The following is a 135,062-nucleotide window of genomic DNA, read 5'->3' as shown; positions in this document are numbered from 1 at the left end:
GGGTGTCCTGGGAGGCTGTACTGGCCTGGGGGCTCTCAAGCCGGTCACCCACCCAGGAGGACCGCAGCTCCCAGGATAGGGTTGCTGGGCAGAGCTGGGTCTCCCTCTTCATTTTCCCTCGAGGCAGCTGGTGTGTGCGGGGAGCATCCTCAGAGCCCCTGATTTAATCTGGGCCCGAAGCTGGGCCGAGCAGGGGCCTCATGCTCCCCTCAGTGATGGCCCCTGAGGGCAGAAGCAAGCCCGGCCTCCCCACAGCTGCAGCCCAGGAGCCAGAACCTGGGGTGAGTGTTCGCTGCCCACTGCCGTCACCAAGCAGAGCACGGCTGCGCAGTGATACCCTCTCGGAAGGAGGTCCCAGGCTCAGATGAAGGCTCGGGCAGGCGGCACCCGGCCCCTTCTCACCCCACCTCCGTGGTGCCCACACCCCACCTGGCTAGCAGGAGTGCAGGCTGTCTCTTGCACAATGCATCTGCCGGCTCATGGCATGTGTCCACCCCCACCTTGCTATGCCCCCTCCTCCGCAGTACCTGCAAGCCCCCCTGGACTACCTGCCCACCAGGTGTGAGGTTCATCAAAGTCCATGTGGCCGGAAGGCCCAGACTGTGGCTGCGCTCTGGGAGAGAGAGTCTTCTCAGGGACTTCTCTGCTGGGCTGCCCCGTCCCATGGCCATGCCTCGGCCCTATGTGCGGGTGAGTGTGTCCAGCCTGGGGGGGGGGGTCTGCCAACCTGCTGCTTGGGTTGGACCACGCTTGCCGCCCTGGTCTCAGGGCACTGATGGCCTTGGAAGCTGAGGACCAACGGTCCGACGCTGCAGCTGGGGCTTGGTGGGGCCACCCAGGACCCGCCTTCTCCCCTGCCTTGAGGGTGATCTCAGGGCCCAGGGGCTCCTGCTTCTCGAACACTTCCTAAGACTGGGGCTATTGCAGTACTGCTTGTTCACCTTGGTTTGCCTTTCAAGTGCCCCCTGATGGGGGTTCCCAAAAGAGAAGCATGGGCCCTAGAGAAGCCAGACAGGCCTGAGAGGCATTGAGCTTCTTCCTGCAGTTGTGTAGCCTGGATCGGGGACGTTTGGGGTGCAGTCTGCCTTTGTTCTGATATTAATTTCGCTCTTGGGCTGGGATGCTAGATATTCACTGGGGCTAATGCCCTAGCTCCCGCCGAACCTACTGTCCGTCCTCTTCGGTGAGGCCTGAAGCCGCCTGTCAGTGACGGAACCACCCCTTCCCTCTACCTTCCAGCACGCAGAGGAAGGCTGACTGCAGTTCCCACCAAGGAAAGGCAGATTTCCCGGCTGTGCACATTCCTGGAGACACGGCCACGTCAGTCACCACCTGTGCCTATGCCTGGGGCCGCCTCTGCCGTGGGCGGATGAGGCCCGCTGAACGCCCAGGGATCTGCAGCTTGGGGGCCAGGAGCTCCCACGTCCAGGGACGGACTCTCAGCTTTGAGCAGAGGTGTTCGGACGAGACCTGACTGTTTAGACAAGGTCTCTGGCGTGGGTCACTGCCTGTCCAGGAGCCTCCGTGCAGCCCCAGGAGGACAGGTCTGTGCTCGTCAGCCGCACCTGCTCTGGTCCCCTCTGCAGCCCCAGTTCTCAAGTTCCCCAAGACAGCTGCACACTGTCCTGGGCGAGTTGCTCTGCCCTGTTCTTTCACGGGCCAGCCCGTGGAGGAGGGGCCAGGGGCCCAGCCACACGGCTGGTCTCTCCAGAGTGGCCAGGTCGCTTAGCCCCGTGGCACGACAGCAGCGAGACCACGGAGGGGACATCGGCTCAGCCCCCGCCTGTGCTCCCTCCCCGGATCTGGGGCCCCCCCGGAAACTCGGTGAGCCATCTTTCCTTTGTACATCACATTTATTGACTTTCCCCAACTCCCAGGATGAACTGGCTGCAGGCCGGGTTGGGCTCTCAGCCTCCCAGGGTTGGCAGCCAGGTGGGCTACCCCCTCCCCCCCACCGCAGAGCTGCCCAGGCGAGCAGGCTCAGCCCTAACAGCAGTCCTGGCTCAGGCCTAACAGCAGCGCCAGGCAGGCATAGAGTGCACACGTGCGGCCCTGGGCCTGGGGCTCCCAGCACACCTGGGGAACGTCCACCTGTACCCCCAGGCCGCATTCCTCCAGCAGGACCCAGGCAGGTGCCTCTGGGTCCCAGCTGCTCCCCAGGAGCTCTTGCGGCAGGGACACATCCCTGCGCTCCTGCCAGGGGGTGCTCTGCTCCAAAACGCTCCCCACCTGCTAGGACGGGGAGGGAGGGTGTCAGTGAGCTACTCTTCCCCCGCCTCCCCCCAGCATCCAGCACCTGCCCACATCACTCCATCCTAGGAGCACCTGGGGCCCCACACCACAGGCCCAGCCCCTTCCCCTGCAAGCTGCAACCCGCGCTCTCTTACCAGCTTGAACTGCCCGGACAGGCCTCCTGTCTCCAGCATCTCCACGAGCAGCTCACGCTGGCTCTCACTCAGCACTGGGGGAAGACTTCAGCTAAGAGGGGGTTCCAGAAGGCCCCGCTGGGACAAGCCCATATCCCTGCCCCTCCCTGCCCCAGCCCAGGAGCTTCTCACCAGCTAGTGCTTCCACCAGGTAGAGGATGGGGCCGGCCAGGTGCACTTCCAGCTCTCCGGAGGTATGCACCAGGCACTCGAGGACGGCATCCACTGGACCATCCAGGGGGGCCACTGACCCACAGCACAGGCCCCGTTCCAGCTGGGGACACGTGGAGGGGCCGGTGAGTCCGAGGGGCCATGCGCAGGCCCCTCCCGTCTGGCCCAGTCTCCTGGGCTGCTCACCGCATCCTCCAGGGTCCGCAGGGCTGGCTCTTCCCGAAGCACCTGCACCAGGCCTGCCAACAGCCGCTCACACAGTTCCTTGGACAAGCCCTGCAGGACCTGGGCCTGGGCCCCCACCTCTGCCTGCAGGCCCCGGAAGTCTCCCGTGACTGCCGACCAGTCCTCCACAAACCCGTCTGTGGGGAGAGGGCTGGGACTGACCCTGGAGAGCCCTGGTTGGGAAGGGCGGACTCCCAGGGGGCAGAAAGGGGCGCCCGCCCAGGTGCCCAGGGTTGTCAAGAAGGTACTGACCCGACTCTAATTTGAAGCGGCCGGAGAGCGGTGACTGGCTGCCTGCGCCGCTTGTAAGCTGGTGGCCTGGGCAGGGCAGGGTGAGTCAGGGCAGGGAGCAGGCCCCTGGGCCTCACAGTGCACCGCCACCACCCCAACACTGGCAGCCCAGAGCAGGGGTGAGGCTGGGCCAGGCTAGTGTTGGTGTTGCCTCGTAGCGCCCCCCAACCCAGCCTGTGCGTGTGCGTGTGCGTGTACGTGTGCGTTGACTCTTGCCCCTGGTGCCTGGGAGCCCCCTGGCTGAGCTGGGCTGTGCAGAAGGCCCCAGTCTGGGTGGCAGGTGCACAGGCCTCACCTTCCTTGGGCAGTCTGAAGGTCCTCTGCTTCTTGTGCGTCTTGTCCGGGAAGAGGAGGATATCTGGCAGCCAGGTGGGAGCACAGATGAGGGGGGCAGGTCGGCCAGTGACCCCGGCCTCTGCCTCACCCCTGGCCTACCCTGCACCGTTGGCTCCGTGTGCCCCACCCCCTCACATGCCAGAGCACGGGCTCCTCAGCCGCCCAGGAAGCTGTGCAGCCGAATGCCTGCCTCTGCCATGGGGCTTGGGCCCTAGGAGACACCCTAATTCCAGCTCACCCCAGTCTGAGTCAATAAGCAGCTGCGCCACCTGGAAGGCAAGGATGCTGCCTGACGGGATGGTGACTGTCTTCTTCCGGCTCCGGCGGCCCTGGCCTTGGCCCTGAGGGATGGACGTGGGCTCAGGACTGGGCTCTGGGTTGTGGGGTTGGGTAGGCTGGGTGCTGGGGGGGTGGGGCTGCCTGGGGGCACCCCCGCCTGCCTTCCTGCCCCCTGCCTGATCCGTGGCCCATGCTGTGCACCTGGAAAGATATGGCTCCAAGCAGTGCAAACTGGCCAGAGCCCTCCTGCTTACGGGTCTGGGTGACCTTCACCTCCTTCTGCGTCTGCAGCACCTCCGTCACCACGAACACGTCGTTCCCACAATTCCGCAGCTGCTGTAGGACCTTGTGCTCGGGCTGCCGCAGGTGCCTGTAGCAGGGGGTCGGCCCGGAAGCTGTGGGGGTGTGTCCTGCCCTCCCCAGCGCCGGGCCACGCTGCTGGGGGGCTGACGCGGCCCAGGCACAGGATTCCCATGATCCCCTCCCTGGTGGCTCCCAATAGTGTTTGTTGGGGGGGGGGGGGAGACAAGATCCAGGGATGCTAAGTGGACACCTGCAGACCCCTGGAGACACCCACCCCCTTGGCCGGGTGCTGATCTAGCTGCTTCTCCCTCCATTCCCTGCCCTCCCTGGATTCAAATTTCGAATCTCTACCCTGAACTAATGATCCTCCTCAGCCCGTCCCTCTGTCTGCTCTGCTCCACCCCAGCCCTCAGGATGCAGTCCCCCATTACCTCTGCAGCCTCCTTCCCCTCTGCCCGGCTCAGCATGCCCCCGGGGGCTGCCCGCCACCCCCCGCCCCCGGCCTCTGTGCTGACCCGTGGCCTGGCACAGACACCCTGTGACTCCTGACGCTCTGGGGTTGTGACCCAGCGGCTGCTTGGGGTTGGCAGAGCCCCACCCCCCGGGGGGCTCACCTCTCTTGCTTCATGGCGTCCCAGATGTTGGGGTCCACTCGCAGTGTACGCACCTTCATCGAGAGGCTGAAGGTATCAAACACCGCCGCCCCGCCTGCACACCTCCCCTGTGCTGGGGCTTCCAGCTCCCCGCTGGCTTGCAGCTCCCCGTCCATGGAGTCGTAGATGTGGATGGGCGCGCTTTGTTTCACAGCTAGAGCCAGACCAGAGCTGAGGCCCCATCCTCCCGCCCGCCACCCATCCCACCTGGGCAGAGGGACCTTTAAAAAGGCCCTGTCCTTTGAAACCAGAAAGCCCAGAAGCCCGGAGTAGACAGCAGGCTGGCCAGTTGCGTCGCCTCCCAGCAGGCGGGGTACCTGGTTCTGGGGCATCAGGCTCCAGAATGTCCCTGATGGAAAGGTTGATGCTCTTGTAGCGGGGTTTCCAAAACCACGATCTCGAGCACCTCCTTCCCAACAAGTAGTAGGGCTGGAAGCTGGTGGAGCTCCGCAGGCTATCCACGGGGATGAGCTCGCCGCTGTGGTCCAGCTCCCGGACCACACTCTTGATCACGCCCTCAAAGGCAGATGCCATTGCTCCTGAGGAGGACAGATGGGTGAGCCATGTTGCCCTCAGGGCTAAAAGAGGCGGGGGGGATGGGGGCAACAGTTGCTACTTGGATGCCTCCAACGACAGGGAGCTCTTTTCTCCACAGGCCAGTCCTGGGACGCTCTGACAGAAAACTCCTGCTCCTGATCATTACTCAGCACAGAAAGAAACCAAGTGTCTACCCTGTCATGCATTGCAGCATCTCTCCATGGGGCTGGTGAGCACCTCTAGGCTGGGACGGCATACACACCATCTGTACCATGGCCAGCGTGCCCACAGGAAGCCCAGGAAAGCGCTGGGACTCTCAGAGCTGGGCGGGGGGGGGGGGGGGCAGCCCTCAGCCACCCACAGAAACTTTTGTCACTTTGTCAGCCCAACAAGGCTTAGAGCCACTCCTGAAAAGCAGCCCCCGGGGGAGGGCAGGGCAAGGCAGGGGCCTCAGGGGGGACCCCAGCCCAATGCTCTAGCTGCTGCAGCAGCTGTCTCCCTGGCTGAGGTGTTCAGAGAGCAGGAGAAGAAGCAGGAACCACCAAGCTTCTGGGGACTTGGCAAGGGGCCCCCAGCAAGGTCCAGCCACAGCGTCCCCAGCTTCCAGGTACATCCTCTAGGGCTTTTCCTGTGCCCAGAGTTCCGTGAGCCACCAGTCCAAGGCTGAGGCTTCAGGGACCAGAGGCCAAAGCAGGCCTGACCCAAGACATAGGAGGCCTGGGCCCCGGGCACAGGAGGCGGACTTTCCCGGCCATTCTGGTCAGTAGGAAACCTCCGAGCCTCCGTGCTGGTCTGAATTCAGAGTGGGCCAAGGGGTGCCTGGAAGGGCCCCGCCGGAGTCAAGCCCAAACCCAGATGGGCTTCCCAGAGGCCTCAGGCTTCCCTAAGCTGGTCTGGGATTGCGGGGAATCCTGGGGGGGTGCTGGGACCAGGTGATCCCCCAAAAGGGCCGGCATCGCCCCCACTGAGCATGAGCTCCAACCCCCCTCAGGCAGCAGGGAATGGCATCGGGTGCGAGGTGCAGTGCTCACCGTGACTGTCACCCCAGGTTCCTGGCCCACGATGGGAAGCAGGTCCGCCCTGCAGACCTGAGTTGTACTGCTGTGCTGGGGAGCTCTGAGCAAGTGGACAGGGCGGGTGCCCAAACCCAAAAGTGAAACTTTGTTCTAGTGACGCCCGGCCGGCCGGCACTCCCAGAAACGCCCCAGCCAGTGCACCCCGCGGGGCCCCTCTGCCTGCCCAGACTGGGGCCCACCAGCGGCCCCCGCGCCCACAGCCTCCGCCTCCAGCTGGTGGCACTTCCCGTGGTTTCCTGCTTACAACTCAAGCCCATCAGACATTCCTCCAAAGAAGGTCAGCAAGCACCTCAAGCTGTTCACGTCGTTAACCAGCTGAGAGCCGCAAGCCCGACCCCGTTGAGGAGCCCCTCCGGGCCCCACAGCCCTCTGCTGTCCCAGATCCCACCATGCAGGGGGGAGGGTGGGGGAGGGGACGAGAGACTGGAGCCCCCGCACTGCTGGGGGCAGGGCCCCCCCAGCGTCCAAAGAGAACCACCCTCAGCCTCACCCCTCCGCTCCTAGCTGGGCTCAAAAGAAATGAAAACACGGGTTCACACCAAAACCTGCCCGTGAAGGCTCACACAGCATTATTTGAAAAAACCAAAATGTAGAAACAACCCGAATGTCCATCAGCTGAGTAAAGGGCACGTGACATCCGTCCTCTGAAGACCTAGGAGAGAAGGGCCGTAGGCCTCGGCAGGCAGGAAGGACTGACGGGCTGCGACACGCATGGGCACGAACGGGCCTCCGAAGCAGCAGATCCACAGACGGAGAGTAGACAAGCGGCGGCCGGGGCGGTGGGCGGTTGGGGGGGGGGGTCACAGCTAATACGTACGTGGTTTCTTCTGAGGGGACGAAATCCTCTATAACCAGTTGTGTTTCCTGACTCTGGATATGCTAAAGCCCGTGGGGTTTTCCACCTTAAGTGGAAATGGCGTGGGTGGACGGCGTGGGTGGACGGCGTGGCATGTGAATTACGTCGATAAAGCCGTCATTGAGAAAATCTGGAGTCGGGCTTCAACACGCAGGCCCCTCAGCGCCCCTGTCGTCTGGGTTGTGGAGAGTCGCACCCAGCGGGCTCCTTCTCGCCACCACTTCCTGCCTCGCGCTGATCCCGTGACGCCCGGAGCCCTCACCAGAGCCCCGCCGGCGGGCCTCACACTCCCTGAGGCTCTGCCACACTCCGCTCAGTCCACACACAAACCCGTAAGCCATCCCTGGGGGGGGGAGGTCTCTGAGGCCGCTGAGGCGGCTTCTCTCCCCAGGCCAGGAGCCTAGGGTGCGGGCCGGAGGGCTCTCTGGGGCGGCGGGCGCACAGTCTGCTTGGCGTGGGGCCCCATCTGCTGGTGTGAGAAGGGGCCCTTGCCGGCGGGGAGGCTCCAAGAGCCTGAGGCGCTCGGGCTGGGGGGGGTGTGTTCGCGTGTCTGTGTGACCGTACGTGTGTGCGCGCGGACGCGTTAGTGCCGTCGCGTGTCTGTGTGACCGTACGTGTGTGCGCGCGGACGCGTTAGTGCCGTCGTGTGTCTGTGTGACCGTACGTGTGTGCGCGCGCTTGTGCGTGCGGACACGTTAGTGCGCGTCGTGTGCCATCACGTGTGGGGGACCTGCAAGGCCTAAGCTGTGCCCACGGCTGTCGACGCCGGAAGGCTGTCCTCCCCGGGTCCTCTCTCCTGCAGTGCAGCCTCTTTCCCTGTTCCTGCGCACAGCCACCCCTGGGGGACTGGGTCTGAGGCAGAGGTGCCAGGCAGGAGCCATCCGTGGGCGGGAGGGGCAGCGCGCCGGCCACGGCAACCACGGATGGTGGCACACGGTGCCCACCTGCCTTGAGGCTGTTACCTGGGGCTGCCACGCCTCGGGCTGGGTGGGGTGGGGCCAGGGCATGGCTGCTGCAATTCCCTGGTCCCATTTTCAGTTCTTCAGCAAAAACCCAAACAGGAGGGACTCGGCAAGTCATTTGCCTATCACCTGGACTCCTGACAGAGGACAGAGGTCAGCCTGACAGGGCAGGAGTGACCTGCTGGGGAGAAAAGGTGGAAAGAAGGTGGGAGGGGCTGGCCCTGCACCCTATCCCCTCCCTGACTCCCATTCAAGAGGTGAAGGGCGGTCACCAGGACATATTGAGGGCCAGGAACTCTGGGGCGACATTATGTCCTCCTCGAGCCTGCCCTAGGTTACACTGAGGTAGGTAAGGCCACCCTGGCCAAGGCCTGGGGGTCCACAGCTAGAGAGGACACATGTCTCTGAAGGCAAGCTGTGACCCCAGACAGAGCCAGGGAAGGCACCTGGAGGGGTCAGCAAGGCCGGCTGCCCCAAGGTGGAGGAAGCTCTGGGCAACCAGGGACTCTGCCTCCACCCACCGGGTGTGAGGGGCTGGTGCAGGGCGTGGCAGTGGCAATCCAGCGCAGACCCTGCCCTGGGGGTGCCCAGCCCCTGGCAAAGGGCATTCAGATCCCAGAGATAACCCAGAGAGCTCTGGAGGGAGCGGCCCCATCGCGGAGGAGACGGGCGAGCGGCCTGAGGCAGCTGAATTCCAGGCTCAGGGTGGCGTGCCAGGGCAGGTGCCAGGGGCGGCAGGTTCCGTGGGGTCCGTGATGGGGGCCCATGCAGTGCCCTCCAACCCGCCCGCGCGCGAGTGGGAGCCGCCCTGGCCCGCTCCACCCAGCGCCGACCCTTCCAGGGACATTCCCCAGCTTCCCGCGGTGCCGGGAAGTCGGTGCCCACGCCCTCCGCAGGCTCCCTCAGGTGCTGGGCTCCCCTTCCTCCCAGCGTTGCCCCTCCCCGCCTGGTGCCTATGTCTCTGTCCCGCCCTCGGGGCCATTGGGAGCCCTTGCTCCGGAAAGAAAAACAGATGCGTCAGGATTAGAGACACCTGTCCCAGCAGCTGCTGCAGGGCCAGAGGGTGCTAAGCGCAGGCAGAAGCCCCAGAAGTCCCATCTTTTTTTTTTTTTTTTTTAAGATTTTATTTATTTATTCATGAGAGACAGAGAGAAAGAGAGAGGCAGAGGGAGAAGCAGGCTCCCAAGGAGCAGGGAGCCCGATGCGGGACTCGATTCCAGGACCCTGGGATCATGACCTGAGCCGAAGGCAGATGCCCAACCATCTGAGCCACCCAGGCGCCCCAGAAGTTCCATCTTTTGGGGACTGAGTCCCCCACGGGGCATCCCTCCCGCCAGCGCCACGGCCACCCATCAATAGCCCAGACGCTGGGGCGCATCTGCCCAGCACTGCTAAGTCAACGGTGGGCAGATCTCTGGGCGGGGGGTGGAGGGGACGGGTCAGCCCCAGAGCAGGGCAGTGTCAGTTCAGGGGTGCCCCAGGAGTCAGGAGGGGCGTGGGCGGCAGGAAGGCAGCGGGGCTGCTGCTTCCTTTCAGAGTCCCCTGCCCTGGGACCTGCTGTGATGTCTCTGGTCCCCTGAGCTCTCTGCCTGCTGGGGCGGGGGCCACAGAAGCCCGTCACCCCAACGGGGCCTCTGCCCGAGGAAGCGCACCCCTTGCTCTTGCTTCTGGTTTTCCGAGCCTCACTCTGCCCCAGCTGGGAGAAGCGCTCACTGCTGGGGTCCAGGCCTCGCTGGGGCAGGAGGGGAGTAGTTATCGGCTGGACACTAGTACCGAGGTTCGCTCAGTACTGGGCCTGCGGAGCATGGTCTTCGTGAGATTCATCCATTCTGGTTCCTGAGAGCCTTGTGGAAATGCCGCGATTCTGGGAACAGGAGACCAAAACACTTTTCTCCCAGAAGGATCTGGCCCAGAGGGTCTGAGAGTCATGCTTTCTGGTGAGGGTTAGGTGTGGGGTGGATGCTGGGGTGAAACAGGGGTCCATAGGGCCCCTGAGGGCATTTGTCTTCCACAGTAACGTCCTGCTCCCTTCCCTCTGGGATGAAAGGTGAGGGGGCATCCGTGGGGTAGTGGTCCCAGCCTGCCAGCCGCCTGTTCCCACCTGAGGACTCCCACCTGCATGCATATCTAGAGGGAAGCAGTTGACAGGAGGGTCCCCAAGGGCTGGGTGTGCAGGCTGGGTGGGGGGAGATAACGCAGGACAGACTGGACATTCTGTGCATATTCCCTGACAAAAGTGCGCTTGGTATGGCTACACTGCATTCCCTTTGGGGAGGTGCTGCGCCCCGGGGTAGCTTTATGCTGTGGGGCAGGGCGGAAGCGGCTGTGGTGGGACGAGCTCAGGAGGGAGGCAGCCTGCCTGGGCTGTGGGGCAGAGAAAACACGCAAAGGGAAAGGGGAAGCTGGGTGTGGGAGAAGGTGGGGGCCTCCAGGGCTCGGGGAGGAGACAGCCCTGCGAGGAGAGAGAAGTTCTTCACAACGGACGTGGGCACCCGGGCAGCCCTCTGGGAAGGAGCACCTCGGGGTGGGGGAGAAAGGCTGCCGGCAGTGTGGGTGGTCAGCAAGAAGACAGCACGGAGGGGAGACGGCCACCCAGCAGCCGGCCTAGGATGTGCAGGACGGGGGAGGCCCAGACACGGACCTGTCTCTCAGATGGAAGTGACCCCGGAGACGGTTGTTGTGGGACCTCAGTGTGCTGATGTCTTGACACCAGAGCAGGGCCTGGCATGCTGTAAAGAGCTATCAACAGGCTAAGTATTTTTGTCTGGTGTTCATACAGAATGTGTCATTTGAGGGGAATTCCTAAAAATGCAATCACTCAGAAAGTACCCAGGGTCTTGGCACACATTGCAAGTTGCCCTTCAGAAAGGCTATGCCGATGTCCAGAATAAGCGCTGTGAGTTTCTGCCCCCCTGAGCCAACACTGAAGGCAGATTGGGTTCATTTTTGCCAGTCTGATGGGCGTCAATGAGTTCCGAATGTAACTGTTAAGATAGGTTTTAGTAGGTTAACTGTGACAGCACTTACATCCTATTTACAGTTTCTCAACCCTAGGAGACAAATCTCCACACCGTGTATCCTCTGGGCAAGTGGCTGGGCTCTCCTCTCCACCACCCCTGGACCGGACAGCTTGTCCAGACATCCCTGGCCCAGACGCAGAAGAGAGCAGGCTCGGTGCTAGACTCACGAATCTCGGTTTGTGCTGTGTAAGAAATTACCCCAAACCTTAGTGGTGTAAACAACATCTCATTCACTCATAGATATGTGAGTTGCTCTGAATTATGCCATTAGGCTGGACACAGCTGAAATGGATCATCTCTGCTCCACTGGGTATTGCCTGGGTTCACAGCTTTGGAGTTAGCTGGCAACTAATGCTCTCACGTGTCTGGCTGATGGCTGACCATCAAGAGGGTCAGTGGTATAACTGGACACGTGCTGTCCATCCTCCATCCAGCCAGCCCTGACTCGTTCACAAGGTGATGGTTGTAGGGTTCTCAAGAGAAGTAACACAAAGTAAGCCCAGAGGAGTGCTTTTCAAGATCCCTCGCGGGAAATTCCATCTCACTCTTTCTCTGAGAACGCCCCTCCCCTGCCCTCAGAGTTTGGCCAAGACCTAAGGATCTTACATCAGTCCTGATTCGTAAGTCACCCTGAGCGGGTCCACAGGGGCTCCCACCTAGGGTGCCTCTGGCTGCTCGTGGGCGAGGAAGAGGGAAGGGGAGAGACGGACACGCTAGTTAGGGTTCAGCCAGGACAGGGGCAGTGGGAGAGGAGGACGGGCGGACAGAGCACGGACAGGCCTGGGTGGTACTTGCAAAGGGACCAGAAAGGGCACAGGAAGTAAAGATGGTTCCAGATCGGTTGTGCCTCCCCTCAAAGACGTCTGGGCTGGGAGGGATGCCCAGCCGGGCTTCTGCCCCGTGCCAGCCAGCCAGTGCAGGCTGCTCTTCTCAGCCTGGCAGGCCACCACTGCAGAAGAGGCCTTCAGAGTGCCCACTGCTGTCTGTGAAGTGAGGCAGCACTCAGCCCTGGAGGAGTTGAGGCGCTGACCTGGAGGCGGGTCGGGGGCTGTCCCTCCAGCAGACAGTGCCTGTGAACCCCTTGCATCGTTGTTGGCGTATGTCTTACTTCTACACGTGGCACAAGCCACAATGATTTTTTATGGAAAGCCTCATGAATTTGTGTGTCCTCCTGGTGCAGGGGCCATGCCAGTCTCTGCCTCAGTGAGCGCGGATGGTATGTTATCATTGTTACTATTCACACTTTCATTAGGTTTGGCTGTAACTGTTTCTTTGAGAGGATGTAAGAAAGGAGGGTTAACATTTACTAGCAAATTTTCCACTTCCTGCCCTCTGCATGTGTGTGTCTCTGCCACATCATCTCCCTTCCGCCGGAGGAATTTCCTGTAACACTGGCCATGCCGCAGGTCTGTGGCAAGCACGTTCTGTCCGTTTCATTTTATTGTGGTAAAAAAACCACAACATATTAGTTGTCCTATGACTGTTTTCAGGTGTCCAATTCAGCGGCATTAAGCACATTCCCAACACTGCACGCTCATCATCCTTTCCGTCCACGACGTCGTCAGGGCTCCGAACAGGAGGCCTGACTAAGCACTGAAGTCCCCACTCCCCCTTCCCACAGCCCCTGGGCACCTCGGGTCGGCTGGCCGGCTGTGTAAGTTGGCCCGCTCCGGGGCGCTCACGTACACGGACTCACGCAAGGCCTGTCCTCTGGGGCTGGCGCACTTGGCATCACGTGTCCGAGGCTGGTCCTCGGGGCCGCAGCGCCTCCCTGCGCGAGGCTCACTCAGCGCGCCGCTGGGGCGCCCACGCGGGTGGCCGGCCGCCTGCGAGCGGGCCGCGCGTCCCTGCTCTCACTCCTCGGACGCCCGCCCGGGGGCACGGGGTCGCTGGGCCACGTGCTGCTATTTCTCATTTTCTGAGGCACCTCCAGACTGCTTTCCCCGGCAGCTGCACCATGTGACACCCCCAGCAGAGTACAGGGCTGTGTGCATCCGTCTGTGCCCCCGTTTCCACTGCGCGACCGAAATCTTTCATGCTTTCGGAGGTGCCCGACCCAGGGACTCCTCGTTCTCGGCCTTCTCCCGCCCTAGAGCCCACGGAGCAGCGTTAACAGCGCCACCAGGTCGCCCCCGCAGAGCCTCCAGTCTAACCCTCCGCGGCTCCCGGTCTCGTCCTACAGAGAACAACAGCCCGCGGCGCGGGTCTCGGCGGCGGCCGCCCCCGGCCCGGGCCAGCCCGGCCTGGTCGTCGCCCCGCCCCAGTGCGCTTGCGCCACTTGCCGGCGCTCCCTACTGACGCAGTCCCGTCCCTCGCTCTGCGCTCGCGGGGCCCCGCCTTTCCGCAGCCGTTGCCAGGACGACGGCGCGTCCCCCGCGGCCCAGCCAACGCCCGGGCCTGGCTGCAGTGCGCAGTCTCGGCACTGCCGCGGGCCCCGCCCCGCCCCGCCCCCGGCCCGACTCCGCCCCGACTCCACCCGCCCCGCTCCGCCCCGCCCCGCTCCGCCCCGCCCCGCCCCGCCCGAGGGAGCAAACAGTCGCGCGGGGATGACGTCGCGGGGGCCTGGCCGGGCGTCGCGGACTCCGGAGATGGAGGAAAAGGAGCAATTACGGCGACAGATACGTCTCCTGCAGGGTGGGTCGGGGCGGGCCCCGGGCGCGCGTCCCTCTCTTTACCCTCCCCTCACGGCGGGCCCCTGCCCGCCTCCCCGAAGGGGGTCGCTCTGCGCCTGCGGTCGCGACGGCCAGGTCGGGTCGGGGGGGGCGGGGGTTGGGGCGGGGGGGCGGGGGGGCCCCTGGAGGGGCGTCCGGGCCGGCCGGGGTCAGCGCCTTGCCCGAGTTTCGCCAGACGGGTAGGGCAGGTGCCTCGGGCGCTGCGGCGGGTGGCGGCGGGGCCGTCGCTCAGTAACCGACGGGGGGCGTCCCCCGTGGGCGGGCACCTCCTCGGCGCCCTCTCGCCCCCGGTGCCAGGCAGTGGGGCGGAGGGCTTGTGCTCGGCGCGGCGCGAGGTCTCGTTTGGCTGCCTCCCGCCCTTCGCCCACATTCCCCTTGGGACTCCAGGCCCCGACTCCCCAGGCCTAGTTTCCCAACTTTCCCATTTTTAGACCCGACTTGAGGTTTCCGTACTTAAAAATTTTCCCGTCTAAAGTTGCTCCCTTAAAGAGAAGACTTAAGGCGTTGGAAAGCGTGTGTGGGGGAGAGTGCAGGCCGGCGGTCAGCCTGCGAGGAGGCTTCCTGGGCTCCCCGTGCACTGCGGTGTCAGGACGCGGCTCTCTGGGCCTGGGGACGGGACCTGTGGTGGGGGAGTGTGTAACTGAGGGGCTGGCTGCTGGTTTGTGGGTTGGGTTCTGACCCCTGGGTTGTCCCCGCTGAGGCCTGTACCCCTCCCGCAGCAGGACGACTCTGCAGGGGCTTCCTTGGAAAGCCTGTGCTGGTGGTGGGGGCGCCAGCCAGGCCTCTTCCCCCCCTGCGGGAGGACAGTGTGGCACTCTTGTCAACCGTGGATGCTCACGGGTGTCCGTCGTCTTACGCTCATTGCCCTGTGTGCCAGGCTGGGAGGTCATCAGGGTGTGCGCCTGCCCCCGCTCCAGCTGTGGGCGAGCCAGAGGGCCTCTGCGGCTGACTGGCTCCCTTGCTGAGGCATTACAGCATGGGACCTTGCTGGTCTCTTCCTGTCGAGTGACACATCCCCTCAAAGGATTGTGGAAGCGGTATAATAATATTCCTGGTAAATTAGGGACATCCTGCCACGGGTGCATTTTTAGGATAAACAACCGGAAATAGGACTGAAGTATAACTGGTGGGAAAAGGCTCATGGAAGAGACGGGCTGAGGGAACATCCGTGGTTCTCCGGCTCTAGGGGCTGCCTGTCCTGCACTGCGGGCTGGCAGGGGCTCAGGAGTGAGATAGGGTCTGTGGGGCGTCTCGTCAGCTGATGCGCTTCCAGGGGACTGTTGTTGATTTTACGCTCACCCTCTGGCTAACTGAGCCTGTGATTCTGCCTTCTCAGGTCTGATCGATGACTACAAAAACCTCCATGGCAATGGCTCTGCCCCCGGCACCTCAGCTGCTTCCCGGTGGCAACCACCTGCTTACAACAGCAGCAGGGCCTTCGGTGCCTGCTACCCTCGCCCAAGCCGGAGGGGCTTCTCCCCGAACCACGGGCCTGCATGGCGCAAGAAATACTCCCTTGTGAATCGGCCCCCGGGACCCTCAGACCCACCCGGTGACTGTGCTGTGCAGCCGCCCCTCAGGACTGGGGGCAGCCAGGGTCCTGACCCCCAGCAGTATGTCCTGGAGAGGCAGGTACAGCTTAGTTCAGATCAGAACGTGGTCATCAAAATCAAACCACCATCAAAACCGGGTTCGGCTAGTGCTGCAGGGGTCCCTCGGGGCTCCTTGGAAGAATTTGAGGACCCCCCCTGGAGCGACCACAGGCCTCAGGAGGGTGAGGGCGAGCCCCCAGGTGGACAGCGGCAACCCCCAAAGCCAGGAAGAGTCAAGGGGAGCTGCGGTGCAGAGGACCCCCTTCTGGTCTGCCAGAAGGAGCCTGGCAAGCCTCGGGTAGTGAAGTCCGTGAGCAGCATGAGTGACAGCCCCTCAGAGCCCCGGCGGACTGTCAGTGAGAGTGCAGTTGCTGTCAAGGCACGCTTCCCAGCCTCCACCCTGCCCCAGCGCAGTGGCATGGCTGTGGGCCGGAAGGTGGGCTCACACTCTGTGGCCAGCTGTGTCGCACATCTCCTTGGAGATGGGAGAGTGAATGCTGCCCACACAGACCAGCCAGCTTCCGCTGCTGTGGTGGCCGGCCCAGCTAGACCAGCTTCTGGACCCAGGCAGGCCCGAGAGTCCTCACTGCTTGTGTCCTGTCGAACCAACAAGTTCCGGAAAAACAACTACAAGTGGGTGGCCGCTTCAGCGAAGAGCCCCCGGGCCACTCGGAGGGCCCTCAGTCCCAGAGCAGCCTCAGAGAATGTGGGCAAGGCCCCCTTCGGCACAGCAGAACAAGTGGAGAAGCCACAGCTCAGAGCGGATCCGGATGCCAAGCCCAGGAGGTCGGCTCCGTCCTCCACGGCTGGGGCCTCCCCCAGCAAGTACAAGTGGAAAGCATCCAGCCCCTCGGCCTCCTCGGCCTCCTCCTCCCCTTGGCAGTCAGAAGCTGGTAGCAAGGACCATGCCTCCCAGCTCTCTCCAGTCCCATCTCGGTCCCCCTCGGGGGACAGACTAGCAGTGGGACCCAGCAGTGGGACCCCATTCTCGGCTTACAAAGTGAAGAGCCGCACCAAGATCATCCGGAGGCGGGGAAGTGCTAGGTAGGTGCCCCTGCCACCACCCCAGGGTTCTGTCTGGGCAGGCACAGGGGCAGGCCGAGGCCTCTAAGCTCCCTGCTTGGTATGCAGAGCCCGTGGGAGGGCCCACCTGCAGGAGTGTGGGAGGAGAAGCAGCATCACCTGCTGCTGGGTCAGGCCTGCGTGTGTGTGGTGGCATTCGTGTGCCCAGTACCAGTGAGGCTGGGCTTACTGCTCTCCTTTATAGCTGAGTAATGGGGGCTTGGCCAGTGAGGACAGGTGGAGGCAGGTGCCGACAAGCCACCCCTCTCTCCTGTTGGTGAGAGACCAGAGGCTGCCGGGGCAGCTTTGGTTCGGGGTCTGCGGGGTTTGTGGATGATTGCTTTATTCCCGGGCCAGACATTGGGTGAGCAAACCGAGGGGGCAGTAGGGAGGAAGTCTGCCCCCTTGGCGGCCAAGTGACCAGGTGAGTCACTATCTCACTGAGTAGATGTCACTTCCCTGGCCCTCCACCCTCAAGGACTGTGAGGAGGCTAAAAAATGGCATTGAGGCTCAGCACTTGGTCTGGGGTCAGGGACTTAGTCACAGCAGCTGTTAACTGCAAGGGCAGAGAGTAGTTCTCACGCTGAGTCTCGCTCTGGAGGTCCTTCCTGCTGCCTGACCTTGGTTTTTGGCCAGGTTATCTGGGCTCCCCCGCCTTTTCTGTACAGTGGTCCTCTGTGTCAGCTACTGTGGAAAGGGGAGCCGTGAGAAGTAGTCTCTCCTGCCGAGATGGCTGGGGAGGTGGGGGGCAGCCCCTCCTCCGCTGTGGCTCCTTAGAGCCCCCCCCCCCCACCGCCAGCCCCCCTGGAGAGTTCATTTGGCCTGGGGAGCCGGAGGAGACCTGGTGCAGATGCACCGGGTGGGGGTCAAGGGGTGGGGCCGCCCTCCCTCTGACCCGCCTCCAGGCTCTGCAGGGGAGGGGGAGGGTGGCAGCTCTCAGACAGCCGCCACTGATGAGGTGCAAAGGCTGGGACCCGCTGGAGCTGACTGCCTCCTGGGGTGGATTCCATGGTGCCAGGATCTGGGTGGGCAAGGGTGGAAGGGGACAGCCGCCCCACGGGGGGAGCCCATCAGGAGCTGCCTGCTTTTTGTCTCTGCAGCCTTCCTGGGGACAAGAAGAGCAGCCCCCCACCTGCTGCCACTGCTAAGAGCCAGTTCAGCCTGCGGCGGAGGCAGGCCGTCCGGGGAAAGAGCAGCCCTATTCTGAAGAAGATGCCCAACAAGGGCCTGATGCAGGTCACCAGGCACCGACTGTGCTGCCTGCCTCCAGGCCGGGCCCACCTCCCCACCAAGGAAGGTATGACCAGGAGGAGGGGTTCTGGAAAGCTTGCTGAGCCAGGTCTGTGAGCCTTACCTCTCCCTCAGTCTGCACTGGCTCCGCTCGCCTGTTAGGAACCACCTACAGCATCCACCTTGCTCTGTCAGTGCTCCAGCCCAAAAACACTCCGGCTGGTGGGCAGTGGGCGGCTTGGGCTGGAGAGCAGAGGAGAAGGGCGGGGCCACTGTACCCCGCACCCGGGTGGGGGAGATGCTGCTGGGCAGGTGTGTGGTGGCCTTTTTAGTGCGTCTCTCCTGTAGACCTAGTCACATCCGTCTTGGTGGAAGGAGCCAGAAAGTGGACGAGAGGGTGGGAGCCACGCAGGCCTGCAGGGAGTGGAGGGGTGGTTTAGGCCGCCCGGGGCTCCCCTCCCCTAGGCGTCTGCCGCCTGTCCTGGGCCGACAGGCCGGCAAGGCTGTGGGCCTGTCCCCCTCTCCCTGTGGGCTGCTGCCTCTTCCTCCGGAACCCTGAGCTGGCCTGGGAGGGGTCCGCGTGGCGCACTTCCTGGGTCGTGGGTGTTTAGTGAAGGGTGAAGGGTAGTGGGGGTGTTGTGCGCCGTGGTCCCCTTGAGGAGGACGCCCCTCCCCGTCCCAGTGCGGTGATGGCAGCACACTGAGGGAGCTGGCACACGCCGGTGGTCAGGGGTGGGGGGGTCTCTGGCCGTGGGGGGTAGGGAAGGGGGAGGGCGTCACCTGTGACGCTGTGTCCTGGTGGGTCCGGGCTCCTCCGGGCGGACCAGGTCCCACGATAGCCCTGTTTTCTCCCCTTTGAGCATCTGGTGGATGCGTGGCAATGGCTCTCCAGGTTGATGCACGTGGAGTCTGGAGGTGATGGGGTTTGGGCCCTGGGCAGTCGGACTTGGGACTTGTGCCCTAATGGCTATTTTGTGCCGGGTGTTTGGGGAGCCCACAGAGGGGCGGGCAGGGCTTTGTCCAGGAGGAGGTGGTGCGTGGCAGAGCCGAGCGCCTGCGTGGGAGCTGGTGGTGGGAGAGCGGGGCATAGGGGCCATGAGAAGGTGTGAGGAAGTGAGGCTGGAGGGTGCTGGCCGCCCACCTGACCTCTGGTGAGTGTGGACCTGGACACAGGTGGACAGAGCAAAGGGAGCCCCACAGTGTCCCCCGGTGGCCACGGCCAGGGGGCTGGATTGAGGCTTGGGCTACGGCTGCAGGACTGACTGGGAGCGGACCGAAGGCTGTGGGTGGACCGATGGCCGACCGTCCCAGGCCTGACGGGGGAGGACACGGGAGGACGGGTTGCGAACGCCCCTTGCTCTGGGGGGGCTGGCAGGGGGTGGCCGAGTCCCCAGGGAGGTTGGGGCAGCCTGGAGAGAGGTCAGGAAGTGGTGCCCGGGGGCCTCCGGGCCTTTGCAGGGATTCATGGCTCGGTTCAGCTCATGTGTCACAGTGTTGTCTTGGCCGGTAGAGAGGTCCGGGTGAGTGGAGGAGAAGGTGCTGACGGAGATCTGTCCCCACAGAAGGGCCATCACACGGGGACGGCCACTTGTGGGCAGTGACGGCGCTCAGGCCTGGCTGCGGCAGGGGTGTGTGTCCACGGGCCCCTTTGCATCCTGCTCCAGGTGCTGGGGATCCAGAAGGCACGAGGCTCTCCTGAGACCTGCAGCCTAGCCCACGGCAGTCTGAGGCTGCTTGCCCTGGGACCAGAGTGCTCTGGAGGGCCGGATTCCTGGGCCGCCGCTGGGCGCCAGGCCTCCTCGCTGGGCCTGGAAGCAAGTGCTTGTAGAGCAAGTGCTGAGCTAGGCATTGCGCGGGACAGGGTGACAGCAGATGGGGCCCTGCCAGGGGCTCCTTATCCTAATGCTGGGGTGGCACTGAGGGGTTGGTGGGGTGTCCCAGGTGGGCACACTTTGACCTCTTCGGTCCATGCTGTTGGTGTTCCGCCCTCCAGAATTTGAGCAGAGCTGGCCTTGACTGGGGCCTGGCCAGGCCTGTCCTGCCCCTGCTCTCGGGGAACCTGTTTTGGGGGCAGACAGGCCTGAGCCAGACCATGGCCGTCCCCTTTAGCAGACACCCCTAAGGAAAGGGCGCCACTGGGTTGAGGAGCTTCTCCTGTCTTATGTGCTGAGGGCCTGCAGCTGAGGACCCCTCTCCAGATGGGGCCAGAGGTGGACAACACCCAGGACCCTCCAGACACGGCTGAGCTTTCGCAGCTGCTCTTAGCAGAAGGGCCCTGGCGTGGCCGGGGCTGGAGCGGGGGCTGCCCAAGGCCTGGCTTCCTACGGGGGCTGCTGGCTGGCTGAGGGGCCACTGCAGAGAGCAGGGCCCTGGCCACATGGGGGCTGGCCTCCTCCCATAGTGACGCGGGCCAGGTGTTCTAGGACACTCGCCGCCAGCGGACAGCAGCCTGGAGGGCTGAGGGGCCAGCGGGGACGCTGGGTCTGCAGATTGAAGGGGGCGTGAAGGTGCTGTGCATCTGGCCTGGAGCGGTGCCGGCAGGCTCTGGCCCACTTGCTTGTGCACTGTGCTCCTTGGGCCCGGGATGGCTGGTTCTCTCGTTAGGCCTAGGGCAGTACTGGGTACAGGCCGGGGTGTGGAGGCTGCCTCCTGCTGGTAGGGTGGGCGCAGTGCGGGCGCCAGTGCTGAGGGGCCTGACACGGTCCCCACCTTCATACTTCTCTCTACTAGGAGGTGAGCGGGTCAGTTTGTGGTTATAAACGGATGTGATAACTTGGCACAGACTGCCCTGGGAGGACTGTGAAAGGTGGGGGAGAGTCTTGTTGGGGGAAGGGCTTACAGAAGGCTACCCCTCACTCATCCACTACCCATCCCCTCCATCCCTCCGTCTGTCCATCCACCATTCATCCTACATCTGTCCACCTGTTCATCCGCATATCCATTCCCTTGTCTGTCCTCCGTCCATCCCCCATCCATCCTCCATTCATTGGTTCTCTGTCCACCATTTGTCCCCCACCCACCCCCGCCCCCATCCATCCAACAAGCAGGCGTGGAGTAGCTCTGGCCCAGGGAAGTGTGCTGGTCCCCGTGGGTACTGTGATGCTGGAGCCACATTGCAGTCGTCAAGACAGCTACCTGGGTACTTGTAAATAAGCTGAGGAGATACTCTCGGGTGGTAAACGTGCTCAGAGGAAAAGGAAGTGGGGTCACAGAGAGCTGTGGGGACGGCGGGCAGCTGTCGTCTCTGAGGACGTGACCTCCAAACCGAGACCTGCATGAGGACAAGGAGGCGTGAACACTGTGCCTCTCTGCAGTTGAAGGGCACAGGTGGGATGAGCTCTGCCGTGTTGCAGGAGCAGAGAGAGGTCCCGTGTGGCAGGCATGGGGGGTACTGAGGCCAGAGGGAAGGCAGGACCCACATGATGGGAGGGTCCAGTAGGCCACAGTAAGGGGAAGGGGGTGGTTCTGGATGCAGGAGAGGAGGGACCTGGGAGCTGCATGAATGTGCCCAGGGACGTGCCGTGGCAGTGTCAGGGGCCCAGGAGTGTCCAGCAGGCCTGGAGGGGGCAGTGATCCAGGAAGAGCCTTCGGAAAGGTCTTGAATGCCGGGCCAAGGAGTGGGGTCCTCATTCTTAGAAGTGGGCAAGGAGCTCGTGGAAGATGCTTGTGTGCAGGCCTGAAACACTGGGCAGGCGGCTCCTGAGACTGGCAGAGGCGGCTTTGGTGGGGGCAGGAGTGAGGACAAGCATTTCCCTGGGCTGAGGACTACTAAGGAGTCCGAGGGTGGCTACCCCATGCACCTCCTTCCTCAAGGTCCACAGGCTTCCTTCTCCTTCCGTCTCCCTCCTTCTCCCTCCTTCCCTGCTCCACCTTCCTGTCCCCAGGCCCCAGGCTAGAGCTTCCCAGGCAGGCCCCAGCCAGCTGTCGGCTGCCTCCCACACAAGTTTTCATTTGATGCTCTGGACATTTGGGGTGCAGACCCGGGGCTCCGGGGCTCCGGGCCGGCTGGCAGTGCCTCCCTGCAGGTGGACAGGCTGCTTCGAAGCTTCTCTTCCCCGTTTCCCTCGACAGATCATTGGTCCAGGTCCAGACTTTCGTGGAAGCTGTGTCGGGCGGGGACCTGACCCGCTGTGGGCTCCTGCCCAGTGGAGGGAGGGGGGGCGAGGGGCAGGTCCCTTCCCCAGCCCCGCCGCGCCGCTAGTGGCCAGCAGAGGGCGCACTCGCCCCTCTTATCCCTCAGTCCGCCTCTTTCTGGTAATTGATTGCCTAATTTCCTCTTTATGTGAAAGAAAGCAGATATCAAGTAATTTGCAGCAATAACCTGCTAATGCTAGGCCGGTATCGAAACTCCCCCGTTCATTTCAAGTGGCAGATAAAACACTAATACATAATTATCCTTGCAAATTGGATTGTTTTAAATAACCAAAAGGCTGTGGCCAGGAGAGAGCGGGCCCCATCTCCCTGGAGTTCCTGTTCCCGTGTAATTGCCGCGCTCAATCAATTTCCCTGGCATTAGAAATTCCATCACAATCAACATTAAGCTTTATTCATTGTGATGGCTAAGAGCCGGGCCATTTCTCCTCTTTTTCTTAACTGGCAAAATTAATCAGGGAAAAGATTTTAAACATTTACCCGCGCGAAAGAGGTCAGCTCTGCCACTATATTGCTCAGCAGATAAGGGGGCTAATAAAAAGAAAATTGAATTACTAATGATCACCAGGAACAGAGTATATAAAACCTGGCAATCGCCGGTTCAGGAAAAGGGAGAATCAATTTTCTTGGGACAAGGTGCGCTCATTTTTTATTTTGGCGCATATTATCAGCAATTTAATTTGAGAGCGCATAAACAGGAGGAAACAGTTAGGGAATAATGAGCCCGGAGGTGTAAAGTGCCGCAGGATATATGCTGTACACAATTTATTTGGCACAACAGATAATCGCTTTAATTGAATTCAGAACTGCATTGTTCAGCAGCAGCGTGCGGTGGTGCCTTGCGCCTGGGGACTGCGTGTTATGAAGATCTGGCCTGACTCCTCCTCCTGCTTCCCCTCCTCTGCCTCGCCTCCCCAGCTCCCCTGCCCTCAGACCCTCCTGCCCCGTTCACCTAGAGTCCTGCTTTGGCTGGGGGGTTGGGGTGGGGCAGGCAGCCCCTTGGGGACACCGTGTGACCCCCACCCCCACCCCTGTGCTCCCCGCCTCTGCCTCGGGCCTTCCTCCCTTCGTTTTTCTCCCGGTGGTGAGTCTGTTGGCAGCTGGGGGGAATCAAGAGATGATACCCGAGAAAGGGCCCCGGGGAGCTTCGTTTGCTGAGGACTGGTGGGGTCTACCACATTTTGGCTGCACAGAGACCCTGCTTGATCTGTCTCAGGGCAGACAGACACTGGAGAAAGCAGAGAGAAAAAGCCTTTTATAGACCTCAAAAATCGTTTCCGATTTACCAGCCATGTAATTGTGGTGATTAGTGATCCCAGCTTGTGGTGTTTACGGTGCACACGGCTCCCGTTGGCTCCACTGCAGGGCCTGGCTGTCCCGGGCCCTCTCGGCTTGTCTCCGTCCACACTGGGCCCAGTGCCAGGACTCGGGCCACCCTGAGGTGGCAGGCTTCTTGTATGCAGCAGAGTGAGTACTTCCCGGTACATGGGCACCTGTACCCTAGGCTAGGGGGCTTCATAGCAGCCACAGGTCATGGGATTCCTACCTACCACTTGGAAATGGTGGCCTTGGTGTGCTGAGAAGCCATGGTTGGGTGGGCAGGTGTTACCTCCCAGAAGTCACTTGGGTAGACGGGCCCTTTTGGCTCACCTGCCTGGGACGGTGATAGCCTGCCCTCCTCCCCCTCCCCTGCCTCATCTTGAGCCTGGGGCCTGGCCCAGGGTGCCCGAGATGGCACAGATGAGCAGCTAGTGTGGTGGGTGAAGGTGTGGGTCTGGGAGGTGGCTCAGGGCTGCAGGGGCAGGACCGTGGGAAGAGCCCAGTTTCACAGTGGCCTAGGGAAGACCTGAGGGTTGCTAAGGCTTTCACTCGAGCCAGGCCTTGCACTGCCACTTCGCCTCTGGGTGAGAGCTTGGCACCCATCGCTCAGGCCGCCATATCGGCCATGTGGTCTGGAGAAGCTGCCATCCCCTCTGTGCAGATGAGAAGTGGAGTATCCACTCACCCTAGGTCACTGGCAGAAAAGGCAGCTGTGGTCTTGGTCCCTTGTCTGGGTCTCACCAGGTCTTCACCATGCAGCCCCCAGTGACAGTCCCCTGGTGGTGAAGCACCTCTGGCTGGGATCGCCCAGTGTTGGGGGGGCCACCCTGCCACTCTAGCCAGAAGTGGGACACCTCAGGGGGACCCGGGTGCCTGCGTCGGTTAAGCGTCTGACTCTTGATTTTGGCTCAGGTCACGATCTCAGGGTCGTGGGATCCAGCCCCGCACTGGGCTCCACACTCAGCGTGGAGTCGGCTTCTCCCTCTCCCTCTGCTCCTCCCCTCAGTGCCCGTGTACACGCTCTTTCTCGTCTTTAAAATAAATAAATAAAATCTTCTTAAAAAATATTTATTTATTAGAGAGACAGAGAGCATGAGCAGGGGTGAGGGGCAGTGGGAGAGGGAGAAGCAGGCTTCCCGCCGAGCAGGGAGCCCGATGCGGGGCTCGATCCCAGGACCCTGGGATCATGACCTGAGCCGAAGGCAGACGCCTGACGACCGAGCCCCCCAGGCGCCCCTCAATAAAATCTTTACCACAAAGAAGTGGGAGACCCATTCCCTGTGTGCCAGGTTTCTCCAAGGAAGTACTCAGGGAGTTTCTCCTCACGTGAGCTCCCCTTGGACCCCCCCCGCCCCTCCCCCAGTACCCGGGCCCCTCACCAGGCCCCTTGGGTGGCTGTTGTACCTCCCTCCTAGCCCCAGGGCAGGGCCACACAGTGCTTGTTCAACAGTGGATCTCTCTGTCTCCCCAGTACCAGGGTGCAGAGTCTGTGGGCTGTCTTGCTCCTTGCCTACCCCCCTCCTGGCTCCTTAGGCAAGTGTTCCTGGCCCGCTGTTCTGGGGCTTGAAGGGCCCACGTTGGGTTGTCCCCTTGTTCCTGGAGAGGTCAGAGCAGGCTGTCTCAGACTCCTGGGCATCAAAGCCTGTCTGGATGTGCTCAGTTTGTGCAGGAACATTTGTGGGGTTCTTGCTGAGCACGCACCAGCGCGGGGGCTCAGGCTGCACCCACTGCTGTCTCTCTCCTCTAGCTGCCCCTCGAGCAGCTGCCAGGGGGCCTTTAATGCACTTGTCACTTGGCTCCCTTCTCTGAGGGGTCCAGGTGCATGGAACAGCCCAGCTCTCCCCGCCTGCTGGGCCCCGCCCCCCCCCAACCAGGCCCGTCCCTCTGGCCAGGGTACCCAGTGATGGGCAGGGGGTGAGCCAGGCCTCAGCACTGCAGCGTCCTTGAGAGGGAGCCCGAGAGCCCACTGCTTGCTGCTCGGTAGGCCCGTGTGAGGCCTGTGCTGGCCTCAGGCTGTGGGCAGGTCAGTGGGCAGAGGGGGCAGAGTGGGGCCTAAGGCCGTGCCCTGGGCCTCCGCAGGAAGGACGCATGTTCTCACCTCTGGTGCTCATGGGGCGCTTTGTGATGGCCGGGAGCGGAGGGGTTGCCGGCTTTGAGTGGCTGCACCTCCAGCCTGCACTGTAGCCAGGCTGCTGGGTGGCCCCTCTGCACTGGTGGCCTCCCTGGGAGGCTGACCGTCGTGGAGTGCAGGCTGTTGGGTAACGCTGAGACTCTAGTGCGTGGTGCCCGGGGAGCCCAGCAGCCTGGGGGTGGGGCTGTCACTGTCTGCCCAGGGCCACCCCCGGGGCGCGACACGATGCTGGCCTCGGGACCTTCTTGTGGTGCTGGCTATCTGGTCTCCACTGGGTTAGCCCAAGGCCACCGATGGTAGCCTCGTTGGGGAGTGGGACACTTGCAGGGGACACCAGAGATGCCCCTCTCAGGCCCCATGTTGTGGGCAGGGGTGTGGGACAGTTCTGGCTGCAGCCCCAGGAGGGCCCTGACTCCCACCGCAAAGCTGAGGGGACGATGGAGGCGGGCTTCCTGTGCCATCACGGCAGGGGAGGATGCCAGGGAGGGCCAGGGCTGGGTGACTTCCATGAGGCGCATCCCTCCAGTGCCCCGGGTGCTGGGAAGCCAGCGTGCGTGCTGGGATCTTGCTGAGGGGCCCTCACTCGCTTCCAGTTTCCACATCTGTGACGGGGCTGAGGGCCATTTCCGGGGCCATGGTGCTGACCGCAGGAGCCGGGTGGTCAGGGGCTTGGGGCGGGGCTTGGTGGAAGCCAGCCAGGTTGGCTGCCGGAGGTTCCCGCCGCGGAGGGCTCAGCCTTCCGTGGTCGCTCGCTGGTGTGCACTTGGGTTGTTCAGTTTCACCAGGACCCACGCGTCAAGAGCAGTTAAATCCGGAGTGCTGCTTTCATAAGGGGAAGAGAAAGTGTAAAAGGCAGCCACAGCGATCCTTGGGCCTTGCATAAATTATCAGGCACATTGGAGGCCTCGATTTTTGTTTGTCGGGGCTGTGGTAATGAATTACTCCACGAGAACTGGCGAGGGAGGGCACGTGTGTGCATGGCGTTCACGTGGCCCCTGGCCAGGTTTGGAGTCTCTAGGGAAGTCGTGACCACCACCGAGCTGGGGACTCCCCAGTGGTACCCTGAAGTGAGGCCTGCCTGGCTGGAGAAGGGGGGTGATGGCCTCAGGATGACTTGTGTCCCTGGGGAACGGGAGCATCCCTCCGTGGGCCTGGGTCTCCCCAGACTGGGGACACTTGGGCTGCTCCTTGTGTCTGATGATCGGGATGCGCTGAGGATGGTACACCCCAAGTCCAGTTTGAGGACCCCTCTCGGCCTGGTGGGCTTGCGGGTGCCTGCCCGTCAGTGGGCACTGGGGTGCAGGATGAAGCCTCAGCCCTCCCTCTCGGCCCCGGTGCTCCTCTTCCGCCGCCCTTCGGGTGGTCTGTCCGACCAGCTTTCCTGGGTCTAACCCCTCCTGCACTGCATGTCCACTCGCATGCTGGGCCGAGGTCCTAGCGGGAAGGATGTGCTGGTTCCCTTCGGCGTCTCCTGCCTGGTGCTGGGCTCACATGGCAAGGGCAGGGGGTGGGGCAGGGCAGGGAAGGCTTGTGCGAGAACTAACAGCTCAGCCGGTGCCTCCTGCCCCTGCCCATGGGGCCCATTGTCTTCCTGCTACTCGCTCCTCTCTCTGTGCCATTTCTGCCCCCAGTAAGCGAGTGTCACTGCATGTCAGTGAGCCCTAAGCACTGCTAGGCATGTGGCCCGGCAGGGCCCAACGGCCTGGGGGTGAAAAGGAGTGACAGCAGCCCAGATGTGACTCTTTGTGGCAGAGAGGAGACAGAGAGGGACCGGCCCGCCGGCAGGGAGCCAGAAAGGGAGCACCTGCCTGGCCAGGGGGTGGAGAGGAACCTGGGGGCGCCAGAAGGGGCACTCTGAGCAGAGAGCGCAGTGCATGCCCAGGGCGGGCGGCAGAGCATGGCTGCGGCTTTCCTTCGCCTGGACTGGCCTAGAATGAAGGGACGTGAGGATGCCCACAGGTGGCGGGAGGGGCGGCAGCTGGCTGCCACTGCTGCCTCTCCCAGCCCCCGGGACGGCTGGCCGCGAGGCCCTTAGTCCCTTTGGCTTTGTCAGCTGAGTGTTAGGAACGTCTTCCTGCTCCACTTCTGCCATCTGCTACCAGGCTCCTTCTGCCTGGATGGCCGTGCCCAGCGCAGACCAGAGCCATCCTGGGCGCTGGGCTCACAGGGAGGCTGCCGCGGGAGGGGAAAGAGCCAAGTTCGGTTTGCTGAGTGACCGCTGTCCGAACTGAGCCCAGGGTGACCCAACTCCCAGAGGCAGAAAGTGAGGCTGGGGAGACACTGGGCCTTCCCCTCTGAGGGCAGCAGTCTGCACCTGACTGTGGGCCTGGGCCCCCTTCTGTGGCCTGCAGGCCCCACCTCCAGGATGTGCCAGCACTCTGGGCTCCATGCCAGCTGCAGAACAAGTGCTGGGCGTCCCCACAAAGCGGGACCAGGGCTGGAGGAAGCTCACCGTCCGGTTGGGGATGGCGGGCACAGGGGCTGCTGTGTGACCAGTGAAGCCCACCCAGGTGAGGAGGTGGGCCGGGAAAGGGTGTGGGGGCACAGCCTGCCTCCTGTCCCCGCGCCCAGCCCTGCTCTTGTCCACAGGCCCTGCCCTGGGTCCTTGGTAAGAATCTGGTGCAGGCTGATGGCCAGGCTGTGCTGGGATCCCGTGCAGTGTCCAGGAGCAAAGTGGACACGCTCCTTGGGGGTGCAGACAGATGAGGGCACAGAGGTGGGTGGGTGGGTGGCCCTGAGGGGCCTGTGCGTCTGGTGCATCCGGTTCATTGCCAGTGGGCTCTCAGGCCCCTGTTGTCCGGGGCTCCCTGGGGCCGGAGGCGGACTCTTGCCTCAAGGAGCGAGGGGTTATACCCAGCCCTGGGAGGGCTGCGGGTGGTGGACCCTGCCTGCTGTCTGTTGCTCCCTGTGGCATTTAGGGCAGGAACCCAGGCACTAGGCTGGGGGGCGTGTGACCCATCTGTCCCCCTGGCACCTCCCAGCCCAGACGTTTTAGGTAACAGAGGAGCAAGAGTGTGACTTTGGAACTCCCCAGGGGCACTGCTGGAGGAGCACCGTCCCCTCGGGGCCGCTGAGATGCAAAGCAGCTTCAGGCTCTGGCTCAGGGACGGTGTCCCGGGGAGTGGCGCTGGGAGCTGCCTGGGAGGAAGTGCTCCTGAGGCCTGAGCGTCAGGTAGAATTCTTTCCCGCTGAGGACGGCTGGGTGCAGGAGGAGGGCACGTGGAGGGACGCGGTGTCCCCAGGCTGGGCCTTCTGGTCCAGGCCTCTGGAGAGGGACAGGAACTGAGTTTGGTGGGGGACAGCAGTCCTGGGGTCTGTCCCCTTCTGGGGGCTCTGCAACCGGAGGGTTGTGTCTTTGGAGCCTGGCCCCGTGGGAGGAGCAGGGCGAGGCAGCTGTGGCTCCCCAGGGACCTGCACGGAGAGCCCCGTCCGCTGCCTGCCTCAGCCTGGCCCTGTTGCCCACCTAGCAGTGACACGCTGGACTCCACTTGGGAGACTCCGAGAGCCAGCAGTGTGGCCCTGAGTCAGGACTGAGCCGCCCTTCGCGGTTCCTCTGCGTGGCATGGGGCTCTGAGGGGCCGAGGTGGGCATTTTGCAAAGGAGGCCTGGAACCGTGTCTCTCCTTTGGGGTTCTCTGTAGCCTGGGTCCTCACTCCTTGTGCTTTTAAAGGGGAAAGGTGCCATGTCGGGGGGTGGGAGTTCATTGTCTGGATCTGGCCCATGCCGTGCTGTCCCCTTGGCTTGTGGAGGATGGGGGAGTGGCCAGAGGCTGCAGAGTCCCCCCACCCCTCTGGCCTGGGCACTGGCGCTGGCTAGCGTGTATGTCCTTGGGGCCTTTGGGCAGGGTCCCGAGGGGCAGCAAGTGGGGAGCAGAGGCTGGGGGCGGGGGCTGCTGTGCTGGGTCAGAGCCGCCCCCACAGACTGCAGCAGGCCTGCGTGCAAACAGAGGGTCCACAGGTGCTTGGATGAGTGGCCCTAGGTCTCTTCTGAAAAATAGGCAATTGGATGGTTATAAATTTGTCCTAAGCATAGCTGTATCCCGCAAGTTAATGATTCCTGTTTTCCTCCAAATTTTTTTCTAATTTTTCTTTGACCCATGGGTTTTTTAGAAGGGCATTTGGCTTCATTTCCAAACCTATGAGGGCTTTGAAGGTGTTTGTGGTTACTGCTTTCTAGCTTCCCCCGCCTTGCGTGCGGTGTGTGTGATTTCGGCCCCTCTCAGTGTGCTGAGACTTGTGTTGTGTCCCAGCTTGTGGTCAGTTCTGATCAAGCTCTGGCATGCTCTTGGAGAGTTCAGAGTTCCCGCTGCTGGGGCTGGGGCTCTGGAAGGCACGTGGCGCTCGCCCTGTGGCTCCCATCTGCTGCACACCCACTGACTGGGGCAGCAGGGGGAGGTCTTGCCCCAACCCGGGTCACCGGGACAGGCGTGTTAGGGTCTTGCACCGTGCTTGTGGGCTCCCTCCTTTCTCTAGCTGTCAGTTCCGCTTCCAGTATTTTGAGGCCACTTTACGGAGGGCAAACCAGTTTAGAATTGTTATATCTCCCTGGTGGATGGAATCTTTTAAGGTTATGAAATGTTCTTTTTTATTTCCGGTAATGCTTTTCACCTTAAAGACTGTTTCCTCTGATGCAGGTGTAGCCGCATTGGTCTTGTTTCAGCAGGTCCTGTAAGGGGTGCGTGCGCACACGCCCTCGCCGTGCGGACACGCGATTGTTGTTTGTAGCCTACGCAATCACGTGTGTACTTTCAGCTCTTCCATGATGTTTAGATATTTTTTGTATGCAGCAAATAGTTTTAATTGCAGTCTGAAATTGTCTTTCTAAAGAAAGATTTAGCCTGTTCACGCTTACTGTAATTACTAATGTATTTTGGTTTAAATCTACAGACTTCCTACGGGCTTTTTCTTTGTTCCACTCTTCTGTGCTTTTCTCTCTCTTTTCTTTTTAAGTAGGCTCCACCCTCACCCCCCCCCCCCCCCCCCCCCCCCCTGTGGAGCCCAACGTGGGGCTTGAACTCAGACCCTGAGATGGAGGCGGGAGCTGAGATCAAGAGCCACCCAGGGGCTCCTCTGTTCTTTCTTCTTTTAGATTCTTTTATTCCATTTTTTCTTCAATATACTTACTATACAGTCTTTTATTCTTTTTTTCACTCTGGAGGTCACAGTGTGCATTTTTTATTTACTGTTACAGATACCAAGAGATTGCGTGATCGCTTCCCGGGTGGCGTAAGCTGCTTGAGCGCGTGGACTCCGCTCCCCTCCCATGGTCTGTGCTATAGACCTATCACGATCTTTTTATTTTTTTTATTTTTTTATTTTTTATTTTATTTTATTTTTTTAAAGATTTTATTTATTTATTTGACAGAGAGAGACACAGCGAGAGAGGGAACACAGGCAGGGGGAGTGGGAGAGGGAGAAGCAGACTCCCCGCCGAGCAGGGAGCCCGATGCGGGGCTCGATCCCAGGACCCCGGGATCATGACCTGAGCCGAAGGCAGACGCCTAACGACTGAGCCACCCAGGCGCCCCAGACCTATCACGATCTTAACTCTCCCGGTACTTTACACTTCACGGGACGGTGTATACACAGTCAGCGTTTACCCAGAGTTAGCTGTGTATTTTTTCTGCCTTTTGTCTTCATTCCTTCTTCTGATTGAAGAACACCTCTTAACGTTTTCTTTAACGTTACGGGTCTGCTGAGGACCTTTTCTCTCCATAGATGTTTGTCTGAACAGTCTGGTTTTGCTTTCATCTCTGAACGGTTTTCATCGTGTAAGGCCTTTGGTGTGGCAGGCCTTCCCTCGCAGGCTGGGCGGCCCGCTCTTCGGCTCGGGCTGGGACGGGCCCTCCTCCCTGGTTTTTGGCAGTGGGCTGTAGTGTGCTTAGCACGCTCATTGTTATCCTGCTTGGGGTTTGTGATATTTCTTGAATCTGTGGCCTGATGGTTTTCATCAATTTGGGAAAATTCTCAACCATCATACCTTCAGTACTGCTTTTGCTCCATTCTTTCTTGCTTTTTGGGGTCACAGCAACAATTCTATTAAACCTCTTCACCATATTCTGTGTGTTTTCTATGCTCTTGTGTATGTGTGCTTTTAAAGGTTTCATTTATTTATTTGACAGAGAGACACAGCGAGAGAGGGAACACAAGCAGGGGGAGTGGGAGAGGGAGAAGCAGGCCTCCCGCGGAGCAGGGAGCCCGATGCGGGGCTCGATCCCAGGACCCCGGGGTCATGACCTGAGCCAAAGGCAGACGCTTAATGACTGAGCCACTCAGGCGCCCCTCTTTTTTTTTTTTTTTTTTAAGATTTTATTTATTTGAGAGAGAGACAGCGAGAGAGCATGAGGAAGAGGGAGAAGCAGACTCTGAGGAGCTGGGATCATGACCTGAGCTGAAGGCAGGTCCTTAACCGACTGAGCCACTGCTCTGCTCTTTTCCGTATCTGCCATAATGTTTTTCTCTCCATGCTTAAATCTGGACAGTTTCTTCTAAATCATTTTCTAGGCTGCTAATTGTCCATTCAACTTTGTGTAATCTGCTATTAAATCCATCTGTCGAGGATTGTTTAGTTTCAGTTATTTGTAAATTCTAAAATTTTCGTTTGTCTTTTTAAATAGTATCTAGGTCTCTGCCAAAATTTGCAGTCTTGTCTTTAAGCCCTTGAATACACTAATCGTATTTAAAGTCCTTTTTTTTTTTTAAAGTAAACTCTACACCCAATGTGGGGCTCAAATGCATGGCCCCAAGATCAAGAGCCACACACTTCACCAACTGAGGCAGCCAGGTGCCCCAGTCTGGTTATTTGTATTGAGTGGTAGAATTGTGTGTGGAGTTATGGAGATATTCAAGGATGGATGGTTTATTTTCCCCCAGACAGGATGTGGGGCCCCGCAGGGAGGTGGACCTACAGAGTTAAGGGCTGTGTGTGTCCCAGGAGGGAGAAAGCCTGGGCAGGCTGCGTGCTGGTGGGCTGTGTCCTGCCTGGGGCAGGCTTGTGGGTCCCTCAGGAGGGCTGCTGGCCCCAGCTCTCCCCAGTGCTTACTCTGCCACCAGGCAGAGCAGGGTCAGTGCAGGAGGGGGTGTGTGGGTAGGGCATCTGGTGGCCCACTTTCCCATCTGCAGGATGGGTGCACTGGGGTGCCCTTCCCATGCCCAGTGTGTGATTGCTTGGGAGGAAGGATGGTTCTCATCATCCTGGTGACCTGTGCACTGGGAACAGCAGTGGTTCACTCAGCTGTGGCCTCTGAGAAGTCTCTGGAGGTAGTGTTGACAGGGCAGCCTGTGGGTCTCCTGGACGGTGGCCTTGTTCCTGTAGGCTTCTCCTGTCCCCGGCTCCAGGCCCTGAGGGAGACCTCCAGGAGCCATGCCCAGTAAGGGGTTGCAGCTTGTGCGGCAGAGTGGGCAGGCCTGGCATAAGGTGGAGGCAGTGGAGGCTGGGTGAGGAGCCTGGGGCCGCACACTGCCCAGGGTGGGGTTGAATGACAGCTGGGGTGGGGGTGCTTATGCAGGCAGGCCCCTCGGGGACAATCTAGGAGCATCTTGGACCTCTTAAGAGCAGCCATGGGGCAGTGGGCCCTGGCACCCAGGACCTGCCTAAGGGACTAGGGCAGGGCCTCTGGCTCTCACCCAGGACCTGAGTGGAGCTGACTGCATCCGGGGACATTCCTCTTGGCCTGGGAGGGTGGGGCCCAACCAAGCATAGGGAGGGCTCTGTTGGAAAGAGAGGGCTTCTCCCCTGGGGGCATGGGGGCTAGGGTGGGTCTTAGGCTTTCTGAGCAGCTTGCCCATGCTCTCCTAGCCGTGGTGGGCCTTAGCTGCTGGCACCGGGGTGGGGGGGGACACAGGGCCCTTCACCTCTGTGCACCTGAGGCCCTGCTCCTCCTTGTGGGGTTGCTCTGGGACACACATGTGGGAAGCTGGTGGGGTGGGCGGGCAGGTGGTGGTGCTCTCCCTGGAGACCCCAGGGCTCTGTCCCTGCAGTCAGCCCCGCTGCCCGTGTCCTCACAGGACCATGTTTGACACAGATGAAGCCCCCTCAAGATGGGCACCAAGGAGAGGTCCCCCTTACCCTCCAGGGCCTGAGCTGAAACCCTTTGCTTCTTCCTGCTCGGCTCCAGCGGGTGGCTCTGCCAAGGGAGGGATACCGCGGTTGTCGTAGAAAGGGTGGGGTCATGTGTCCCCCTACAGAGGGCCGTGCCTCTTCGGCTGTCAGAGCTTCTGGACAGATGGTGTGATCCTGGAAACGGTGCCTGTGTCCATGGGTCCCCTGCTCTTTGTGGCCCTCCTGCTTTCTCATCCCCAATCTTGGGTCCTTGGGAGGTGGTAGCCGCTCCCCACAAGACCCGTTGACAGTGACCTGTTTACCGGAAGGGCCCTTGCTCCTGGCTGCCTGCCAGCACCTTTTGGGGGGGTGGTGGCTGGCAGAGCATTTTGCAGGTGGAGCCCAGGCTGGAAGGAGTTGGGCTGTGAGGGGCCCACGATAGTGCCGCAGCTGGGCCTTCTCTGGAGCCTCCTGGGGTCACGCGTGTGGCCTGGGGCTCTCCGTGCTCACACAGGTAGCTTTTCAATGACAAGATTTGGTGTGAGTGCATAGAACGGTTGGAATTTGCGAAGGAAATCTATAGCCGCACACACCGGCCATAAGTCCTGCAGTCTCTTGTCAGCAAGTGTCCAGTTATTTGTTGGTTTGCCTGAGTGTCTCCCAGGCCTGGCAGGAAAGAGTCCTGGCCTTGGATAAGCCCCAGGGCCCTGCGCCCTTCTAGCGTCTCGGGCCCAGGGGTCCACAGGGGTCTGCATGATGCCAAGGTTTTGTCCCTGGCACACTTGTCCCCTCCCAGCTCTTTCAAGTTTTGGGGTGTGGTAGGGACCTAAGAGCTGTGTGGCCCCTTCTGCCTGCCCTGCCCGTCTGTGGACCACCCAGTGTCCTGGGTGCCTCCTTCCAGAACTCCCCCCACACCCCCCAGTGCTGCTGGGCTCCCCTCTGGGCCTGGCCGCTGTGGGCCCACCCCCACGTCCCAGCACTCACTGGCCTGTTTGTTGTCATTCTGCGGGGCTCTGCGCTTTCTAAATTAATTCTGGAGCTGTTGTGCTTCCTTTTCGCTGTGTCTTCTGAGCCGCATGGATCCGTGATGGGTTCTGGCAGCTCCTCTCCTAATTGCCCTTTCCACATCAGCGGCGGAGCGGGGAAGTGGCGGGGTGTGTGCGGGGGCTCGGCGGGGCGCGGCAGCCTGGGGGAGCGCACTGTCAGTGATGCCGGGTGCGTCTGCGGCCCCCTCTCTGTGGCCGGGCCACAGCAGGGTGGCTGTGGGATGGGCTGTGGCCGTGGGACAGCAGAGGGCCCACCTGAGCTGGGCAGGGGTGCCGGGCCCTCTCCCCGGCCCTGTGAGCTCTGAAAGCCGGACATAAACCAGCGTGCGGATGGGGCTCTGGGGGAGGTGTGAGCCTTTTGGGCCGAGACCTCTTGTAGAGTGAAGGGTGGCCCGTTTCAGAGGTGCCTCCAGAGCAGTGCGCAGGGAAGCTGCATCAAGGTTCCTGCGTGCCTGCCAGCGCTGGGCCTGGTGGGCAGCGGTGGGAGATGCCAGGGTGACCGGGTGACCAGATTCCTGATCCCTTGGCGAGCTCTTCTCCCCAGTGCCTGCTGTGGCGTCCCGCCCCTGCCCCTGCCTGGCTCTGGGGAGCAGCGGCCTGGTCCTGGGTCACCTCTGGGCAGAGCATAAGCCCAAGGGAAGAGAGCCCCCTTCCCCACTGCCAGGCCTGCCCCCCATAGGGACTAGGGTTCCTGCCTTGGGTGCCATCTGCCTGCACCGCTGTGGCTCTTGTCCCTAGAGACGCAGGAGCGGTGAACAAGAAGGGCTGGGCTGGGCAGCCGCCAAGTGACAGGCTCTCGCCAAGTTCACAGGGCGGTGAGTTTGCAGTGAGTCAAAGGAAGTGGGACTTTAGTCAGAGAGAGGCACCTGTGGGCTCCCCCGAGGCGCCGTGTGCAGCGTATTTAAGGGGGATGGCGTGTGCGTGAGCGCTGGAGGCAGCTGCAGAGATTGGGGCTCTGCTGAGACCAAGCTCATTCAGTTTTCTTTCAGGTTTCCACGTTTTACTGATGTCCCTCTGCCCTCCCCAGCCCCACGGGAAGGCTGGCTGGGGAGCAGTGGGCAGGGTACATGGCTGCGCCTGAAGGCATGTCCCCTTTGGGCTGACCCCTTCCACAGGTCCCCCCAACTGGGACCTGAGGCCACCGCTCAGAACTGCAGGGCCTGTGCACACGGTGAGTGTGGTGTGTGCCGCCCACCTGCCGGCCCCCCCCTCGGGCCCAAGAGCTGGGCCGGCCCCTCCTCTCAGGTCAGCTGTTTGCCGCTGAAGCTGAGAGCCTGCTCCCACCTCGCGGGCCCTGTGTCTGCGTGGAGGCGGCCCCGTGCGTGCGTGGGGGGCAGCATGGTGATAAACCTGGTGGCTGGGCAGCTGCTTCTTGTCTCGGGGCCGGGGGCGGGGGCAGCGCTGGGTCCTCGGGTATCGGGGAAATTAGATTGCAAGGTAGGAGGATGAGGGCCGGATGTCTGAGTGAGGGGCCATGTGAACTGCACCCCCGGGGTCCCCACCCGCATGAGGCAAAAGACACCCCAGATTCAGCTGGGCAGGGGCCTGGCAGTGGTGTTTGCTCCGGACCTGTTGCCTCCCCATTTCCCCATCGCAGGGGGTGCCGTGTTGGCCAGCAGGGCCTGGCATGTCTGGGGAAACGGGGCTTACCTCACGGTATCTACTGAAGATGGAAAGACAGGCCTGGGGCTTTGGAAAACCCCAACTCCCCAGCCCCAGGCCCCACTTCAGAATCTGGGCAAGAATGAGTCGGGAGCTTGCTGTGTGTCTGTGTGTCGCTCAGGTTGGGGGGGTCGGGGGGAGCTGGGACAGGCCCTGGGCCCTAGCACCTCGCCGTGTGTCTGGGGATGGCCCTGCCGAAGCCTGGGGCAGGTCAGAAGGTTGCTCCTGTCGCCGCTGAGTCTGTGCCCTCGGAGCAGTCTGCCATGTTGCAGGGGGGCCGGCTGGACTGCTGGCTGCCGCTGTGCTGGGGCTTCCTCTGGCCCCCGGGACCTGCTCCGCGCTGGCTGGCGTGCCGGCACCGAGTGAGGCTGCCTGTGCCCTGTGCCCTCCTTTAGCGGTCTGTCCTGCTTCCTTCTCTCGGTTCTGTGGACGTATTGCTCATGGCTGCCTTGTCGGCAAACCCAGCCTGCGGGTGTGTGCGCCACATTGAGAGTGCAGGAGCCCGGTCCCCGTGGAGGCCGTGTGGATGCTTAGGGGGACTGGCAGCCGTCGGGGGGCCCGGCTTGGGGGCGGCGCGCGGTGGGGCATCCATCAGCCTGTTCCTGCAGCTGCCTGTAAGGCTGCGGTCTGAGAGCAGCCCCTGTGCACCGACGGGCCTCGGCCACCGCCTGCCCTGCCCACCCAGGCTGCCCAGCAGGCCTTGTGCCCACGGCCCCTCCGCCCACCTCCACCCGCCCTCCCTCCTCCCCTTCCTCCCCTTCCTCCCCTGCCCCCCACTCCTTCCCACCCACAGAGGGCTGAGGCCTGTGCCTTTAGGAGGAGCCTCCTGCAGCTGCCCCCCGCCCTTACATTGGCTCCCGCCAGGCCTCTGCTGGGGAGCCGCCACTGAGGTGGGCCCTGGGGCTGGCTGCGGGCCTTCCGCCCTGTGCTGTGGCTGGAGGGCCCCAGGGAGACAGGTGGGCCATCCTCGAGCATGACAGGGTGCCACCCGCCAGGCTGGTACCACCAGTGCTAGTCCGGCTACGGCCAGCCTGGCAGCCTGGGTTTTGTGAGGGGGGCATGTGGTTTTCTGTGAGCGGCTGCTGTTTGTTCTAGAGGGGTTATTTCCAGGGTCCCTGGCAGGTGTCTCTCTTTAGCTGTGACTCAGAGGAAGTAGTGGGGAGGGACCCTGTGAGAAGGCCCGGCTGTGGTGAGCAGGACGCTGTGCCCTTGCAAGAGGCCTTGGGCTACCCTGGGAGCTGGGACCGCAGGCCACCTGGGAGCTTCCCAGCTCCCGTGGAATCTGGCCAGGCCTTGCCCAGGTGAAGTCAGGCTGGAAGAAGGGCCCCTGGGCCTAGGTGGGTGGCCCTCACAAAGCTGCAGTTCCCTGGGACGGCTGGAGCCCAGTGCCTGTCATATACCCGTGTACGGCTCCCCTGCGGGCTGGGGGCTGCTGTGTCTGCTAGGGCGGCTTCCCCTCTGTGTGCTCCCACCCCTGCGGGAGAGGACGGGCTCAGGGAGGAGTCAGGCTCCGTGTGTGACCTTCCTATCCCATGGACAGTGTGGCTCCAGTGGCTTCGCAGTTAGAATCGCTGTCCGCAGTCACGGGTAGGACAGGGTGTGCTCTGCGCCTCACCTGCCCCCTGCACCCAGGACAGGGAACTGGCCCTTTCCCTATCAACTGTGGCTCAGAACGCGGGGTCGTCTGTCTATCTTTGTCTATCTATCACGGGAGTGGTGGGCACTTCCCAGCACTTTCCTGCCCACCCGGAAGTCCGCCAGCAGCCGCTACCAGGGTGGGCTAGGTGGGCCTCCCTTTCGTGGGCCAGGCTCTGTCCCCTTGGCTGGACTGGCCCGGCTCGAGTGGCCCCGGTGCTGCTGGTGAGAGTGGACATGGTCCCTCACCTCTCTCTGGGGGACTTGGGATCCCCCCACACTGGTCTCCAGAGCCTCTGGTCTCCTGCGGTTTCAGCCTCGCTGAGAAGGAAGTGAATGACCTTGTACCTTCCAGGCTGTCTACCCTGACCTTCCTGGCCCTGGGTGGGCCAGGCCCCCAAGTAGAAGGGGGTGTGGAGATGACAGAGGACTGGCCGTTTTGTGAGGGCGGAGAGCACACACTAGTTGGCCCAGTGTGGGGTTAGGTGTTTGCTGACACCTGGTCCCGCCTTGGCAGTTAAGGCTGAGGCTTCGGGCCACCGCACGGGGCACGTGAGCCCTCGCCATGGCATAGGCAGGAGGCCTTGGGGTAGCCTTGGCCTGCCTCAGGGCCTCTCCTGCTGGGCTGGCTTCAAGTCCCGTCGCCCGGCAGGTGTAGGGAGCCAGGCTGAGCGTGGTCCTTGGGAAGGAGGTGCTGGGGTCAGCTCTGTGTTTACCTGCATGGGGGCCCGGTGGGCAGCCCCCAGCTCTGCGCTTGGTCCCACCTGGATCACAGGGAGGACAGGCTGCCGGCACTGGGTCCTGCCAGGCAAGGAGACCTGCAGTGGGCGGGAGGGAGAGCAGTTGGCATCAGGCAGGAGGGACTGCGGGGTCATTTGAGCCCTGTGTCAGGCACCAAGTGGGGCTGTCTCTAGAGGAGTTCCGGTACTTCCTGCGGTGCTGGCCCCAGAGCCCCTGTAACTCTTGGGTTGTCGGGGGGGACCTTGTGCAGGCTGGGCCCTGGAAGGGACCCCATGGGTGCTCAGGGCTGGGCTCATGGGTGCTGCCGCTGCCTCTTCTGATGTGTGCCCTGGGGGGGTCCCTTCCCTCCTGGCAGGGGCTGAGGGGAGGCTCACCGGCCATAGGAGGGGTGGGCCCGCTGTGCTCCCTGCCGTTTTCCCAGGGCATAGTGGGTCTTGCCAAAAATCTGTCGAATGAATGAATGAGCAAGTTCCTGCCAGAACTTCCTGAGGACAGGATGGTGTTGGCGCTTCCTGGGGATGGCCTTTCGTCAGAGGCTGGCCTGCGTGAGGCACGGGGAGCCGGGGTCTGCACCTCTGGCGAGCTCTCCCTGTGCTGAGTCTGCTCCTTCTCAGGCCTCTTCCCTGTCTTCAGTGGCTTTTAAACCTTTGTATTTTCACTGTTTTCTTCTGGAATCTTTTTCTGGTCCCGGCTCCATGATCCCAAGTGAGTGGTACATGGACCTCAGGCCACTGTAAAAGCAGGGGCCGTGGAGTGGGCCGGCCTGGCTCAGTCTCTGGCTGGGGACAGCTGACCCTGAGGACCATGGCCTGAAGCGAATCCGGAGTCAGCTGGGGGCTGGTCTTAGTGCTCCAGGGGCCCCGTGGCGCTGGACCCAGAGGGCTGCACATGGGCAGTAGCAGCAGGCTGGCCTCGGAAGGGTTGAGGGGTCCCCAGGGTCGCCGAGGTCAGGGCTGGGCTCTGAGCGCAGGAGGGCACAGGCCTGTCCTGTGACCCGGGGCCACGGGGAGGAGGGGTGCGGGGTGGGTCCCCTGGTCATGAGCTCTGCCTCCGTGAGCCTCAGGACCCAGCATGCAGCATGGCCGGTTCCGGAGCTCTGTGCTTGCCCCCGCGTGTGCAGCCTGGAGGCGCAGGTGCTGACACACCCACGTACTCCCACATGCTGCCCTGGGGTGCTGCGGTCCCGCCAGGGCCTGCTGAGCCAGAGGAGGTTCTGCCCTCGGTGCAGGAGGTGGGTTCCATGTGCCGGAGCCTGGGTGCTGCAGACAGGTTAAGGGTTACCCAGTCCCAGGACGTCCTGGCCTAGCTGCTCTGACCAAGGTCAGCCGGGGCGCCTCGGGGAGCGAGCTGCCTGGGTCTGCTGGGGGAGGGCGTCACGGTGGACATCGCTCCCCAGCATGCTTCCCAGCCGTGTTCCTTCTCTGTGAAGGGGGTTCCCAGGGTGGGTGAGGCGTCTTGGTGCTGCAGAGCCAGCGCCCTCACTTGGAGTGCCTGGCCTGGACGTTTTCTCCCTGCCTGGATTCCCCTAGCTGCCTGCCACGCGGCCACCTTGACCTTCCCGGTGTGGGGGAGGGGTGCTTCCTGGCCTCCCAGGGATGGGCAGGGCTTCCCTGCCCCCTGAGCCCCATGCTGGGGGGGTGGGTGGTGAGAAGTGCTCACTTTCCACCCTCCTCTGTAGCACCCTGGTTAAAAGGGGAGGGACGACCCACCCATAATCTATAGCGACTGTCATGGAGCAAACTACTCCCATTTCATACAGACGGGTCAGGTGTCGGCGCGATCGATGGCTCGCACACCGTAATTATAGGAACTAGCGGCTTGTGTTGCTTGAGTGAGTTTAAGAAGAGTAGGGTGTCAATCTTTCCTCTAAGAGGGCCCTGACAGTCCATGGTGGCGTTGGCGCCGCGTCTCGGGCTGACGGTGTCGTCATTAAACACCAGGTAGCGTGGGACAAGAGCGAACACGGCCCGCTGGGGGACGGGCAGCTGACAGCGGTGGTTTGTCATCAGTGAGCTGCCCACGCTGCTCAGGCCGTGGTGCCGCCCGCTGCTTGGTGACGCACGGCCTGTCGGGCTGCCTCTGTGATTTGATAATCGGTAACTGTTTGTCAGCGGCCCACCCCCGGCTCGGAGGGGACAGTGCTGCAGGAAGGCTGGTGGCAAGCACCTGCGGGCTGCGGGGTGCACGTGGGCCGCTGCCCGTCAGACGCCCCTCTCCCAGGTTCTGGGGTCCTCCTGCCCGTACGTCCTCCTGACGCCGCCCCGTCTGTGCTGGTTCTGGCTGGGACTTATGCAGGCTGGTCTCCGAACAGAGGGGTGGCAGAGCCTCCCCAAGGGCTTCCCGACGAGCCCGTGGGGGCGCTGACGTCCAGTGGGCTCGGGGTGCAGAGCGGGAGCATCCTGGGTGCCTGGGAGGGTCTCCTTGTTCGCGGCCACTGCTGGGGACAAGGGCCGGACCATCTCAGGGCAGCTGGGCTTTTCCAGCATTCGAAGGGCTGGGAACCATCAAACACAGGAAAAGTGGAGTGATTTATTAGGCTCATAAAAATTCATACTTTGTGATTCCAGTCATCCCACCACTGAAGCTTGTTAGAGCTCCGTCCCTGGCAGCTCCCACCGTGCAAGCGCGGGGCGGGGCATCCACTGCCTTCTGCCTGGGCTGCTGTCACACCTCGTTTGGAGAAATGGACGGGCCCCTGCAAGCACATGAATACCTGCTCATAGGGCGGGGGCTTTGCTCTGTCCTGGCTCTGCGCTCACAGTGGGAGCACGAGGGCCGAGCCCTGTTCCCTGTATGCTCCCTGCACCTGCAGGGCCTGGGCTGGGACTATCCAGGGCTGGGTGGACCCCAGGCACCGCCAAGTGAACGGGGCACCTGTGTGAGAGGACAGGTGGAGGTCTGGAGGCACGTTTGGAGAGGTCTTCACCGGATGGAGGGACATGGGCCTCCCGGCAGCCGTTTGCCTGACTGGTGTTCCTGGGAGTTGAGCCCCTGTTCTGTCCTTCCTGAGGGACACTGGGCAGGGGCCCCTTGGCTCCCCAGCCTGGGCTCCTTCCTGCATCTGTGCACTGAGGGTCCGACGTGTCCCGTCAGCTCTGCCGTGTGCTGGGCGTTGTGTGCCCTGTGTGGAGGGCATGAGGGCACAGAGGGCACTTCTGACCAGGATGTGCCACCAGAGCTGGCCACTGCCAACCCTGCCTGGGTACTGGGCACGGCCCTGCCAACAGCAAAGGGGGCTGGACGGCTGGGAGCATGGGGGGCGGTGGGTGGGGAGAGGCTGAGCCTCTTGTGGAAACTGCTTCTGTACAGGCAGCGGTGGGGCCCGTCGCCTGCCAGTGCCCGCCTCCCGGCTGTGTGGCCACCTGCAGGCAGCTGGCTTCACGCTTGATGGGTGGGAAGTGGTGCTCATCAGTACTAATCTCCTACATCCCCTCGCTGGGCCCTGAGGGGCCGAGCGCAACCCTCGCTAACTCCGGTGAAGGCGGCTGGGAGGCCATGCGGCAGGAGTGCGCGTGTTCCTGCTCGGGCCTGTTAGAGAGCAGCTGGGAGCAGCCTTCTGCCATCCCGGCGGGGAGCCCAGGGCACTCTCTAAGCCCCGGGGGTGGGGGGGTGGGGGCAGGCAGCAGAGGTTCCCTGAGCACCCCAGCGTCCAGGTGAGGGGTGTGCATTTGTGGGATGGGTGGCAGATACCACGGCTGAGCCTGGCTGCAGATGGGCCTAGACAGATGGGCAGGGGATGCTGGAAGAGGTCAGGGACACTGACCAGAAGGACAGATGAAGGGAACCTCCTTGCTTCTTGTCTCATTACAGAGTAGTGTGCAGACAGGGCTTGGGGAGGCCAGTGCGGGGGCCCCGCTGGTGCTCAAGTCGTGGGCCACCGGGTCTGCAGGTCCGGGGGGCTCAGACACCACCTGGTAGGCCCTGCGCAGCACTTGAGAGCGCTGCACGCGGGTGTAGTAAGGTGTAGGTGTGGACCCAGACGTCTTACTTCCTGCACCAAGTGCACTGAACTATGTACTCAATTAGAAGGTGAAGATCATCACATAGAGAGAGAAACGAAACCCAACCGTGCTGATTTTGTGCTGATTTTGAGTACTGGGCCGCAGCAAGGTGGAAAGTAGCAGCTGAAAGAACCGTCCACAGGGAAGCCGCCTCAGGCAGTGGCCACTCCAGAGACAAAGAAGAAACCCTTCGTCTGGGAGGTCCCGGCCACCAGGAAGAGGTTTCTGCACGGCTCTGCTCCTGGCCTTTCAGTGTGCGTGCCCTTGGCTGGGTTCCCTCGCCTTGAGCCCTGGGGGTGCGGTACAGCTCACCTCCAGGGCAGAGACGTATGGTGGGGTTAGCGTGGGTGCTGCTGTCACCTGCCCAGCACCTGCCTCCGGGGCACCCCTGGACAAGACTTGGACCCTCAGGGCTGGGAGGCCTTCCCTGTCTGCTGCCCACCCAGCTGAGTCCTCTGGGGAGCTTCCCTTGGGGGTTGCTCTGTCGGCCTGGCCTCTTTAGCAAACAGATTCCTCAGGAGCTGGCCACAAATCTGGGGCAGGGTGAGCCCAGGCCGGGTGGAGAGCCATGTGCTGAGCGCGGGCCCTGTTTTCTTTCTGGAAGGTTGGCTGCCCAGCAGGCTGAAGGGGCAGAAGTCCCAGGGGCTGTTCCTCTGACGCGAGCTAAGCATAGCTCCCGCCTCCCCCTCTTGTCACCAGAGCCTACCCTGCTCTGTGGGCACCACGTCAACCTTGTCCCACAACAGTGGTATCTTTGTCTGAATGGGACCCAGCTTGGTGGATTCTGCCCATGGCTGAGTACCCTGGTCTGCAGGAAGAGCCCAGCGGGCTTCCTGGGGTTGAGCTGCCCATGCAGTTGCCTGGGGCCCTTGTGCTGAATCTTTCCCATGTGGTAGGGCTGGGGGACAGGGAGGGAGAGGGGCAGTCCAGCCCAGGGGGCAGAGATGGCCAGGCTGTCCGTCAGGGTCCTGGCAGGACCCTGCTGCTTGCCCCAAGCCAGGGGCGGGTGGTGTTGGCTGTGCCCCCACCTCACCAGCATCAGTAGAAACTGGGCTGTTGGTGTCCTTCCCCAGGATCCCACTCTAGCTGCTAATCTCCCGGTAGCACGGAGATGGGGGGCCATCTGAGGCCCCCAGCCCTGCGTCTGGACACATCCATCCTGGCTAAGTGCAGAACTGAAGGATCTGGGGGTTGTGGTGTGAGGACCGTGGGGGGTCTGGGGGGGCTGGCAACCAGGCCACGTGAGCAGGAAATGACCACACATGGTGCGCACGCACTGGTGCCAAGGGCAGAGTGGGCCGGGCTGGGTGACGTGCTGCAGTCAGAGAGTGGGGTGCAGAGTTGCTGAGGCCACCCCCAGGCCAGCTCTGCCTTGGCAGCTCCTGAGAGACCAGGGAGAAACTGGCCTGAGCCTCAGTGGGCTGGGGAGTGGGAGGGCGATCCTGGGAACCCCCTGCCTGGCACCCGAGTACCAGAGCCTGCACCCCACAGGGCCTTTCTTCTGGCTGCTTCCTGCAATGGCGTGCATCCACGGAGCCTTTCCTGGTGGCCTCTGGGGCCTGCCTGCCCCTCCGAGGAGTCTCAGACCCTTTTCACCCCCAAATGCAGCTCTGGTGTCACCATCCCCAGGACCGTGGGGGTAACCAAGGGGACAGCTCAGATGAGGTCCACGTCCAGAAATGCCCTGGTGGGTGGGCAGTGTCTAGAGAGGGCAGGCACACCTCACTGTTTACTCTCGACAGCCCTTCACCTGGGCCGGGCCTTGCTGTGCCTAGAGGTGCTGCCTGGGCTGCCGCGCCCCCCAGGAGGTGCTCCGGGTCCTAACCTGCGGCCGAGGGGTGCAGGCATCTGTGCTACTGGCAGAGCCTCCCCGCCCCAGGGCAGACAGAACCTCCGGCTGACGTTTGCTCTGGTTCTCATGGTGGGCAGGGCCGTCCTGCCAGGCTCAAGGTTCTGCAGACAGCTCAGATGCATGGGAGGGTTTCAGATGTGAGAACAGCATTCCCTGTTGAAGGCTTCTCAGAAATGTATGCTTCCTCTTCTGTTGATGTTTCTGCGGCTGTTTTCCCAAGAGTGCAACTCCGCCGTTGTCGGGAGGGGCTGCCCGACCGAGCCCCAGCCCCGCCGGGATCCTGCACGGTTGCTCTGGCGCGTGGTTTCGTGTCCACTGTGCGGCCTGCCTGCGGCCCGGGCGAAAGTGGACACTGGGGCACCTCCTGCCGCCGAGAAGACCAGGGGCATCTGGGCTGAGCTGCCCCTGCCCCTGCCCCTGCCCCATCCCCCGTCAAATAAGGGTGGGAAGGTCAGGGCCCCGGAGGGCGGGGTGATGCATCTTGAGCCAGGTGCCCGGAGCCTGCCTGGGCTCAGTCCCCCCACTGGCTCTCCGGAGACCCTTCCCCAGCTCAGGCTCTGTGGGCTCCTTGTTGCCCACCCACTGTCTGGACCCACCTGTCCTGCTCGGCCCTGCCTGGCCCCCCGTCCATCCCTGTCACTGTCCCTGGGGTGGCGCAGAGTCTGGGAGCAGGGTGAGGCCTTGGCCGCAGGTATGAGTCTTTTGCCAGCCTTGAGGCAGTGCAGGGTGGGCCCAGATGCCATACTAGCCAGCTCCTCCCCGGGTTCCCAGTAGCCTCCCAGTGCACCTCCCTGCTTCTGCCAGAAGCCGGAGCACTGCCTAGAGCCTGTGGCCATGTTGTCCTCTCTCTTTGGACCCCGCTAAGGCCCCTCCTCCTCCTCCCAGGCTGGCGGTGTCACTGCTGGGGTGCTTCCTATGGGTCCCGCCTATGGTATGCACCCCTTTGCACACTGATCACCATCCAGTGTAGTCACAGCTGTAAGCAGAACGCTGATCTGAGGGTCTTGCTCTTGCTGGAGAACAGGATTATGGCCAGGGCCCGCCCCGAAGGCTGTGGGCACTAGGGACAGTGCCCAAGGAAGAGGCCTTGGCGGGGGGGGGGGGGGTGTCTGTGGGTGTGCCCCACCCCGTCAGCTTTCAGCTTCCCGGGCACTCACAAGGGCCTCCTGGCCTCTCTCCGGGGTGCACTAGCAACCCCACTGCCAGGTGCTCTCCCGCATCTTTGCCAAGGAGGGGCCTGGGCTGGTTCCCATGGCTCGACACCCTGCTTGCTCTGTCCCCTCTCATCTGCCTGATGCCAGAACTCCCTGTCCCTCTCCCAGGGTTGAGGACACCAGGGCCAGATCCTGGGCTGGGCCAAAGTTGCACCTCATCCAAAACTGCCGTGGAAGAAAGACCTTTCAGACCATGGAAGAGCAAGTTTGGGCGTATGGCGGTTGGCTGTAATTGGCACCCTTTTAGAACAGTCTTCAGCCAGCGAAGGGCCTGGGCCGTGTGGAGGCGCTGACGTGTCAGCATTGCTGTTGTGGAGGGCAGACCAGGCGGTACGCACAGGGAGGGGGGTCGCAGTGGATTGTGCACCAGGGAGCTGGGGCCAGTGGAAGGCCCTTCTGGCTCAGCATCCCCAGCAGCCCGGCTCCCCACCCTCAGTCAGGGGTCTCTCTCCCCCACCACCCTGCCATGGCCCCGAGAGGCTGGGGGTCTGGGGCCTGGCCTGGTGCCCCTTCTTTAGGAGCATAGCTTGGTTTGTAGGCAGACTGCATGCTCCGTATACGGGTCTGTGCAGCTCTGCTCTGTTAGCACGGGTGTCTTGTATGGCTGATTCCAGTGAACTCCGTGCTCAAGTATCAGTCACTGGCTTTCCGCTTGGCGGTCCCGTCCCCCAGCTGGGATGAAGGGCCAGAGGCGGCTGTGCCTGTGGGCTGTGCCTCAGCCAGCAACACCCCAGCTGCCGCCTCATGCGGCCTGGTCCTCGGAGGCTCAGGGGAAGGGCTTCTGGAACGGGGTGGGAAGCCCAGCTGTGGACTGATCTGCCACCTTCTTATGGCATCCTCAGCCTGTGGCTCAGTTGGCCTGTTTCTAGGCTCTGGAGCTCCCATCTATGGCCCGTTGCTGGAGGCTGGGGGGCAGGAAGTTGTGGGGCCTGGGACACGTGGTCCCTGCCCCTCCCTACCAGGCCTTTCCCAAGGCAGCCAGACACGGACAGCCAGATACCACAGGGGACACTCACATGGCCCTGGGTTGGCCAGGCCCATTTTGGACACTCCCTCCCCTGCTGGTCACATCTTCTGGCAGGTCTTTGCACAGAGCCTTTATCTTCTCCTCATTCATTAAACAATTGTGAAATTAGCAACTCATTTTCTACCCAGTTATTGCCCTTTGAAGTTCCATAAAAATCTGAACTCCATCTCAACTCCTGCTCTGCACTAACAGAGAGAGAGCCGTGACCTCCGTCTGATGGGCTCTGCCATCTGTGGTGGCTTGTCTGAGGAAGGGGGCTGGGCGAGCTGGGGCCGGGGGTTGCTGCAGACGACTGCTGCAGATTGCCGTGGCCCTCCCTTCTCTGCCGTCCGCCCAGTGCCTGGCGACCCTGGGAGGGGCTGGCCAGGGGCTGGTGTGCTCCGTGCTTCCGCAGCCGGATCACAGAAGGCGATACACACGGGGCTCGGCCACCGGACGGGTCCCAGGCACTCCGGGCCTCAGTGGCCTCCCTCCCTGACAGCAGGCCTGCCCGTATGTGTTGCGTCTGTGCTTGGTGCACAGGAAGGCCCCTGGCAGCACCGTTGTCCCCCCTACCCCGCGCAGGGCCCCTGAGCATGGGAATGTGGGGAGGCCGGCCCCTGGGCCGACTGTAGGCACACAGGCTCTGCTGATAGATGGGCTCATATCCCACTCAAATATGATGCCAGCAGTTTTTTTGTAGTTTGTCTTCCATTGCGGTAGTAAAGTTTTTAATTAGGAAAGCTAATGAGATCGATTAGTCATTAGAAGTGACCTCTGCACGGCAGGGCGGAGAGGGCTGTGTGTGTGGGCCTGATAACGCGGCGCCCGGGCCTCATTGGCAATAAAGGCGCAAAGGGTTTGATTTGAGTGAAATGTGCCACAGGGAATACATCATGCGGAGAAAAAAAATTACAACCCTGGGAGTCTGTAATGAAGGGAATTAAACCCACATCCTATCTAAATAACATGATTATCTACACAAGCCGTCCGCCAGCCGGGAGGAGTGGCGGGCTGTGCTGGGGCAGCCTTCCCCGCCTCAGGGTCGGGGCAAGGCCTGGGCGCCCGCACCATGGCGACGGCGCCCCTCAGCCTGCCCGTGCCGGCCACTCTACCTCCACGCTGGAGCAGGGCCCTCGCTCCCTCCTGCCCCGTTCCTGGTCCCCCTGCACCTGTCGGCTGTGGGGGCACACCGCCCGTCTCTCTGCCCTCGGCAGGGACGCCCCGGACGGGTCTCCCCGGGGTCACTGTCATGAGCACTTCCACTGCCTGTGTCCACACTGCCTGTCGAGGAGAGACGGGGACCGGGAGTGGTGTGCAGGCCACTGTGGGGGCAGGGCGTGGGCTGCTGTGCCCTGCCCTCCCCCTTCCGTTTCTCGGGACCACGGGGGTGGCGGCCGAACAGAGGCCGATGTGGAGGAACTGACACTAGTCAGCCTTGTAAGAGGAGGCCTGCCTTATGACCGTGTTCTCCTAGGAACGGTAATGGGGCACTAATAAGTAAAATGCAGTAAGTTAAGCAAAAAATTGACTTCGCAGTAGGCCTGCACTATGCGGGAATGTATTTTTTTTTTTAAGATTTTATTTATTTATTTGACAGAGAGATAGAGAGCACAAGTAGGCAGAGAAGCAGGCAGAGGGAGAGGGAGAAGCAGGCTCCCCGCTGAGCAGGGAGCCCCATGCGGGGCTCGACCCCAGGACCCCGGGATCACGACCTGAGCCGAAGGCAGCTGCTCAACGACTGAGCCCCCCAGGCGCCCTGTGCAGGAATGTATTATAAGTACTGCAGCCTGTTAACTTGAATGCAGAGTCCAGGCCCTTGGGCATGGGGGCTGGGGGCTTCCTGGAGGAGGTGGTAGTGTTGTGCGTTTGGAAGAGGGGAGCAGAGCTGGGCCAGGCTCAGGGTTCCCTGTGCTCAGGAGGAAGGGATGAGGGTGGTGAGGCAGCAGGAATCCGGCTGCAGAGCCAGGGTTGTGCGGCTCTAGTGGGGGCGCGGCGGCACCTCCCATCCCGGAGCGGCAGGTGGTGGCTGCCCTGGGGAGCTCTTGAGCCGGGGTCAGGGGCTACAGGCAGGTGTGCTGTCCAGACGCAAGGGCTGCAGGAGCAGGGAGGCTGTGAGGTTAGCTAGGGGCTTGGATGACTTAAAGGAAGCCTCTTAGTTGGAGCAAGCTGTTATTGATTTTCTTTGGTCTATCCTTGCTTGTAAGACCTTGAAAATTCAATTCAGCAAACATTTATCTACTGATGGCCCACTGTATGCTAGGCTCTCCCCTATGTCCCAGGTGTGTGTGGGGTGCCCAGAGCTAAAGATCTGCTCAGTTTGATCGCTCAGCAAGACCAGGTGTCCCTGGTGATGCCATGTCGCCCTTTGCTTTTGCTGAGCTGCTTTTTTCTCCCTGACTCCCCAGAGCTGCTGCTTTTGGAGGGAGGGAGGATGAAGGAGAGACAGAGGGGGAGGGGAGGGGGACCTCTCCTGTTGCTGGGGAGTCTGGCCTGGCCTTACCTGCATGTGTCATGGCTCCCTTTGGTGGGCAGCTGCTGTGGGTCCCTGCTTCCAGTCCAGGGACCAGAGTTCTGCCCTGCTCCTAGCACTCTGTGGGCCTTGAAGCCCCATGTCCACCCCCTTACAGGTGCAAGGGGCCTCCACATCCTCCTTGGTCTGGCAGCAGGGGTAGACCCTCTGGTCTGGGGGCACTTGGGAGGGCTCTGAACCACGCTGTGTCCTGGCCTTGCCATGTGGGTGGATGGGAGCCCTGGCAGAGGGTGGGGGGACACCTGAAGGAGGGGCTCTTCTGACATCTGGACCAGGAGGCACGGTGCCAATTACCAGCCACTTACTTGCTGTGCAGGTGTGGTGGCACCTACAGGGTAGGCTCGTCCTGTTTGCTCCCGGCCAGGTGTCCCCCGGGGTACAGTGGGTTCTGGCGGGCTGGACAAGCCTGGAGAGGGGGTCCGTGGGCCAAGGTGCTGATTCAGGGGCCTGGCTGTGGGCGAGAGGTCTTTTGGGTCTAGGGCTCTGGAGGAAGATTTTTAGACGCTGTCTGTAGACCCGTAACAGCTCCTTGTGGGCAGGTAATGGGGAGGTTCCCAGTCCGGGTTGGGGTTTGTGGGTGCTGGGAGGGTGCATCCTTGGGGCCCAGGGGAGCAGGCAGAGGTCATGGCCCGTGCTGTCAGAGGAGTGGAGTGGCCGGCACTGGGCAGAGTCAGCAGGGGATCTGTGGGTTTGGGGCCGCTGCATGCCTGCCCTGCTCCCTCTCCTGGGCCATCCTGGACCCCCGGCACACTTCATCCAGAGGGTCGTGGGCCCACCCTGGTGCTGGTGCTCCAGCAGCGAGACTGCGTGCGTTTTCCTGGTGGCCTCGTCTGGTACCCATGGCCCGGCTGCCTGGCTGTGGTGTCTGGGTCAGTTCCTCGTGAGGGTGTCTCTGTGGTGGGGGCCCTGGGAAACCACCCACTGCTGGGGTCCTGCTGGCCGCCTCCCTTCCAAGCAGAGCTCCCGGGTGCTGTGCAGGCAGGTTGGACGGAGCCGGGAGGAGCCCGCCGGGAGGAGCCCGCAGGGAGCCTGGGTCCCAGCGCCTGTCCGAGAGGGGAGCTTCCGGAGAGGCTGCTGGCTGTGGGGTGGGTCATGAGAGGCTTTAGCGCCTGCGTCCCACGCCGCACTCGCTTTAATTATCTGGGCAGTTAGAGCTGTATATTATGAGAGCCGGACAATTAGGTACATTCCTCGAAGCTGTGGAGAAATTGCCGGCTATCAAGTGGAAGGGAACTCGGGCAAAACAGATCCCTGTTAATTGCATGAAACATTCAGCAAGAAGAAAAGCTGTGGCATTCATCACCCTGCAAGATGTTATGAAAACAGTGGTGATTAAATACATAAATCTGCCTGAGCTTGTTGGGGGGGTTGCCCAGTGAGGGAGGTGAGCACTCTGTACCCCGGGCCTCCCGGACCCGCCCGAGGTCCCCTCCTCGCTGCCCACGGGAAGCCCTGGAGACTGGGGCCAGCCCCGAGTCTGGGGGCTTCGGTGCTGCCTGCTGAGGGGCTCCAACTGCCCTCGTCGGCTGGCCCAGGGAGGGTTGGCTGCTGCTTGCCATGCCACTGTCACTGCGCGTCCCCGGTGCCTTGCACGTGCCTGCTGTCCTGCGTCTCAGGACTCCAGGCCTGGGCCCAGCTCTCCTGCAGCCATGGGGACGTGTGTGTGCCACAGGGGGAGGGCCTGGGGAAGGCGACCTCCACTGACCACGTCTGTGTGGGTTTTCTCCGCAGCGTCCAGTCTGCACACCCCGCGGACCCCTCCCACCAGCAAAGTGATCAAGACCCGCTACCGCATCGTCAAGAAGACCCCAGTATCTTCTCTCAACGCCCCCCAGTTTCCCCTGTCCCTGCCCTCCTGGCGGGCACGGCGGCTCTCCCTGTCCAGGTAGGAGGCCCTCCTCCAGGCTGCCACGGGCCCAGGGCCTGTTGGGGGCCGAGCTTGCCGCTCGGAAGTGCCGGGTCCACAGTTTGTTGGCGGAGAAACGGGCCCATTTTTTCCATTCAGCAGTCTCTGCACCAGACATATGGCCAGCCTGTGTGGGCCACGTGCACAGACTTGTGTGCCCCCCACCGTTGTCAGGAATCTGTTAGCTGGCAGGGGACGGCCGAGGGGGGGGCACCACTGTCCAGACCGTTGAGGCTGCACCTGGGCGTCCTTCACGGAGAAACTTCTGGTTAGAGTCTGGGCCGTGAGCAGCCCTCTGGAAGCGGTGACATACTGATTGTTTGGGGCAGGAGAGGAGGCTGTGGCTCTCTCCATGCCACCTCCACCCTGGTCCCACCCGCACCCCCAGTGCTGCGGCCTTACTCCAGGCTGCTTCCGGCCGACAGCGTGCAGGGTGGGGGCAGTTCCCTCTTCTTTCTCGGTGCCCTGGGCCCAGAGTGGGAGGGCTAGTTGGGGCAGCAGCATTAGGGGACTGAAGTTCGGGGCCCCCTCTTGTGAGCCTGCTCAGCCTTGGGGCCTCAGGAAACCCAGCATGGGGGTGTGGCCCCTTCCTTTGATGAGGTGGGGGAAGGGGTGGCAGCTCTGGCGGTAGGTGGAGGCCAGGCAGTGGCAGGCTCTCTCCCTCTGTCCCCTCGCCCCCCTCTGGGAGCCTACTTCCTGGGGGAGCAGTGTGGGAGTTCCTTTGAATGTGGGCCTTCGCTTGGCTGCAGTGGGCAGTCTAGGGCACATAACTTCTGACCGGAGGCTGTGGGGCAAGGGATCACTGTGCTCCAAGGGGCTGGACCACCTCTAGTCCTGGGCAGGGGCCATTCTGCTAGCCCAGCATGAGCCCCCCTCCCCCCACCGACAGTGGCTGCCGGGCTCTGGGGCCATGAGAGGAGTGCCACCCACTGGCCCACGGCACGTGCACTGGACGACTAGCCCACCCCGGCACTGCCCTCCTCCCTTACCACGAGGTTGCACGAAACTTGGCCCTGCTGCCGATTTTTCTGGAGGCAATAGCTGGAAGTATATTTTAAATTAATTTTACTGCACTTTTTGTAATATTTTTGTTTTAAATAGATTTATAAGTATCTTGGGGGCTATTTCTACAAATTTATGAAGATAATTTTCACTCTCTCGATAAGGTTAAATTTACACCTGCTATTTCCATATTAATTCACAGTGCTAAGTGGGTCTAATTTTCTTCCGTTCTCCTATCTAGTGAGCATGGCCTTTCCTAATGCAATTTCCCCCTCACTAAATCACTGTGATCGGGAGTCATGATCGAGCTAAATTAACTTAAATTAATTTACTTAATAAGAGCCCCAGATCATCGTGAATGAGGTTCAGATTTATTGATTCTTGCTTCTGCCTCCCCTCCTGCAGCCCGCATTCCGGCCCCACATCCAGCCCCGGCAAGGCCCCGCCTCTCCCCAGGGGTGTGACTGCGGCGGGCCCGGGGGGGGGGGGGGGGGCGGTAGCTTTTTGCCAAGGAGGCCCTGGGTTTGGGTTCAGCTGGGCCAGTGCTGAGCTTGCTAGGCCCCGCGGGGGTCACCGAGCAGACGTGGGAGCCACGCCCTGTGGGGCGAGGGATCCTGTGGGGGGGGATGGCTAGCTGCGCCCCTTAAGCAGTAGCCACCTTATAACCAGCCGGAACGTCAAGCCCATTAGGTGGAGAACCACCCAGTCAGCAATAGGACAGGGAATATGCCTTCACCTCAGTGTGGGAGTTGAGGAGCGGGTGGGAACTGAGAGAGCCGTGTGGGCAGGCATGCGAGGTCTGACCTCGGGTCAGGTAGATGGGGTGGGCTGTGAGGGGAGGCCAGCCTGGGGCTGTGGATGCTACAGGCCAGGCTGAGAACGGACTGAGAATGGACGGGCCCAGGTCCAGCTGCCAACCCTGTACGGCCACTGACAGCTGAACCCACCCTCAGGATGGCTGCACATTAGCCGAGGCCGTGTGTGGAGGCTTTGCTCCGTGGGGTCTCCATGTGCCCTGACCATTTTACCCCAGGCATCTAGGACATAGCCTGAGCACAGAGCCCTGGATTCTTGGGGGACCAGGCCCCTGGGCTTGGTGGGCCTACAGGGTAGGGTGTGGTGGGTGCTGAGGGCTGAGTGACTCAGGTCCTGGGAAATGTGTCTGCGGGTGGGCTGGGCTTCCTTTGCCCAAGGTCAGCTGGACCCTGGGGGACTGCCTTCTCAGCAGAGTGGCCACCTGTGGCTGCCTGGCCTTGCTGTTGGCTGCGCACGCCTGGGCTTGGCTTGTCGAGGCCCCAGAAAGGGCCTGTCTCTGGGGCCAGCGGCCAGTCTGGTGCCCACCCACCTGCTGCCTTCAGCTGTGTCAGAGCTGGGGGCTGCCTGTGTGTGGTCAGCAGGCCCTAGGGAGGCTCTGGCTGACTGGCCCTGTTCATCTGCAGGTTCTTCAACTTTTCCCTGGGCAGAGGAGAGGTTGGGCTGGTGGCTGGGCCTAGGCCAGCATGGGATCCGAGCCGCAATGGTGAGAAAGGGCTTCTTGCCAGGTAGCCGGCCTGAGCCCAGGGACCATGAGCCCTCCTTGGGCCTCCTGATCGGTACCCGCCTCAGAGGGGTACACCCTTGGGGGGTGCAGCAGACAGACCCCAACAGCCCTAGAGGCTTCAGTCGGCAGTGTTGGGGGCTGGTAAACACAGGTGGGAAATAAGGCCAAGAGTGCCAGCATTGGCATGGGGTGGCCCCAGGTCCCACTCTCCTGCAGACACGCACTGTAGGGAGGAAGCTGTGTGTGCTTGGGAACGCTGCCTTCCTGGGGGAGCCTGCGGAGCGCCAGTGACCCTGGGCAAGCAGGAAGGCCAGGGGGCAGAACTCTCAGCCTCGCTGCAGCCTGGCCTCCGGAGCAGGGCTGGGTTGGAGCCTGGCTCAGCACCGCCCTGCGGCTAATGGCCAGTGGCCTTGGCAAGTCCCCGCTCTCCCTGTTCCCAGGGATGACAGCCCTCACTGCTGTTGGGGGATTGCCATGCTTGGTCCTGCGCCGCAAGGGGCCTGGCATTGGAATGACTGTGGAGGTAGCAGGGCCATGGCCACCCTTGTCCCCGGAGGGTGGGACCAGGGGAAAAGCAGGCCCCTCCTGGCAAGGATTCTTAACTGCATGCGGGGGCTGCGTCTGTGGTGCCAACTGCCACCCACTGGTGGGCAGGCTCCTGGCCTCGGGCTGTCTGGACGCAGGGGCAGCTGCTGATGGCCCCAGAGGCCGTGGGCCTCATCAGTTCAGGACCCACAGGAGGCCGGGCTGGGCCCCTAGGACCTCGTACCACTGGTGCCCAGGACCAGCCCTGGGGTTGTGGGGTGCCTTGGGGGGCGGCAGAGGGTCCTGCGAGCACCCCAGAGGGCTGAGGCTCACGCTGAGCAAAGATTTAATGTTTTTGTTCTCAGATCTGTGGATTTGCCTGTGCCCTCGGCGGCAGTTCCAGCAGGGTCATTAATCTGAACTGAAGCTGAAATGTGACTTATATCCCTAAACTGCCTGTCACTTTTTTTCTTTTTCCAAATTCATTTGACACGAAAGCGCGGAGTAAACAGGAGCCGCTGTGCTTAAGCAGATGAGTCTGGAGGCCGCTCCTTCCCGACTACAAATGGTGCTGTCACAGGGCCTGCCGTGTGCAGGGCTGCCTTACTTTATTTTATTTTATTTTATTTTTGTGTCTGTGCGGTAAATCTTAAGTAATCTCCGGGTGGTTTGACGAGGTTTGGGCTACGATTTTGCAGGCTCTGAAATGCTTTTCCGAAGTAACGTCTCATTAAAGAGGAATTCAGCCTGAGGATGGGCAGCATCCCCTTGGGGGTGGCCATGGGGTCCCCCGTGCCCCCCTCATGCCCACCCCCAGGGCATCGTGAGCCAGCCGCGGCCCCGCTCTGCCGTCCATCTGCCCCGACACCGGGGTATCGGGCATGGCTCTCGAAGCCTGGCACACTTGAGCAACAGACGTGTATGCTCTCCGTTCTGGAGGCTGGGCGTCTGAGGTCAGGGTGCAGACCCCGGAGAGCTGCTTTCTCACCGCACCCTCACGCAGCAGAGACAGCGCTCCGCTGTCTTGCCTCTTTCCGTGGGGCACCAGTCCCATCATGCGGACCTCATCCTCATGACTGGCCCACCCTGAACCCTTGCCAAGGGCCCACCTCCAGACACCATCCCACTGGGGCTAGGGTTTCAACAGAGGAATTGGTGGGGCACAACAGATGATCTGTTTGGGGAGTGCCTGCTCATCCCCAGACCTGCCCTAACCAGGCCAATGGAACTGGGGCTCCTGCAGCCTCCTGCCCTGCCCTGAAGGCTGTGGCAGTGAGAGGAGCTTTGGGTGAGCCCTCACGTGAGGGGGGTGCCCCCTCCATGTCACGGCCACACCCCAGGTCCTGCTCTGTGTCTGGCGAGGGCCCTGCTTGGTGGTGAGCACATGGGCCCCTCCTGCTCAGCCCAGGCCAGGACCTGTGAGGGGCTAGTAGAGAGCCTGGTGCCAGGCAGCGGGGCTCCCTCAAAGACAGGGGTGCCACCATCCTGTGCCAGGTGCCCGCTTTGCCCACAGCGCTCCCCTCCCAGCAGGAGGCAAGCAGATAAGTGAAGCAGGTACCTCCATGGGGTGGTCCGTGCTGGGAAGGTCAGACGGGGGCTCAGGACGCCCAAAGAAGGAGTGGGTGGGGCAGCTACGGTCGGTGTGGGCCATGCTGCGAGTGCCTTTCGCAGGGGCCTGGGGCGGGGGCCCAGAATGTCTTGCTCAGGGGGAGGGTGGCATCAGAGTTGGGGCCTGGAGCCCTGCCACTGGGCTGGCGGGGGTGTGGCGATCCATCGGGGGGCTGCAGCCCTTCCGCCTGGCAAACTCCCTTCCCAGGCTGTGACCGCTTTTTTCGGGCCCAGGGCATGTGTCGTGGCTGACCTTGATCTTGACCTGGCTGGCATGTTCCTTGGGGCGCCCACCTGCCCCCAGCCTTCCCTTTGACATGGAGCCTGGGAAGCCGTTCACCGTGCCCGACTCCAGCCACCCCGTGCCCCCAGCTGCCCCGTGAGGGCAGCCTCTGTCCCAGCAGCCTGAGCAGGGTGCCAGGCCAGGCACAGCTCCCACTGTCCGCGATCGTGCTGAGTGACCATGGCCAATGCAGCAAGATTCTGAATTGGTTCTGTCACAGACGAAAGTGTCCACTTCAAGTGAAGAAAGCTGTCTGGCTGCTTTCACGTGAGGGCCAGCTGGGGTCTGGATGTGGGATGCCCCCTACAGGCCTGGCCTCCTCTGTGCGGCGGGCCGTCGGGGCTGTCCTGGTTTCCTGTCAGACGCAGGGAAGGCCTGGCCTGGATGCTTCTGGGGTTCTGCCCAGCTGGCTGCCTGTGGAAGGGAGAGCACTTTTTCCGAAGGAGCCCCCGACAGGTGCTGTGGGGACAGCTCTCTGCCCCACACGGGGCTTTCCTTGCTCGACTCAGGCGCAGGTGTGTGCCTGTGCGTGGCTGCCTGGGCTACATGTGCGTGACCCCAAGGAATGGCCCATCCCGTGGGCCCCTGCTCGATGGTGACTGGAGAACCCACAGGCCCCTGACCCTCTCCAGCCAGGGAGGATAGGGTGGGGGCTTCGCCGTCCACATCTGGGGTTCCTAGTACTGATTGGGATGGCCAGGCCTATGTGAGGTGGGGAGCTGCTGCCAGGGTCCGAGGGGGGCGCCTGGGGCTGGGCTCGGCAGGGTGACCTGCGCCACGCCAGCCCCCGGGGCCCCTGGTCCTCACCTGCATGTCCGTGGTCCCCTCAGAGGGCAGTGAGGAGGGTGAGGTCAGAGCCACCCACCTGGTCAGGAGCTCTGATCACACAGTGACACTCTGGGTGCAAGGGGCTCCTAACCACACTGACAGGGTTCTAGGCCCTGAGTGCTGTGGGAGATGGCCTGCAACCCAGGCTAGAATTAGGGGGTGGCTTGGGTCCTGGCTCTTAACTGGGTGGTACTTGAGCGGTCTCTCTCTCCCCGGTTCCTGGTGTTGGAGTACAGGTCAGTCCCTGGCAGAAGAGGGGGAGACCCCCAGGCCAGTGGCTCTAGCGGCTCCTTCTCTGGCCATAACCTGAGGTCTGTGGAGGCTGCCCCAGGTCAGGTCACTGCCTGTCTGGAAGTTGTGGCCCAGTAGGGGACAGACCCTGAGTAGGCAGTTGCAGAAGTGTCCCCAGGCCAGCGTGCTGACACGTCCGGCGGGCCTGGGAGGTGTGCATCTCGCCTAGGCCTGGCTCTGGTGAATGGGAGGTGGCCAGGCCCGGGGAGGGGGGTGGTCTTCCCTGGTGGAGGAAATGGCACTCAGAGCATGAAGCCTGAGCGGGAGGCAAGGCAGGTTCAAGCGCAGAGGCTTGATTAGGCCTCAGGCTGCAGGGGCTAATGATACCCAGAGCCCATTGGGCAAGCAGCGAGTGACCCTGGCTCAGCTCCCGCTGCAGGGCATCCGGCCACCCAGAGCCTTGCTGACCACAGCATGCATCTTCTCTGGCCAGCCTGGCGGAGGGTCATGGTTGGGCTGTGGCTTGCCTGAGGCAGATGTGCTCTGTGGCTGGCGGCCGGCTTTGTTTCTTTCATTTAGTTTTTTTAGGTTACTTCATTTCGATACACTTTTGTATGTAGAGAACAGTTGCAGAAATTGTGTTCTTCACCTAAATTCACGGACCACTTACACTTTGCCCCATCTGCTATATCATTTCCCCCCTCCCTCCGTATACGACCGTTTGGGTGGGAATTGGAGACTTTGTGCCCCTTGACTGGCCGCTGCAGTGTGGTCCCCAGATTAGGGAGTGCTGCCCAGCAGCAGAGCTGGCTGTGCACCCCCATGGCATTTGGGGGTTGTGTCCTTTCAGAGTCATGGAGTCCGGCCCTCAGCCTTGCTCCCTTTCGTGACCCTGACGATTTGGAGAACGGGGGCCAGGTGCTTCGTGCAGCATCCCTGGGCTTAGAGGCCTCCGTGTATGTGAGGAGACTCAGATTCACCATTTCAGTAGGAATGCCGTGGAAGCGCTAGGCGGCCCCCTCCCTGCAGCCTGGGGGACCTGGCATCTGGCGGCCTGGTGCCCGTGTGAGCCTGAGCCCCTGGCTGACGACCCAGGCTGGTCACTCCACGTGTTTGTGGAGAGGTCTGTCGACTCTGTGCAGAGGACCGCGTTCCTTACTGGGCTTCGCCCATGCCTTCTAGACCCTTCGAGATTTCTGACCCTTTCTCCTTTTGTATCGGCTGGAGGGTGTCCTGCCAGGAACCACTGTCCCTTATCCCCCATTGCTTTGTACATTCATTTGGTTATTTCTGACAGTGGGGACTCCAGATTCTTACTTTATCTGATAGGCTATAATCTGTTCTCATTGTGATTCATTTTGACCCTCAGTTTGTCCCATGCGGCCTGTGGAAGCCCCTTTGAGTGGCCTGGGCCCTTTCTACGTGGCTCCCTCGTGGCTTCCAGGCTCACCTGGAACTTTCCCTCCCCCAGCTCGGAGCTAGCCACCTGTCTGCAGAACCTGGCTCGTGGTCATGCGGTGGCTCTCAGCTGCTCTCAGTCCCCCACCGTGAGGGTCTCATGGCCCTGGGGTGACGGGGGTGCGAGGAAGGGGAGTCCCGTGGGGGCTGTGCATCTCTGCTTCCAGGCCCTGTGGAGTCCGAATCTTTGCGTCTGCGCACACAGCTTTTTCTAGGTTGGAGCCCTGGCACGGCTGCAGATGCCACTGTTCCAGCTCCACGCACTGCTCCCTTCTGCTTTCCGGGGGGCGGGGGGGGGTACTTGTGACTCTTCCCTGACAGGGACACCTGGTCCCTCATCCTCAGTATGTGCACTCACTAGAGCTCCACGTTTGTTTACAGGGCTTTTTAAGGTAAAATTTACATCCAGTGAGATGCGTGAATTTTGAGTTTTGACTAATGCACGCACCTGTGTGGCTCGGCCTCTGTCAAGGTCAGGACGCTCCGCCACCCCGAGTGCTCTCGCGCTCTCCCCGTCGCCAGCCCTCACCCAGGATGATTGTTCTGTCTGCCCCGCGGACTTGCTGGGCTCGATCTGGAGCATCCCACGTGTAGAGCAGCACGCTGCCTCTCCCGTGGCGTCGGCCCTGTGGCTCCCGCGCCCCCCGCGCCCTCGTGCGCCAGCACTTCACTTTTTGTTGCCAAGTGTCTTCTGCGGTTTGCCCCGCACTTGTTTATTAGCTCTCCGCTCAGTGGACGTGTGAGTTAGTCCCACTTTTAAAGAACCCTGGACGAAGGCTGCTGTTCCCGCCTGGCCCTCTGGGGACCAGTGTCCTCAGCCTGGTGTGCGCGCAGGAGGGGGGCTGCGGGGACACACGGGAAGGTGCGCGTCCAGCTCTTCCCAGAGCGGGGGTGCCCTTTCTGTCCCCATGACAGCACTTGTTGTTACGGTCTTTTTAATTTTCGTATTTTCCGTGTGGGAGCGTCTCGCCATGGTTTGATCTATGACTCCCTGACTGGCCGTGGTGCAGAGCACTCATTCATGGGCTTACTTAAGGCCCTGTGGGCTCCTTGGCCCATTTTAAGTTGGTCTGTCCTTCGTTCTCAAGCCACAGGAGTGCGTGGAACTTGTGTGTGTCGCCTGCTTGGATGCGGCCTTGTTTCCTGCACAGGAGTCTGGGGGGCTCAGCCCCTGCGGCTGCCGGCTGCCAGTCTCAGACCCTTGTTCAGAGGGCAGCGTTTAGACACCCCCCTCCCCAGGGGACTCTCACTGGTCTCTGTCAACACCACTGTGCCCCTGTCCCAGAAGTGCCCCCATGTAGGCTGTGGTGTCCCTGGGGGACCTGGAGCTCCCGAGGGGAAGCCTGGCCCTCCTAGACCTCTGTGGTCCTGTGCAGGGCAGCACAGGCTCCTGCTTTGTGCTTTCAGACAGGGCACGTTTGCCGGATCCGCTCCTCCACCCTCACTCACATCTGTCCCTCACCGGCCCATGGCCCACGGCCCTGGCCTGGTCAGAGAACAGCCTTTCCTCCACCTGTGGGGGACACCCAGTGGCTACCACCCGCCCTGTCCCATTGCTAGGTCAAGAAATGAGAGCAGGAGATGGGCCTGGGGATGACAGAGAGGGCGGTTGCCGACTTGGAGCTGAGGCTCCGCTGGGTCTCCGTGCTGGTGGGCCCCAGGCAGGGTTCTGGGGGAGAGCCCGTGGGGGTGACCCTGGGCCCCGCCCACTTCCCCATGCAATGCTGAAGCAGGTCTCCTCCGGCAGGTTTTTTAGAATTTTATTTTATGAGAACAGGCGGTTACAGCTCCCCAAGTGCCGTAAAAGTTAATGTGATGGCCTCCCTGTGCCTCTGCTCATTTTTATAATTTTTTATTTTATGAAACAGGACAGGGAGCTTAGTGACTTATTACTATTCATTTCGTTTCAATGCAGTAAATATTGATTCAGTTGGGGGTTTTCAATTTAAACCACTCGGCGATTATATAAAATATTACTGGCCTCTGAAATTATGCTTACCGATCCCTTCGGCTGCTCATTAAGGAAGGAGTGCAATCGTAGGTCCCTTTGCTTTCATCATTCTAATAAATGGGCTGAGGTGCGTTTCTGCTCGGGAGGTGCTACAGAAACTGCTGGTGGGGGCCTGACAGCAAGGATGCAACTCTTCACTTGGAAGTCGGTTCAAAGCACGCCCGCCTTATTTATTTATTTCTGCATCTGTTTGAAGCAGGCGGGCCTTTCAGCTGTCAGCAGCCTCGTGGCAGCAGGGCTGAGCACGTCCTCCTGAGGCTGGAACACCTGCCCGAGCTCCTCGGCAGAGTGTGGGGAGGGGCCGGAGCTTGGGTGGGCATGTGGGGCCTTGACCCCTCACCCCCTCGATGGAAGGTAAGGGAGGGAGACCAACCTTGCCACAGCCCCGTTGGCCCCGATGGACACCGTCAGAGACACCTGATCTCCCTCTGGAACCTCATCCGGAAGAGGCGGACCTTTTCCGGGTGACGCTAGTGCCCAGCCCCTCGCTGGCAGAGCTGGGCCTGGGATGCAGGGCCCTGAGGAGTGAGGAGAGGGCCCCTGGGTGCTGGGGTCTGGCTGGCACATAGGCCGAGATGGGCCCCATTGCCTTCCTGTCACCTGCGCTGTGGTCAAACACCTGCCCAGTGTCAGGCGGCACATGGAAGCCCCCTCTGGCATCAGGGCCTCAGGACCCCAGCAACAGGCCGCCTGGTCCCTCTGGGTCCAGGGTCCTGTCCCCACCTGTGTGGGTACCCCTAGGATGGCCCCACGAAATGATGTAGGACAGTGAGAGGGTCAGGAGTGAGGGTGTGGAGCCCCCAGGGGAGGCTGCCCTTGGCTGGGCCACCGCAGTGCCACATGGCAGGGGTGCACCTCGGCCACACTCCCAGCTGCTTCCTCCTTGGCTCTCCCAGGCACTGGCACTGGGAGGGGGGGCATTGGCCTCAGTTGGAGGATGTTGGCATGGGGGGGTGCAGGGGTCTGGCATGGGGGGGGCGAGGATGGGGCTGAACTGCCATCCCCCTGTCAGTCTGAGCCTCTGACCCGCCCTCCTTAGTGATCACATGGCCCCTGTGACGTGGCCCCCCACCCCCGCCCATATGGTGTTTGTGTCACTGCTTCCTCCCTGGCCGTGGGGACTGCTTGCGTCTGGCTTAGGGTCACAGGCATTGTGGCCGGAGTATTTGTGGTGAGACCACGTTTCAGAGGTGGCACCCGGGCTCCGTCTGTGAACAGCGTGGGAGGAGAGGGGCCCCAGGACAGACCTGATGCTGAGGCCCTCGTGGGAAGGGAGGGGGGCAGACACCAGAGCCCCCCTCCCACCTTTGCTCCATCTCAGGCTGGGATCTGCCCATCATGTTGGGCTGGTCACCTCCCTCTCTGGGCCCATGGGGAGCTGGTCCCTGGTATCTGTGGCCCAGAGGCCATGCTGCTGCGTAGGAGGCTGCTGGGGCCAGAGCCACAAGTGGAAAGGCCTGGGAAGGTCTCTGGCCCTGCCGGCCTCATGTCTGTGGCTGTGTCTCTGACCCGCCAGCCTCTGGTTGCTCGGTCACTGCCTCCATGTGTCTGTGTCCTTCCCATTGCTGCTCTCCTTGTCCCTGTTTCTCCACAGACGTGTGTCGCCCTCTCTTGCTCCCGTTGCCTGGTGCTCTTTGTCTCTTGGCGTGGGGTGCTGCATCCTGGCCCCTTGGGCATGCCAGGGGTCCCAGGAACATGGTTCTCTCCTCTGCCGGGAAGCCAGGCTCTCCGGCCTCCATGCACACGGGTGTCGTGGTGGCCGTGAGGCGGGTTCCAGCTCCTCTGGCAGCCTTCCTGCCTCCCCGTTGCTGTGTCAGCCTCATGGGCCCGCCTCTCCCCAGCCACCTCCCGTCCCCGACGTGCGCATGCGGGCCCTGGGCCATCTGCCCCTGGATGGCCATGCTGGCCAGCTTGCTCCCCTCTTGGGCCGGCCTGTCTCGCCCATTCTAATGCTCTGTGTCTTGATCCGTGTGACATACACATGGCTTCTTTGCCCTTTGGGAGTTGGCTTGAGTGGCTGAGGCCTGCCAGGCAGCTTTCAGGCCAGCCCATTGGGGGAAGCAGTGGGGAAGGGGCCAGGCAGGCAGGCGCCTCGCCCAGGCCTCACCCGTGAGGGCAAACCCTGAGGGGGACAGGACCCTGTGAGAGCTGCCACTGCCCCAGCAAAACCACGAGCCACGCTGTGTCCTCCTGGGGGCCAGTGGTAACAGCACAGTGGTTCACAGAGGAAGAGACCCCCCGGCCAGGGCTGGTGTTTCAGGACCGAACGACAGAGAGCATCCCTTTGGTTTGCCGGAGGGGAGCTTCATTCTGGAAGTAGCAGGGCCGTCGGGAAGGAAGCCTCAGAAAGTCCAGTTAAGTTTCTCCCCGTGGAACCCTTGGAAGATTCCCCTCAGTCTGTGCCTGGGTCCCCTGGCCACGCCGGGCCAGCACCGAGGGCCCTCCTGTGAGAGGACTGGTCACCCCTGATGTCCCTGGAGATGAGGAGCAGAGGAAGCTGAAAATACTGCCTCTGACAGGAAGAAATAAAATGTCCTTGTCACCCAGCGGTACTGGGTGCCTTACACAATCAAACAGCATTTTAAGTACCACTTCTGTCCTGGTTTTAGAGGTGGTAGTAAAGCATCACTCAGATAATCAATATCATATTTAACCCTTTGCATATATCAACCCTTCAGCCTGCTCTCACCCCAAAACACGATCCCCCTCTCAGGGCTGGGCCAGGGCCTCTGAAGGCCGGTGAGGGAGACGTTCCTCTGGGGGTTTGGGGAGCCTCACGGCTGCTGAGGACCACGGCTAAAGAGCCCTGGCAAGCAAGTGCTCACTCAGGCCCCTGGCCACCACCTTGGCCCTGGGCCCCACTTTGTGGCACCAGCATCCGCCCTGCCCTGTGTCACCTGCAGGGGCATCCAGAGAGATGCTGGGCTTCGGGACACGTGTCTTTGCCCTGCTATGATCCTGGCAGTGGAGCCTCACCCCTCCCTCCCTGCTGCCTACCTTTCTTCTGTACTCACCCCGCCTCGCGCCCGTGTGGCCCTCCGTGAGCCCCTCCTTCCTGGGGCCTTCCCTTGCCCTTCTGGGCTCTGACCAGGGTCAAAGCTGCTGAGCCAGGCTGCAGTGCATCCAGTGCTGGGGCCATCCACCTCCTCCATCTCCCGTCTGGTACCCTTCCAAGGCTGCCTGAGGGCCCCTGCACCACTTCATGTGCAGACTGGGGATGGTTCAGGAATCATGGGGATGGCTGAGAGGTCTTTTGTTTTAAATGCTGTGTCTTGGGTGGGTGGGAGCTGCAGTTGCAGAGACCCTCTTGTGTTGGGGACAGGCCCAGTGACCCCTGTCTGCTGGGTAGCTACCGTGGCCAGGAGGCACCCCAACCCCAGCTTCTGCTGAGCCTGACTCTTCGGGGCCCGCAGTCCTCTGCCAGGATCTGAGCACCAGCAGGCAGGTGCAGAGTGGTTTGATTTTCCTGTGACTTTCCTTCAAGTCAGCAAGGTTTCCCCGGTTGCCTCGCCCACTCCCCAGAGTAAGGAGCCCCGGTTTAATTTGCGGTTAGATGTCTGTTAAGATTGCGTCCACTTCCCAAGTCAGCACTTAATTGGCAAGGCACTTGATTTAACAGCGTGGGAGCCTCCACCGGAAAAATGGCTTGAATAAATCACCGCCTGACGCCAGAAAATAGATATAATCTCAGCATTAACTACATTAATAGTAGCAGGAGCCGAATTAAGAAAGCCATAAAGCATAGGCGGGGGAGCATAAATTATGGCCCAAGCTCTGTCCCCTAGGCGTGCCTCTGCCTGGGGGCGGGGCGGGCGGAGAGGCGGTCCAATCTCGGCCCCGCCCCCGCCCCGCCGGCCCCGCCCCCGCACCTGTGGGGGGGCGGGGCGGGGCCTGGAGGCTTAGCTACCCGCCAGTGCCCCCAGTTCCCCGTTGGGGGTCTGAAGCGTTGGGCGCCTGGCACGCGTACGCCCCTCCGCCCCCACTCACCCCACCCCGGGCGCCTACCCCGGGCATGGCTCTGACTAGGTGCGCGCCACCCGGTGCTGGCCAGGGCGCTCCCACCCAACCCCCGCTGCCTCCTCCCTGCTGCAGCAGACTGCGGACTGGAAGGCTTCTTGGAGGAGGCAGACACAGCTCCATCACCAGTTCATGCCCCTCAGGCCTGGCAGTTGAAAGTGCGCCTCTTCATCGTTGTTTTGTCTACCCCAAATCTGGCTGCGGGGGCTGCTACCCTGGTTCTGCTGCCCTGGGTCTGGCCCGGTCTTCTCGGTCCGGGGAGGGGGGGGGGGCCCACTGCCACAGACTTTTCCAAACTTTAATGCAGGAGGATGCGATCCAGTTTTAATTTCAATTTTATTCATATTCTTTGTCGAGTTCAACATTTTTTATGTTTATTGTTCTTTGCCTCCGGCCTGTTTCTTACAAGTTTGCAAGACGCGTAAGTATTCAGGGGGTTGCGCTTTGTTTTATGAGAGATGATCTGTTGTTTCTCAATTTGAATTTTGCCTTCCAGTTTCGTTTATGAGGATTTTTAGCAGATCCTTTTGCTTTTCTGTGTACTTAAATCTGTACGTCTCTTAAGACTTTTAGTCTATTGATTTGTTTGGAACAGCCTTCCCCACCCCAAGTTATAGGAGTTCAGGTGTATTTTCTTCTAGTGCTACGGTTTCAAGTTGTACATTTAAAACTTTAATCTACCAGGAATTTATTTGGGAATATGGTGTAAGACTAAAGTTCAGATTTCATCTTTTTTTTTTTTAAGATTTTATTTATTTGACAGAGACACAGTGAGAGAGTGAATACAAGCAGGGGGAGTGGGAGAGGGAAAAGCAGGCTTCCCGACTGAGCCACCCAGGCACCCCTCATCTTGTTTAATAATTATCTGGTTGTCTCAAGACCATTTATTAACTATCAGACTTTTTCCATTATTTAAAAATGTCATCTTTATCATGTACAAATGCTTATTCCCAAACTTGGCTTTCTGCACAGATCTTCCTCTTTGATTTTCCCTTTGTAAAACGTTCATGGCTTGTATCTTTGGTAGTCAGTTCTGTGGACTTTTTACCTTGCGTACCCGCCCCCCGGGTCAGGCAGGGGTTGCGCACTTCCTGCCCTGCCTCCAGGTCTCCCCCGTGCCCCTCCCAGCACTCCACCTCATCCCACAGATGACCACTCCTCTGGCCTTTCTCAGTCTAGACGGGCTCTGCCTCAAGGTTCTCGAGCTTCAGCGGATGGAATCATACAGGAGGTACTGTTCGCTGTCTAACTTCATGTGCTCACCATTTGTTACACCGAATCATCCAAACAGACTCATGGGCTGCAACCTTGACCCCCGTGTGGCTGTGCTGTACGTGGAGATGGGGCTTTTACAGCAGTAATCAAGGTTAAATGAAGTCAGTGAGGTGGGGCCCTAATCTGATAGGATTGGAGTCCTTAAAAGTAGAGGAAGAGACGCCAAAGCTCTCTCTGCCAGCATATGGGAGAAGGCCTGAGTGAGGACGCAGGGAGAAGGTGGGCACCTGCAAGGCAGGAAAGACAGGCCTTACCTGCAGCCAGCATGCTGGCACCTTGATCTTGGACTTCTGTAAGAAAATCAGCTTCAGGGCGCCTGGGTGGCTCAGTCATTGAGCATCTGCCTTCGGCTCAGGTCATAATCCCCGGGTCCTGGGATCGAGCCCCGTGTTGGGCTCCCTGCTCAGCGGGAAGCCTGCTTCTCCCTCTCCCACTCCCCCTGCTTGTGTTCCCTCTCTCGTTCTCTCTCTCTCTGTCAAGTAAATAAATAAAACCTTAAAAAAAAAAATCGGCTTCTGTTGTGTAAGCCGCCCCGTCTGTGGCACTGTCCAGCAGCCCGAGCCGGCTGAGACCCTGTTTTTCCCCGGGTCCAAGTGTGCCACTGTGGGTAGTGGTAGGGTGTTCTTTTCCCTCGAGGTGTGTGGACATACCGCAGTTGAGTCACTGCTCAATGACCCGTTGATGGCGTATTTCTAGTCTTCGCTGCTCCCTTGTCTTGTTGGGCATGTCGCCCACTGACTCAGAACCCCGGTTTCTGTGAACTTGCTCCGTCAGAGGGTGGGGGGTGCCGCGCTGGCTGTCCTCGTCTGCACTCCCTGAGCAGGAGAGCGCTCCAGCCTCCCGGGACCTCGGCAGCGCCTTGTCTTTCCCTCTGTAGCCGTGCCGCAGGAGTCGGCTGGCACCTCACCCAAGCCTTGTTTTTAGAGGGGGAGCCAGGGCAGGGAGGGGCCGAGGGAGAGGGAGAATCTCCAGCCGACTCCATGCCCACCACGGAGCTGACGCAGGGCTCGATCTCACGGCGCTGAGATCACAACCTGAGCTGAAGCCAAGAGTTGGACACTCAACCGACTGAGCCACCAGGTGCCCCAGAGACTTGTTTATTGAAATGAGCACTCGGCCCGGCCGGCCAGCGTCCAGGGACTGGAGACATATTGCTGTTTCTGGACCCTGCGTCCTTACCGCTGATTGTCTTCGTCTCTCCTGAGGATTTGTTCTCCCAGATAAATGTTAGAAACACTGGCTCAGTTTTCCAGCCTTCCCCAGCTGATCAGCCTCCAAACCAGCCAAACTGAACCTTACTCTTCTACCCTGCCTGCCGCATGGGGACCTGGCCCAGCCGGCCGGTCGCACGTCCCTCCTGTTCTCCGTGCTGCATGGGCCGGCTGCCGGGTTCCCTCGGTATGGAAGCTCGTGCTGGCTTCCTTAGTACGTCCCGGCCGGGTCTTGCTGGGGTCTTGGAAGGCTGTTGACTCTGCCGTCTCTTCACCTCGCAGTTAGCTACCTGTTCATGTTCTGACTCTTGAGCTTTCACTGTTGAGCTCGTGGGCCTTTTCCTGATGTTTGTGTGCTGTCTGCATGGCTCACTGAGGACACCAGCCCCTTTCCAGGGGGTGCCTGGCTCTTCCCTCCCCTCACTTCATGAGTCTCCTTAGGTGGTACTGACTCATGGGGTCCCTGACGGCCAGGGCTCGCGGCATTCTGTGTGGGTCTTATTATGTTTTCACTTTGTCACATGCCCGTGGTGTGAGCTGCCCTCCTGCAACCCTCCGCTTGGCTGTGTCCAGACGCTAGGGCCCCTTCCTGACACGTGCATGGGGGTCACCAGAGGGGCAGGGGTGACTCCTGTGGGATTCTGGGGGTGAGGAGGGCATGCTCTTGCAGGCAGAAGGAGGCCGCGGTGCTGGAAGTGAGGGGCGCTGCACAGATGGAGCTGGAGAGGAGGGGGTGCAGGCAGCTAGGGCCCTCCGCCCCAAAACAGAGAGGGAGGGCCGGTGGCATGGTGGGGCCGGGCCTGGGCCGGCACCTCAGCTTGGAGCACAGTGTGAGGGTGGAGGACCTGAGATGGGTCACCGCGCAGGCAGAAGGAGGCCTTGTAAGGGAGGGCGAGGCACATGCTGCCAGAGGCCAGGATGCCCAGGGCCCTGATAAGACCTGTCCCTCAGGGGAGGGTGGCAGGTGTCAGCTGCCAGGGCTCAGCCGTGGCACTCTCTGGCCTAGGTCCCTGCATCCCTGCTGATGCAGGTCAGAGCCACAGACACCAGAGTCTCCTGCAGGGAGGGCACAGGAAAGGGCTCACTGTGTGGACAGTGTGCAGGCAGCAGGGCTGGTGAGGAGGCCCAGCCCAGCTCTTGCCAGGGACACAGGCTGGAGGTGGAGGAGGCCATCTTGGCAGGTCCAGCTTTGAGGAGGGAGCCTGGGGAAGTGTCCCCAGGGTTCAGATGTGCAGAGCTCCTGGGTCTCGGGGCTTGGGGGGATGTGGAGGGAGAGTGGAGGTTCAGCCTGGTTTGAATGTCCCTGTGGGTGTCCTCAGTCCTGGGCTGTTTTCAGGAGGGTGGTGGACAAGATGGGCCAGGTGGCTTACACAGGCTTCCTTGGGGGCTGTTAACCAAGGGGCCATGAGCCAGGTGGGGTCTTGCCCTCCCACATCTTCCCAGAGAATTCCAGGCAGGAGCTACAGTGATTGTCCTGCGGCCTGAGTTCTGCCCCAGCCTGAGTTCTGTTCCTCTGTTGGCTCCTCCCTCACATGGAGTTCTGGGGACAAGGGCCATTTCAAGGCTGGAGGAACAGTCAGCCGGGACTCGACGTGTACAGTGAACAGGGTGAAGGGGGCAGGTTGGGGGGCGGGCAGGCAAGAGAAACGGGAAGGGAGAGCGGGGAGACAGAAGGAGCAGGTGGAGAGAGAGACATGGGGGGTGGGCAAGGGGCAGGGAAAGGGCCAGCCGTGCCCCTCGCCAGCTGTCATGGGCTGACAGCCCAGACCAGAGGGTGACACCCGGGTGCAAGGGATGGAGGAGGGCCCTGCCCCGGGCCGCCCAGCCTGAGCACCCGCCCTCCGCCCCCTGCGAGCTGGACTTGGGACTGCACAGTGGGGCCGCTGAGGCCCGGTAATACGTGGTTTTTGCAGGTAACACAGAGAACACCAATAGCTGCAGCTGAAATGGATTTTTAAAAGTGTCATTTTATGGAGAATTTTACTTTCCATCTTGTTGTTTATTAGGCTCTTAAAGGGAAAGCTTGTAATGCATCCATTGATCGAAATACCAATTGAATAGATGTGAGCACATAAAACAGTCCCAGGCCCTCATAATGGAGCCGCGGCATTTGTAATGGGGACAGCAGAGTTAGTGTTGCCAGCATGCTGGCTGGTCGGGGCGCCCTGAGTCACTTCTGCTCATTCTTGGGGAGCCGCGGGATGGGGGGTCCCTCAGGATGCAGCAGCAGCCTCAGTGCTGAAGCCCCCAGGAGACCCTCCAGGAGACCCTCCAGGTCGGCCCAGGAGCCATGGGAGTTGGACTCTCCCCTGCCCCCCTCCCCCCAGGGCCACAGTCAGGCACTCAGCCTCCGCTGTGGGCCAGCCCTTCTCCGGGCGTATCCTGTCCCTGCCCCAAGCCCACCCCCAGGTCACACAGCCCCCCAGGCCCAGGCTCCCACCCAGGCCAGTAGCCCCCCATCTGCTGCGAGATGGGCCCCGGAAGGCCGAGCCATGGGCCTGCCCCTGCACCGGGGTGGCCTGAGTACGTACGGGGAGGTCAGCACCCAGGGCCAGCTGCCAGGTGTACGGCCCCAGCTGGGCTTGAAGCCCCAGCCCTGACTCACTGGGGGCTTGGCGGCCCCTGGAGCTGGCTGTGGGCTGCATTCGGGAGGGTCTGAGGAGGGCGGGTAGCCACAATCATCGTGAGGCCTGTGCCGTCAGCTAGGTCCCTCGCCGCTGAGCCGTTTCTGAGACCCTTGCCTTAGGCCTGCACTTTGGCCGCATCCCATCCCCTCATCTCCCTCCCTGCTGGTCCTGCGTGGGGCCCTCCCCCCAGAGCTCTCCCCACAGACCGCCCAGCATCGCCAGCTCCCCACCCCTGCACCGGCTCCAAGCTGGGTCCTTGCTCTGGGGGCAGAGCGGGCACAGGCTGCGGGGGCCGGGCCGGGCCCCTTGCGCTCAGGTGGGGGCGCACTCACACCCTCCCGGCTGAGCTGCGCTGAGGTGGCGCCCGTCAGCGTTTCCGTGGAAAGCCCACTTAAGCACTTTGCAGCCTGTCACGGTGGCGGCTGAGCCTGACCTACTTGGGATTCGCTGTGCAGAGCCGCCTCCCCCGGGCACTCGGCTTCTGCTGACGGCGCACTCCCTGCTCGCCTCTCGGAGCTTCGCAGAACCGTGCTCCATTTCCTGAAAAATGCTTCCCCGCTTGTTTTCTCTGCTCCGCAGCCAGCCTGCCCACCTCCTGCACGGTCGTCATGGGCTGGACGGCCTGGCCAAGAGGCTGCTGGCTCCTTGGCCTCTCACTGACCCTGCCCCAGCCAGCGGGGGTCAGAGGTTGAGCTCTGGCCAGGAGCCTGGCTGAGCCCCGCTGCTAGCCACCCGCGACGTCGGCCATCCGCCTCCCCCACCTCCGCGTGCCCAGCCCTGGACAGTGGCCTCCCGGACTCAGTCCACCCACCCACCATGCTCATGCCTGAGGGTCTTCCCAAGGCTCCGGGCTTCTGGGTGCTTCCTCCAGCAGCGCCGGCTCTGCGTTCAGGCCCCTTTGTTCCCAGGGAGCCCCTGCTGCCTGGTCTCCCTGCCCGTCCTGTGTGTCCCCTCTGCATCTCTCACCTGACCTAAACCCCGAGAGGACCACAGCGTGTGGGATCCCAGGCAGCATGCAGCCCCTCCCTCCTGCTGCCCATTCTCCCAGCGCAGATTGACGGAGCTCCCCACACCAACGTGGCTCCCGGGTCAGGGGCACCGCAGTGAGCCGCCCCAGGTGCTCCAGGGTGCATTACTACACGGTGCCAGGCCGGGGGCCCATGACAGCGAGCTGTCGGGGGGTCGGGAAAGGCTTCCTGAGGACCTGACGTCTGAGCTTGGTCTCCGAGGTGACCCCAATAACAGGCGTAGGGTGTGCACGTGCAGAGGCCCACGCAAGGCCGAGCAGGGCACACACCACACTCACACACTCCACAGGGCTTTCCGGGAAGCAGAACTGTCCGGTGTGGCTGGAGTCCTGACTGGTGGGGGGCGTGTGGGGACAGTGGCCCATGAGGGCCTGACAGCCCAGCCTGCAGGGTCTCCTGACAGACTCCCCACGGCGGGGAGTGGGGACAGAACTTGATCAGACACACTGTTTTCAAACTAGCTGGTGGGCTGGGAGTGCAGGGAACCCCGAGGGAGCTGGGAATCAGGGTGGGGACCCCCCCAGCCTGCATCTGGGAGCGAGGTGGGGGGCCAGCTTAGGTGAGGTAGGTTCCCTTAGTGACTGCAGTCACTGGCTGGCTGAGGGTCCCAGGGAGGGGAGGGGTCTGTGTGAAAGGTGGGGAGCAGACTGTGGGACATCTGGGGTCAAGGAGCCCTCCCTGAGGGGACTGGGAAGGACCCACCAGCAAAAACGCCTCTGTGTGCCTGGCAAGCTCCTGCCAGTGACTTCTTGTCCGGGCTCAGGTCCTCTAGTCCTGCACACAGATCTGTGCCCAGCATATTCGTGTGGCCCCTTGGCCTGGCCCTGTCCCCGGGAGTCAGGCCTGTCCCATCCTCTCTGGGTCCCCGTGGCCTGGGATGGGCCGCCTTAGGCCCATGTACACTGTGCTGTTTCCTCAGGAAACCTGAGGACCGAGTGAGTCTGAGTGGGGGCTGGGGTCCGCTCAGCTCCAGTGTGGCTGAGCAGGGTGGCCTGAGGTGGTGTTTAAAGGTGCCGTTGGACCTGGTGAGGAGGCCTGGGCATCTGAGCACAGCTCCCAGTTTGGGACTTGCCCTATCCAGGGCCTCTCAGAGGTTGGGGCCACCTCCCTTGCCCCTCGTCCGCTCACGCCTGAGTCTGCTCTCGGTCAGGAGTGAGCCACTCCCTGGGCCTTCACTGGACGTGGCCGAGGCAGGCTGCCTGTCCTCACCCCCGGGTCTGGGGTGCAGAGCGCAGCATCCACTGCGGGGCCTCAGGAGGGGCTGGTGTTTGTCAGCTCGTGTGACCAGGGTGGGCTGGGTGCTTGTGCTCACGTGTACACCTGTGTTGGGGAGCTGATCTGCCTGTCCGTGTCTCACATGCACACCCATGCCCCTGGCTGCCAGGCTGTGTAGCCGACGGCGCCTGGGGTGGGCCCGTCTCACCCTGAAGCCTAAGAAGCAGACCCAGTGGGCGGGGGCACCCTGTGTACAGTGTTGGGGGCTATGTGGACCTGCCGTGGGCAGTGGCCATGGGACGCTCATGGGGGAAGGAGTGTGGGTGTGCAAGGTTGGCCCTCCAAGCCCTTGGAGGGCGGGAGAGCCCCGGCAGACTGGGTGAGCAGACCCTGCAGGCCGAGCAGGGCACACACCACACTCATCCCTGGCTTCCCAGGGAAAGCCTCCCTCGGTCTTGCCCAGACCCTGATGTCCCCTCCTCCTGGGCATCTGGGCACAGCAGGGCACCTTGCTGGCCTCACCAGCCTCGGACTGGGACTTCCAGCTGCCCCCCCCCCCCAACCCCAGGCTCCAGACACGTGGACAGCTTTTCTTTTTAAACCTACTTTTGTGGTGTGTGTGTCTGTCTCCCCATTACCACTGCTATTCATTGAAAATGTTATCTCCCCCCACCCGTTCTTTGTGCCCCCCGGGGGGGTGGGGGGCCCAGCCCTCACCCTGGTGTAGTCAAGGTTATGGTGATAAATCCTGGGGCATTGTCACTTCTATTCGGAGTAAATTGGCTGGCCGCTTTCGGGCTGAAGGAAAGATAATTTGCTGTAGTATTTCAAATGGATTAGAAATGGATTTGAAGGGAAAGTTCATGCCTCCCATTACAAAGGCGAGAAAGAGCACTATCTTAAGGCACGGCTCCCTCCCTGGCCTTCATTATCCACGCTTAATACCTTTCCTATTTTCCAGCGTTAATGAAATTTCCTGGCGGCGTGGGCCTGCCGGACGGATGGGAGAAGCCTTTAGATCTGAGGCTCCTGTTGTAGAAAAGGAATTACAGGGCCCTTGCCGCGAGGGCAGGAGCGTTCTCCGGGTCCTTGGCCTGGCTATTATCTCATTAATTTTATCCCCTCTTCTCAATACAGTTGGTTTCCAAAGCCTGTCCTCTCCATTAGGGTACAGTTTACCGGAGTGCTGTGACACCCACGGCAACGAAAAGCTACAAGGCAGCCCCTTGCCCACCGGCGCCCGCCTGGCCACAGGTCCCGAGTCAGCGAGCGGGCCCATCAGGGGTGAGGGAAAGGCAGAGGAGGTCTGTGCCGCTGCAGCCCTGGCCAGCCCTGCCTAAGTTCTGTGGGTACATCCACTTCCTCCAGATAGCCCCGCGGCACCACCGGGGACCACAGCCCCACACCCTCGGGCACGTGGGGTCCCTCGGGCAGGTGCATGTGCATGGGCTGCAAACACTGGGCCAAGCATGGGAAGAGCTGCTAGGCCTCCGAACTGCCCCCATCCCCTCCCTGGTCGCCGACCATCGTCCTGTAATTGCCTTAAAACCCAGGGGTATGGTTTTTGGTTGGAGAAGAGGACAGATCTGTTAGTCCTGTTCATCCATAAAAATTACCGTGGGAATAATCAACAAGGTGCGGGGAAAGAGGTGTCACCTGAGATGCGCCTCTTAGCCAAAAAAGTAAATCCTGAAAGGGCCTTCTCTGAAGGAGGGCGTTGGGTACGTCTGGCCCTAGTGCCTAGCCTGGGAGCCAGGAGGGCGTCCCTGGGGCTCGCTCTTCAGGGTGAGCTGGTAACAGCCCCAGACTGAGGCTCCTCAGTGCATGGAGCTATGGGATGGGCCCGGATGGGACCACCCTCGGGGCTGGAACATAATCTGTCCTGAAGCTTGTAGCTCCTTCTGAACCAAGACCCTGCTGTCCTCCACCTCCACGGGTGCCTGTCTGGGCCTGGCCACCTCTTTCTGCAGCTTCACCTGTGTGGCTGCCCTGGGAGTGGTGGTCTGTCCCTGTCTGGCCTCAGCCAAGGCCACATGCCCACAAGGAAGCTTCCTCACCCCTCAAAGGACTGGGTTTCTGGGGATGTGGGATCCTGAGATGCCGGGCCCAGCTGGGTAGGCGGGGCACAGGTCTGGTTGCCCACCTGTCCTGTGCTTTGTGCTGTCCTGGGTGCGGATGGGGGCGGGTAGGGGTGGTGGCCCAGGAGGGGAGGGTCTGTGCCCCGAGGGAGGAGGCAGCTAAGACTGGTGTCCTTGGTCCTGTAAGCAGCTGCTGCTGCATCTCACTGCAGGGCCTGTTGGGAGGTCTGGGGTCTGGTCCTGAGGGATGAGTGTCTTAGAGGCACGGGCCAGGCTTGCTGCCGGTCACTCAACCTCCCAGGACTACAGGAGTGGAGGCTGCCCAGGGCTGGCCCTGGCCCTGACCCACATGGGCATATGAAGGGACAGCTGCCTTGTCGGTGGGGAGACCGCTGAGGGCTCTGGACACTGTGGGGCTGGGGCTGTAGGGGACCTGTTGCCCTCTGGCTGAGCAAGCTGTGGTGGCCCCTGGCCCTAGGCTCAGCTCTCAGCTGTGGGGATTAGGACTCAGGCCAAGCTGTGCCCTGTGGATAGTGACCACAGCCCCCGCAGGGGGATCACGGGGTCTGCAGCAGGGCTGGCACAGAAGGTGGCCCCGCCTGGCCCCACCGTCCTCATACTCTGGCCTGGCCTCCGAGTGAGCCACGGGGACAAGGACAAGGCCGGTGCTAAGCGGACGCACAGATGCCCTGGGGCCAGGGTGGGCAGGGCTGGGGAAAATCTGCAAGTCTGTCTGCCTCCCCAGGGGGTCCCTGCCCACCCCACCCTCTCCCTGCCAAGATGCACCTCGTGTGGGGGCAGCTGGAGCCTGTAGGGCACAGAGAGCACGAGCCAGGCTAGCCGGGGTCCCTTGGCAGGGCTTTTCCCCAAGATTGGTGTTTGTGAACTTAAATTTTGATTAAGGGAAACTGGGTTAAGTGCTCTTGGGCTGTGGCGTCCTCCTTGGCACTTCCCGCCTGGCCTCTGTCCTTATACCGCAGCTTTGGGTCCCCTGAGCACCCGGCTCACTCACGCACAGTGTTTCTGTAGCATGCCCTCAGAGGCTTTGCGCTGGCAAGAGTCACCCCCAACTTGCAGAGAGACGAAGGCCGAGGGGGCCATGGGGCCAAGTGGTTGGGGTGGCAACTGCACCCCAGAGCGGGGCTGCTCAAGCCCTAGCACTCAGCTCCGGGCGAGTCCATTGTGGGTGGCCCCCCACCTCCAGCAGCCTATGTGCCAGGATGCCCCGAGGCCTGCCCTGTCCCTGGGTGCCCAGACCAGAGTCTGCTGCTGCCCCACACGGAGATGGGGATCTGTGTGCTCCCTGGGGGAGGGGGCTTCAGGGCCGTGGGGAGAACCCTACTTCAGCCAGGTCCCCGTGGCTGGTGGTGGTGCCTGCAGTAAGGACTGCTCTCCTCACACCCTGCCCCTCCTGCTGCTTGGAGGCACCAGCACTCAGGCCCAGATTTGCCGGTGGGGTGCAATGTGCACACTCGGTGGTAATAACATTATGGGCAGAGTCTGAGCTAATAGGGGATTAAGGTCAATTTGCATAAACAAATTACTGCTGAAATGCGTCCTGAGGGGGGAAAGGCCCCACGCCCTTCTGGAGTCATGAAGCTGGCTAGTCTCCATGCCAGGTGCCCTGAGTGGGAGGGCCTAGTCCCCTCGTTTCGGTGGCAGCCTGCCCATGTGACAGCTGGGGGGAGTGGGTCAGCCAGGACAGCTGCAGGCCCACAGTTGGTGCTGGTCTGGGGGCCCACAGCCACTGCCCATTGCAGCCGTGGTGTCTGCAGGGGGATGTCTCTCGAAGTGGGGGCATCTGGGGCCTCCTCCTGACCCACTCTGGTCTGGCCAGGTTAGGGCCCAGGAGCTGGTCGGAGGAGAATTTGGAGGGAGGGAGTGGGCAAGTGGCCACTGGGGCCATCCAGGCCCAGGTCTGCCTTCCCGGCCTGGATCATCCACTCAGCTGACCCCAAAGGCTGTCCCAGGCCTCTTCCAACCCAGGACTTTAAGGCACCTCCAGTCTTTCCCCCACACAGCTTGCCCGGATGGGGGTCTGTGAGGCTGTCCCCTCCCACTCTCCATGCTGGGCTCCCGTGTGGTGAACAGGGAACAGGAGTAGAGCCTGCTGACCCAAAGGCCTGGGTGGTGTGTGCTGGGGCAGCATCTGGGGGAAGATGTTCCCGGGCAGTGGTGATGACCACCAGCCACGGTGTGGACCCTCAGGGGACTTGCCTGTGCAGTGGAGCTCCCTCCAGATGCCCTGCCAGAAGGCCAGGGCCCGGACAGTCTCATCCCAGGGGTGTACATGCTGGAAGGGGGAGGCTTGTCTCCCACCCGTGCCCTTTCAGCCTGGCTAGTGGGGTTGAGGGTCCCCCCTGCCTGCAGGGGTGTGGAGGAGGGGAGGGGACAGACTGTGGGCCCGTGGGGCTGTACACACCGGGGTTTCCCTGTCTCCACAGGTCTCTGGTGCTGAACCGCCTGCGCCCCGCTGCCGGGGGTGGGAAGACCCAGCCCGGCTCTCCTCGGTGGCGGAACAAAGGCTACCGCTGCATTGGAGGCGTCCTGTACAAGGTGTCGGCCAACAAGCTCTCTAAGACCCACGGCCGGCCCGGCGGCGACAGCGGCAGCAGGCCCCTCCTGCGCACAGGTGAGGGTGGGCCCCTAACTCCCCAGCCTGCGTTGTCCGTGGTGGGTGGGGGCAGAGGCTTGCCGGTGACCTGAGGCAGGCAGGCCTGGGGCTCCCGTGGAGCAGATGCGAGTGAGTGCTTCCCAAAGGGGCCCATGCCAGGAGGGGAGTCCGTATTCCTGTTCAGAGCTTACAGAGGCTCCGTGGCTGTCCCTGTCGAAGTTGACGGGCAGCTGGAGCAGGCAGGGCATGGAGGGGGAGGGCTTGCGGCCTCTGTGTCCCCGGGGTAAAGCCCCCCCCCCCCCCCCCGGAGCACACTGCCTCTCGCTTGCCTGAGCAGGCCCTGATTTTCTGTGTTTTGCTCCTGGACAAAGGAGATGAGCCAGGTATGGTAAACACGGCCCTGGCAAGTGAACACCTGGGGCCGCGGCACCCCCTAATCTCATTGGCAATGCCTCCCAACTGTGTCTGGAGGCAGCCGCCGCCACCGCGCGCGCCCCCGCGGCCTGGAGAAACAGGCCGAGGAGAAGGAAATGCTTTGGATTCGCTTATTATACAAATTAACTAGAAAATATTTTGGCTTCGGTCCAATTTTACCCCCATCCTTTTCTGTTAGAAAAAAAGGGTGCGGTTGCAGGCAGTATGGGGACTGCAGAGGCCCAGCTGCTCCCAGGCCCCGCCCCGCCCACCCAAAGGGGCAGGAGGGAGAAGAGGCGGGGTGCTGGGGCCATCTTGTAGGTGGGGGGCCCCTTCCCGGAAGCCCTTGCCCAGCTGTGTCCCCAGGGCCTCTATCCGTGGGACTGTGGGGAGGGAGGCATGGGTGCCTGGCTGCCTCTTTCCAGACGGGGTACACTGGGCTCCCTAGGAGAGGCACTGGGGGCCCAAAGGCCATGGCTGTGCGCTGCCCCTGTGCCTCATGTTCCCCATCCCTTTCTCGAGGGATTAGGCTGTGTGATCCAAGGGCCTTTCTACCTTGGCCTCAGCTGGCTTGCCAGGGTCCAGGGCATTGGCTGGGCCTCCTCACGGGGCCTGCATGAGACTCAGCCCTACCCCCACTCTGAGCCTCTGACCCCCAGGGCTCAGCAGGCCCCTGGCATCGGTGGTCATGGTCCGTGAGGCCCCACACAGGGCTGTTGGTCCTTCGCAGAGCAGTCCCTAGGCAGGCTGGTTGTGGAGTGGTTGGAGCCATAGAGGGCTTCTGGGCAGCCTCTCTGCAAAGTGATGTTTTGCTCGGCCCTGACGGATGAGGCTTCTCTGTGGGTCATACCCACTGGCCCCAGCCTCCCCCTGGGCCTCCTTAGTGAAAGGCCCTGGCTGGCCTTTCCCATCTATCATCCTTTCTGCCCCCAACTGTCACCCTTGACCCCACAGCCGACCCAGCGGGCAGGACCCAGGCTCTGTTCCCTGCTGTCCTCCTTTGGGAGCTGGATGAAGCTTACTGGCGGGGGGGGGGGGGGCGCCCATTCTGCTGACATTTCCTCAGCCAAGCACGTCCCTGGGCCACACCCCCTCGAGCACCCTGCCATTCTGTCAGCCCCAGCCTGCTGTGTGCTGCTTATTCACATCAGGTCTGAGGGACTCCTCCCTGGCCTGGCCAGATGTCATTGGCTGTCCTGGCATTCACACTGTCCACATGCAGGGACCCAGAAGTGGATTATGGTTTGGGGCCACCCTGGCCCTTGCCGGGACCCTGCTGCTCATATGTCCTGGGCTGCACGGGGGCCCCTCCACATGGACCCTGATCTCCAGTGGGCGGGATGGACCTTTGGGGTATACCTACCACCTGGCCCTTTAAATCCATGGTGGGAGGAGAGGCACCGGAGACTGAGAGGGAGAGGCGGGTGCCAACTGCTTGGCAGCTGCTTGAGGGGAAGTTACGAGAGAGGAGAGCGGAGAGCCCGAACTGCTGGGAGAGCCCAGGCTGCCGCTGCCACCTTGGGGCAGTAAAGCAGGTGGAGAAAGGGGCCAGCGGTAGGGGCTGTGGGGCACTCCCTCCCCCCTCCGCAGCACAGGCCTCACCGCACCTGAGCAGGCAGCTGTCCCGCGTCTCACTGGGGAGGACACCTCGCCAAGCCCGCTCCCCTGCAGGTGCTGACCTCCACGCAGTGGCGCCTTCCCCCTTCTATCAAGTGCGGCACTGGCGCCTCCGGCCCCACCTCCCCCAGACTCCTGGCCTCGGGCAGTACAGGGAGGACAGAGGCCTCCAGGGCCAGGCGGGTTCCCAGGAGGCCCCACTCCATCTTGCTGCTAGGGGGCAGTCCTGGGGCTCAGCCCTCCCAGCTTCAGGGCAGGCTGGGGCAGGTAGGTGGGATTGGGAACACGGACCGTTGGGTGGCCTCTCCCAGGTATGAGCCAGAGCCAGAGCCAGAGCCCACCAAGAGACCACCCCCCACCTCCAGCTTCAGCTTCCCAGACCCGCATAAGGGTGGCCTACTTCTCGCTGTGAGGAAGGTGGGGTGTTCCCAGCTGCAGGAGTGCCCACTGACCAGCGGCCTCCTTAGACAAATAATAATTAAAGAAATAAATTTTCTCCTTTGGTGTCAGCAGAACTTTGACTTCAGCAGGAAAGTACAGCCAGACCCTCCTTGGGGGCGGGGGCTCGCCTCCTCTCCTCCTGGCTTTTCCTCCTGGCTGCTCCTGGCTGCTGGGCTTCTCTGGGACAGTGTCAGCCCCTGTGTTGGGGTATCCGAGCCATGGGGAGGTGGGTGGCAGGGAAGGAAGTGCAGAGCCTCGTTCCCACCCTCCTCCCAGCCCTGTGATCAAGGACTTCCCTCTGGGTCCAAGGTCTGCCCAACCAAAGGGCCCGGCCCTGCGACCTCTCCCTGTGTGCACCCAGCTATGGGCTGTGACACATGTTCCACGGGACCAGGCGTCTGTCGCAGTCCCTACGGTGGAGCAGAAGCCCCAAGTCCATCTGCCAGAACCACCTCCCCCAGCCTGGGCTACAGGCCTGGCCCCCAGGCCCCAGAGTGGGGTGGATCTGTGGTCCCTGCTACTCATTGGCCGTGGCACACCCCTCGGCAGGTCATGGGTCCCTGTGCCTTGTCTCCTCGTCTGTGACTTGCTGACCCCACCCTGTGTGCTGGGAAGTCACACGGAACAGCATGAGAGGGTGCAAGAGAGGGCCCCCGAACTGCACACTCAAGGCACCACCCTGCTGCCTTCCTCCCTTCCCGATGCCTCTTCCTGGGGCTCCCTCTGCCCAGGGCCATGATTTCCTGGGAGGGGTGAGTCCCACTGGGGCACCGTGGGGCTGCAGACCTGCCCAGCTGCTCCTTCTGACCCCAGAGCCTCTGACTTGGGCTCTCCGGCCTGGGGAGGGTGAGGCACTCCCTGGCAGGGACTGACGGGCACTGGCGGGACAGGGTGGGGCCGCCCGAGCCAAGCTCACGGTGTCTATTTTGGGAAGATCCCCGGGCAGCACAAGCTCTCTGAAGGCTGGACGCCTCCCGCTCGGTGGCTGCCGAGGGTTTTCAGCTGAGCCCTGTAGCACCCCTCAGCACCTTGCGGCCTCTTTTCCAGCCAGCTACTTTATGTGCATTTTTTAACACTGCACAGCAGCTGAACGCTGCCTCCCACTGCGAGCCCCACACTGGCATTTTTTAAGAGCGAACGGGGAGGGGGGGGTGAGGGGAGTGAACCTGCCCCGCCCCCTCAGAGGCCAGGCCCGGGGCCCGAGTCTGACAGGCAGACACATGTTGACAGCGGGCCCTGGTGGGAGCAGATGGCGCCACAACGGCACCGGCAGCCCAGGTGACAGCCGGGAAGCCGTGCTCACGGGCCGCAATCCAGTGACACTCTGTCAGCCCCGGGCTGGCAGGTGTGTGGCACCACGTGCCACCTGGGCCGGCCTCTGACGTGGACCCCCGGTCAGTGTCCCCAGCTTGGGAGCCAGGACGCCGCTGCCCTGCCCTGCTCCTCCCTGGCCCACCCCCACCCCTGCACCAAATCGAGCCCCATTCGTGTCTCGGCCGCCTGGGCCATGGCCACCGGGCGGGGCGTCTCCTTCCCACTGGGGGCCTCGCTGCTCAGGCCTGGAGCCACCCCTTCTGAGCTTGAGGACACTGAGGCTCAGAGGGGCAGACACTGGCCCGAGGGCGGCGGCCCGGAGAGGGGCTCGGCCGCAGGCTACATGTGAAGAGTGCCTGAAGGCCAGCCTGGGGGGCGTGGGGGGGCTTGGACGTGGACAGGCTGCATAAAGTGCCAGAATGCTTGTGTGACCAGATCTGGAACTCAGGAGAGGGGACCAAGCTGCCTGGGACCTGGCAAAGGTCGTTCTGGGGAGGTCGAGGGAGGGGCCTCCAGGCGGCAGGAGGGCCACCTGCCCGGGCCTCCCATGCAGCTCCGATGGGGGCAGCTCAGGGCCAGGCAGCTTGGGGACATCCCTTTTTAAGCCTGGGATGCTTTGTCATTGCCTCAGGTCCCTAGAATTTCTGAGTGATGTCACTTCTGCCTCTTACCAGCAGATCCATTTCAGCAGCTGCCTGTGAGAAATTGAATCTGGTCTGAGAAGGTTCGTGTGTGTGTGTGTGTGTGTGTGTGTGTGTGTGTGTGTGTGTGAGAGAGAGAGAGAGAGAGAGAGAGAGAGAGAGAGGAACTGTGGGCCTCCATGGCTGTCTGAGCAGCCTCTGGCCCCGACCTACCCAGACCTGCCCACCCTGGCCCTGGGGGACGGTGACCTTGTGCCTAAAAGGGAGGCAGGAGGGTGTACGTTCGTCTGGACTCCCTCCCCTTTCTCACACAGGACAAGCATTGCCCACCTGCCCCTTGTCCCCTGCTGCCCTAGCCCCCCCCCAACCCCAACTGCCCTGGCTGTGGGCATCCTGTCACCTGTTCCCTTCTTGTGACTACTGTCCATTTCATGAACAGATCCCCTTTGGGCCACAGTCAGTGACCTCAGAGAGGACTTGATTGGTCTTTGTGCTTAGGGTTTTGAGGAATGGGTACCTGCCATGGCCAATGAGCCAGACGTGCTCGTCTGGGGCCTGTGGAGGCTGAGGTCGGCACATAGGTCCCTCTAGAGCCTGGGGGCAAGGACTTCAGGCTTTGCAGCTATGTACTCACTATGATGTTTTTGTCGTATGACCCCGTCAATACAGAAAAGTCATTACTGGCTACGACGAAGCCAGGGGGCATTCCTGGATCCCACTCAGGTCCCATATCCCTGGGCCCTGCTCCTGGCAGAGGGAGGTGGCAGGGAGGCCCCCCTCCCACCTGCCGGTCCTGGGACCACCTGTGTTGAGGCGAGGCTGCCAGCCAACTGCCAGATCTGGTCCCTGGACAAGCCGCTGCCCTGCACCGGGTGGGGGTCCGGCAGGGTCCCAGCAGGGTATACAGCCCAGCCCGAAGGGAGGGCAGGGGGTTTCCCTTAGGGGGCAGCAGTGCCTGCGCTGAGAGCGGGAACCCTGACAGGGCTGCGCAGAGCAGCTTGCTGGGCAGTGGGAGTGCCTGGGGCCTGGGGGCCTGGGGGCCTGGGGGCCTGGCGTGACACGGCCTCTCCCCACAGGCCGCGTGGACCCTACCAGCAGCTGCAGCCGCTCCCTGGCCAGGTATGTCCCTCAGGGTTGGGCGTGGGGCTCACAGGTTGGCGGGGCGGGGCGGGGGGGGTCCCTCAGGCTCACGAACCTCTACCCCCGTCCACAGCCGGGCCGTCCAGCGCAGCCTGGCCATTGTCCGGCAGGCAAGGCAGCGGCGGCGGAAGCAGCAGCAGGAGTACTGCATGTACTACAACCGCTTCGGCAGGTGCAACCACGGCCAGCACTGTCCCTACATCCACGACCCCGACAAGGTGGCCGTGTGCACCAGGTGCCCTTTGCCCTGCCGGGCCTCGGGGGGCGGGGGGCGGGGGCTTCAGGGGGCTGTGTGGGCGCCCTGCCCCTGGCGCCTCCGACCCACTTCCCTCCTTTGCACAGGTTTCTCCGGGGCACCTGCAAGAAGACAGACGGAACGTGCCCCTTCTCCCACCACGTGTCTAAGGAGAAGGTGAGCTCCCCTAGGCACCCGGCCTCCCTGCAGGCCCCGCCCCCCAGTTCTCCCCTGGCCAGGGCGTGGGGGGTGGGGGGGGCGGGCTGGCTGTGTGACCACCCCTGCCCGGTGCCCAGGGACAGTGGGGTGAGGCAGGGCGTGCTGGAAGGGCAGCAGAGGACAGGTGGGCGCACCACCGGGCCCCCGTCTCGCAGGCCCCTCCCCTCAGCCACCATGAGCACAGGGGACCCCCTCCCATGGGCGCCCACTGCAGGGGCAGAGCCGGGGCAGCGCTGGGGCCCGGGTACCAGCATGCCGGGAGCCTGGAGGTGAGGGCTCGGGCGGGCTGGGCTGCCTGCCACCCGCCCCCCACTTTGGGGCCGCGGCAAGGTTAGGGGAGGCGGGATCGGGCCGAGGCTGCCGCTACAACAGCTTTTCCCCTTGAGGAACTTGAAAAGAATCAGCATTTTTCTCCCTAATAGAGCTTCGAAACTCTGTTGTGAGCAATTTGGAAATTCACGTCGAGTTTCAGGTTCATTAGCTCTAGCTCCGAAGCTGGTGCACATTCTGAGCTGTCTGGTGTGGACGCCCGCACTCGCGCCCTGAATTAATGTTATTGTTATTTGTGTGGACGTGGTGGGTGCAGACAAGGTTAATTGAAATGAGAATGCAGTCCCCTCTCGATAACGGCCGTGCTGACAGCTAGGAGGAGTTCCGTTTGGTGTAAGAGTTGGCTTTATTATTCCTTTTTATTAGAGGTAATTTGGGCTCTATATCAAAAGCCACATTAAGGGAATCGTTTGCAGCCATACCACTGCCAGCCCCAGACGGGCCAGCCCTTCTCCCCTGCGCGCTGCAGTTAAAAGACAATTAAAAATAAACTCTTGCACATTAAATCACCCTTTGTTTCTTTGCTTTCTCCCTCATTCCTGCCCTGGCCTCCCCTCTGCCCTGCCCTGGAAGCCCCTGCATGGGGCCCCTGGCAGGCCGGCCGGAGCTACGTGTGGAGGTGTGAGGAGCCGAGCCCTGGGGTGCCCGCCAGTGCAGACCCACCCGGGGACCAGGGGCTGCAGTGGGGTGCGTGAAGGGCGGGTCTGACAGGAGAGAGCGGGAGAGGCCAGCTCTCAGAGAAGCTCCTGCAGGGGTAACAGGCCTGGGGAAGGTGGGAAGTCCCCAGGGGGCTGACCAGGGATGGGCGCCAGAGAGGAGTCGCCTGGCAAAATGGCAACTGCCGAGGTCAGGGTGGGCAAGATCAGCGACCCCTCCTCGCTGGCCCTCAGGCCTCGGCTTCCTCCAACGGGAGAAAGTGGGCTGCATTTCTCTCTGTCTCCCAGCCTCAGGGCCAGGGACTGCTGTGCGGCATAGCCCTGCCCAGGCCGCCCGCTCCATGTCCCCCTTCTTCGCCCCCAGGTCTTCCCTGGGTCCACCTGCTGGCGGCCAGGGCACTGGAGCCAGGCCTCCACAGTGCCAGCCTGGGGTCAGTGCAGCTCTGGGCTGCTCCAGGGCATCTCCCTGCCTACCCACGGTCCATCCCTAGGCTTCCCTGGGTAGAATCAGGTCACCAGCCCACGGACACTGCCAGGTGTCCAGGCAGCTGGGAGATCGGCTGAATTTCCGGGCCCTGTAGCCTGTGCCCTACCTAAAGCCCCCATGCTCTGTCTCCCCCTTACCCCCCAGCCCCTGCTCCTCCAGACACCAACCCCTCCTGGCCTGTCCACTGTGGCCCCACTGCCTGGAAACCGGGCAATCTCCAGAGCAGGTGACAGAACATCTGGAGCTCAGCCATCCTGCAGGGATGTCTTCACTTGGGCTGTTTGAGGGCACGTGTGTCCTGCCCAGACAACCTTGCCTTCTGGAGAAACTTGGGGGGGTCTCCCTTTGGGGTGGGCAGCCCTCACCTGGCATGGCCTCAGGTGCTCGTGGCTCCTGATGGCCCCCCTCCTGCTGTCCAGCACGGTGTGTCGTTTCTCCCTTGGGGGGGGTCTCTGTGTGGCTCACGCCTGGCCTTGGAGCCCCAGGCAGGTCCTTTGAGTCCAGGTGTTTTGCCTGTAAAGTGAGGTGCAGGCTCCTGACGGAGGGTTGGAGGAGGCGGGGCTGTACTAGCACCGGACGGACTGGGCCCATGCGCCGAAGGGAGCCATGGGGGTCTGCTGGCCCTCACCCCTGTCCCCTCGCCTCCACAGATGCCCGTGTGCTCCTACTTCCTGAAGGGGATTTGCAGCAACAGCAACTGTCCCTACAGCCATGTCTACGTGTCCCGGAAGGCGGAGGTCTGCACGGACTTTCTCAAAGGCTACTGCCCACTGGGCGCAAAGGTGAGGGGCGCAGTGGGCGGCGGGCAGCACCTAGCCCCCAGTAGGGGGCCAGCCGTACTGCTCAGGGCCTTCCTTGGAGCACGCATCACCCCAGGGTGACGAGGGTGAGGGTGAAGCAGGCCGGTGTGAAGGGGATTGGGGAACTGGGTTGCGAGGGCCACCTGCAAGCTGGTAGCCCGGGCTTGTCACGGGCGTGTCATTGCCTCCTGTCGCCCTCGTCTGACAGCAAGAATGCTGCTGTGCTGGGGACTTCCCGGCAGCTGAGCGCACTGGCTCCTTCCCTTCCTCATTACCGTCCTGCTCATCCCCACGTGGGCCTGCGGTCGACTGGGGAGACCAGAGCTGGGGCTTCCTGGGGACCCCCAGTGGGCGGGGCAGCGGAGCTGGGCCTGAACAAGGGGAGCACGGTCAGTGCAAGGACAGCCCGAGGCCCCTGACAAACACCCTCCTCCCCCATTTCACACCGTGGGGCCCTCCTTCCCCACGTCCTCTGCCTCCAGGGGCTGGGCCCAGCCAGGCTTGGCAGACCTGGGGACCTGACCTGCAGCCAGCGGGTCACCTTGAAGGATGCCCAGAGCCCTGGCGGTGGGGGTGGGAGGGGGGGCGGGGGCGGGACCCCCCACGGAGGCTGTGCGTGATTATTGTAAGATATTCCAATGTAAATGAAAATATCAAAGTGATATTTAAGTTCTGCTTCTATTAGTGGAAGTGCTTACTGCGTCCCTTTCAGCGTGTTGGCGCTGCGTGGCTGCCACATGATGGATAGCGGCTTGTAATTATATATGGGGAAAGCGCTGAGCAGGCCAGATCCAGCGGGGGTGGGGAGGCAGCAGCCTGGGCCGGTGAGGGTTAATTTTATTCTCTAAATAATATAAAAAGTGCTGAGTCGTCGCCTTGTGCCTGATGTACAAGTCCTCAAACGGGCCCCAGAGAGTTTATAATATTCCACTGAATCAAGTGAAATTGTTAACCTTGCTTCATAAAGCCCTGGCTTGTTAAAGAGGCGCACTCCCTTTTCTTGTGAATAATTTAGGCTGGGAGTAAATCTCTGCTCCTTTCCCTCTCCGGGGCCCACATGGCTACTGCGGGACCTGCCGCTCCGAGGGCAGCCTCTGGCCCCCGGCCCCCCGGCCCCCGGCCCGTCTCCTCCCCTTCCCTCAGGAGCGTCCCCTCTGTCCCTCGGCCGCTCAGGACCTGCGGGCAAGGATGGCTGTCCCGTGGGATGCCTGCCACCTCGGGGGGCCTGGCACCCGGACGCCACCGTCCCAGCAGGGGCCGTGTTCCTCGGGTGTCCGCCGAGGTGCCCATGCTGTTCCCTCTCTGCCTAATGCGTGTTTGAGGGAGACACTTGCAGACTCCGGAGGCCCCCATGCTCACCTGCTAGTTTTCATAGCCCCTGGTGATTCTCGTCTGCCCCCTTCTCTTTCCCGGCACCCATTTCTCCCTGTTGAGGCATGTGTGTGGCTGTGGCCCGGGCTCCTGCCGTGCACTGTCACCATCCCGCTTGGGCACCCCTGTGGCCCTCGATGTGTGCTGCGGGCACTCGGTGCACTCCGGCTCCACCAGATGCTGCCGGCCGCCGGCATCCACAGCTGGGAGATGCCCGTGTGCGCAAGGTATCAGTCCATGGCTGCCCCCTTGTTGAAAGCGGGAGTCTGCCCGCCACACCCGTGGCAACCCAGCGCTCTCTGTGCCGGGGCCCCTGCCAGCCTTCCTGCTGCCCGTCCCCTGCACATCAGTGCGCGGCCTGCACCAGCTGCTCTGCTTGCTGGCGGAGTTCCTGAAGGCCCCTCCACCGCCCTCCTGCCCCTACCTCGTCCTGCCTCTCACAAGCTCTCGTGGCCTCCGGGCATCACCCTTTGGCTTCAAGGTCACAGGCCGAGTTTCCATCACCTGTTGGCATTGCCGGTGGTGTCCTTCCTTCGGCTGAAATCCTTCCTGTGTTTGTGGGGCGGAGTCCATCCATGTTCACCTTGTGCTCCTGTTCCTGGACCTGCCCTGTCCTTGTCAGTGCAGTGGGCCTGAGAGGACGCCCCGGGGCAGGGGCTCGGACCCTAGCCCAGCCCCGTCACCACCGCGTGCAGCCCACCACGCACTCGCTACCTCACCCCTCGGGGCCTCCGCTTTTTGGTTGGTAAAATTAGGCTGATGGGGGCCCCCGCCACAGGGGGATGGTGGCGAGTAAGACTTCCTTTGCCGCCGTTGGAGCAGGCCTTGGGCAAGTGTTAGCTGTTGTTGAGTTGCCTGTGGTGTGAAGTCGGACCCCAGTTAGGTTTCCTCCATAGAGTGGGCCCCATCCCCCAAACTGCATCTGAAACTACCCCTTCTCTCCTCTCTGCTTTGGGGTGCCTGTTTTAAGAAGCCCAGCTTTACGGAGGTGCAGCCCCCGTGTCATCCGGTTCACTGCACAGGCGGGGTTGTGCAGCGGTCCCCACCATCCAGTTCTAGAACACGTCCTTCACCCCAAACACTCCTCTGCTCCCTTTGTGGTCAAGTCCCACCTGTGGTGCCCCCCAGCCAGACAGTGGTGATCTACCCGCCATCCCCGTACACTCGTCTTTTCTGGACATTTCACGCATGGAAGTCCCGCAACACAGCCTTTGCTGTCTGCCTTCTTTCTTCTAACCTGGTTTTGAGGGTCATCGTGTTGCCCTCAAGGTCAGGCCTGCGTTCCTTTTCCTGGCCGAATGGCGCTCCGTTGTGTGCAGAAACCACATTGTGTTCATTCATTCGTCAGTGTCTGGACGTTTGGTTTGTCCCCAGTTTGGGACTATGTGAACGTTTGTGTGCGAATTTTTGGGAGCACAGGCTCTTGTTTCCCTTGCGTGGACACACCTAGGAGTGGAGTCGCTGGGCCACATGGTGGCTGCAGGCCTCACTGCCTGCTTTCCCTTGTGGCCGTGCCGCCAGGAGCGAATGAGGCTTTCCTGAGGTCACGCGCTTGATAGCACTTGTCGGTGTCTGTCCTGTGGACCGCAGCCTCTCTGGTGGTGCGGGGTCTCTCACTGTGGCTTCATTTTGTGTCTCCCTGACAGCTGATGGTGTTGAACACTGTGTTCATTGGCCGTTCCTTTATCTTTGTGTAAACCATTTTATTGAGGGGGCGCCTGGGTGGCGCAGTCAGTTGAGCATCTGACTCTTGATTTTGGCTCAGGTCAGGATCTCAGGGTCGTGGGATGGAGCCCCCGTGTCAGGCTCTCTGCTCAGCAGGGAGTCTGCTTGAGGTTTCTCTCTAACTGCGCCCCTCCCCTGCTCCTTCTCTCTCACTCTCTCTCTCAAATCTTTTTTTTTTTTAATTTTTGAAAATAAATTTTAAAAAATAAAATCTTTAAAAAAAAAAAGTTTTATTGAACTATAATTCCCATAACCTACAATTCACCTGTTTAACCGTACATTAGAATGATTTTTGGTATATTACATTATTAAATTTTTTAATTGTGACAAAATAAGTATAATGTAAAATTTGTCATTTCTTTTTCTTTTTTAAAGATTTTATTTATTTATTTGAGAGAGAGAGAGCACAAGGCAGGGAGCGGCAGAGGCAGAGGGAGAAGCCGGCTCCCTGCTGAGCAGCGCGCCCGACAGGGACCCTGGGATCATGACCTGAGCCAAAGGCAGACACTCAGCCGACTGAGCCCCCCAGGTGCCCGGCATTTGCCCTTTCTGTCTCTACCACACAGTGGTATTAATTGCACTCACGGTGTTGCATGGCTACCACCACTGTCTATTTCCAGAACTTTTTCATCACCCCAAACAGAAGCGTTAAGCATTCGAGGATAATGCCCCACAACCCCTTCTCAACCCTGGGCACCGCTAATCTACATTTTGTGTCCGTGGACTTGCCTCTTGGTAGATATTTAATAGCAGTAGAATCAGACAGTGTCTGCGCCTTTGTGTCTGGCTTCTCTCACCCAGCATGTGGTCGGCTCACCCCCCTGGTAGTTTGTCCCTCGCTCCTTTTAAGGCTGAGTAACATCCCATTTACATCCGGACCACACTCTGGTGGGCGCTTGGGTTGGCCCTCCTGGGTCTGTAGCTCATGCTGCTGTGTGGACGTGGTCGTGTCGGCCTCTCGTGGAGTGTGCCTGCTGTCGCTGCCTCTGGGTGGGTAACCAGGAGTGCCACTGCCGGACTACCTGGTAATTCTAGGCTGAGCTTTTTGAGGAACCGCCAGACTGTTTTCCGTAATGGTTGTGCTGTTTTACGTTGCTACCAATAGCTTATACGGGTTCTGGTCTCTTCACGTCCTCGCTGAGGCTTTGTGACCCTTCCCCCCAGTTCTTTCAGCAGCCGTCCTAGTGAGCATCTAGTTGTTTCAGCTTGCATCTCCCTAAAGACCAGGGATGTGGAGCGCCTTTTCGTGTCTTTGTTGATCATCGGTACATCTTTTTTTTTAAAGATTTTTTTTAAAAGATTTTATTTATTTATTTATTTATTTATTTGACAGAGAGAGACACAGCGAGAGAGGGAACACAAGCAGGGGGAGTGGGAGAGGGAGCAGCAGGCTTCCCGCGGAGCAGGGACCCCGATGCGGGGCTCGATCCCAGGACCCTGGGGCCATGACCTGAGCCGAAGGCAGACGCCTAACAACTGAGCCACCCAGGCGCCCCGGTCATCGGTACATCTTCTTTGCACAAATGTCTGTTCACCTCCTTTGCCCATTTTTGAATGTGGTTGTTTGGGGGCGTTTTGTTGGTGGGTCATAAGACTTTTTTTTTTTTTTTTAAGATTTTATTTATTCATTTGACAGAGAGAGAGAGAGAGAACAAGTAGGCAGAGCGGCAGGCAGAGGGAGAGGGAGGAGCAGACTCCCCACTGAGCAAGGAGCCCAATAGGGACCCTGAGATCATGACCTGAGCTGAAGTCAGACACTTAACCAGCTGAGCCACCCAGGTGCCCCTGAGTCATAAGACTTCTTTTATGTGTCCTGGAAATTAAACCCTTGTCAGGATACGATGTGTGACTCTTTCCTCCCATTCTGTCTTTTCATTCTCTTGACAGTGTACTTTGATGCATGAGAGTTTTTCATTAAGTATAATTTTTCTCTTTTTTTCTATTGCATGTGCTTTGGGTGTTATATCCAAGAAATACTTGTCCAACCCAATGTCAGCGAAGCTTTTCCCTTTGTTTTCTTGTAAGAGTTTAATAGTTTCAGTTCTTAAGTTTAGGTCTTTGGTCCATTTTGAGTCAGTTTTCGTATGTGGTATGAGATGAGGGCCCAGCGCCAGTCTCCTGTATGTGGGCAGACAGTTTGCCCAACACCATTTGCTGAAGGGCTGCGCTTACCCCACTGAATGGTCATGGCTCCTTTCTTGAAAGCCCGTCCACCATACATATGGTGGTTCGTTTCTGGGTGCTGTGTTCTGTTCACTGGTCTCTATGTCTGTCCTTAAGCAAGTATTTTGATTATGATAGCTTTATAAATAAGTTTTTGAAACCAGGAAATGTAAATCCCTCAATTTTGTTCTTCTTTTCCAAGATTATTTTGACTATTCAGGGTCATTTGAGATTCCATATGAATTTTAGGATGGGCTTTTTCTTAAAAAAAAAAAACAAAAAACAAAACCAGGGGTAGGGGCCTTTGGGATTTTGGTAGGGATTGCATTGAATCTGTAGGTCACTCTGGGTGGTATTGTCATCTTGATAATAGGAAGTTTTCCAGTCCATGAACATGGGATGTCTTTCCCTTTATTTAGACCTTTATTGATTTCTTTCAGCAGTGTTTTGTAGTTTTTAGTATGTACGTCTTTTGCCTCCTTGGTTAAATTTATTCCTAAGTATCTTATATTTTCTTACGTTATTGTAAATGTAAATTTAAAAAAATTTTTTTTTTAGATTGTTCTTTGCAAGTGTGTAGTAATAAGTTGATTTTGTGTGTGTGTGTTGATTTTATATTCTGGAATTTTACTGACTGCATATATTAGCTCTAACAATTTATTTGTGGGTTCTTTTAGGGTTTTCTATGTATAAGATTATGTCATCTAACAGAGATAATTTTTTCCTTTTAAACTTAGACTTTATATATTTTTTTTAATATTTATTTAGCCTAATTGCTCTGACTAGAATTTCTAGTACTGTGTTGAATAAAAGTGGCAAAAGGGGGCATCCTTGTCTTGTTCTTCATCTTAGAGGAAAAGCTTTCAGTTTTTCACCATTGAGTGTGATGTTAGCTGTGGGCTTTTCACATATGATTTTTATTTTGTTGAGGATGTTCCTTTCTATTCCTAGTTTATTTGGTGTTTTTATTATGAAAGGTGTTGAATCTTGTCAGATTTTTTTTTGCATTAATTGAGATGATCATGTGGTTTTCTTCTTCCTTCATTCTGTTAAGGTGGCCAGTCATATTGATCACCTTGAATCAGTTATGTTGATGGATTTTTGTATGTTGAATATTCTTGCATTCTAAGAATAAATCCCATTGCTGAATTCAGTTTTCTAGTATTTTGTTGATGATTTTTACATCTATATCTATGACGAATTTTGATCTATAGTTTCTTTTCTTGTAGTATCTTTGTCTGGTTTTGGTATCAGGGTAAGGCTAGCCTCACAGGTTGTTTGGCTATTTGGAATTAGGAAGGACTCCTTATGCTTCAGTTTTTTGGAAGAATTTGGGAAGAATTGGTGTTCATTCTTCTTTACGTGTTTAGTAGAATTCAACAGTGAAGCCCTCTGGTCTTGGGCTTCTCTTTATTGGTAGGTTTCTGATTACTGATTCAGTCTCCTTACTATATAGAGAGCTAGTCAGAGTTTCTTTTTCTTCTTGAGTCAGTTTTGGCAGATTGTGTATTTCTAGGAATTGGCCCATCTCATCTACGTTGTTAAAATTATGTGTGTAGAATTGTTTGAAGTATGCCCTAATTATCCATCTGATGTCTCCAGGGTCTGTAGTGACCTCTGTTTCATTCCTGATACTGGAAATTTGTGACTTTTATCTTTGTTTGTTTTGCTAGAGGTTTGTCAATATTATTGATCTTTTTAAAGGGTCAGCTCTTTGTTTCATTGATTTTTCTCTTATTGTTTTGTTTTGTTTTTTTAATTTCTGCTCATATCATTACTGTTTCTTTCTGTTGCTTTGGGTTTATTTTGCTCTTCCCCCCCCCCCCCCCCCGCCCAGGGTCTTGAGGTGGGAGTTTAGACTATGGATTTGAAATTTTTCCTCTTATGTATGAATTTAGTTAGCTGGGTCCTACAAATTTTGAGATGTATTTTCATTTAGTTCTGGTTGTTTTTTTGTTTGTTGTCTCCCACACCCTCCTTTGAGACTTTCTCTTTGATCCGCAGATTATTGTTTGGTTTCCAAATGTTTGGAGATTTTCCTGTTATCTTTCTGTCACTGATTTCTAGTTTGAGTCTATGATGAAGAATATACTCTGTATGATTTTAATTATTTTAAGTTTCTTGGGCTTTGTTTTATGGCCCAGGATATGCTTGGTATATGTTCTATGGGCACTTGAAAAGAATATATACTCCACTCTTGAGTAAAGTGGAGTGTTTTATAAATGTTGATTAGATTTTGCTGTTTAAAGGCATTTTTGAGTTCTTCTGTATCCTTTCTGATTTTCTGTTTCGTTGGTCAGTCACTTGTTGAGAGAGGGGTGTTTAAGTCACCACCTATAATTTTGGATTTATTTCTTTCTCCATTCATATCTCTCAGTTTTTACTTCATGTATTTCCTAGCTCTTATTTTGTGCATGTAAATTTAGGATTGCTAGGTCTTCTTGATGGATTGATCCTTTTTATCAGTATAAAACGTACCTCTCTGGCTATATTTTTCTTTACTCTGATATCTGCTTTATGTGGTATTAATGTGGCCACTCCTGCTTTCTTTTGATCAGTGTTTGTATGATATAACTTTTTTTTTAAGATCTTATTTATTTATTTGACAGAGACACAGTGAGAGAGAGGGAACACAAGCAGGCTTCCTGCTGAGCAGGGAGCCCGATGTGGGGCTCGATCCCAGGACCCTGGGATCATGACCTGAGCCGAAGGCAGACGCTTAACGACTGAGCCACCCAGGCGCCCTTGTATGATATAACTTCTTTCCATCCTTTGGCTTTCAGCTTACCTATTGCACTATATTCTAAGTACCTTTCTTGTAAACAGCAGATAGTTGGGTCATGTTTTAAAATTTACTTTGTCAATCTCTGTCTTTTAATTGGTATATTTAGACCATTTACACTTAATGTAATTATTGCTATGTTGGGGCTTAAGTCTGCAATTTGACTTCTCTTAGTTTCTGTGTTTTGCTCGTTCTTTCTGTTTTTCATTTCTGTCTTATGCATTATTTGAACAGTTTTAGAATTTTGTTTTGACTTATCTGTTCATGCTTTTGAGTGTGTATCTCTTTCTATAGCTTTCTTAGTGGTCATACTAAGCATTGTGTTGTACACCCATAACTTATCACTGTGTTGTCATTTACCAGTTCAGGTGAAGTGTGGGAACCTCACCTTCCTTTATGTCCCTTTACCCTTCCCTGTCTGTACCTGCTACATCTGCCCTCTACAGACATTTAAAACCACAACAGACACTGGCAGTTTTTGCTTCAATAATCAAACATAATTTAGGAGACTCAAGGAAAGTCTGGTATGTTTACCCATGTTGCGGTCATCTTGGTCTGCCTTCTGTTGTTCCAAGGCTTTGTCTCTTATCGTTTCCTTTCTGTTTAGAGAACTTACTATAGCCATTTTTAGGGCAGGTTTGTTGGTGACAAATTCTCGTGGTTTTCCTTCATCTGAGAATCTCTGGATTTCCCCACATTCTTGAAGGATATTTTTTGCTGAATACGGGCTTCTGAGCTGATAGTTCTTCCCAAAGTACTTGCACATGTTATACCGCCTCCTCTGGTCTCGATGGTGCTTAAGGAGAAATCCATGGTCATTTGAACTTTCCCCCCTGCAGGTAAAGTGTCCTTTCTCTCTGGCTGTTTGGAGGATTGGTCTGTAGCTTTTACAAGTTTGACTGTGATACAGTTTTTGGTGGATTTCTTTGCTTTTTACTGTTTTGGGTTCACTCAACTTCTTGAATCTGTAGGCTTAGGTTTTTTGGCAAGTTTGGGACATTTTCAGCCATTTCTTGTGTTCTTTCTCCTCTCCTTCGACAGCTCTGATTGCGTGAATGTGGTATTCCCACAGGTCCTTGAGGCACTCTCCATGTTAGAAAATCTGTTTTCTCTCTCTGTCAAATCAGATTGGTTAATTTCTGTTATTCTGCCTTCCAGCTCATGGAGTCCTTCCTCAGTACCTCCCTTTTGCTGTTGAGCCCATACACTGAGTTTTTTTTTTTTATTTCAGTTGTACTTTTCAGTTCTAAAATTTCCATTTGGTTCTATCTTATATTTTCTTGGTTGAGACTTTCTATGTTTTCATTGTTTCCAGCATGTTTTTAGTTGCTTGTTGAAACACATTTGTGGGGGCACCTGGCAGGCTCAGTCGGTGGAGTGTAAAACTCCTGATCTTGAGGTTGTGAGTTCGAGCCCCATGTTGGGTGTAGAAATTACTTAAAAATAGAATCTTAAAAATAAAAAATAAAATAAAATAAACACATTTATGGTACTCCTTTAAAATTTTTGTCAGAGAACTCCCACACCTCTGCTGTGTCATGCTGCCAAGCACTGATTGTCTGGAATTCCATTCATTTTGAGGTCTATACCTTTTTCTGGTATGATGAGTCACTTTTTATTGAAACCTGGACATTTTGGCTGTTATGAGGATCTGGATCTTATTTAAACTTTCTGTTTTGGCTGGTGTCCTGTGACACCATGGGTGCAGGAGGAGTGGAGGTGGTGCCTCATCCCTGCCAAGTGGAAATCCAGGCCTCCACTTGGCCTCCACTGACGCCTGAAGAAGGGTTTCCCTTCTCCTCCTGGGTGGGTGGTACTTACTTCCCACCAAGCCTCCACTGGGGCTTCCCTGACTGGGAGGGGAAGGGGCCCCCCATTCCTGCATCTTCAGGGCCTCCTCTGGCACCAGCCCAGTGAGGCAGGAAGGGACGCCAGGGGCCAGGTCTCCCCACCCAGTCTTTGCTGTCCTGGGTGGGGTGGGGCTGCAGTGTTTCGGGGTGTCTGGCTGGACTGTCCCTTATCTGCACCTGCGGACACTTCCAGGTTGCTTCTTCAGCAGAAGGAAGTACGGGGACCCACTGCCACATTGGTCCATATGTCCCTGACAGAACCTTCCTGTGGTTGTCACCTGTGTGGTGCCCAGTGCCCCCTGCTGCCTGCTTTGCTGCCCCCTCTGGGGGCTTATTCACTACGTAGAGCCCAGCACGGGCAGTGCTCGTCATTTATTGTGTTTAATAAACTTGTTGTTTGTAATAATTGTGGATTCACTGAAAAGTTGCAAAGCTAGTGCAGAATCCCCACACACGGCTCCCCCAGCCCCTGCTGTGAACGGCCCCCACCTGCAGCAGGCTAACCATCAAAACCAGAAGAGCAGCATGGGTGCATTCCTGCCAGCCTGACTCCAGGCCCTGTCTGCGCTCTGCCCGGTTTCCCACTAATTTCCGTTTTCTGTTCTGGGGCAGCCCATCGGATTTGGTTACCATTTTGGAGTGAGTGACTGAATGAGGCCTTGGCCCAAATGACCGCAGGAGTGGACAAGGGTAGATGCCTCCGGGGGGGAGGTTACGAGGGAGAGTGGTTGGGCACAGTCAGAGGAGGGGTGGGGCGGGGCCGGGGGATCGGAGACTGTCTCCAAGGTCCGGAAAGGGTAGCTTTGGTGTGGGACGGTGGGAAGGAGCCTGTTGAGTCACTGGGGACAGGGGATGCTGATGAACCACCGTGCTGGTGTTGCCGGCGATAGAAGTGGGACCCGGCCCCAGGAAGGACAGGTGGCAATGGAGGCTGCTGTTTGGCCTGAGGCGAGCCGGCGAGACCCAGGAGGAGTGGGAAGGCCGGGGGCCCCTGCGTGGCACCCACATCGGAGGCTGCTGTAGATGAGCTAGACGGAGGATTTGGGCCTGTTCCTGGCCAAGGAGGAGGAAGCACCGTGGACAGGCAGACAGCCCACCGGAGTCCTGGCACACTGGCTGGCCTGGAGCCAGCAGCCAGTGGAGAAAGGGCCCTGGGAAGGAAGTGGGGACCGTGGGAGCCCCAGTGGCTGTAGGGGCAAGCACAAGTGGGCATCGCAGTTGGTCCTGGCTTCTCGTGGTCTCACCCCTCTGGTTGGTGCTTCATGGAGAGCAGGCTGGCATCTTGGGCTCCACTGACACAGCCTGTGGGGACAGGGCATTAGCACGTGTCTTTAGCAAGGTGCAGGCCACCGGTCTGGGGGGTGACAGTCAGCTGTCGTAGACGCTGGAGGCGGTTTTCAGGTGGCGTATGCCCGTTCACACTTGTGGACCAGTTTTCTTGCCAGCACTTGGTGACATTCGACCTCTTTTTCTCTTTGAACGATTGAAGGACAAAAAGTTAGTTCACTGTATTTTTTTAATTTGCCTTTACTGGACTTATTGAGGCCAAATGCCTTCCCTGTGTTTAAACCTTTTGGGCCTTTCCTTCTGAAAAATACCTGGGGTTTTGTTGGTTTCTTTAGGTGAGAGTGGGGACAGTTTTCCACTAGGTTGGTTTTCTCTTGCTGATTCACAGGGAATTTATAAAGTATAAAATATGAACATAAAGATACATAAACTATTCTGGACATCAGCCTTTTGTCAGTCATATAAGTGGCAAATATCTTCTTTGTGGTTTATTTTTTCCCTTCTTTGTGGTGTTATTTTTGAAGAACAGAAGTTCTTAATTTTAATGGAAATGATTTTATCTATCTTTCTTTACAGCTTGCACCTTTGTGTCTTGTATGAAAAATCCTGCCACTTTCCAAGAGTTGGGAGGGCCTTCCAAAAGCCCCATAGGCTGGCCTTTCACTCGTGGGCCTGTCTCCTTTGATCTAAGTGTCTGATGTTAGATTGGGGTCCAGTTTCATTTTGCCCAAGCACCTCGCGTCGGCAGGGCCACTTCCCGTGGGGCTCACAGACATGGCTCTGTGTCGGGGCTCCCAGCTCTGCTCTGTACATGTCCTTGAGCCGGTTCCATGCTCGCCGGATTCCTTGAGCTTCATGATAATTCCTAATAATAAATTCGTTCACCTTGTTCTTCTTCACAGCGGTTTTTGCACTTTATCCTTCCAGAACTATATTTTAGATCCAATGTAACTTTTTTAAAAAGTTGGAAATTTGATTGAGATTGTCCTGAGTCGTGGTCTCTGTTTGGTGAGAACTGGTCCCTATCTTTCCAGGGAGGCTTTCTGCCTGTGAGTGGGCGTCTGGCTCTGCTTATCCAGGCCACCCCTCGATGCCTTTTACGGAAGTTCTTCTTTGTCTCCGTGAGATTTGTTCCTGTCATTTTTATTATTATTATAAATAACGTGTTTCAAAATTTTATTTTCTCACTGTTCATTGGTGTATAGACATGCAATTCTTTATACTGATTTTGTCTCCAGGAACCTTGCTAAACTGTATTAGTGATTGCTACAGTTTATCCACAGACTCTCCAGTTTGCTACATAAACAGAAATGTATCTTTTACAGATAATGGCCGTTTCCCCTCCTTTGAGCTTAGATGTATTTTCTCTCTCTTTTCTTGCTGCTGCCCCAGCTGTGGCCCCAGCACAGTGCTAAGTAGTGATGGTAGCGGGCTTCCCACCTTTCCCCACTGCGAGGGATGCTTTCTGGAAGGTTAAGAAACCCATTATACTGGGGCACCTGGTGCCTCACTTGGTTGAGTGTCTGACTCTTGATTTCGGCTCAGGTCGTGATCTCAGGTCAGGGTCCTGGGATCGAGGCCCAAGTCTGCTTGTCTCCCTCTGCCTCTGCTTCTTCCCCCCTCCCCCCACTCACACTTTCTCTAAAATAAATAAATAAATCTTTTTTAAAAAAAGAAACCCTTTATATTAAACTAAGGACGTTCCATTCAATCAATAATCTGCTAACCTTTGACTTAATGCTGAATTTATTAAACACTTTTTGTGTCTATTGAGGTGATGGTATGATTCCACCCGTGTAGTCTGTCAGTGTGCTGATTTGTTTGTTGATTTTCTCAGTTAAACCGACCTTGCATTCCTGGGGGAAGGCCAGCCTCGTCCCCGTGCACTTATGTCCCCACGCTCTGTGGGACTCTCACACCTCGTGTAGGCGTGACTGAAAAACGGCCCGAGTGCTCTTCTGTGGTCTCCTCTGTTCAGGTTTTGCTCTCAGGGTTGCTGCAGCCCTGGCACGGAGTTGGGGAGCATCCTCTCTGCCCCCGGCCGTGGACCACTTCCTGCAAGGCCAGCTTACTGGACGTGTACTGGAACCTCCGGAAGACCCTGGGCTGCAGCTTGCTTTCTTTCTGAACTACTGATTCACATGCGTTTATGGTCAGAGGAATATTCACTCGGGTTTTGTCTCTCTTGTTGACAGATGTTTCTAGAATTTGTCAGTTTCTTCTGTGTTTTCAGGTTCCTTGGCGTTAACTTTGTTGGTTATGTTGCCCTGGTGGCTGTTTCTCCACAGCGCCCACGGTCAGGGCACATTCGTCCTTCCTAACGCTTATGTGTCCCTCTTTGTTTCCTGATTTGTCTTACCAGACACGGTGACTAATACCTTCAAAGAACCAACTGTTTGCCCTCTCGGTTTTTGCTGTTCTTTTGTTATTTCATTTGTTTCTGTTCTTACCTTGTATTTCCCTCTGCTGTTTCTCCCACACCTGCTGAGCCAGCCCGCTCCGCTCACAGAGCCTGAGGACTTCTCTCCATTGTTTCTTGTTCGACCTGGCGATTATTTAGTAGTGTCTTTGCTAATTTCCAGGTGTTTGGGGGTTTTCTGGGGCTTCCGTTTGGGGGTTTCACTTTGCTCTTTCCTCAGAGGGCCTGGTCTACGTGAAGATGTGAGGCCCTTGGAATTGGAGATTCAGTTTGTGTCCAGTATGCTTCTGAGAGTAGTTGTCTACCATTGTTGGACCTTCTTGAAAGCTCTTGGATGATTCGAGAACATTCTTTACATCCAACTCTGGATGTGTGGTTGTCCTAGGGAGGAGGGTTATAGCTCAGACCAGCACTGCCCAGTAGGAAGGTCCACTGGAGGGGAGCCACATGTGAGATTTTAAGTGTTCTAGTAGCCACCTTAAAAAAGCAAAAACAGAAGAGGTAAAATGAATTTTAGTTAATCTGCCATACGTTTCCACATGCAATCAGGGAGGAAACGTAACTATGGCCTTTTACGTTCTTCCTTCTTGCTGAGCCCGGCCTCCTCTGATGTGGTGGATGTGTGCTGCCGCCGAGGCTCAGGGTGGCCGCATGGCTTGTGGCTACTGCCCGGGACAGCTCAGGTCCCGGTCCCTCTGGCCGCCTCTTTGTGTGCACTCGGCATCCAGGGAACTAGCTTCTCTTGTCCGGTGCCAGGCCCTCTCCACGGAGACCCTTCCTGTCCCCTCCACCCCCTCCCCCAGTTGTCTTCCCTCCCCAGCAGACCCCACCCTCTGGACTCTCCTGCTCTTAGAGCGGGCCTCATGAGGCTTCAACTCGGTGTGGAGGGCGTGGGGAATGAGCAAGTGAGCAAGCCTTAGCTTTCTCGTGGGGCAGGGGTGGATGCGGCCCCACCACAGGGACAGGCTGACAGAGGGGTGCCATGGGTGTTCAGGGGTCCTGCAGGCTGCCCAGATGGCTCTGCCAGTTCCAGTCTGCTCCCATCTGCACGCCAGCCCCCAAGCACTGGTGTGAGGGGCTTCCCCCTGCTGGGGGGCAGGTGTGAGGCCAAGATGGGGCTGGTGCCCAGATTCTGCTCCAGGGTTGGGCACACACTCTGTGGGGTCCTCAGCCAGGCTCTTCATGCTGGGTGCTGGGAGCAGGGCCGAGACTGGGGCTCTGGGGACCGGCTCCCAGGAGGGAGGTTTCGGGCTTGGCAGGTAGTGGCTTCGAGGCTGTAGCCACATATTTCCAAGCAGTTCGGCCAGTGCAGGGCCCCCCGTGCCGGCTGTGAGCGCTGCAGCCCAGGCTGGTTTTCAGCTCAGTTCTGGGTGGGATTGGCAGGGACTCTGCAGAGCTACTTGTCCGGGACTGTGTCTCTCATGTTGCCTGGTCAACATGAGGGGCAGTTGCTACATTCCGACTCTCCCAGGTCATGCCCACTAAGCCAGCTGCAGGGGCGGGTGGAGATCAGAACACCCCTCCCCTGGAAGGGCCTCAGGCAGGCCTGGAGAGTTGGTCCCAATCACTCCCGATGGCTCCCGCCCCTGGAAGCGGGTGGGCCAAGGAAAGGCAGGCCGTGGTCAGAGCTTCATGGTTCCCTGTGGGCCTGGTGGGCAGAGCTGAGGCCTCGTGTTGCCCCGAGCACCTGCTGGACGGCGCGCCCCAAACTGGGTATAATTAGCCACCATGACAGGTGTGGTGGATCGGGTGTGCACTGGCCTCGGCCGACCTGGGCACCCCTGGGCTTGAAGCCTAAACCCCATGCAGTAAGGCCCCCCAGGCATTGAGCCTCCCCCCACATCCCCATCTTCTGCAGTCAGGAGGGGGGATTAGTGCCCCAGGAATCCCCAACCCAGCCGAGCAAGACCCCCCAGGCCAGCCCCGGTCCCTGCCTTCCGTCCAGGCCCAGGGCCCAGCTGGGCAGTGCTGGCCCTCATGCTTCTGATTGCTCAGGGGCTTGGATGGGTGGCAGTGCAGGCCGCTCTGGCCTGGGGACCTGAGCCCCGGGGGGGACAGAGCAGGCAGGGCCCGCCCACATGGGACAGGGGCCTTGACGGGCTCCCCCAGCTGCACCTCTTCTCCCCCCAGTGCAAGAAGAAGCACACACTGCTGTGCCCTGACTTCTCGCGCAGGGGCCTCTGCCCCCGCGGCGCCCAGTGTCAGCTGCTGCACCGAGGCCAGAGGCGCCTCGGCCGGCGGGCAGCCCCCGCCCCGGAGCCCGGCAGCGCGCCCCCCAGGAGCAGGGCCTCCTCCAGCCACGGACCCAGGTGACGGGGACAGTGGGGGCTGCGAGTGTAAGCTCTGGGGGTGGGCCAGAGGCCGTCCCTCGGGACCCTGCGGGGGAGCCTCTAGGGCACTTCCCAGCTCTTAAGGCTTCAGACCCAAAAAGAAACCTCAGTTCAAAGTTGAGGATCGGGTGACCTCCAAAGGCACCCTACCCCACATCCCCAGGCTGGACAGAGCTGAGGACATCCCTGGCCCAGAGCGGCCTCTGTGGGACTGCCCAGTCCCTGCCCCACGGAGGAAGGTGGGGGCTTCTCAGCTGCCCCACTCCCAGGAAAGGGAGGATCCTGGGTGGTGCTCATGGCTGGGGCCCCCCTTTGTGCTCACCTGTCCTGTGAGTGGGCTCACTGGCAGGTGAGGACAGGGTCAGTGTGGAGCTGGGGCTCGCGGGCCAGGCTCACCCCCGCTGCCTCAGGCCAGAGGCCCCATGTCATCATCAGCCTGTCTTTGGGACCAAGGGCTGGCCTCAGACCTGGATGGCGATGCCCCGTGGCTGCTGGGACAGGTGCTGCACAGCTGGTCGGCTAGCGCCCTCTGGACCCCAGCCCTGCCGAGCAGCCGCCCACCCTCACACTTCTGCTCCCCTTCCTTTCCCGCAGGAAGTCCTCGGCCGCCCAGCGCCCCACCAGACAGACGCCCAGCTCCCCTACCTCCGTGGCTGCTGGCTCGGCCTCCCTTCCCTCCTCCCCACGGGGGTTAGCCGCAGCCTCGGGCTCTCCCCTGTCATCCAAGCTGCCCTCCTCCCCCCTCTCCTCCTCCTCCCCCCTCCCCTCGCCCTCCTCCCCCTCGCCCTCCTCCCCCTCGCTCTCCTCCCCCTCCCTGTCCTTGGACCAGGAGGAGCTGTCTCTCCAGGAGGAGGCTGCCTCGGCGGCGACGGGCTCCAGCAGCCTCTCCAAGCTGCCTTCCTTCATCTCCCTGCAGTCCTCGCCGAGCCCAGGAGGCCAGCCCAGGGCCCGGACCCCCAGGAGCCCCCCAACCAAGGACTCAGGTAGGCAGCTTGGCCCCAGTGCCCACTTCAGACCCACCGAGTCAGAATTCCCAGGTGGGGCCTGGATGGTTGACAAGCGCCCAGCATGGGCCGGGTGCTGCTGGGCCACGTCCCCCACTGGCAGGTGCGCACCCCCCGCCCACCGGGGCCGAGGCGTGAGCGCAGCCGCGCCGCTGCGCAGACCACCCCAGCCGAGGGCTGATTTAATTAGGAAGCACCCATTTCTGTTAATTTGTTCTGGAAGATCACCGCGCGCTCCTGGAGAGAACAGATGTTTCCTCTCCCCCGATGAACATTTGGGGCTTGGTAAATGGCTCCACTCAGCCTTGTTTAGGAGAGAAAAGAGGATTTTATGGCTGCAAACGACCCTTTCTGTAAACATTTTACAGCTCCCCGCGCGTTTGAGTGACGATAAACCCCACGCAGCTCGGCGGGCTGCAAATTTGCGACCATACGGCTATCATTTTATTGTCATATTTCACGGTCGTAACGTTAATGGAAGATGCTTGCCGCAGCCTTCTCTAACGGCTCCGCTGAGCACGCTCAGACGCCTGCCTCCGAGGGGCTGGGACGACGGTGCCTGTGTGTAGCCCCCACTTCAGGGCGCAAAGCTGCGGCCAGGCCCTCTACCTGCCCGCCCGGGACCAGGACACCAGCTGCTTCCATCCAGGCGGGCCTCAGCGGGGTGGGGAGGGTGGGAGGGTGGGAGGGGGGCCCTGAGGCTGCCAACCCCAGGGTCACTGGAGGCTGGCAGGGTGGGCAAGGCCCAGGGGAGGCTGCAGAGACCTCTGCTGGCCTTGGGGCCCCCATCCGCCTTCATTTCCTGCTCGGCCCTCCCCCAACCTGGGCCAGGATGGGGAGCTGGAGGGGCAGGAGGAGGTGGGCCTGGGAGGGCTCCGGGGCCTACCCAAGCAGCCAGCCAGGAGGGGCCACGGCCCGCAGGCAGAGGCCCGTGAAGTCTGCGGGCCTGGAGCCTTGGCTGAGCAGGTGACTGGAGTCCTCAGTCCTGATGTGGGGGACCCAGGAGGAGAGGCAGGCTCGTGGGGACGCGGAGATGGTGCCGTGCCTCCGGGCAGCCACGTGGAGGCACCTGTGGTCAGCGGGGGTGCCAGCCTGAGAGGCGGCCTGGAGCGTTCAGGAGAGGAGAGGCATTGAGGCAGGAACCCCCCGTTGGACGGGACTTTCTGTCCTCGGGCCCTCTGCTGTGGGAAGCCCTCCCTGCCACCAGACCCTCTTGCCCCTAGGCCCTGTCCCTCTGCACAGGGACCCAGGTCCCTCCACCCCTCCCCAGCCAGCTGCTCGCTCCGGCTCAGCAGCCGGAAGGCATGGTGAGCCTCCATGTGTGCGTCTGGCAGCCTGGCTCCAGGTGGGAGCGTGGGCTGCGTCGTCGGGCTTGCGTGCAGGCGGCATGCACCTGGTATTTATAGCCCCGCCAGCACATTGCTGTGACTCCCTGGACCCCAGTGCAGGCAGGGGGCTGGAAGGAGTCTTCCCCATCCTGACTCGGAAGCTTCGGCAGTAGGGGCGCTCCTCCCTGGCTGGGGGGGGGTTCCTGGCACCTGACCTTTGCCCCTCTCGGAACAGGGAAAACGCTGCACATCAAACCCCGTCTGTGAGGGCCCAGGGGGCCAGCCCGCGCCTACCTCAGCCCCTCGTTCCTGGAGAGGAAGAAGGCCCATGCCCCAGAGGAGAGGCCACCTGCCACCGAGTCCCCCCCGGGAGCCCCGGGGCTGTGGCTCTGCCCACCTGGCCCTCAGCCTTCCGTGACCAGTGTGTGCCCAGGGCTCTGCCCAGCCAGCCCCTCTGCACACCCACCTTCCTCCCATCCCCCCCAGCCCAGAGGGGTGCTGGGCAGGGCTCCCCGCCAGACCTGTGCCCACTGTGGGTGTGAGCAGCTATGCTATGCACCCCCCACCTCCCCCCAGGACTCTTGCCAGGCTCCCTGGTGGGTGTTTTATGTTCAGCAATAAAGGTTCTGTCCTGTGTCTGCTTGGCTCTTCTGCCTGCCGTCACACCGTGGCCCAGCCCTGCCTGCACCAGCTTGGAGGGACACGTGCTGCCCCCAGACCCCGAGGCACCCCCTCCAAGGGATGCCCCGCGGAAGAAGAAGGGCTGGCCCCAGATCCTTGGTGGCTACAGGGTCTCTGGGCAAGAATGTCGGCCCCGAAATGGCTCAGAGGGCTGGAGGCGACCTCTTCCCTGAGGCCAAGCCCGCGTGGTTGGTGGGGAGGGGCCCGGGAGGGGACCCTGGGGACGTGTTGGGTGCGACAGGCTGGAGCCAGGGGCCCCAAGCTGGGGTTCCATGCCCAGCCCCTCCTCTGGGTGTCTCGGGACAGTGGCTGGGCCAGGGAAGGGGACGGAGGACAGCCGGAGGCGTCTGCGCTGCTGGACGGCCCTGGGGAGGCCTGGCAGAGGGCTGTAGCCTCTGCTCAGGGGCCCGGGACAGGGTCTGTGCTGACAGGGACCCTGGCAGGCCAGGGCCAAGGGTTGGAAGGGGCACAGGGCCATATCCTGGGGATCTCCCCTCACCCCCCCACCCCGGCCCAGGTCACTCCACACGTGAGCGTGTCCCCAGCTCTGCGTCTCAGCCTGGAGTCGGGTCTGCTGCCTCACTGTCTCTCTTCTGCCTGTCCCTTGTGGGCCCGGCTTGCAAGGGCCAGCGCTGGCCAGCGCATGAGGGCCGCCTGTGGGGACAGCGCAGGCCTCAGCCCACGCCACGCCCTTGAGGGGCCCACTGGCCGGAGCAGATCCCCCCTCGGCCCAGCCCACACTCAGACGGGCAGACACTCCAGCCCCACGAGGCCATGATGGGGAGTGGGCAGTGGGGAGGGGTCCCGCTCCCCGCCAGTCCATGACTGAGGGGCGGCATTCCTGTCCAGCCGCAGACACGGTGAGGACGGGGCTGGTTCACGGCGAGGGGCCTGGCCCGCGCCCGTGTCAGCAGCTGGCCAGTGAAGCAGAACGGGAGTTCGCGGTCGTGATGACCGCGGCTGCCCCCCCATCCGGGACCCCACGCTGGTGTCTCCGGGGCCTGAAACGCGTGCTCGCGGCCCCTGCTGCCGCTGACTTGGCCGCATGGTGGGTTCTGGAGTCAGGCCTGGCTGGAAAGAAAGGGACTCCCCATAGTAAACAGTGGGGTCCCCACTGTGGGCCAGCCCTCCCCCCCCCAGAGGAGCAGGGCCGATGGCGCGGGGCGGGAGGGCTGAGTCTGGGCGCAGCGCTAGCGGGGTGGGGCTGCACAGCTGGGGGCTGCAAGCCGCATGGCAGGCGGTCCCTGGGGCTGGAGCTCAGGCCGCCAGCCGCTGCCCTGTCTCCTGCCCCCTCCTCCCTGGGGGCTCCCTCTCGGCCCCCACCGCGACCCCCCCCACAAAGGTTGAACCTTTGATGAGGGAAGGGGCCAGGGGATAAATTCCCTCCTCTGCCTGGACAGCCGGCTGGAGACACAGTTGTTGGTCCAGCCTGATCTCAGGCCCTCACCTCCGGCCTCCCTGCGCCTCCCTTCCCAGTAGACAAGGGGACAGACACCCCGCGCTGCGGACGGGGCAGCGGTAGGCACTGTGGCTGGGCCCCCCGCAGTCCGCTGGGCAGCTGGGCCACTGCGTGCGGGACGGCCACCGGGGGGCGGCCCCTCCCGGCGCAGCCCTCGCTCTAGCTCAGCCAGGGTCTCCTGACTGCTCTGGAGCCACGCGGCCCACGCAGCCCCACGCAGCCCCACATGAAGCCCACCGCCCAGAAGCAGCTGGTCTGACCGCGTGGGCCAGTGGGGAAGGCTCGGGAAGGGCTGGCACTCCAGGAAGCACAAGATGCTGGGCCAGTGCCTGCCCTGTTCTGGGCCCGGGCCCAGCTCCCCCACACTCCTGTTGACCCCTCTGGGGACCTTGTCGGCCCGGGGTTCTGCCTGGTCAGAGCCTGGGCTCCTGGGCAGGCCGGGGGTGGGGGGGGGCAGTTCCTCTGAGCGGAGTGTGCCCACTGGTCACTCTGGGCTTCTCGTGCCAGGAGCAGGCCAGCAGAGACCCTCGGGGATGAAGGTGCTGGTCACTTCCGCACCAACCCAGACTAATCAAGGTGCTGGCTGAGGACATGCATTCCAGGCAGAGAGTCTCTGGCCTTTGCGGAGAGCACAGCATGGGCTCCTCCAGACCGGGAAAGGGCTGCCCCATCTCCTGGAGCCTACCGTCTCTGGCCCCAGGCCCATGTCCTTCCATGGACTGCCCTGGCATGGCAGGTTATGGGGACTCCCAGAGATTGGCCGCACAGGATGGGGAGCCCCCTGAGGGCAGCAGGCCGGCCCTGGGCCCCTCGCGCTGGTTCTCCTGCCGCCTGCTGTGGCCAGGGCGCGGATGTCTGTCCAGGTGAGGCCTGGGTTCATGTGGCCAGCAGAGTGGCAGGGCTGGTGGCCCGGCTCAGACCCTGCAGCAGGGAGGAGACACTTCACTGACCCTCTGAGCTGGAGGTGAGGGGCTGGGCCCCGGACGGGTGGGCTTTGGAGACCTCGGAGCCGTGGTCCCCGTTGAAGCTCTAAGCTGGGGTTCCTTAGTCTCAGGGTGAGGTGAGGTGCCAGATGTCGGAGCAGGAGGGGGAGGCGAGGACTGGGGCGGGTTGGGCCTGGCCTCACCCGGGCGCTGGGGGAGCAGACTGGGAGAGAGCCGCTGGTGGGATGGGCTTCCCAGCCTGAAGCCCTTCCCCAAGGAGGTGCCTGCCCCACCCCCCAGCTGTGTGCACCCCCCCAGAGTGTGCCTGGTACACAGCAGCCTCCTCATTTTAACTGCAGATAAGCCCCCTAAGTGGGGAGGGCACCGGGCCCTGCGGTCACTGAGCCCAGGAAGGGGGTGGGGGGACCCTGTCGGGGGGCTGAGCAGTGGGGACTGGACAAAAATACCCGTCCAGACCCTGTGCAGCACCACACTTTCTGCTGAAGCGTCCGTTAACATCGAGTGCCTGGAGCTCCGGGCAGTGCGCGCGGCCTAGGACAAGTGCGGGCGGGCTGGCGTCTTCCTGCCGGCTGGTGCTTGTCTGGCGGCAGGCCGGCGTGGCAGGCGCCCCTCACAGCCAGCAGCAAGCTCCGGCAGCCCCTCCCGACACCCCCCGCAGGCCTCTCACCTGCTCCCGGGGCTCCCTCTGAAAGGGCGGGACCTGGGACCTGCTTCCAGGCACAGAACCCAGCTGACTTTGTCCCCTGCTGATGTAAGCCTCCAAAGGCTTTCCTGCGGCCCAGTGGGGGCAGCCACAGGGTCGGGGGAGCCCAGGGCATCCACCAGCCCCCAGGCAGCCGGGGCCTGGGCTCCTCAGGCTCTGGGAAACGGCCCTGCCAAGCAACCAGCTGAGCTTGCAGGCATCCTTCCCCGAGGAACCTGCCCAGGAGACCCTGAGCAGGACGGGGGTGGGGGCTGGCGGTCAAGGCCTGCAGGACTTCAGACCTCGGGCAGCGGGCGGGACGTAGTAAACGTGGGTTAAGTCGCTAGACTCAGGGTAGTCTGTTCTGACCGGGGACACTGACACACTGCGGGGTTTACTGGTGGGTCATTGCATATGGCTTATTTCTGCCTCAAGCCACCTGCACCCTGGCAGACCCGCAGAGATGCCGTAACTGTGTAGTGTTCTTCCTCTACCTGGTCTACAGCGGGTGGGCAGACCGCTGCCACACCTCGGCTAACGGGGCACTCACAAAAATGCCAGGCGCCCACCCCTCGCCCTGCTCTCTTGGACCCTCCCCCTGGGAACCAGCCTCCATGCTGCGAGGAAGCCCGACCAGCCCACGGGGGCGACTGCGTGCCCGCACTGCCTGGATCCAGCCAGGCCTGGGCCCGAAGACACTACCAGTGGCTCCAGCCATCAGCCGTCCCGTCGCCCCTGCCTCCACGTCCTCCCAGCTGTGGGGCTCAGAGACGAGCCATCCCAAGCCCGGGACAAACCCCCCCAACACAGAGCCCAAGCGCCTAATGAAAAGCTGCATTATGTCCTCAAGCTCCCGCTGGCTCATTTCCCACCAGAGATCTCTGGGCCACCTTCCTGATGGAAGACGCCCCCAGGGCAATGCTATAGCTACTCAGTAAAGATTTGTGGGGTGCATCTAAGAGGAGCCACGGGGTGGGCCCTGTGGAATCCCGTTGGTTCAAGCACTGACTGGCATGCAGGGGTTGCACGGGAAGAGCATGTGCCTTCTCTGGGGCAGCGCGGAATCAGGGTGCTCCTCCTCTGGCTGCACATGGGCAGCCCAGAGGACGGCGTTTCTCTGGCTGAGGGCACACGGCAAGCCTGTCTGCTTTCTCTGGGTCCTCACGGATGCCACTCCCCAGCCCCGGCTGAGGAGGAAGGAGCGGGCTTGGAGCCTGCCACCTGAGCCCAGAAAGGCCAGTACCTTCCCTGGGCTCAAGAAGCCCACCACACCCACTCTGCATAGCGCCGCAGGGGTGACCCCTCCCGAGCCTGCGGACAGTGGCATTGGCCTGATGGCCCCTGACTGGCGAGAGCTCTGCAGAGGCCCCTCAGGCTTCAGGGAGCAGACAGAGAAGGCAGCAAGAGGGGCAAACCTCTTGGGTTCCCTCTCTCTTTGGGAGCTTTGTACCCTCACTCAGTAAACCTTGCTTTGCTGCCCCCCCATACAAGCAGCAAGAGGCTGAGGGTCATGGGCCTCCCCGGGGTCTCCTGCGCCTGAGGCTCCCGAGCAGCCAAGAGCTGAGGGCAGGCCTGCTGGCTAGTCCGACCCCAAGGCCAGTGCCTGAGCCTGTCAGGGACATGGGGGCCCTGCTTGGCCCCAGGCCACCTCCTCCCCAGGGCAGTGAATGAATGAGTGGGTGCGGAAATGAAGAGCTGTGTGCCAGATGAATCAATCTGTGTGTGATCGAAGGCAGGGCCCAGCATCCTTGAATATCACACTTGGGGGCTGGATGTAGGGGGGCCTGTCCGCACTTAGCTAGACTTGGTGGCTGAGTTGTGGCCTCCCTCTGAGCGCGGGGTGGGGGGCCTTAAAGGGCCCCAAACCCTGCAATGCGACTGGCAACCCATGTAGCCTGGAGCCCAGGCGCCAGCTGGGGGCCTTGCTTCTGCCACCGGCTGAGCCATCCCTGCAGGGGCAGGAGGGTTCTCGTGGTGGACCTGACCCTGCCTGCCCAGCAGAGCCCAGCCGGGAGGGTTGTGGGGGCAGGAGGAAGGGGTGAGTGGTGCCCTCCTGGCAGAGCGGGGCTGGGACACCCCGCGACATCTTAGGAAATGGGGTTTCCCTCTCACCTTGTATGAATTTTTGCGATTATAAGATAATAGGCATTTATGCCTGGAATAAGATAAAAACAAGCTGCCCCAGTGACTTCCTGCCCAGGTCCTTCCAGAATTTTCTTTCGATGCACAGCCGGTTATATTTAAGATTGAATTTGTTAATTGTAAAAGTCCTATAACAGCAATATAGAAATTGGGGGGGCACCAAGCACTCAGGGTGACGCTGAAGCAAGCGGCCCCTCCCAGCTCCGTCCACCCTGGAGGCGTCGTGTCAGGGCCCCCTGCTCCGGGAGCGCGCCCCTGCACAGGCGTGCGCGCCCGACGCCCCTTGGCCGGGGCCGGTCTCTCCTACCCGCGCGCCCCTCGGCCCCCCGCCTCGGCTCCCCGGCGCCCCGCCTCCGCCGGCCCGCGCGCTTCGCCCTCCCCACCTGCGCCCCGCGGTGGAGCCGCTGAACGGAGGTGCCAACAACTTTGTTGACTAAATTCCTGAACCCGCCCGAACCGCGGGGCTAAAAATAACCGGCACTCCCCTCGCCGCGCCCGGCCGCGCCGCGCCGTGGCCCCGGTGTCTGCAGGCCGGAAGCTCCCGGCGCCGCCGCGCTAGCGAGGCTGCGGGGTCAGGGCCCGCCGGGTGGCGGGGACACCGAGGCACCGAGGGGCCCCGTCAGCTCCGCGAGACTCTGCGGCCTCCCCGTCGCGGACGCGGGGCCCTGGAGGCCGCAGGCCGGGCTCCGTGACCCCCGCGCTGCGCGTTCTCCGCACCCCTCTGCCCCGCGCCCTCCGCGCGTGCAGTCCTCCGCGGCGGCCACCAGAGGGCCCTGCCCCCTCCTCTCGCAGGCTGCCGGTCATCTCCCCTTCCCACAGCTGTTCCCCGCAGGAGATTGACAGCTGGGCTCCGGGTTGCCATGGGGATAGGCAAATGAGGGCGGCGGGTCTGGGGCTCCGATTGGCCTGGGGGCCCGCGCCCCTCCCAGGGAGGCGGGCCCGAGCGCCCTGCTCTATAAAGGGGAGCGTGCGGCGCGGCGCTCGGCCGTGGAGGCGGGGCCGGTTGGACGCGGGTGGAGCGCGGGGAGCCCGAGCAGCCCGAGCAGCCCGAGGCGGCGGCCTCACTGCCACCCGCCCGGTCACCCGCCCGGCCGCCGACGAGGGGACAGGGAGCGCGGCCGGCCTGCGCCCCCTGGGGTGCGGCCGGGGCCACCCGAGAGCCCTGACCCGCGGCCTCCCCCGCGGCCGCCCCTAAGTTGGCCGCGCGAAACTTTTCCCGGCGCGTCTGGGCGCCGCCCCCTCGCCGAGACCCGCAGCCGGTGGGGAGTGAAGGGGGGGGAGAGGCCCGCGGCTCCCCCCCCCCCCCCCCCCCCCCCCCCGGGGGCGGGCCGGGGCGGGGGGGGGGGGGGGGGCCCCGGCCCCCCCCCCCCCCCGCCGCCTCCCGTCGGGGCGCAGCCGGGCGCGGCGGCGGGGCCGGGGCCCCGGGCGATGGCCGCGGAGCTGGCGATGGGCGCCGAGCTGCCCAGCAGCCCGCTAGCCATCGAATACGTCAACGACTTCGACCTGATGAAGTTCGAGGTGAAGAAGGAACCGCCCGAGGCCGAGCGCTTCTGCCACCGCCTGCCGCCCGGCTCGCTGTCCTCGACGCCGCTCAGCACGCCCTGCTCTTCTGTTCCCTCCTCGCCCAGCTTCTGCGCGCCCAGCCCGGGCACCGGCGGCGGCGGCGCGGGGGGCGGCGGCGGCGGCGGCGCGGCGCAGGCCGGGGCCACCCCGGGGCCGACGAGCGGGGGCCCGGGCGCCGTCGGGGGCGCCTCGGGGAAGCCGGCGCTGGAGGATCTGTACTGGATGAGCGGCTACCAGCACCACCTCAACCCCGAGGCGCTCAACCTGACGCCCGAGGACGCGGTGGAGGCGCTCATCGGCAGCGGCCACCACGCCGGGCACCACGGCGCGCACCACCCGGCGGCCGCGGCGGCGTACGAAGCTTTCCGGAGCCAGGGCTTCGGGGGCGGCGGCGGCGCGGACGACATGGGCGCCGGCCACCATCACGGCGCGCACCACGCTGCCCACCACCACCACGCCGCCCACCACCACCACCACCACCACCACCACCACGCCGGCGCGGCCCACCACGCCGGCGCGGGCCACGGCGGCGGCGGCGCGGGCCACCACGTGCGCCTGGAGGAGCGCTTCTCCGACGACCAGCTGGTGTCCATGTCGGTGCGCGAGCTGAACCGGCAGCTCCGCGGCTTCAGTAAGGAGGAGGTCATCCGGCTGAAGCAGAAGCGGCGCACGCTCAAAAACCGCGGCTACGCGCAGTCGTGCCGCTTCAAGCGGGTGCAGCAGCGGCACATTCTGGAAAGCGAGAAGTGCCAGCTCCAGAGCCAGGTGGAGCAGCTGAAGCTGGAGGTGGGGCGCCTGGCCAAGGAGCGGGACCTGTACAAGGAGAAATACGAGAAGCTGGCGGGCCGGGGTGGCCCCGGGGGCGCGGGCGGGGCCGGCTTCCCGCGGGAGTCCTCGCCGCCGCAGGCCGGGCCCGGCGGGGCCAAGGGCGCACCCGACTTCTTCCTGTGAGCGCCCGCCCCGAGCGTGCGCCGCCGCCGGGCAGACGCTCGGACTCCGCGGGCGGGCGGGCCCCGCGCGCCCCGCCGCAAGGTCCGCAGGCGCGGGACTGGAGGCCCCTGCCCACCGCGCGGCCGGCCGCGGCGCCCCGCGCCTTCCTGGCTCGCCGTCCGGACGTGGCCGCGACCCCTCTGCGCACGGAGCGCGGGGGTTCCCGGGAAAGTTGAGCCGGAGCGAACTTCCTCCCCGGAGTCTGCCTGTACATATGCCCAGCGGGGTCCTCCGCTCCGACGCCGCCCGCCCGCCTCTCCCCGGTCCGTCGTCCTTCTCGCGGCTTCCCCTTCCTTGCCCGTTTTTACTACTCCTTTTTAAAGCGACCTTATTTTCGAAGTATTTCTATTTATTTTGCTCGGTGATTAGGAAAGAAAACCCCGGAGGAAGCTCCCTCGTTCCCGGCCGGGGTCCACCCTCGGACGTCCGCGTGTCCCAGCATGTGTCGCTCGCTCAGAGGGGTCCGGTCCCTGCCTGCCCTCCTGCCCGCCTGCCCCCCACCCTGCCACCGGCGTCCCCTAGAGATTGAAGCCAAGGAATATTATCTATGCTGTGTTCGGTCCTGCTGCCCTACTATACTCACGGGGGGAGGGGGGTTGGGGGGGTCGCCGCGCTCTGCGGGTGGGGGCTGACCCGGACTCCCCTGCTGCTATTTCTCTATGCACCAGATCGTATTTATGACTCCCGGGGAAATATATCTTATTTTAATCTTCAAGAGAAGTGGAAGAAAAAAAAAAGTAATGCACAGTATTTCTAGCAAAAAAAAAATTTTTTTTTTTTTAAGAGGAGGTTTCAATCTGAACCTCCTGGCATGGGGGCGAGTGAAGAAAGTGTTTTTATTTTCATTTAAATTGTTTCGTTTTGTTTGTGGATTTTTTTTTTTTTTTTTTAAGCCCAGTGGCTTTTTGGACTAGCCAGTGGGGAGAAGGTAGCGCAGCCCCTGGCCAGCCGATCCCTGCAGGACGGCCAGGCCCCTGGCCTCCAGTGGGTCCTGTGCTCTTTCCAGGCCTGCTCCTGCCCGGCCCTCTGAGCAGGAGATGCTCTAAGTCGTTGAAAGTTTTCTTGTGTTGTTGGGTTTTGTTGGATAATTTTTTCATTTGCTATGAAGCCGGAAAAAAGGGGGGAAAAAAACACAAAATAAATCCGTTTAGATCCAAAGTCACTGGAGCTTGGTTGGTTTTTCTGTGGCTTTCATTTTTGCCGTTTCTCCCCGAATAGGAAGAAAAGGAGGTGCGTGCCCAGGGCCCTGCCTTAGCTGTGGGTGACCCACCTGGGCCACCGGAGAGGCCCTGATCAGAGTTGTAAACAAGGCTGCGGTCAGCTGGTGGGATCTGCAGGCACCTTCCCTGGCTGCCTGGTGGGGAGGAAGGCCTCAAGGTGGTGGCCCCAGGCTCCCTCTAAGGCGGGATGGTGGTGATGCCATGTGCAAGGCCCATGTGTGCTGGTGGCCGGTACTTGTCCCCAGTTCTTCGTGGTCTGCCCCCCCAAAGGGGTGGCCCGGCCTCTGTCTTCTAAAGGGTCCAAGACCAGGTTGCGGGGGCACCAGGGAGGAGCAGGACCTCTGGAAATCTCACACCCTAAAGGGTCCCAGGGCAGTTGCAGGACTTAGGGGACCATGGGACCAAGGCTGATGAAGGTCCACGGTGTGCATATTTAGAGGGATGAGCTTTGCGGGCCGGCCAGCTATGCGCTGCTTTTCAGTCTGGAGACAGCAAAGGCTCGTCCTCGGGGTTGGGACGGCTGCCGTTCTCTGAGTGCGTGGCCTGAACTTGTCTTACCGCCTCAGTCTGACCCAGAGAAAAGGTGGGGGCTGCCACCTCCCCTTTTGCTTTAGAACAAAACTGGTAACAAGATGGTTGGGTCTCTGTGGGGGTTTGAGCAAAATCCCCAAACCCAGGGGCTGAGATCTCGAGCCCTCAGGAGGGGAGCAAGAGGCTGTACATCTGGGGGGCAAAAACCCTGGTGCAGAGAGAAGTAGAAATGGGGGGGTGCAGGGATGAGCTCAAGGACCAGGTGGGGAGGCTGCAGCACGACTAGGGGCAGCCAGCCTCGGTAAGGGCCTCCCCGGCCACCCGCCCTGAGGACTCAAGAGGATCACCAGACGCGGCGGGTGTCCTTTGGGGTATGGGCGGGGTCTGCTGGCTGGTTTTTGACAAGGACACCTTAGTTTTCACTGTTGCCACCGGAAGAGACACCTAGGAGTCTTGTCCCGGCAGAGAAAGCCGGCTGGAGGACCGGGCGGCCGGGCCCATCGAGGACAGCACGGGGCCGCGGGGCCCGGAGGCTGTCTCTTTGAGGAGGCAGTGGTAGGCTGCGGGCTGCGCTCGCCCCCTCTCTCCAGCCCGCCAGGCCTCCTGGAGCCCAGCCCGCAAGAACCTGGATTGGGCCCCACCACGGCCACCCCCGGCTGCCGCCCTCGGGGGTTTCTCCGCCGAGCTGGGCTTGGCGTTGCTGCCCGTTCTACCTTGTTTCCCTCCTTCTCTCTCTTTCCTTCCTTCCTCCCCCACCCTGCCCCTTTCCTTCTTTTGCCCCGGAGAGAATGAGCCTGGACACCGAGAATTCATTGTGGGAGGGAGGAAGGGAGGAAGGAGGAGCGCTACTTTTTGTGTTTAGAGGCAGATCTTTTCCTGGGGGAAAAGCCCATTTGGGGAAAGCACGTCCGGCTCCCGACTCGCTGTCAGCGGGCTCTGCTCGGCCCTCCCCTGGCGGGCGCAGGGGATCCAGACCTCCCCCAGAGGGGCTGAGCCGTCAGGCTGGGGCTGGGGAGAGAGGGTCGTCTGGGTGTCTGCGGGACTGTGAGTGCGCAGGACGTGCAGGTGCGTGGGAGCTGCGGTAGCTTGGAGCCGCCTGGGCAGGAGGGCTGAGAGGAAGCTGGCAGGGCAGCCCCGGGCACGGGCCGGGGGTGGGGGTAACCACAGTGCCCAGGCTTCAGCCCCTGAGCCCCGCACCCCCTGAGAGGGGTGACCCACACCCTCGGCCTGGATGTTCAAGGGGGGCCGTGGTGGCGCCCTCGCCTCAGCCGCTCGGCTCCCACGGCCCATGCTCTGCCCTCCCTGCAGAGGTCCCAGGAGACATCTTTCTGATGGAATCGTACATCCTTGGAGCCTCCACCCACCCCGCCCCCCTTCGCAGCCCAACCCCCACCCCACAGGCATTCATTCCTTGGTTACTTCATTCAGCCTGAGAGTCCCTTCTCTGTGCCCGGCCGACAGGGACCCCAGCAGGGACCACAGTGACCGCCCTGGCCCAGAGCCCAGAGGGAGCTACAGCAAGCTCAGCAGTACGGGAGCTGGTCCACTTCTGAGTGCCAGAGGAAGGGAGGAGGTGGGGGTTGGGTTTGCGTACTGCAGGGGTGGGCTGGGACATCGAGGCAGGTGCAGGCAGCCTAGAGGGTGTCAGGAGGACCAGAGGGAGACTCGTGAAGGGGCTGCGCTGGGAGGGACAGGGCCTCACCCACATGCTTCACGTGCACACCCTCATCACGAACACAGACATGCACACGCTCCATGCACGCGGAACCTGTGTGCACTGGACATACCCCCCCGCACTGGTCCCCTGCGTGGCCGCCCCACCACAGCAGCTGTCCCTGGCCGGAGGCCACTCTCCCACGCCCTCACCGGCAGCAGCAGTACTCCGCGCTCGTGGCGACTCCCAGGGCTGGGCAGAAGCCACCCCAGCTCCTGGCCGAGGCCTGGGAGATCCCTCCCAGCACCGTACCCCAGCCCACCCTTGCTGTACCTCTGCCCCAGCAGCCTCTGGGGGCAGCGCCATTCCAGGCCCCCAGCCCCCACACAGAGCACCCAGTTGAGTTTTGTCCTCTGTGCCTGCAAGGGTCCCTATACCCCGAACATGCACACACACCACACAGCTGCCCCCTTGCCCTGCAGCTGGTTAAGGGTCTCAGGAATCCACCTCCCAGCCGCTGGCCCTAGGTGGGCCCCAGGGCTACTCTGTATTGGGGGCACCCCACTTCCGTCTGCAGTCTGCAGCCCCCAGCCTCTCCTAGCCCTGTCTTCTGCAGCCCGTGACTGTCTGAAAGCGCCCCCCGCCCAGTTTCCTATTTATAGCTGGCTCCTAGGGTGGCCTAGTGCATCCCGTGAGGATGCACACACGCAGGCAGGCAAGCAAAGGTCTGGGTGACAGGAACAGACACGTGTGTGCGTGTAGACATGGCCACGTGCGTAGGCTGAGACATGCAAATGCACAGACCTCGACCCCCCCCCACACATGCACACACGTGTGGGAGCACACAGACGCACACACAAAGGACAGTGCACACACGTGGCCTGTACCCCGGGACCCCGTGGGTTTTGTGTCCCGGTCCCTGCACCTCCTGTCCTGGCCATGTGGTCTCATGGGCTCTGACACTGGCCGCCCCAGGGAAGTGTCGCCCTCAGCCACCATCTGCTTGTTTTTGCCTGACCCCAAGACCCCACAGCCCACACCACCTGCCCTGGACTCTGCCACCTCTGTCGCAGCCTGGTTCCTCGGTGCCGCCAGTGAGGGCCCAGAGGCCTTGCTCCTTGCCACGTGGCACTGAGAGCGGAGGCCTTCCCTAGCCCTACCCAACCCCTGGGGACGGATGTGACACAAAGCCCAGCCTCTGCCTCAGTTGGGCCCTTTACCAATGGTGCTGGGTTGCAGGCTCCGTGCCCAGGGCTCATTCACTCAGTGGGTCCTGGGTGCAGCCTGGGGGGGCCTATGTGGTGGCCTGGAAGGGCTCAGCGGGCCTGCCTGCAGACAGGGGCACGGGGCTCTGTGACCCGACTACTAGGCAGGGCCTGGAGCCTGGGACTGATGGCCCCTTCTGGGTCCCAAGGAATGTCAAACCACCCCTTGTCTGTGGCCACACATGGGACTGTCTGGCCCAGGGTCTGGGGACTTGGGGCAGTGTGAGCCGCGGGAAGAAACCAGCCTGTACCCAGACCCCAGTGGAGCCTGGGACTCCTCCTCTCTAGCTGCTCTGGGAAGCAAGCAAGTGGGAGCTTTGAGCCAGCCCCAGAGGTGACAAGCTGGGTTGTCCCTCGCATTTGAGGGGAGGGTCGAGGGACAGGGAAGGGCCCCCAGCCCTCTGGCTGCAAGACCAGCTCTGTCACTTCCTGGGCCCAGCTGCATACTCAGCAGTTCCTGAGCCCTGGAGTCCAGCCACGGACCAGGGACGCCCTATGGGGGTGCAGGGAGGGAGGCCTGGGGGCCCCTCCTCTCTCAGATTTAAGCCCAGCCCCCAATGGCCCCCACAGGGACCCCCACCCCCACCCCCACCCTGCTGCCCCCCCCCCCCCCCCCCCCCGCCCCCCCCCCCCCCCGTTCCAGGACAGTTGGCCATGACAGTGGGAGGGGGCTCTTTCATTCACTCAAAACTATTGATTAAGCACCTACTGTGTGCCCATTCCAGGAGGCAGGGACAGAACAGGAGTTTGACAAACAGGGCCATTCTGGTGGGCTGCAGCCCGCGCAGCCCAGGGGTGGAGGCCTGCAGAGTGGGGGCTGGGGGGGCGCAGAGACCCAGGCCTGGTGCCTAGAGGAGGTGAGACCGGGGAAGAACAGGTGGAGGGACCCGGCAAGGGCGGTGGGAAGCAGGGGCGGAGTGGGCTGGAGCGGACTACGCCCGGGAGCGCTTCTGAGCAGGGAAGGGGCAGGTGGGACTGCGGGCTGTAGGGAGCAGGCTTGGCTGGGCCCACACTGCAGGGTCGTCAGGTGGGGGAGCAGGGCAGCGACCCTCCCACCAGCTAGAGAGGGTGCTTCGAGCCCTGGCTGCAAGACCCGCTGGACGCACAGGGGAAGAGGGGTCGTGCACGGACGCCCACCCTCCGCGCACACGCGCGCGCGGCCCGGCACCAGCGGAGCAGTGACGAGTAATTTGTTGTTGGCGGGCTCAGCGCCGGCCCGATGCGCGGTGACACCGCTCAGCTGCCGTCACAGCCAATGAGCCCGCGGCGGTGGAGGGCGGCCTGGGGCCGGGGGCGGGGCGACCTGTCGGCGGGGGGGCGGGGGGGGGCGGCCGGCCTGGTGTCCCCGCAGCTCCGCCAGTGCCCACTCCCCCAGGACCGCTGCTCGCTTGTCCTCCTCCCCTCCTCCCCTCCCCCTCCCTGCTCTCTCCCCTCCTCCCCTCCTCCCTTCCCTCTATCCTCCACCCCCTCAGCCTCCACCTGCCGCTCCCCCTCCGAACCCCTCCCCTTCCCTCCTCTCCGCGTTGGTCCTTTCCCTTCTGCACCCCCTCCTCCAGGAAGCCTCCAGGCTCGGTGGCCCGGCACCGTCACCCCGAGAGTTGGCTCAGGGTGGAGGGATGTTCTCAGGGCGTGTGCCCTGCTGCCGAATCCTGCTAAAATGCAGATTCCCTGGGCCTCAGGGTGGGCCGAGAACCTGAATTTCTCGGGCACTCAGATCCAGGCCACGGGGCAGGGGGTAGAGGCCACAGCTAGACAGTTTTCTTTTGGGGGGATGGGATGGCAGGAGGAGACAGGTTTCTTGGCGGCGGGGGGAGCGGGGGTGTCGGCTTTCACACTCGGAGCCCCGGCCTCTCTGCTGGCCCAGCGGCGGGACGCCCCCCGCCCCTGGCGCGCCCCGGGAGGCCGGAGGGCTGGGCGGGAGGGGCGGGCCGTGGGTGCGGCGGCGCGGCGGGGGGCGGGGGGTAGGGGAGGGGGCGGGACATTCCGGCCACGCGCCGCAGGCCTACTGCTGTCCCTGGGGGTCCTGGCGCTCCCCGAGCCTTGTCACCTCCTCCACACTGGCCTCCCTGACTCTGGAGCCCTTTCCTGCCAACGCCCCGGTTAGGTGTCCTGAGGCCAGCTAGGTCAGCCATTCTAGTCTGGAAGGCAACTGCCCGCGGTCCCTGGGCCGGTGCCTTCCCAGACACACCTCCGCTGCCCTGGGACTTGCCTCCGCAGCCGGGCCCATCCTCCCGCTGCTCCCTTGGCCGTCCCCACCGGGGCAGGCTCCTCCAGCTCTTCCCCGGGGCGCCCCACCTCCCTCGCCCTTGCCTCCCCCTCGGGTCACTTCAGCCTGGTCCTAGCTCCCAGGGGCCTGGCCTCTCCTTCCCTCCAGCTGGTCGTCCCCTTACTGCCCTCCCGCCCACCCTGTCCTCAGAGAAGCACCAGGAAGCACGCGCCAGATGCCGGGTCTACGGACCTGGTGGCCTCCTGGGAGTAGCCCTGGGGGCGGCGATGACCCCTTATACAGATGGGGGCTGGGGTGCAGAGAAGCCCAGGATTTGCCTGAGGTCACTCACTGGGGCCCCGCTGGACTCCAGAGACCACGATTGGCCCCCTCTGCAGGGCACTTCCTGCCCAGGGAGCAGAGGATGCCTGGGGGCCAGGTGGGGGGGTAGCCTAAACACACCGCCCCCGGCCCACCCGGACTCGCTCTCTAGTGTCTCCTCCGGACAGACGGCCAGAAGCCTCAGGTCTCTCCTTCCCACCTCCAGGCAGGGGCCCCTGTGGCTCCTGAGGGCCCTCAAGCCCCAAATCTGGAGGGGTCAGCCCCCGGCCCTGTGGCCTCAGCACTCTCTACTCCCTGTCCCAGCCAGGTCCTTCCTTCCTTCCTGACTCCACCTCCCACCCTGAACGCCCAAGGTCAGCCCTTCCCGCCCCCGCGTCTCCCGCTCCTCTAGGGAGCGCGGGCTCCAGCAGCGAGCCCTGCAGACCCCTCCCGTTCCGCCCCAGCTCCAGCCCCACCGCCCGGGGCCACACCAGCACGGAAACCTCCCTATCCTCGGGGGACCCCACAGTTTGGGGACCAGGGGTGGTGGGCTGGGCCGCCGCGGGGAGCCGGGAGCCGCCCCCCGCCGACTGAGGGTTTCTAGGTGTGCGGCAGTCGGGGTGGGGGCTCGGCCTTGCGCGGCGGGACACGTGACTGCTGTTGGCGGAGGGTGCTAGCGGAGGCGCTTCCAGATGTGCGTGTCGGAGTGTGAGACGTTCGGGGGCCTGTTACTGGGGGGCGGGGCGCGCGGGAGCTCAGCGCCCCTGCGGGGAGAGCCGGTCAGCACATTAAAGAAGGAAATGATAGAGTAAATCAGAGACGGTCCCACGCACTGGCGAGAGAGTGAGGCCGGGCGCGGAGGAGGGAGCAGGGAGGCAGGAGGGACGGGGAGAGGGCGCCGGGAGCGCAGGGGCGGGGGGCGGGGGGAGGCAGAGGCCCCGGGGAGGCCATGGGGTCGAGTGGAGGGTGTGAACAGTGTAGGGGCCCCCACTTCTGTACGGACAGGCTGTTGGGGAGAGAGCCAGGGCCATGGCCACCGTGCAGGGAGGGGGCTGGCCTGGCCGCGAGGCTGCCTCGCCTGCCCAGGGGCTGAGACAAGGCCGAGCCCTGGGTCTGCACGGCTGTAGCAGGGACTGAGGGTCACAGGACCTGCTCCCCAGGCTTGCTCAGGGATAGAGTAGCTGGTGGCAGGCCGGGGGTGGGGACTGGCCCTTCACGCTCTTGTTCCTGCTGAGGGCAGGTGCTCACTAGGGTTCTGGGGGTGCCCCTCCTGGGCTGCCTGGGGTAGGAGCTGGGCCAAGGGTTGCCCCATTCTGGCCTCAGCCTCCTCATTTGTGGCCTGGGGGTGACAAAAAACCTGCCCCTGTGGGGTGTCATGACGTTCAACTTGGCCCCAGAGCCTCCCTCCTCACCCCTGCCTAGATGCCTAGCACCCATGCCTCCATCCTACCAGCCTCCGAGGCTGGAGGAGAGCAGAGGCAGACCCTCAGGCCCTTCTGTGGAGGCGTGGGGGACACCCCACCAGCCCCATGATACCCGAGGGCGCAGGAATGGTGTGGAGGGTGCCACACGGGGCAGTCAGCCAGGAAAGGACTCAGTGTCCCTGCTCTGGAGCCCAGTCGGGGCCGCCTGTGCCTTGGAGGTAGGTCATGGCAGTGTGGAGTGGGCAGAGGCCAGGGCCTGGGGGCCTGGTCAGGTTGGAGGACACCTCCCCCAGCTCCCTGCGCTCCTCCACTCAGTCGCCACCCCATCCACACCAAGGCAGGGGGCAGACAGGGCAGCTCATGCGGCAGGAGTCCGGCAGGACTCCACTCCCACTTTGCCCCTCACCAGCTGGAGGTGGGGAGTACATTTCTCTGGGCTGAGTCCTGTCTCCTGTGAAAAAGACAATGCGCTCCCCCTGCCCAATCCCACGTCCACACGGGGTCCTTGTGGGGGACAAATGAAAAAAGGCAAGTCCTTTGTCAGTTTGGGAAGACTTCCTGGAAGAGGAGGCTCTGCATGGAGGGGAGGTCATGGAGCAGCCCGCGGCTCTGCAGGTGCACTGGGGCAGAGTTTGTGGAGGGCGGTTGCCCCCTCATCCACAGCCAGAGACATCTTGGCCACATTTGTGGAGGCCACCACCTTGCAGGAGCTTAACCTTGGGCTCCTGGTCCTGGCGGGAGGGGGCAAGGAAGGAGGAGGCACAGAAGGGGGCACTCAGAGCTGTCCAGGCCTCTGCTCCTCCAGGCACCTCCAGTCTGGGTCTGTCCCCGCACTGCCCCTGCACAGACCTGAGCACCAGGGGTCACTCTCAGGGAACAGGGCTGCTCCCACCCCTCAACACTTCCTGCTGAGTTTGGGGAGCTGAATTCAGCTGAGTTCAGAAACCCTGTGGGGTGGACAAGGCGCCGCTTAAGCCATATCCAAATTATGCCCCAGGAAAGCACGACCTTTAGCCCCGGTCCACAGTTCATGCCCAGGGGCCTCCCCATTACAGCTGAGACCACTGTTCGGGGCAGCAGCTGAAACCCAGGGTCCGGGCTGGCCACCTGGGGTGAGCAGAGGACAATAAATACGAGCTGGCTGACTGGCTGGACAGACAGAAACCAGGCTGGCTGAATGGGCAGGGTGGGGGGTGACGACGCGCGGTGGGTGGCTTGTGAAGGCTGGGCGATGGGCAGTGAACATGTGGGTGGGAGCTGTAGGAAGCCAAGGGGCAACCCCCGCAGGTGGGGTCTGCACACCCCCTCTTACTCCTCTCCCCTTCCTGCCTCCCTTCAGAGCTCTCTCCAAGTCCTGCACCCCTGGTTTTAAGAAACCTCTGTCACCATAGGGGACACCTACTGCTCTGCTCTCTTCTCCCCTGCTCGCAGAATGCCGGCCCCAGGAGGGCAGGGTCTGTGCATCTTTCCCCGCTGCTGCCTCGAGCCTCCGACAGTGCCTGGCACAGCCTGACGGGCACCCCGGAAATAGCCCTTGGGAGGGGGGTGCGGAGGCGGACTGGCCTCCGCCCTTGGCCCTCCTGCCTGCGGCGACCTTTCCCACCCAGTGGCCACTGGCTCTGGCCCCACTCCCTCCGGGTCGCCGGGCGGCTCTCAGGGTGGGGGAGGGTGGGGGGGTGGGGGGTGGTCCTGACACCCTCGCGCTCCCCCCCTGCTGCTCGCCTGCCCCCTGGAGGGCCACCCGAGCCACTGTCCCTCCGAGGCCCACGCCTCTGGCCACCTCTTCCCCAGGATGACGATGACGTCTGTGTCCCACCTGCCGCCACCAGAGGCCTCCGGGCCTGGGCCTGGCCTGGGGGGCGGGCCAGCGGCAGGGGTGAGAGGGGTGAGCCCCTCTCCACTCCAGGCCCGCGCAGGGGCCCTCCCTCCAGCAGGCCCCACAGGTCCCTCAGCCACCGTGGTCTCTCCGTTCCCAAGACGGCCATGCTGACCGCTGCGTGTGCTTTCCTCTCTGTCCCGCACACTGCACCTCTCTCTGTCCCTTCTCTGTCACTTTGGTGGCGGTGCCCCCACTGCCATGTCCAGCAGAAGTCCATGCTCCTAGGATTTGAAGGGGCTTGGGGGTCTCTCCAGGAGCCAGCACAGGCAAAGCCCAGATGCTGTCCTGGTCCAGCACTTTCCCAGGGCAACCCCGGGGGCCAGGGGTGAGGGTGGGAGGGTGGGAGCAAGGCCACCAGAGCCTCCCCCAGCTGGGCAGGGACGAGGCCCAATCCCAATCCCAGGCTGTGGCCACAGGGCCTGCAGGCAGGGGGGAGGGGGGAGGCCAATGCACAGGAGTGCCCCTGCCTCCCCATCGCCTGTCCCCATTAAGGGAACAATGGGAGAATAAGCACTTTCCCTTCTTCATTTCCCCTGCTGTCTGCTGATATCATATTGATGATAATTTCTCTTTAATGGGCTATTTGCGGTAATTATGATACACTGAGTGAGTAATTGTATCTGACTCCCAGCGCCCACCACCGGGGGTGGGTGGGGGTTCACAGCCTTCAGCCCTCTCAGCCCAGGTAGCTCTGCCCTCGCCCGTGACCAGCCCCCAGCCCATGACCCTCTGGCGCAGGCGTCCTCCTTGGCTGCCCACGTGGGCAATGCAGGCCTCTGAGCCCAAGACTCCAGTCTCTTAGCTTCCCAGAGCTTGTGGGGCCTCCTTCCCCCTGTGACCCCTCAAAGGGCCTGTTGTGGCGTGAGGGCCTCTCTGTCTTCTGGGACATGAACCCCACCAGCAGGAACTCCCCGGCCCTGCTCTGGCTGCATCTGGGCATAGGGACAGAGCGGGTGGTCTCGGGCAGACATCTGGGCGCTGCTGCCCCAGCCTCCTGTGTCTCAGACCCCCCTGGGAGGCCCTCTGGTCCCCACCAGAGCTCCCACCTCTTTCCGACTCCCACTCCCCAGGAGAGCTGCTCTCTCTGTACTCTCCCCACACTGTCCCCCCAGGTCCCTGTCATCTACCAGGCCCAGGCCCAGCCCCAGCAGGACAGAGGACAGTGGGGTCCCCAACAGTGGCAGGACCCTCCTGTGTGCCTGGGACATGCAGGTCAGAGGTCAGACTGAGCTCTGCCCTAAGTTTCCCTAAGCAGACGGTGAGGCCAGGCCCAGGTTTCAGGAGACACAAGAGCCCCAGAACCTCACTGAGTCTCCGACAAGGACCCCCAGTCCCCACCAAGCATCCTCCCTGGCCCAGGAGCCTGCACCCTGCACTGCCCTCCCCAGACAAGGAGGTCTTCCTTCAGGCTTGCTGAGCGGTGTTCCCGACATATGCCACTCAAGCCTGTGAGGAGCGTCCCCACGCAGGGCCCTTTGCCCCCCCATCACCACCACCTCCACCATCACCATCAGCACCACCATCACCTCCATCACCTCCACATCACCTCCATCATCACTATCACCTCCACCACCTCCATCATCACCATCACCTCCACCACCACCATCATTACCACCGTCACCATCATCACTTCCACCATCACCTCCATCACCTCCATCACCTCCATCATCACCATCACCTCCATCCCCATCACCACCATCACCACCACCATCACCTCCACCATCACCTCCATTATCACCTCCATCATCACCTCCATCACTACCATCACCTCCATTACCACCATCACCTCCACCACCATCATCACCAGCGCCCTGATCACCACAGCATAATTCATCAGTGCTTACTGTGGATGCAGGGTCTTGTTAGATTCATGATCATCTAGTTGGGAGATAAGACATGACCTCCTGAATTTCTGAGGAAAATTAAGTACCAAACTGACTATTTTTGCCCACAGCACAGTGAACAGGGAGGTATCTACGGGGCTGGGATTGTCCAGGAGAGCCTTGTGCCCGGCCGCCATGGGTGGCGGTCAGGAAGAGCACTTAATGAGTTGTCGGGCGCGGCCAGACAGGTCAGAGGGTGCACAGGAGGAGAGCAGCCCGGCACAGCTGTTGGCCCGGGACGGAGGCTAGAGGGGGGAGCAGACTCACACACACTTGCTCCAGAACCCAAGAGAAAAGGGGTAAAGGTGCGGCCTCCACTTGGGGGGAATCCAGGCCATGTGCCCAACCTGCCTGGGACAACTTCAGGTAACTCAGTCTGTGGACAAGGCAGGTGCAGGTAGGGACTTGAAGCCTGGAGTGTGGGGTGACGAGGACTCAACCGTGGAGACCTGGGGGGGCTGGGCCGAGAATGCGGGAGCACCCCCCCCCACACACACACAGGGCTGAGGGTCTCTAGCCTGTCTCCCTCACCCCTCTACTCACCCCACCCTACCCCACTGCCGATGGCCGGGGTCTTTTCATGTCTTTTCTGGTCAATAAACCTCGGCTCCTGGGGGGCCTAGGGGTGGGGGCTGAGGGCACCGCCCCGCCCCCACCAATGCACTCTGTCATAATTAGGCATGTGCAGTCTAATTAATTGAGTGGTCAGGATGCTAATTAGCAGCTTGATTGAGACTGGAGGAGGGTGAAGGGCAACCTTGGCAGTGAGCACACTCCCCTGGTAGGGTCTGTTCTCTGGGCCCCCAGCCCTCAGACCATCTCCCGCTTCCCCTTCCTCCTCCCCAGCGCACTCTGATCCTTCCTGATCCTTCCGTGTCTGCGTTGTCCTCCCTGAATCACCTTGCTGGCTTTCTCTTCCTCCCCCAGCCCGGCCCCCACCTCGAGGCCCTCGCCCTCAAGCCAGCCCTGCCCCTTGCCCCCTGTATTCATGGCTCTGCTCCCTGGCCGTGGACCGATGCCTCTCTTGTCCCTCTCTGCCCCCTCAGACAGGTCTTTGGCCACTCTAACTCCCGCTCAGCATCCCTCCCTAAAGGATAGCCAGTGTGACTTGGGCTGGTCCGGGAACAGAGAGCCCACTTCTCACGCAGCCTTCTCAGGGAAGACCGTGTCCTGGAGCCTCTGGCCACCAGCCCTGACTGGCCACGACTCCCAGCCGTAAGGGCAGAGTGCTCGCCCCTATCCAGGGTCCTGGCCTGTGGCCACCCTCTGGACTCTGGCTCTCCCTCCCCAACTGCATGTAGTGGAGCTGTCCACGGGGGACCTGGACACAGCGGCCTGACAGGAAGGTGACTGTGGTCAGGCCCCCACTCCATCTGAGCCCATCTCCTTTGAGTGGCCCTTCCCCCACAGGCTCATGGGGTAAGTAGAACCACTGGAGAGGGGGAAGGCTGAGGCTAGGTGGGAGGTGCGGGGCTGGAGTCTGTCCCAGAGACCTCAGCCATCCTTGTCCAGCCCACAATCCCGGGCCCCCATCCCAGCCAGGTGGGAGGGTCTACTCTTCCTCTCTCTGAAGGGGCCAATGGGCAGGAGAGGAGGGGGAGCCCTGCCATAGGACAGCACTTTCCTCACCTGGGAAGCGGGTGGTGGTGACAAGCTTTGCAGGGGTTGAGAGTAGAACCGGCATGGGGTCATGCCCCTTAGGGTTCTGCCGAAGGCGTGGTTTTATGGTGAGGACGGCGCGGGGTGGGGATGGGGGCACGGGGAGCCCTCCCCGCGGCCCGGGCAGGGCTCTCCCAGAGTGAACACTGGAAGGTAAGCCCCTCAGGGCTCAGCTGCTTTGCCTGAGGTGGGGCCGTGGGCGTGGGGAGGGGCAGTGGGGGGTCTCCAGAGGCCAGGGGTTGCGAACTGGAGGTGAAAGGTCCTTAGGGACCAAACTGAGGAGTCTGGTAGCACGGAGGAGGGTGGGGGACGGGGCCAGCCCAGACGCAGGGGCACCGGTGGGGGACAGACTGGTGCTTGAGCCGGGCTCAGAAGGCCCAGAGCAGACACTTCTGGGGAGCAGGAACCAGGTGGCTCTTCTTCTCGGGCTCCACGCGGAGGTCAGGGTCCCGCCGCTCTCCGCACCCTCCCCTGCCCCGGCTTCTCCCCCGGCCCGGATCCTGGCCCGGGGCCGTCACGCAGCACCAAGAGGGGCTTCGCCGGCTCGCCCAGTGCTGGGCACGGCGGACTTGGGGAGCGGCTGGGGACGCTCCCGGGTCCTGGCCCTCTGGCCTGGCGCGGCTCCACGGCCGACAGATGGCGCGGGCGGGGTGGCGCTGCAGAGGTGGGAGGGGGCGTCAGATGGCGCCGCCCCGGGCGGATCCCCGCCCGCCGCCGAGGAAGCGCGCTGGGGCCCTAGGCTCTGCGCATCTGGAGGGGCCGCGTGCCCGCTGCGCCGCGCGGGTGGCACGGGAGGTGACACGCCGAGCTGCCACCGCCGGTGCCCGGGGCTGTCCCGACGTGCGCGGGCGGGGCGAGGTGGGAACGGCGCGGGCGGGCGCAGCTGTCTCCCGGCATCGGCGCGGCGGCGGCCCGGAGGTCGGTGCGCATGCGCGGCGAGCCGCCCCAGGAGGGGCGGGGCGGCCGGGCCGCGAGGCCGAGCGCTGCCGTTGGCCTCACGGGCCCGCTGTGCCCCTTTGCCCCCAGCCACCGGCCTGGTCGCCCGCTGGGCGCCCCCCCCCCCACACACCCGCCGGCCTTCCTGGCCCTGGCATTCCCCGCCCCACCGGCTGCACCGGCTGCTTGCTGCGCCACCTGCCTGGCCACCCCCCAGCCGGGCCTGCAGCAAGGACCGGGTGGGGCTGGTATAAGGGTTTGAGACAAAGTACAGGAAACCCAAAGCATAAGATGATGGAGATCCTTAGAGATAAAAACATAAAACGTAGGCACAAAAGGGGCCGGAGGTCAAGGTGTTCGTGAGAGAGTTGGGGAGCATGCTTGCCCTGCTCCACGAGGACCCCTCTCTCTGGCTCCGAGCTTCCTGTGGCCCAGCTGAACTCTCACCCTATCACCCTTGTCTCCTCGGCAGAAAGTGGAAAACGCACCCGTCTTGCTGGGGGCTTGTTCCCACCCAGACTCCCACCATAGGGTCTGTTCTCTGGGCCCCCAGCCCGCAGACAGACCATCTCCCCCTTCCTCTTGGAAGCGTGTGAGAGCTGAGAGCTGCAGAAGGGGGCACCTGGGAAGGGCTCTGGAGTGAGGCCTTTTTAAAAAGCCACTTGCACCAATACATTTTTATTAAAACAAATAGAATTTAATTCCAACCCGCATTCAGCTCTATAGGTTTTCCCAACCAAATCCATTTGACCACAGTGGAATATATTTATCACAGATAACACATTTTGGTGAGGAGGGGCAAACGGGGGCTCCAAAGCTGAGAGAGGCTGCGGGAGGGAGGGAGGGGGGCCAAGGCTGCAGCCAGGTCTTCTGGCTATAGGTTCCGGCCCTTCCGGACAGTCTCGCTCCACAGGGCCTCTGGATCCACGGGGTGGCTGGGGGGTCCTGTGCCAGGCTTCCTCAGAGGCTCCCCACTGTATGTCCAGCCCACCCCAGGAGCAGTCCAGTGTGCCCTCAGCGGCAGGCCCAGAGATCCTACCACCTATCTGCTGGGGACACCTGGCATTGGGCCAGGCATGCCGGAGGCCTCGGGGTGGAGGTGGGAAGGGGCGGTCCAGATTGGGAAAGGGGTGATGATCTTGCTGGGGGTGGGCATCCATGGATGAGGGGGCATTCCCAAGTCCAGCGGCTGGGGATCTGCCCAGAATTTGCCCTTGGGGTTGTGGAGAGGGATGCACAGACACCAGGCTGGCCACATGGCTCAATCACAAGGGCCTGGGAAGGTGGAGGGACAGCGGCCAAAAAGGAAGCCTTCCAGGGGAGGCGGCATCCGAAATGACCTCACAGGTGACCCACAGCCAGGGCAGAGAAGCCAGAGGCCAGAAACCTCCCCTGGATGGAGAAGGCAGAGCCCTGGCTGGGTGACCGCAGGGCAGCACCCCTCCCCCACCCCATGGGTTCTGACCTCGCCTCTGCCTGCCTCGCCTTTTCCCTCCCTGCAGAGGGAACTGGAGCTTCAGGGTTGGGTTTCAGGCCACTCTGCTGGCCCTGAGTAATGCAGCTGGCTGGGATTGGAAGGTGACTTCAGCCCAGGGTTGGGGGGCACCCCTGGAGCCTCCTTCCTGCCTTAGCCTTCCTGCTGCTAACCCAGACACTCGGGTTCCCAGCCCCAGCCCGGCCTGGGGATCCAGCTGATTGCCCATGTATGCCCTGGCCTCCCTCAGCCACCAAGCCAGGTGCCCCCCGGCTGTATGTGGCCAGGACCACTGCCGCTGAGGCTGCAGGGTGAGCACAGGGAGGGCAGCTTGGGGGTGGGGGCATCCTGCTTTGCATGGAAAGGTGGAAGCCTCCCCGGTGGGCCCACAGCTGGGGCTGTGGCCCGCCAGGCTCTGCTGAGGCCACACATCAGCAGGAAACTTGCCAGCCTGAGGACTAAGAGAAGATCCTAAAACCTTGGAGTGGGGGCAGGCCACATACCAGGAAGGGAATGAGAAAGGGAGGCACCAGAGGACAGCAGAGTGGCCCTTCACGGCCAATTTGCAACCAGAAAGCAGGCAAATTCCCCAAAGGTCTGCCTTCCTTGTGTCTTCTGAGGAAGTGGGTGGACAGGAAAGGTGACCGAAAGCCAGGAAGGAGAAAGACATGGCTTCCAGGAAAAGGGACTCTTGTGCAGGACAGAGGCCCGGGGAAGCAGCCACAGGACAGTGATGGGGTCATCCCAGGACAGGGGACAGATTGCAGATAGTAAGGCTGGGGAAAGCCCACGGGCGCTGCAGGCACCAAGTGTGGGGTGAGCCACTTCCAGCAAGGACCGAGAAGAGTAAGTGCACATCAGGGGTCGGGAGCGGGGCCAGGGTGAGGGGTGGACTTGAGGCCCGGGACCGCGAAGCTGCAGGTGCCGTCGTCCCCGTGATGGCCCACCGGAGATGGTGCTCTGACCACGGATGGAGGGTTAGGGGCTGAGACCCCTATTCTGTGGGAAGAAGGCGACTGGGAATGACCACACCTGGAAAATCAAGAAAGAGCCACAATCACAGACTATTCAGAAATATGGAGAAGACGCCCATGGCGCCAGAGGCTGCCGAGGGCGCCGAGCGGCAGGGATGATAGGGTTACCGAGCGACAGGGGCAACAGGGGCGCTCACCCGTGGCTGGTGGGTGTGCAGAACGGCGCAGGCACTTTGGAGGACAGTTTGGCAGTTTCTCACAAAACTAAACGCGCTCTTCCCATAAGATCTAGGAATCATGCCCCCTGGCATTTACCCAAATTGCACCCACACAAAAACCTGCCCACAGGTGTTTATAGCAGCTCTATGCACAGTCGCCTGAACCTGGAAGCAACCGAGATGTCCCTCAGGAGGTGGACAGATACACGACCCGTGGTGCATCCGGACCGCGCGCAGACCAAATGAGCTCTCGTGAGGGGAAAAGACGTGGAGGAGACCTAGTGCGTGTCACTAAGTGAACGAAGCCAATCTGTGTAAAGGGGGTCTCTGAGGGGCTGGGATCCGCTTTCCCCAGAGGGACCCAACACGCCTTCTAGTCCACAAGCCACAGGTGGGGAAACGGGCAGGGGTAAGCCGGGCGGGGCTGGCGCCCCCCTCCCTCTTCTCGCTCCCCCTCCTGGTCTGTTCTGTCTCTCCACCTCTCCCCACCTGGGCTCCCCTGACCGGCAGGGCAGCTGCTTATTCCTGACTGCAGGAGGTACTAACTCAGGTGCAGGGTCTCATTCAGCAAGGCCGCCAGGCCCACAAACGAGCCCACTGACTGGCCCCCTCTCCCCCAGGTCCAAGGCCTGGCCTGCCGTCTGGTAGCCTCTGAGCAGCTGAGAGAAGGGCCTGGGAAGGACCCAGAAAGGGCTCGAGGGGGTACAGCCCAGGGGAACCCCTCCAGCAGGAGCAGCCCCCCATCCACCCCCTCAGTGCATGTGGGGCCAGCTCCTTGTCTTTGAGGCGCTCGGACCACCACCGCCCCTCCAGCCACCGGACCCCCCTCTCGTACACCCACTTGATCTTCCTTCAAAAGTCGATGGAATTCGCCTTCCCACCCTCGCCGTGCCCCATGAGGGTGCACGCCTCCAGAGCCCAGGCCACGTGCAGGGGGGCAGCCTCCTCCCAGGCCCTGCTTGCATCTGCCCCTGGCCCTTGTTCACCCCTAGCAGTAGCAGGGGCACAGAGCTGGGCCCCGAACACGCTCACGCTGCCCGAGCCTGGCCTGCCTTAGGACTTGCAGCTTCCCTGCCTGGAACGCACTTCGCACCCTGTCTGCAACCCTGGAGGAATTTCCACAGACGCAAGGAGGACAGCTGACCACCCTGACGCCCTGGGCTCGGACAAGCCCGGGCTGTGGGGCTGGCCCGGAGGCTCAGGGGTCCCGGAGGCCCGCACGCTCCCCAGCCGGGCTCCACAGGACCTCGGCACACCTCCTTACTGGGGCTGACACAGGCCTTTCCACCCGCTGTCTCCACAGCCCAGTGTTGGAGGTGGGCAGCCTGGTCCTGGGCTTCCTTTGCCCCCTCCCTGCCCCAGGTGGTGGGGGTGCGGCAGTGTCTCTGCAGGGCCTGAGGCCCCCCTCAACCCTCCTTCCCCTGCACACTAACTGCACTGGGTCCCGGGGAGGTATGCTGCCTCCTCCCCCCAACACTGAGTGGCTCCCAGTGAGCTCATGGTCCGACATCTCCCAGGGCCCCCATCTTCTTGAACCTCTGACCTCCTCTGCCTGAGTCAGACCCCCGGCCTGTGGGCAATGCCACCCCCCAGCTGTGAGCGAGGGTACGGCTGCTTGGCGGGGGCACCGTGATGGTGGGGTGCAGGGGTGAAACCCAGCTGCTCCCTCTCCTCTCCTGTTCCCACAGCCTCTCCTGGAAGACCCCAGCCCCCAACAGCCTGGCAGGCCCAAGGTCAGCGGTCTCCGCATTGACAGCTTCCCTCTACCCCAGGGCTGGTGTAACGGGGAGGGACGGATTCGGCTCAATAAGGCCCATCTTGTGAGACAATAAATTTGGCCATTGACTCAGCAAGCAGACATCGATAAATGAATGGTTAATATAAACATTGTCCTTCTCAGATTAATCTGGGGCCGCAGGGGCGGGGCACAGGGCACGTGGAAGGTGGAAACATGAGGAGGAAGCCGGACAGGTATGTCCACAGAGTTGGGGCTGCTCCTCCATCGCTCCCCAGCAGGGTCCCGGCAGGTGCTGGCCCGGTGCTCTGAGGGCCTCCAGATCTTGCAGATAAAAACCCAAGAGGCCCAGTTACCTTTAGATTTCAGGCCAAAAAAAAACTTTATTGTAAATATTTCCCGTGCGCCATGTGGAGAATACGTATACTAACAATTACTCATTGCCCCGGGTGACGTGTGCTTTAGCTGGAGACCCCGACATGAAGGGAGTCTGGCAACTGCAGAGGCTGACAGGGTCCGGGCCGCCCCCGCACCACCCCCTGCCCTACTCGTCCCCAGCACCCTCCCAAAGCGATGGCCAGCAGTCCACCGAGCGCTGGGAGCCAGACCAGGGCATGGGTTCCCAAGAAACGAGGGCCTGGAGGGTCACGTCATCATGCTGGAGCCGCACGGCTGTGACCCGACTCCCCTCCACGGTCCTCATCTGTGTGCCCCTGCTTCCCTGCCCAGACGGAGGAGGGGACGCACTGGGGACCTCTTCCCGGGCTGGTGCTGGACGCTGGCCACCTCTGTGGGGCCCTGAGTATCTCAGGGGCTCGGCACCCACCCCCCTCGCCTCCCTGGCCTGGAGTTCCTAGTCCGAGTCTGGGCACCACCCAGCAAGAGCCCTATAAATAAGTAAACTGTGTCGTATAAATAAACTGCAGCCTGCTGGGCCGCCCGAGCTGGGGGCAGCTGCTGTGCCTGGCCAGACCATCTTTTGTGCCCGCGGCTTGCCCGCAGCCTCCGGCAAGAGGGAACGAGCTGCCAGACACTCTCCCCGGCCCCTTCTCTCTGGCCAGCGCCCCACAGCCAGCGGTGCTGGAGCCCAGGGAGGCCGGGGGCTGGACCCTGTCCCAGGCCTCCTGTGCACCCTCTAGCCCAGCTAATGGGCAAACTGAGGCCCAGAGCCCCAGCAGGGTCAGCCTCAGGCCCCCTCCACTGGGTGGGCCCCGAGGGCTGAGGTTGCCAAGCGGCCTGACCCTGGCTCCCCATGGCCCAGGCACCTGCTCCGGCCACCGGCCAGGCCGGACTAGCTGTGCTGCTGGGGGATGGCCCTGCTGCCGCCCCTCCTGGCATGTTCCCTGAGTCCTAAATGACGTCCTGCCCAAACAAACAGTCCTCTTGGGGGCCCTTGGGGGGGCTGCCCTCAGAGGCCCCCAGTCCAGACCAAGGTGGAGGAGCCTGCAGACCTCAGGGTCCGTGATTGATGGAGACCTGGGGCGGGGGGCGCAGCCTGCCCTAAGCTGGGCAGATGGAGAAGCAGCTGTCAGCACCTAATGGGCCCTTGACAAATAGGATGGGGGGTGCTGAGGGAGCTTCCGATCTGTCCCTGCCCCCCCGCCCTGGCAGGGCCCCAAGGGCAGGGTAGTTCCAGCCTGGCAAGAAGGGGTCATCACGGGGTCTGCACGGGGCGGGACACAGGACAGGGCCCTGCACCCCTCTTCCCAGTTCTTTGACGGGCTCTAGTGGCCCCGGGGGGAGGCGGGGGCTGGAAGAAGGGGGCAGAGGGGGCCCCCCCCCAGCCTCACAGGGGGATGCTGAGCTCAGCGCTGGCTGACCTAGGGCTTTAGGGACCATTAAAAACGCTCTGGGCTGCTGGCCTCCCAGAGACATCAATTTGCTGCTGCTGCCGCTGCATGTAGTTACGGCTGCCAGCCCCTCCCCCGCGCCTCCTCCCGCAAAGCCCCCCTCCTGGGCTCTCCCTCCCCACCTGGCCTGCGCCAGACACCTGCCCCTTCTCAAAGCCTCATGGGTGTGGCCTGGAGGACAGCCCGCTGGGTGGAAGGTGCCAGCCACAGGTCAGATGCTCTTGGGGGCCCCAGCAGCCGAGCCCTGAGAGATGGGGTGGGGGGCGGGGGGGTGCAGGGGCTCCAAAACAAATGTGCTTAGTGCCGCGGAGCTGTGCACTTAAAAAAGGTTAAGATGGAGAATTTTCTGTCACATCTATTTTACACAAGAAAAATTTGTTAAAAATCGAGCTGTCCTGCATCCCACAGCCTGGAGGCCCTCTGCCCGAGGGAGAGGCCCCATGCCCTGTGCCTCCCACCTCTGCTCTGCCCTCCCAGCCTGGCCTCCTCCCACGGCTCTCCTGGGCGGGCGGTGGCGGTGCCAGAGGCGTCCTGGGGGCCACGGGGAGGGGGGACGCTCTGGGCCAGGCTGGGACTGGGACTTCCGAAGGCAGCCTTCCTCAGCCCGAGCTCAGGAGGGCGCTCGGGCCCGTCCCAGGACCCGTCAGGCTGGGGGACCCGCGCAGGAGCCCAGGGAAGCAGGGCACTGGGGGTCCAGCAGGAGGGTCTTGCAGACGCTGCTCAGAACTGGGGGGGGGGGGGTTGGGCACAGTGACTTTAGCTGGTTTATTGGAGCTTTCAGCTCTGCACTCAACGCACCCTCTTGCTGCCTCCGTGGGGGTGGATGGCTCCCCCGACCCAGCCCTCGGTGGGTCCCCAGACAGGCCAGGGCTGACCCCATGGAGGGCTCCTCACCTGCCTCGCATGCGCCCACCAGCTTGGGGCTGCAGGGAAGTCGGGGGTCCTCAGGCCTGGGGAGGGGACCTCGGGCGGGGACTTGAGACTGAGCAGGAGGACACACTCCATCCGGGGCTAGCCACTCTGAAGGGTCACAGCTCTCCGTCCTGACAGCTGACCGAGGGCCCACAGACGCTGTAGACGCGCCCTCGGCCACCACCCCACGCTCTTCTAGCCTGTATGAAACTGCTTGTTCTGTTCTCCCAGTTCCAACAACGGCCACTTCTGGGGGAATTCATTGATTTTCCTCTTTAGGAATGTTCACAAACACCAGTTCCAAGAACAGGTAAATCCCAGTCCCCACACCGCGTCAGTCATGTGGGGACAGGTGGACGCAGCCCCCACTCAGCCTCCTCCCCGCACAGGGGCGCCATCCGGCCTCTCCTCTCAAGCCCACTGTGCATGTGGGAGTCACCCACGCAGGGGACGTGGAGGCAGAGGCTGAGCCTGCCCTGGGGGGCGGGGGGGGGGTTCCAGCTAAACCCCAACAAATTACCCTAAAATGGCCCAGAGGGGAGTGTCTAAGTCTACCAAGCCCTGCGCAAATGCTGTGGGACCCTGGACAAGTCTCTGAACCTCTCTGGGCCCTCAAGCAGAAACCAAAGTCCAGCACCACAGACCCAAGAGGCCATGTCAAGGCCCCGGGACACCTCCCAGCTGCCCCTCCAACCCACGACCCACACAGTGGCCAAGTGACCTGACGGCAGCTCTGGCCTTACCAGGCCCTCCTCCGTGGCCCCTGTGAACTGGCCCGCTCCCCACACCAGGCTGATTCCAGCCTCTTCATTCAGCCGGGAGAATTTTTTTTTTTTTTTTTTTTTTTTACTAGGCTCCGCGCCCAACACAGAGCCTAACATGGGGCTTGAACCCATGACTCTGAGATCGAGTCCTGGGCTGAGAACAAGACTCGGAGACTCAACCAACTGAGCCACCCTGGCGCCCGGCCTAGAGAAGTCCCGTTCATTCTTCTGAACTCTTCGTCGTCGCCAGGCCGAGTGGGGCCTCCCGTCTGGGTGAGTCCATCCTCCTGCCCCAGCCCAGTCCGGCCCTGCCCCTGCGAGCAGGGAGCTTGCTGAGCCGACGGCCGGAAGCCTGGGCTCTCCCGCGGCGGCCCGTAAACCCACCCGCAAGTGTTTAGTTGTTGGCTCGTTTACTGCGTATTAAGTTGGACAGAAGGATAGATCCCGTGCGTGAAAAGCAGGCCCAGACACTGCACGAGGCGAGCGGGCACGTGTGAGCCCAGCTCTCCTGCCTCGTCCCCACGCTTCCACTTTGGGGTGGCCAGCATGGCCCCCGGGGAGAACTGGAAGGTCAGCTGTGCTCCAGTCTTGGGGCAGACATGTGGGCTTCCCCATCTGGGATGCCTTGCTCCAGATCCTGGGAAGTACCTGAGATGCCCCC

The 135,062-nt window shown here is 61.4% G+C and overlaps 3 protein-coding genes and 1 long non-coding RNA gene across 10 annotated transcripts; 3 read left to right on the top strand and 1 right to left on the bottom strand.

Moving 5' to 3' along the window:
- Positions 1-1,834: 1,834 nt before the first annotated feature.
- GSDMD (gasdermin D) lies at positions 1,835-7,208 on the bottom strand. 4 transcript variants are annotated; one of them, XM_025871252.2, is made up of 11 exons: positions 7,115-7,208; positions 5,002-5,223; positions 4,646-4,838; positions 3,930-4,098; positions 3,688-3,790; positions 3,409-3,471; positions 3,075-3,140; positions 2,784-2,959; positions 2,559-2,700; positions 2,388-2,461; positions 1,835-2,232 (listed from the first exon to the last, which is right to left on the bottom strand). In XM_025871252.2, exons 2-11 carry the CDS (start codon positions 5,216-5,218, stop codon positions 1,987-1,989), a joined length of 1,449 nt encoding a protein of 482 aa, XP_025727037.1. In that variant the 5' UTR covers positions 5,219-5,223; positions 7,115-7,208; the 3' UTR covers positions 1,835-1,986. The 4 variants fall into 4 exon arrangements, with proteins under 4 accessions (XP_025727037.1, XP_025727039.1, XP_025727040.1 ...); XM_025871254.2 differs by having other exon boundaries at positions 1,835-2,229; XM_025871255.2 differs by having other exon boundaries at positions 4,002-4,098.
- Positions 7,209-13,667: 6,459 nt separating this feature from the next.
- Positions 13,668-103,671, top strand: ZC3H3 (zinc finger CCCH-type containing 3). 2 transcript variants are annotated; one of them, XM_025871241.2, is made up of 12 exons: positions 13,668-13,769; positions 15,144-16,443; positions 17,563-17,759; positions 50,757-50,910; positions 76,313-76,500; positions 81,986-82,028; positions 82,123-82,284; positions 82,392-82,461; positions 84,627-84,758; positions 100,504-100,682; positions 101,298-101,686; positions 103,271-103,671. In XM_025871241.2, the coding sequence occupies exons 1-12, from the start codon at positions 13,682-13,684 to the stop codon at positions 103,300-103,302; spliced, it is 2,934 nt and encodes a 977-aa protein (XP_025727026.2). In that variant the 5' UTR covers positions 13,668-13,681; the 3' UTR covers positions 103,303-103,671. The 2 variants fall into 2 exon arrangements, with proteins under 2 accessions (XP_025727026.2, XP_025727027.2); XM_025871242.2 differs by having other exon boundaries at positions 102,076-103,671.
- Positions 103,672-110,319: 6,648 nt separating this feature from the next.
- On the top strand, positions 110,320-112,642 carry MAFA (MAF bZIP transcription factor A). The gene has a single exon (XM_025870562.2). The coding sequence runs from the start codon at positions 110,372-110,374 to the stop codon at positions 111,455-111,457; it is 1,086 nt and encodes a 361-aa protein (XP_025726347.2). The 5' UTR covers positions 110,320-110,371; the 3' UTR covers positions 111,458-112,642.
- A 7,532-nt stretch (positions 112,643-120,174) lies between these two features.
- LOC141372783 (uncharacterized) lies at positions 120,175-130,985 on the top strand. 3 transcript variants are annotated; one of them, XR_012378192.1, is made up of 4 exons: positions 120,175-120,335; positions 129,332-129,531; positions 129,761-130,456; positions 130,829-130,985. It is a non-coding gene; the product is annotated as an uncharacterized lncRNA (long non-coding RNA). The 3 variants fall into 3 exon arrangements; XR_012378193.1 differs by lacking the exon at positions 120,175-120,335 and having other exon boundaries at positions 129,190-129,531; positions 130,133-130,456; XR_012378191.1 differs by lacking the exon at positions 120,175-120,335 and having other exon boundaries at positions 129,190-129,531.
- Positions 130,986-135,062: the final 4,077 nt, after the last annotated feature.

The sequence above is a fragment of the Callorhinus ursinus genome, unplaced genomic scaffold (assembly GCF_003265705.2).
Source record: "Callorhinus ursinus isolate GAN/ISIS: 27379988/994484 unplaced genomic scaffold, GSC_fseal_2.0 scaffold5, whole genome shotgun sequence".
In the NCBI taxonomy this organism is placed as follows: domain Eukaryota; kingdom Metazoa; phylum Chordata; class Mammalia; order Carnivora; family Otariidae; genus Callorhinus; species Callorhinus ursinus.
This window is presented reverse-complemented; position numbering and strand designations above follow the sequence as displayed.

Excerpts from the sequence above, each read along its gene's own strand:
- GSDMD (XM_025871252.2), bottom strand. The coding sequence starts at position 5,218 with ATGGCATCTGCCTTTGAGGGCGTGATCAAGAGTGTGGTCCGGGAGCTG. Across the intron at positions 4,099-4,645 it reads GACGCCATGAAGCAAGAGAG|GCACCTGCGGCAGCCCGAGC; the intron begins GTGAGCCCCCCG and ends CCCCTGCTACAG. Across the intron at positions 2,960-3,074 it reads CCGCTTCAAATTAGAGTCGG|ACGGGTTTGTGGAGGACTGG; the intron begins GTCAGTACCTTC and ends CTCTCCCCACAG.
- ZC3H3 (XM_025871241.2), top strand. The coding sequence starts at position 13,682 with ATGACGTCGCGGGGGCCTGGCCGGGCGTCGCGGACTCCGGAGATGGAG. Across the intron at positions 76,501-81,985 it reads CAGGCCCCTCCTGCGCACAG|GCCGCGTGGACCCTACCAGC; the intron begins GTGAGGGTGGGC and ends CTCTCCCCACAG. Across the intron at positions 82,285-82,391 it reads AAGGTGGCCGTGTGCACCAG|GTTTCTCCGGGGCACCTGCA; the intron begins GTGCCCTTTGCC and ends TCCTTTGCACAG.
- MAFA (XM_025870562.2), top strand. The coding sequence starts at position 110,372 with ATGGCCGCGGAGCTGGCGATGGGCGCCGAGCTGCCCAGCAGCCCGCTA.